Source organism: Ammospiza nelsoni, chromosome 27 (genome assembly GCF_027579445.1).
Source record: "Ammospiza nelsoni isolate bAmmNel1 chromosome 27, bAmmNel1.pri, whole genome shotgun sequence".
In the NCBI taxonomy this organism is placed as follows: domain Eukaryota; kingdom Metazoa; phylum Chordata; class Aves; order Passeriformes; family Passerellidae; genus Ammospiza; species Ammospiza nelsoni.
Window position 1 is genome coordinate 2,182,796 of NC_080659.1, and position 121,202 is coordinate 2,303,997.

Sequence of the window (121,202 nt, forward strand, 5' to 3'; positions counted from 1 at the left end):
CCCTTAGGTACACAAAATCTACCGAGGGGCTGGTGGAAGCTTCCAGAAGGCTCAAGATGAGTGGAACAGCGGCGCATGGAGGAACCCTCCCAGCAGGGAGGCCCAGTACAGCAATTTTTCTGGGAACAGCCTGCCAGAGTATCCCACAGTGCCCAACTACCCCTCTGCAAACCAATGGCCTTAAGCAGCAACAGCTGCAAACTGCCTGGAGTCTCTCCTTTTTTGGTCTTTTTATTCTTCTTGGAAAAGATCATTTGCATTCCCCCCCAAGCACCCCACTCATCTCGAGGAGCTTCCTGGTTCTTGTCTCCTGATCCCTGAGGAATAGCCTGCTCTCAGCCCTTCCCTCTTCCACTGCACTGCATGGCCATGGCAGAAAGCTTTTTGTTTGCCTTGAGTCACCAGTATTTGCCTCGTTGCAGACTGAGAACAAACCCTTCACTGCCTTTGCTTGAGGGAATCCTCTCCTGAGAATCCCTGGAAAAGGCTCAGCTTCCCCACGATGGCAACACTCCCACAGCTGCCCCTGCTCCTGCTCAGCTCCCATGGAATGCCCAGCACAGCACCACACCTTCTGTAGCAAAAGCAATCAGAGCAACTGGTGTTTACTCTCCTGGATGAATAATGTGGAAATTTTCACTCTAAGGGAAATGCAGCACTTAAATTATTTGGTACTGGTGAGGCTGAAGTGATTTGTGAAAGCTCCACCCTCCGTGGGAGGACCCTGCAGGTAACAGAGGTGCCCTGGGTGAGTCCTCGGATGGGAAACCCCACAAGTCCTCCTTGCCTGGCTCAGACTGTTGTGATGCTGCAGCTCTTGCTTTCCCTGCTGCCAAAAGCTCTTGCTGGATCTGTGTGTTCCAAAGGTGCAGATTCATCTCCTTAGATCCATGATTGCTTGCTCAAGCCTGAATCAAAGCTCAGTGGAAACCAGTGCAGAGCTGGCACTGGGCCTTGGTGATGCTCACCCTGGTACAGGGGCTCAGCACGAGATTTCCCCACCATGAAACTTCCAGCCAGGTTTAGTGCTGGATGCAAAATAATGATTGATCTCAGTGCTGGAGCCCCAGTGTGGTTTGAAAATGCTTCTGTTACAATGAATAGTTTAATTCTGCCTGCTGCTGGTGTAGCTGAACTCCAGATATTACAGTGGGGTCTGGGAGATGAAGGGAAGCTTGTTAGTCCTCATGGCTGCTGTTGGCTGGCAGGATTTCCATCAGAGAGATTCCTGCCTTTCTCCAGCCATCAGCTGAAGGGAGGATGAAGCTGTTGAGAGGGATTGTTTTCCCTGAGGTTATCCTCCACCTTGTCATTCATCTCCATTCTGTGCCTGAGCCATCCAATTCCCTGTGTCCTACAGCGACCCAGGCAGCAAAGGCTGCAGTTTCCTCTTCCCCCTCAGCCTGCTGTGAATTTTTTAAAACCTGTCCAAACTGGGAGGTCAGTTCCCAATTTTTTTATAGGGAGTGAGTGTTCCAAGTCTTTGGCTCTCAAAGTTTTGGCCAATATACAAAGTGCTCCATTTGGGAGACCAAGGAGGGGTTGGGCACCCTGGGGATCAGACCCAGAGCCTGCTGCCTTAGCAGGCTGTTGATGGGGTTATTCCAAATTCCCAAATTCACACTAAGCAACTGGAAAACAAAACTGGCTCCTGGAAAGGGACAGGGACATGGTACTAGCTAGGTGGAATTGATTTGCAAGTGATCTTTTGAAATATTTTCTCTACATGTGCCTTATCTAATGAAATCACGGCTCACAGAGGAGAGCTCCTGCTTGCCCCTGCAGAATTTCCCTGTTAACTTGTCCTGTGTCACACTGTAAATAATGAGGGAAGCACAGCCTGGAGTCTGCATGACCCCTGTGTTACCAGGGCCAAAGCAAAAACCATCCCAGATTTCCCCAAACTTCCCCAAATTTCCGTTTACAGCCACACTGACCCCCCTGCACTGGCTCTGGGACGTGCTCCCAACACCAGGGGTTTTCCTGGAGAGTGTGCAATGTGCTTGGCAGGAGGAGCTCTTGGAGCCTTGTGAACAGAACATGACCTGATGGCATTGTGAAGCTCTTAGGTGCCTTTGTCTAGTGTCAAGTGTAATTTTAAGTGTTCTTTGTTGCTTGCCATCGGAGTGATGGAAGAACTGCCTGGCGTTGACTCCCTGGAAATACGATGGATGCACCAGGAGGTGAGGGCTGAAGGTGCCATTGGCCACACCTGGGAGCCAGGACATGTCCCTCAGTCCTGCCCTTTGCCAAAACTCCTCAAAACCATTTGATACCTGCTCCATTTCAGTGTGTCAAGTTGGAGGTTTTGAAGGAGCCAAGAGGAGAAGTGTTGGTGGAGACTCCACATCCTTCTTCTCTTTGGGATTTTCCCCTTGGAGAATCTGGGGGCTGTGTTGAAGCACCCACCCTCAGCCACACTGGAAATGTTTGCTGCAAGGAGAGGGGGTGCCTGGGAGCCTGCCCACCACAATGGTTGGAGCTGGACACCAAACTCACACCCTGTTAGGCTGCACTGCCTGAGATCCCTGTGGAGATCAATGCACCTCCAGGTGGGACCTCCATCCCACCCCCTCCCTCCTCTTCAATGCCAGAAACTGTAATTCCAGAAAGTCCAACACGCTGCCTGAACAACTGGCTTAATTTTTTTTATTTTTTTCTTTGTTTTGGACTCCTCTGTATGTTTTTAAATGTTTACATTATTAGATTTCTAAAAGTTCTTAACACCATTAACCCGGCCCTGGCTCCTGGTGTGGTCGGGCGTCACGTGCCGTGTCTGTGTGTGATGTTTCGTGTCACCTGTGGAGCTCTGGGTTTTGTTTTGTGTTTTTCTCCTGATCACAAGACAATAAATGCTCATCCTGTGCTTGATGAGGAGAACTGGCCGCAGCAGAGAAGTGTCTGTTCCTAGGTAACCAGAGTTATCTGGCAGAGGGAAATGGCAAAATCTCTGTGTTCCTCCAAAGTCTCCCACTGCATGTTGTTTTCTCTGTGAAAGAACAGCACATTGAGGGATGAGGCTCATCCTCTGTGCTGGGGGCTGCTGTGAGTGGCTTCTTGTGGTTTGTACTCTTAGAGATGCAGCTTTGACCAAAGGTGCTGCCATTGTTCCCATCTTGTAAGGACTGGAGAGCAGAGGTGTGGAAGGTTCCATTTCCCAAGCACTGGGGTCATTTTTGTGGCCTTTCCATAGTGCAGAGAGCCCTGGCAGTGCTGGTGTCTGCTTTCCCCAGTTACTGCCTGGAAGGAGACTCTTACCCCTGGAGTAACTGGGCTTGGACAGTGAAGGTGAGCTGAATCCTTTTAGGATGTGGCTGAATTTATTGCCCAAAATGTTCTTCCAAAGCTATCACAGAATCCCAGAATGTTTGTGCTGGAAGGGACCTTAAATCCCATCCAGTGCCACCCCTGCCATGGCAGGGACACCTCCCACTGTCCCAGGCTGCTCCAGGCCCTGTCCAGCCTGAGAAGCCTCTTGCTTGGGTGGTGCTGCTTTTGTTCATCTTGCAATATTTGGGCCGAAATATCTTGACATGTTCAGAGAATCCCAGGATGGTTTGGGTTGGAAGGGACCTCAAAGTCCATCCAGTGCCATGGCAGGGACACCTTCAGGTTGCTCCAAGCCCTGCCCAGCCTGGCCTTGGGCACTGCCAGGGATCCAGGGGCAGCCATAGCTGCTCTGGGAAATCCATTCCAGGGATGGATTCCACAATTCCTGATTCCCAATCTCCCACCCAGCCCTGCCCTGTGGCAGTGGGAGCCATTCCCTGTGTCCTGTCCCTGCAGGCCTTGTCCCCAGTCCCTCTGCAGCTCTCTTGGAGCCCCTTCAGGCCCCAAAAGGGGCTCTGAGGTGTCCCTGGAGCCTTCTCCTGTCCAGGTGAGCAGGCCCAGCTGTGCCAGGCTGGCTCAGAGCAGAGGGGCTCCAGCCCTGGCAGCATCTCCGTGGCTCCTCTGGCCTGGGGTCCCCAGAGTTGGACACAACTCCAGGTGGGAACATGGAAATCACCACATTGTGGTGTCACACCCCAGTTCCACTCCATGGCAGATATTTCATCCTAGAAGAGGCATTTCCCTCACAGCTGTTGATGTGACATCTGCTGATCTCAGTGTATTCCTGTCTCCGAGCCCTGTGCCAGGCTCCCCTGCCTGGCCCTCATCATCCTCCTCTCTCTGACAGTGCTTCCCTACAGCTGCTGCTGTGCCCTGATGTGTTGAGCAGGAGGATGAATTGGATTTCCCTCAAATTCTTGCTCCAGGGCCTCCAAATCTGAGCATGAGGAACATTTTAAGCTCCTGCTCCAGCTGTTGCTCGAGCAGGACCTTGGCACTTGGAATGAGGGGATTTTCTGCCCCTGCTGCAGGGTTTGTCAGGAGTGGGGGTGGTTGTGCAGCCAAGCTCAGCCCCCCACCCTGAGGAGCCCCCAAAAAGCTCTGGATCCTCCATCAGGGTGTGAGGGGCACTGGGAGGGCCTGGCTTTTCCTTTTCTCTGGTTCTTGCTGTGTTTCTGTCCCTCTGCAGTTCCAGCTGGGAAGGTGCTGCCACCCACCCTGGGGCAGCTCATTGCCCATTCTCCTGTGCAGTCCCAGTGCTCCCTTTGTGTTGTCTGCTTGTGAACGAGCCCAAAGTGTGGAGAGGGCCAGGGCTCCTGGCTGGATGATTTCCCACCAGAAATTCCCTGGATTTTCCTGCTCCCTGTGCTGGTTCTGTGGCATGAGCTGCTCGTGTCTCTGCAGGCCTTTGGCACAGCGTGTGCTCCCTGCTGGAGATCTGCCTTGAAATAAAATCCAAACTCTCTTCTTCCCCCCTCTCCTGCTCCAGAGGGTGGTTCAGTTCTCCAGCCAAATGCCTGAGCAACTTGGGAGTTCTCAAAGTGTGTGAAATCACCACAAAATTGCAGAATTGGGGAGTGGGATGGGGCAGATAGGAAAGGGAGGGTCCCAGGGGGGGTTTACCCTTTCCAGGGGTGATTTTATCCTCCTTGGGGGTGATTTTATCCTCTCCAGGGGTGATTTTATCCTATTGGGAGTGATTTTAGATTTTATCCTCTCCAGGGGTGATTTTTCCCTCTCCAGGGGTGATTTTACCCTCTCCAGGGGTGTTTTATCTTCCTCAGGAGTGATTTTATCCTCTCCAGGGGTGGTTTTATCCTTTCTAGTGGTGATTTATCCTCTTCAGGGGTGATTTTGTCATCTCCAGGAGTAATTTTATCCTCTCCAGGGGTGATTTTATCTTCCTCGGGGTGATTTGATCTTCCTTGGGGTGATTTTATCCTCCTCACAGGTGATTTTACCCTCTCCAGGGGTGATTTTATCCTCCTCGGGGGTGATTTTAGATTTTATCCTTCTCAGAGGTGATTTTATCCTTCCCAGGTGTGATTTTATCCTCTCCAGGGGTGGTTTTATCCTCTCCAGAGGTGATTTTATCTTCCTCAGGGTGATTTTATCCTCCTCACAGGTGATTTTATGCTCTCCAGGGGTGATTTTATCTTCCCTAGGGGTGATTTTATTTTCTCCAGGGTGATTTTGTCCTCTCAAGGGGTGATTTTACCCTCTCCAGGGGTGATTTTACCCTCTCCAGGGGTGATTTTATCCTCCCCAGGGGTGATTTTACCCTCTCCAGGGGTGATTTTGTCCTCTCCAGGGGCAGGACATGTATCACAGCACTCCAGCACCCTCCTGAGCCAGGCCACAACACAGGAACAGGATGGGAGCAGCTGGAATTCACACATTCAGAATTTTCCTGATGCTCTAAAATCAGCTTTTTTTGGTAGGAGCAAACACCCACAGGGAAAAGTCCTGCAGCCAAACATTGTGGGGAGAGCTTTTCCCTGGAACATTTCTGTGACAGGAGAAAAGAACCAACTCAAGCAGTTGGAAATGCTGAAATGGGTACTTGGGGTGGTGCTGTTCCCCAAACCCACACAAATTCATTCACCCATTGCCTGAAAATACTTTTGGGGTGCATCTGCTCCATGCTATGGTGAAGATGTGACCAGCAGGGCTGTGCAGGGGTGTCCCCTCCTTCCAACCTTACCCTGAAAGCCTCAAATTGGGGGTTGAGAGAAAAGGGGTGAGAAGGAAATGATGCTCTGGCTGTGCCCTCCTTCACTGAGGGGCACTGGGATGGAGGATGGAGTGTTTGTCCCCAGGTGAGCAATCAGAAGAAAATTAAAGGTTTCAGGAGGTGGCAGTGGGATCTGTGTCCCTGCTCAGGACACCTCAAAAAAAAATCTCAAAATCAAGGAAATCTCCAATTAGCACACCAAAATTACATAAAATTAGTATTTCTGCCCAGTTCAAACTAAAACCCCCACACTGTCCCAGCAGATCCCAGTCCTGGAGCTCTGTTCCCTGCAAGGCAGTGCCTCTGTTTCCCTCAGAGTGGCCTTGCTGGGGGCTGATGGCCCCAAAGAGGTGACAATGCTGTAAAATGCCACCCTCTGTCCCCACGGGGTGGGTGCCACAGCTGTGCCCCCTCTGCACGGCCCCAGTGCCCGTCCCGAGGCTGCCCCAGAGGGCCTGGGGTGGGGATGGGTGTGGGGATGAGGGAAATGTGCCCCAAAAAGGGGCTGGACCCCAAAGAGGGGCTGTATCCAAACACAGGGGCTGTGCCCCAAAACAGGGCTGTGCCCCAAAGAGGGGCTGTACCCCAGAGCAAGGTCTCTATCCAAATACAGGGGCTGTGCCCCAAAACAAAGGCTTTACCCCAAGACAGGGTCTGTACCCCAAAACAGGGCTGTGCCCCAAAGAGGGGCTGTGCCCCAAAATAGGGCTGTGCCCCAGAGCAAGGTCTGTATCCAAACACAGGGGCTGTACCCCAAAATAGTGGCTTTACCCCAAAACAAGGCTGTGCCCCGAAGAAGGGCTGTGGCCCCAAATACAGTTGTACCCCAAAACAGGGGCTTTACATCAATACATGGGTTGTACCCCAAAGCAGGGCTGTACCCCAAAACAGAAGCTTTACCCCAAAATAGGGATGTACCTTAAAACATGAACTTTGCCCCAAAACAGAGGCTTTCTCCCAAGACAGGGATGTACCTTAAAAGAGGGGCCGTACCCCAAAACAAAGGCTTTATCCCAAACGAGGGGCTTTACCCCAAACCAGGGCTGTACCCCAAAACGAGAACTTTACCTCAAAACAGGGCTTTACCCCAAACCAGGGCTCTACCCAAAACAGGGCTTTACCCCAAACCAGGGCTGTACCCCAAAACAGGAGCTTTACCCCAAAACAGGGATGTACCTTAAAACAGGGGCTTTACCCCAAAACGGTGGTTTTACCCCAAAAAGGGTCTGTACCCCAAAGCAGGGCTGTACTCCGTTCCGGGGCTCACTCACATACCAGGGCCTGTCCTATAACGGGGTCCATACCCCCCATGCCGCTCCCTGCAACAGGCCCGTGCCCCGCCTGCACGGTGGGATCCATATCGCGACGGCATCGCGATAACCCACACCGGAGCCACATCCACCAGTGGGGCCGGACCCTACAGGGTCTCCTACAGCGCGGTGTGCTCCCCGTGTGAGTGCCGCGCCCTCCATCCCCGCAGGGCGCTGAGGCAGCGCGGGCCCTGTCGCGACAGCGGCGCCGGTCCCGACAGCGGCGCCAGGCAGCGCGGGGTTAACCGGAGCTGCCGTAAAGCGCGCGGCGCTGCCGCACAGCCGCAAAGCCGCCGCCTGCCGGCCGCTATTCCCGAACGCGCCCTACGCCAGCGCCGCTGCGCCGCCACCCTCGCGCCCGCTGCGCTTGCGCCGCGCTCCGCCCCGCCGCCCGTATTCACCAAGCGCTTTTGCGCCGCTGGCGCGCGGGCGCGCACGGGCGCGCCGCGGCTCTTACGCCGTTGGCGCAGCGCGGGCCGTACGCCGTTGGCGCAGCGGCGGAGGGGAGGCGAGCGGGGCCGGGCCGGGGGCGCCGCCATGGGGGAGCGGCCGCGGGGCAGCGGCGCCGCCGCCCGGCGCTGAGGGACCGCCGAGGTAACACCGGGGGAGCACCGGGGGACGGCGGGGGCCCTGCGGCCTCGGCTCCGCTCGGCCGGCACCGGGGAGGGGCGGCCGGGCCGGGCGGCGCCGCGGGCGGGGGCGGCGGGGCCGGGGCGGTGGCGGGGGGGGGTTGAACGGCGGGAGGGGCCGGGAAAGAGGAGGGGGCTCCGGGGGTCGCGGGGGTGCCGGGAGAGGCCCCGGCTCGGCATGGAGAGGTCGCCGGGCGGTGGGGCTGAGGAGGGGTCGGTGTGGGCCTGGGGACAGTCGGGGGCTGTGGGGGTCACGTTGGCATCGGGGGCTGGGGAGGCTCTGGGGCCGCGCTGGGGTCAGGCCGGGCCGGTGTGAGGGCCCAGGGCCGCCTCGCCCCGTCCCTCCCGGCCGTGCCGGTTCTGTGGCCCCGGGAAGGGCTGCGAGCCCCCGGTGCCCCCGAGGCCGGGCGGGCGGCGGGGATGGGGTCGGATGGGCCCCGCCGTGTCCCCGCAGCCTGCCCCAGCCTCGCAGCGTGTTGGCTCCTTTGTATGTGGCTTTCCTCCCTCCGGAGGGCTTGGGAAGTGTTTATTTGGGGAAAGGACCGTACTGAAGCTGGTATTTCAAACGGCTTTTTTTTTCCTCAGCGAAGCGGGTGAGGATGAAAGCGAGGAAAGGGAAAAGTGCCCTCCTCCTCCTGCCCCCAGCAGACAGGAGCCGATTTGAGCTGTTGGAGGTTTGCAAATGAGGAGGCTCTGCCCGAGGCCCGTGGCTCCTGTGGCTGGCTGGCAGGAGGGAGCCGAGCCAGGGCTGTGCATCTCGGGCAGCAAACAACGGGAAGTTGTGGGGATGGTCAGGAAGGTGCCTTTTCTTTTGTGTGCTGGGCAGCGTGAGGACTTGCCGTGTTTGGTGTATTTTAAAGTTAAAAAGCAAAGTTTTACAAACGCCTTTTGAGTTGCCGTGATATCAGTCAGTTCCAAACAGTTCAAGTTAGCCTGGACCCGGGTTGAAAGGTGCGTAAAACCTTTGGAAGTTGCCTCCTTAACTTATCTGTTTGTTTTCCTTCCACACAACAAGTGGTTGGAGGTGTGGAAGTGCGTTCTGAGGGGTGTGTGAGTTCACCTGCCAGCCAGGCTGCCACACACTGTGTGCCCCCATATCCCCGCGGCCAGCACACAGGTTTGAAAACTGGGCCTTATGTAACAGATTGGAGCAAACGTTTGGTGTTTGCCAGTGGTCTGACAAAGAATTGCTGCAAATTAGGGCAGGAGGCCTCCATGGGGAGCCTTTGCCGTGGCAGGATAGGCTTGGCTGCTGTGAGGAACTTGCCAAAGATTTGTTGGTTTTGCTTTCATTTGGTACGGTGCAGATAGGGACGTTGTTTGGTCAGTGTTTTATCACTCCTGAGCAGCTCTGGGGTGCTGGAAGGGTTGTGGTGCTGCCTGGTCCAACACCACCAACATGCTCAGGTCTGTGGGAACGTGAGATCTGGAAGGGGTGCTCAGATCCCTGAGCCTGGAGAGGTGGTTTAGGGTTTGATCTCCTCTGTGAGGCCTTATAAATCACTTTAAAATCACTTGTGTCGCTCCTTTGCCTAAGCAGCAGCTGCTTTGTTTGCTCCTGCATCCACATGGTGCAGCTGGTGTGGTTTGCAGGGCAGAGACGGTGTCCAGGAGCTTCCCTGGGTGCTGTGGATGGGAGCTGTGTGCAGGATGGAGCTGTGTGCTGTGGATGGGAGCTGGGTGCAGGATGGAGCTGTGTGCTCCATGTCCAGCAGTTTTCCTGGCTGGAGCTGTGTTCTCTGCCCCCAGCAGCTTCCCTGGCTGGAGCTGTGAGCTCTGCCCTTGCTCTGGGTGCAGCTCCTGGCCCCGGTGGCTCAGCAGGTTCCTGGTGCCGCTCTCAGAGCAGCCTCCTCACCGTGCCCCTCGTTTTGTATTCCGTGTCAGAGCTCCTGTGCAGCCCAGGCTGTTGTCAAAACTGTTCATTCGGGAGTGACTCAGCGGATCAATGGGAGTGACATGAGGGCTGTGCTCGTGGACAATCAGTGGTTCCTCCCCCCCTCCAGCCCCTCTGGGCTGGAAGACACAACAACGTCTGAGAGCAGCTGCCAATAACCTCTCTGCTGGGCTCGGCCTGGCTGTGCTCTGGAGCTGTCTCCCCCTACCCAACCCCTTCCCTGTTGTTTCCTAGCTGGGATGAGCTGTGCTGGAGCAGCGCTCCTGTGCTTGGCTGTGCCTCCAGGTGTGTGCCTGGCCCTTGCAAGCCCAGGGTGGGTAGGAAGCTGTTTATCTCTGCCTTCAGACAGGAACTGCAGCTCCACAGGCGCTGAAGGGAGGGCCGAGGAAGCCTCGGGTGAGCAGCAAGCCCTGATGTGCTGTGGTGGGGTGAGCAGGAGAGCTGCAGCCCCTGGGCTGGGGTGGAGACCCTCCCCTGGCTCTGCAGGGTTTGGTAGCAGAGGGCAGCGGCCTGGTTTGCCCTGTGCTGCTCCTGGGACTGCCCACTGCACTTTGAGGAGTCAGAGCATTCCCTTGTGCTGCTGAGCAGGGACGCACTTGGGTGCCAGCACAGGAGCTTCCTGCGTGTGTTTGCCTTTTTGCTGAGAGCCTTTGGGAACAGCTCTGCCCACAGCCCTGTAATTGGGCTGTGCCTGGGCAGACGTGGCTCCTTGTGGGTGCAGTGAGGAGCTGTGAACCTGAGCCTCCTTCCTCGGCCCAGACATGGTGTGACCTGGAGTCTGCTTCTGTCCAGCTGTACCTGTGAGCTGGGAGGGAGAGCAGGTCCCAGCAGCTCTGGGGTTCTGCAGGAGGACAAGTCATCTTCCTGTCAGAAAAGCTCTGTGAATGGTTTTGGGGTTTCGTGAGAGGCTGCTTCTACTTCCTGCTGCCAGTTGCTGTCTCTGGGAGATTCATTGCTATAGAGGAGCAGCAGCTTTGGTTGTGAGGGAGGTAAAAAGGTGATTTTCTGCTGGGGTAGCTGAGTGTGGAGCTTCAGGCTCCTGTGTCAGACTCCCTGATTCACACCAGCTGCCCTCCTCCTCCTGAAGAACTCTAAATTCCTGCCCAGGCTGTAGCCCTGCAGCCCTTCCTGTGGGCAGCCCCTCCCTTGCCTGTTACATTGATGCATTATTTCTAATAACTGCCTTGGAAAAAGCACCAGGAACTGGCGTGACAGGACGAGGAGGAATGGCTTCCCCTGACACAGGGCAGGGTTAGATGGATATTGGGAAGAAATTCCTGCTTGTGGCAGTGGTGAGGCCCTGGCTCAGGTTGCCCAGAGCAGCTGTGGCTGACCCTGGAAGTTCCAAGGCCAGGTTGGATCAAAGGAGCCACCCTGGAGTAGTGCAAAGGATTAGGGGTGGAACTGGGTGAGCTGTAGGCTCCCTTCCAACCCAGACCATTCTGTGATTCCATTCTGAGGTGTTTCAGCACACCCCTGCCTTGTCTGTCCCACCCTGTGAGGTTTCTGTGATGCTCAGAGCTGTGAGCCCCCCACTCACAGCCCTCAGCCAGGAGGGAGATGGTGCAGGGGCTGTAAAACCACAGAACATCTCTCTGCCTTCCACTCACTGCCTTCAGAGCGTGCAGCAGCAGATCAGCACCCACCATCAGCCTGTGTGGTGTAGGAAATGGCTCTTCAGGTAAGCTGAAACTTCTAGGTAAGGCTTTGCAGGGTGGTTCAAAATGCTACAGGGAGCAGGAAGTCTCTGGTTTCACCCACCGCCCACAGTAAGGAGGGTTTGCTCCTGCACCACAGGAATTCAATTAGTTCTGTAAAGAGTTTAAATTGGCTTTTTTGGCTCCAGTGAGATGGTGGATAGGAGTTCTGTGTCTCCAGGAGGATCTCCCAGTGCTAGGGGGTCTGTTCTGCTGGGGGGGTGGTGGCAGTGGCCTTTCCAAGCAGTGCCCTGCTGTCACCTGCCTCCCCACTGCATCAGGAATTCAATTAGTTCTGTAAAGAGTTTAAATTGGCTTTTTTGGCTCCAGTGAGATGGTGGATAGAAGTTTTGTGTGTCCAGGAGAATCTCCCAGTGTTTATGGAGTCAGTTGTGCTAGAAGGTTGGTGGCAGTGGACTTTCCAAGCAATGCCCTGCTGTCACCTGCCTCCCCACTGCATCAGGCCCCTGGCACTTGAAACATCACAGCAGAATCCTCCTCACTCGTGGGAAACACAGCTCTTGAGGCCTTGTGGTGACAGTGAAACCAAGTGCTCTGTCTGTGAAAGGCTTGCACTGAGATGGTGACATGGAGGAAACCCAAAATCCTGCCCAGCAGGGTCCAGCTGAGCCGACCCCAGGCTGGGGAAGGGTCCCAGTGCCACAGCAGCACAAACACATCCCCTGGTGCCTGGGGACTGCTCTGAACCAGAGCTGGGCACTGCTGTGTGTTGTGCAGTGTCTGCAGGGCAGGGGTGGCAGTAAGTTGGATGTGAGAGCAGGATTTGGGATGAGGCAAGGCACTGTTGCCTTGAAAATAAGGTGCTCTTGGCCTCCCAGGGTGCTGGAGTCTGGAGGGAAGGAGCGTTAATTTTTGAGTCATTCATTTCTACATGTCCACCGAGCAAAGAATGTCCTGTAGCCCTTTGTTACTTAATGTTATGTAATGCTTTTTAATGAGGCAGGGCTGGCCTTTGCTTTCCCAGTGGTGAATGAGTTTGCAGGTGATGCACGGGCTTTGTCACCCTGTCAGGGATGTTCTTAAGTTAATAAACAGGGGTTAAGGTTGAGCTTGAGCTTGGATTTTGTGCAGCTTTCCTTTGGAGGAGCTTTGCAGCCCTGCAGCTGAGCAGTTTGTGCAGCAGGAGCGGTGCTGGGAGGGCTGTGGGGGTTCCCTGGGAGCACAGCCAAGTCTCTGGGGGTTTGTTCCTCTTCCCTGGCTGGGGGCTGCACAGTCTTGCTAAGAGGGGCTGCTTGGTGTGGGTGGCTGAACGATGGGCTCAAAAAGGTCAGTGGAAATCTAATTTAAACCCCAACAGAGCTGTGTTTGTGCTACAAAAGCTCCATTCTTGCAGACTCTGTCCTTGCCCAATGTTTTCAGGTAAAAAATCTCACTGCTTTTGAGGTAGCACCGAGGTACAAACAACAAAGCAAAAAACCCTTTTTTCTCTTATCCTTTTTTTAGCAGGGACTGTTGGCAGTGATGAAGTTTATACTCTGCTTGGTTTCCCTGGTTTGATGTGGGGAGAGGATGGTGCTTTCCAGCAACTTCTGTGCCGTGTGTGTGGGCGAGGGGCAAGCTGAGGCTTTTCTGGAATCCCCTCGCCCCCAGCTCTGCCAATTCCTCTCATCCCAAGGCAGTGCTGATTTGAGTCAGTCTGGTTTTGGTGGTGCCAGGCACAGGGAATGTTCAGGAAGGACTCTGGGGGCACAGGTGGGGTCTCTGTGCTGGTGGTGCCAGGTACAGGGAATGTTCAGGAAGGACTCTTGGGAGCAGAGGTGGGGTCTCTGTGCTGGTGGTGCCAGGTACAGGGAATGTTCAGGAAGGATCAGGTGTTGGGAGCACAGGTGGGGTCCCTGTGCTGGTGGTGCCAGGCACAGGGAATGTTCAGGAAGGACTCTGGGGGCACAGGTGGGGTCCCTGTGCTGGTGGTGCCAGGCACAGGGAATGTTCAGGAAGGACTCTGGGGGCACAGGTGGGGTCCCTGTGCTGGTGGTGCCAGGCACAGGGAATGTTCAGGAAGGACTCTGGGGGCACAGGTGGGGTCCCTGTGTTGGAAGGGGCTGCTCAGAGTGAAGAGCAGCACTTGGCTCTGGGAGTGCAGGGTCAGTGTGCTGGGGGATGAGGAGGTGTTGGTGCTCACAGGTACAGGCTGGTCTCTGCCTTGAGCCTTGGGAATTCCTGCTCAAACTTGCTGCAGCTCGTCCCTCCATGGGCTTTGGTGGCTGGGGAGGGAATGGGAAGTGCTCAGAGCTTTAACATTTCCTCCAGGGTGACTTGCAGCTGGTTTTAAAGCCACACTGTTTGCTGAGGGGTGTCTGTCTCATCAGGGGATCTCCCTGAGAGCTTGTCAGAACCCCCAGCAGATTCCCCAGCTTGAAGTGCCATCATAAGTGTCTTGGGAAGGAATTAGAGAGGAATTCCAGCATAGCAGAGATCTCCATCTCCCCCAACCATGGGGATGTTGCCAGGAGCAGCTTTCCACTGCTCAGTCCCTCTCCTGCTCCCAGGCCTGCTCAGAGCTGGCAGAGCTGAGCAAGAGCTCCTGGGCTTACAGGGGAATGAAAGGGAAACTCGTTCAACACACCCCGTGCTGAATTTAGCAGGATATAGAGCAAACCCTCTGAGTGTGAGTGTGTACCACATCTGTGCCATTTAACCTTTCTCAGGGTAACTGTTGAGGTGTTGTTTTTGGAGCAGACTCTGGTTTGGGTTGGTTTTTCCAGGGGCTCTCTGGGACCTGCCTGCACCGGGGCTGATGGAGCAGCCAAGCTCAGGCTTGGATCATCAGCAGCATCTGGACATCACAGAGCTGCTCTGGGGTGCAGCAAACCTGGCTCTGCAGGGCTCAGCTCTGCTCCCCTGATCCATGTGGGAAGTGCCCATGACATCCCAGGACCTGAGTGCTGCCAGGCTTCAGGTGTCCTGACCTCAGTGCACGTTTCTTTTTCCTTCTCACCCTTCCGTCTCCCTTTTACCGTGCTGCCATCTCTCTGACTGCTCTCCTGCCTTGCTGGGATGTTTTCTCACAAGAGCCAGCACGTGTGTGAGGGGCTGGGCTGCCTGCAGAGCAGGAACAGCCTGGAGCATCCTCTGCACTGAGGAGCTGGGCATGGCTGCATGGAGAGGTGGGCACCTTTGGGAATGCTGCTGGTGCAGCCACAGGCAGGCAGCACAAGGTGTGCAAATGCCCTGGGTGGCACCCATGGTTCCCAGCAGGTCTTCTCCAGTGTCTCTCTGAGGATATAAAATCACAGAGCTGGAGATGAGGCTCAGGCTGGTGCTGTGCCCGGTGCAGAGGATGCACTGCAGCAGCCTTGGCTGGGTGACAGCAGACACCTGAGGTGTGAGAAAGCACAAGCAGGGACAGTTCCCACTGCTGGTTGTGGTCCTGGCAGGGCACCTGCAGAGCCTGAAATCTGACTGCTCCCAGGAGAAGAGTGTCACACTCAGTGCTTTGCTCCTATTTTCGTTCAGAGCCAGAAATCAAAGTCCAGAGCGGTGCTTCTCCAGCCAGAATCATTGAAAGGCACTTGTTGTTGTTTTAGGGCCAATATTTAACTTGTGCCTTCCATGAGGAATGCCTGTTAGACTCCAAATATTTGCCTTAAGGAAGAAGTTTGAGGGAAGAATGTCCAGAGCTGGTGGGGAAGCAGGAGGGATTCAGGAAATGAGTAGAAGCCTGTGCATGTCCAGGTGTGTGTGGCACACACAGCCTGTGTTCCCCTGGCAGGGCCCTGGCAGGTAGGAGCAGCTCTGGCTGAGCCCTGGTGTGGAATGGCTGGGAGGAAATGTTTGTGTGCTGGAGCTCAGGGCGTGTCTGCTCCCTCAGCCCAGTCCTGCCTGCCAAGGGGATTTAAAGGCACAGGCTGGGAGCTGCTGCTGTGGGCAGCCAGGCTGAACTTGCTGATAAAAGCAGCTTATCAGAAAATAAATGCCTTGCTGCTTTTGCTTTCGCTGTGCTCTGTGGTGGCAAGGGTTCATCAGCTGTGAAATCCTCTGCAGTGGATCCTGCTAATGGCAGGATTTCCATTCCCTGGGCTGGCTTGAGTGGGGTGTTCATGTCTTCTCACCTTTCATTGGGATCCTTCACCTTTCATTGGGATCCTTCACCTTTCATTGGGATCCTTCACCTTTCATTGGGATCCTTCACCTCCCTGTGGGATCCTTCACCTCCCTGTGGGATTCTTCACCTTTCTGTGGGATCCTTCTCACAGAGTGCCCCCACAACCAGGTATAGCTTGCTGCTGGTTCAGTGCTGAGCTTGTCCCACGTTTCTCCCAGGGCTGTGTGCTGGTGGATGTCAGAATTCAGGTCAGGGTTTGGTGGCACCTCAGGCTGGTTGTGGTGTATGGGACACAGGGATTGACAGGAGCCTGATTCCCTTCCCAGCCCCTCTCTGCTCACAGGGCAGGTGAGGAGTTCTGGGTCTGCCTGGGAAGTCTGAGCTTCCTTAGCTCCATGGTTACCCTCTGCCCTGACTTGTCATGCTCTGTGCTGTTCATTGGATGGTTTTGGCTGGGTTTGACTGTTTTAGGCCTGGATACAGAGAAAACATGTTTCCTCTTGAAGCAAAACCAAAGGCATGTGAGGCTGTTTTGTGGCTCAGCACAGCTCTGAAAGTTTGGGAACTTCTTTGTGCCAGTGTGGCAAAGACCTTGCAACCAACCCTTAGGCCCAGCCTGAAGCTGAGCCAAGCCCAGTCTGGCTCTTAGTCCCAGCTTTGGTGCTGGGGAAGCAAAGAGGAGTGAGAGCCCCATCCAGCTTGGAGGATAGTGGGATGCTGGGCAGCTGTGGGAAGTCTTGGTCTCTTTCCATAATGAGAGTTGATGGGTTTAGGCCCACAAATTGGCTGCTTAATGAATGAGGGAGCCAGGGGAGCTGTATCCTGTCTGCAGGGGTTGAAAGAGGTGATGTAGACTAGAAACATGAGTAATTAACTCCAAAAAACCAGGAGAATTTGGGGTTTTGGATGGAAGTGTGTACTAGAGAAGGGTGAACGTGTGTTGGCTGGGATTTCTGGGACAAACCAGAGAAGTGAGAGCCCAGAAATGAGGGAGAAAGGACAGTCTGTTCGTGCAAATAATGTTCCAGGTATTAATAGCAGCAGGATGAAATGGGTCCTCCTGGGGGTGTATCCTACATGTCCCTTCATGGCAATGATCCCTCTGATTTTATAAATCAAGCCCTTTGTGTAGGGTTGAAAGAAGCAGGTAAGGGGAAGGGAGGAACCAGCAAGGGTGTAGCTGTTTGAGAGAATCTTTGGGATGAACCCCTTGAAAGATTCCCAGTGCACAGCAGCACCTCTTCAGCTGTGTCAGTCCTGTGCTCTTCCTGTTCAGTCCTGGCCTTCTCATCCTTGCAAAATACACAGGTGGGGGGCGAGGGAAGATGAGAAAAAACCCTTTGGAATGTGCCTTTCTGATGTGGAGCTTGGTGCAAACCTGACCAAATCCTTAATCCACAAAACTGTCCCAATGCTTAATAAAGGGCTGTGAGGCTGATCCTCTGTGTGAGGGATGGAGGAGTGAAAAGATCCTGCACAGCTTGTGCTGTGACCAGCAGTGGGATGTAGGTCTCTGCTCCTTGTTTTGAAACTCATCCCTCCCTGCAAGGCAGCAGGCTGGGGTGCTTGCTGGGCTTTAGGAATTTGTCCCAGTTAGTCTCCAGTTAGTTGTGAATCTCTGTTCTCTATCCTCTTTTTTTCTCTGAGATCACAGATGCTTCCATGCCCATCTGTGAAATAAGCAGGTCACCTCCACACCTTTGAGAGGCTGCAGGGGAAGCTGGAAAGGATTGAGCTGCTGATGGTCCTGTAGTAGAGGGGGTGGGAAGATGAACTCATGGATCACTCCCTGCTTCCCTCACGGTGCTGCTGGCTCTTGCAGGGAAGCTGATGGATGCTGTCATGGCACAGAGCATCCCTCTGCCCCAGTTATTCTGCAGGAAACATTAATTGCATGGTGCTGCTCTTTTCTCCTCATGGTCTGTGCTGTGGGTTCTGCCTGTGGCCCTGGAGTGCTGTCCCTGCTGGGGAGGAGAGCTGGGAGCCAGGGAAGCAGCAAATCAGCTCCTGCTCCTCTGCAGCAGGGAATCTGACAGTTCTTTGGGGAGAGGTTCCCCAGTTTGCCCCACTGGATGCTCACCCTTCCCTCCCCTCTTGTCCCCCCAAATCTGTATGGTTTGGCAGTCATTTGAGGGGAAATATATGGGGCTTGGAGCAGCCTTGGGAAGAAAGCAGAGGGAAAAATGTGGGACAGCTCAGCTGGGCAGAGCTGCAGCTCTGCCACCCAGAAATGGAAACAGCCCTTGTCACCAGTGGGAATGACATCCCTTCCACCCACCCTGCTCTGGGATCTCCAGGACAAGGGACCTGCTCTAGCTGAGCTGGTGGTGCTCCCCCTTTCTGTGTGACCTCAGGAGAGGTGGGAAGCTGTGATTAACTGTAGTTTGGTGATTGAAGGGATAACTGATCCAGGCACCCCTTTTTTTCCCTGCCTTGCTTTGCAAAAGGCCCCCCCAGATCTGCCAGTGCAGCTGCTTCCTAACCTGGTTCTGTCAAGAGGATATGGGTTAAGGGAAAAAAAAATCCTACAATTAAAAGTGTTTCTGCCAACCCAGATCCTGCTGACAGAAAAGGGGTTGGGAGTGCTACACATGACAGGAGGCCAGGCAGATCTGTGCAGAGTGACAGTCCCCAGATGGCTGAGGAGCAGGGAACCCTGCTGGCACACACAGCTCAGGCCTTTGGCAGCCAGGCTGGAATTGTTCTGAATCTGCTGAGTTGGGCTCTTTGTGGGTCTGTTCCCCCCTTTAAACTGGAGCTGGGGTGTGCATGGCTCATTAAAAACAACTTCCAGAATATTCAACTTGCCCCTTGCCCCCATTCCTTGTGGGATGAGTATCCCACATCTTGGAGGTGGGAGGTGGAACTGTGGTTTCCGTTCCTCCAGTGCTGTGTGTTGTCTCTGCCTCTTCCTCCCCTGTCCCAGGCAGGGCTGGGAGGGAGCCCTGCTTGAGGTGCTGGGCAAATCTGTGTCACAGCTCTTGCCCATGGGAGTGATCACAGAATCCCAGAATCATTTAGGCTGGAAAAGACCCCAGAAATGGAGTCCAACCTGTGACCAATCCCCATACTGTCACTCAGCCCAGAGCACTGAGTCTGTCCAGTCTTTGCTTATATACCTTCAAGGGTGGTAACTTCACCATCTCCCTGACAGCCCCTTGCAATGTTTAACAACCCTTTTTAAGAAGAAATTCCTGTTGATATCCAGCCTGTGTTGATGAAGGTGACAGCTTCTCTGGTTTCTTAAAGCTGTCTGGTTTCTCAAAGCCACCCAGGTGAGCTTTGGCTCTCCTGTCAGGAGCTGGTTGCTTTGCCACACAGAATTCCCAGCTCCTCACTGGGGCTGCTTGGAGCTGCTGGACTGAGGGGTGGCACCTTCTTCTGCCTGAGCTTTTGGGTGCTCCCAGTGCCTCCCTGGCTCTGCACTTGGTTCTCTGCTTGGCACAGAACGGCTCACCCTCCCAAGCTGTTGGATTGGGTGTCCCTCCTTTCCCACACCTCTGTGGTGACAGCCCTGGAGTGGCAGAGCTGGGTGGTGTCCATCTTACCCTGGCAGGAGGGCAGCCACTCTTCAGGTGTGGCACAGGTTGGGAGAAGGAGCAGGAGGGGAGTTGCTGGCTGCAGGCATCTGCTCCATCCACCTCCTGGAAATGTGAACCAGGAAAAAAATCTGAAACCAATCTGGCAATCTCCAGGTCAGGCCTCTGACCCACTCCTGGGCTGTGCCCTGTGCCAGGTTACCGCTGCCCTGTGCCAGGTTACCGCTGCCCTGTGCCAGGTTACTGCCCTGCCTGGAGAACACACCTATGGTCTGGGCCACCATCCCTGCAGGTGACCTCAGAGGGCACAGCAGCCTTTGGGGACTTTGGGGATTTTCTGCCTCTTCTGCCGCTGCTTTCTGTGTGACATGTGGCAGTGTTGTGCCTCAGTTCCCTCTTCTGTAATGACACTTTCTTGGTGACCTACTCTGAGGCAGCTGCTGCAAGGAGCAGAGTGAGAGCCGGGGGAGCATTGGTCTGGAAAGCCCCTGGAGCCTGTGACTGGGACATTGGAAAGATAAGATGGCTGATGCTGCTGCTTGGATTGTTTCCCAGCCTGCTGGGAGAGAAGGAGGTGTGTGTCCAACCCCAGGAGCCATATGGTGTGGATGCCAACACAGGAGAGCAAATGGGATCTCTTCTGGGGTGTCCCACCTTGTGTGTCATGTAAAGAATTTGCAGTGGCAGCATCCACCCCTGACATCATCTGCTCTCCCTGGTGGCCTGGACTCTCCAGGAACAGAGGGGGTTTTCTCATGCATGGCTGCTTGGAAAGCTGTGGTTCAGATAAGGCAAGGCAGCAGCTGAGGCATGGGGATGTCCTGCCCTCCAGAGATGGTGCTTTCCAGAAGAGTGAACGTCACCTGTGTCCCTGGCACAGGAATTGTGAGGCTGGTGCAATTCCTTGTTGGGATTCCCCTCCTGCCTGTGCCCTGCACACAAGGATGCCGTGCAGACAGAGTGGAGGGAGTGGTTTTGCTCATTCTGTGCTCATTAGAGGCTGCAGGGAAGGGAAATGAAACCACTTCTAGCTCTGCTAAATTCTGATCTGCTGCTCCCTGGAAGTTGGGAGCGAGCTGGGATACCCTGTGCTGTTCAGATTTGTGCTGTGGGGAGCCTGTGGTGTGAGTCAGGGCAGCAGTCTGTTCCCTGCTCCTGAGCTTATTTAGGAGCTGCTCCAAAGGCTGTGGGGGGAGCAAGTCCTGAGTGTGTCACTGTGGTGTCCCACTCTGTGAGGAGAGTGCCAGGCTTGCCTGTGCTGGTTTCAGTCAAGTTCCTCTGTGGGGAGGAAATCTCCTCCAGGTGCATGAAAGGTTTTCAGACCCAGCTTGGGCTTGGAGGAGGAAGAGAAGGGAAGGGAGACATAGGCATCCAGAAGTTTGCTTTTGTTATGGGAGATGTGTTGGGAAATGTCTCTTTTCCTTTGGAGAACGACTGTTGATCCCATCACCCTGCCTTCCACTGATCCCCTCACAGTGCCAGTAGGAACACACATGAGGGATCTCTGAGGACATCCTTGAATGGCTCATGTTCTTCCTCAGCTCTTGCACATCTCCCAGCAGCTGACAGCACTTGGATGTCCCTGTGTCCTCCCTGCTGCTGCTCCTGGCCCGTGGGATGCCAGAGTGGTTCCTGCTCTGGAAGCAGAGCTGTCCCACGAGGAGCTCTCCCACAATGTGTGGGGGGACATCCCACCCCTCCATGTGCTCAGATCCTCTGACTCACACCAGAACAGCTCTGGAGGCTCCTCTGGAGGCTCATCCTGCTGTGACAGGGTTGGATCATCCCGTGGGCAGTGTCCCCCTCCAGAGATGGGGCGGCTCCCCGGGGAGAGGGGGTGGCTGGGGACAGCAGTGCTTCTCCAGGGAGTCCCATGGGACAGAGATCCCCTCACCTCATGGTGTTGGGGCTGCAGGGGATCCCCTTCTCAATGTCTGAGAGCTGCTCTCAGCTTCCCCATGCGTGGGAATTGATAAAGGAGCTGATAAAGCTGTGTCAGCATGGAGCTGTTGTGTCACACGCTGGCTGCACTGATGGCTCAGGGTCCAGGGCTGCCTGCCACAGCTGGGGACTCTGTAGCTTGTGACAGTGGCACTGCAGCCCCTCCTGGCATCTTGTGAGAATGGCTGCTGTCATGTCCTGCCTCAGTTTCTGCCCTCAGAGGCCTGTGGTTACATAAAGGAGGAAGCTTTTGCTGTGGTGCCTTCTCAGTGGGTTGTAGTGGAGAGTGTGGACCCTGCTCTGCTTTCAGTGCATGGAGAGAAGTAATGGCAGCATACACAGCACTGTGTGTGTGATGGGGCTTTGTGATGGGATTTGTGGTGGTGTTTGGTCTGTCCCAGGGCAGGGAGGGCAGGATGCCTTCCCATCCCCCTGCTTGGTGGGAAGAACTCATTTGATGCACTGGGATTCAGAGATCTCTGCTTGTTTGCTGTTTCAACCATCTGACTTGGCACTAATGTTTAAATACAAGTGTGTGCTCTCATGTATTACTGAAAATTCAGTGGAGGGAGGGAAGAGCTTGAAGTTTAGCAGCAAGTGGCCTGGATGCCAGGCTGGGAAATAAGCCCATCCCAGTGTGTTGGGAAGTGGATGTCCCTCCTGCCCTGGTGAGGTGTGTCACAGTGTTCTGTGCTGTTCTCCCTGTGCCCGCTGTCCCCAGGAGATGCTGAAGCAGCTGGGCTCAGGATCAGCTCTTGGATGGACACACTGTGGCCTCCCAGCTGCTGCTGTTCCCCTCTCTGCTTTGCTGGGCCATTCAGAGCCAGAGGCATTTCCTCTGATGTTTCCTGCCTGTGTTTGTACCTGCTGTTCCTCTGGGCGTGCTGTCAAATCCTCCTGCAGCAGGTTGTCCCCAAGCCTTGTCCTTTGGCTGGCCATGCTGGAGCTCTCTGGAGCCAGGGCAGCTCTCAGCTCTCAGGAAAGGTGCAGCACACCTCTGGCTGCAGTGGAGGTGGGGAGGGAGCCTTCTCCTGTTCTCCCTGGGAGCTGATGGCTCTTCTTGCACATCCATTCCCGGGCGTGCTGCCGGAAATGCATTAAGATCCCTTATCGAGGGAAAGGCAGCACTTCATCTTGTTTTTATGAAAAGTGTGGCTTTCAGTGTGTGGGAGTATTCAGGGACAGGGCTGGGGAAGCAGTGTAGAGGATGGTCTTAACCTTATTTCAGGCTACAGCAGTGCAGGAGGAGGTGTTCCAGCCTCAGATGGAAATGGAAGCTGTTGCTCCCAGCTGCTGGGTGAAAATTATCTACTTGTCTAGAAGGCTGTTTTTTCCCACTGTCTGATGACTGTGAGGCAGGCTGCAAGCTCTGGGGAGGAGGTGGAAGAAGAACTTGCCTGCTCAGAAACCTGAATGCAGAGCTTTCTCGCCTGGTTCTTGTGGCCCAGCACAGTGACTGTCATGGCCAGACTGGCCATGGTGGTGATGAATTTGTGTGTTTGTGACACATGTAGGATCATCCCTTTCACAGAAAGGCTTTGCAGGGAAGTCTTAGAGCTGCCACCTGAATCTGAAGCTAAATCTGCTCTAGAAGCTTCTGTGGAGCAGGGGATGGAGAGGGCTCAGCCATGCCTGTTCCAGCTGTGCTCATGCAGCTCCCATCCCTCATCATCTAGCTGCCCTTGGGCTGCATCCCCATGGTCCTGCAGGGCATGCAGGCACTTGGATATGTTCTTATTCAACCTCCCAGGGAAGGAAAAGGGAACCTTTTATGAGCTGTCAAGACTTTGGGTATTTTTCCCACAGCATCCAGGGGCAGAGGTTGAGGTACAGGGTAGTTCTGCCTGCCCTGAAGGTGCTGTGGGCTCTGTAGTCTGTGCTCAGGAGCTCTCCTTGGGCTTCTCTGCTTCCCAGGGTGAGCACACACATTGATTTGGGATACAGATTTTGGACACCTGCTTGCAGGCAAAGCCTCTTTTGCAGAGAGTTACCGGGCATGAAAGCAAAGTTCGGGTTTTGCAGGAGGTGAGCACTGGGGACCTGCCCTTTCCCAGTGTGTCAGATCTGCCTGGGTTGTTCTGCTCCAAAACTTCTCAGATTTGGTGTTGGTGGAGCAGCTGAATCTTGGGCTTTATGCTCTGGGCACGAGTGGATTAAAAGCAATGTTGGATCTTGACTAGAAAGGAAATCTTTGCTGGCTCCTTCCCAAGATGAACATGCTTGTGATAATGAGTCTGTACAAGAACTGGGCAGGATGGGACTGGTTGGAAGATGTAAAGGTAAATGTATGGATGGGGGAGCAGGAGAAGCAGAAGCCCTGGGACTGGTAAAGACCTTTCTGCTGGCCAACTGCTGTGGACTTTTGGAAGGCAGCTGGTTCCTCTCTGCAGCTGGGTTTTCCAACAGCAGCAGCATGGATTTAATTAGGATCCGGTGTCTCCCTGGAGCTTGCAGCATTGGGGGTGCATTGTTTCATTTACATGGAAAACCCCGTGGCAGAGCTGCCAGACCTGGCTGAGGGCTGGGACCAGGGGTTGAGTCAGGGGCTGTGTGAAAAACGCCTGAAAATGCCTGAGTGGGTCCAGCTCCTTATGTGGTGAGTGGGGGGCTGAAGGCTGAGACCCCTGAACTGAGTCAGGGGCTGTGTGAGGAATGCCTGAAAATGCCCAAGTGGGTCTAACTCCTGTCATGGTGAGTGAGAGGCTGAGACCACTGGGCTGAGTCAGGGGCTGTGTGAGGAATGCCTGAGTGGGTCCAGCTCCTGCCATGGTGAGTGAGGGGCTGAGACCACTAGAGTGAATCAGGGGCTGTGTGAGGAATACCTGAGTGGGTTCAGCTCCTGCTGTGGTGAGCAGGGGGCTGAGGGCTGAGACCCCTGGACTGTCAGGGGCCATGTGAGAAGTGCCTGAGTGTGTCCAGCTCCTGCCATGGTGAGCAGGGGGCTGAGGGCTGAGACCACTGGGCTGACTCAGGGGCTGTGTGAGAAATGCCTGAAAATGCCCAAGTGGGTCTAACTCCTGCCATGGTGAGTGAGGGGCTGAGGGCTGAGACCCCTGGACTGAATCAGGGGCTGTGTGAGGAATACCTGAGTGGCCAATGCATCCCAAGATGGGCATGGCCTGAGCTCCTGCTGTGGTGAGTGGAGGCTGAGGGCTGAGACCACAGGGCTGAGTCAGGGGCTGTGTGAGAAATACCTGAAAATGCCTGAGTTTGTCCAGCTCCTGCCATGGCGAGCAGGGGGCTGAGGGCTGAGACCCCTGGATGAGTCAGGGGCTGTGTGGAAAATGCCTGAAAATGCCTGAGTGATTCCAGCTCCTGATGTGGTGAGTGTGGGGCTGAGGGCTGAGACCACTGAGCTGAGTGAGTCAGGGGCTGTGTGAGGAATTCCTGAGTGTGTCCAGCTCCTGCCATGGCAAGCAGGGGCTCCAGAGCAGCGTCACATCCTGGCTGGGGTGGCTGCGTGTGTCCCACAGAAATGCTGGAGCAGAGGGGAAGGGATGGAGCACTGGGAGCTGGACTGGAGCAGAGGGGAAGGGATGGAGCACTGGGAGCTGGACTCTGCTCTCCTTTTAAGGTCTCCCAGGCAGGGACTCAGCTTTGTCCACAGTGAACTTCCTTTCTTCCGGTGCTACAAACTCTGGCTTAGTAAAACCGAAACCAACCTGACGTCCTAACTGGCCTTTTCTGCGCTGGACTGGTGAGAGATTCTGCAGAATTGCTGCATGGGCAGAAACCAAATTGTTGTTCAGAAGGAGGTTTCCTGCTCTGGTTACCTGCCTGCTCCCTGGGCCCTTCCTCTTATGGTAAGAGCACAGCAAGTTGCAGTTCCCCAGACAGAAATTGTCCCCTGTGAGCAGGGACAGCAGAGTGCTGCTGGCACAGGCAGTGGGCTGGAGCTGGGTCATTTGCTCACCTTGACATCCTCCAGCTCCATGCCACAACTTTTCCTGACCCAGAAGCCCTGAGGATGGCTGATACAGGTCATGGAGAAGGGATGGTGATGGTGACATCCCAGAGGCATCATGGCAGGGCTGGGTGGGAAGGTGGAAATCAGGTACCAGTTGTTCCCTGACTCCCTCCTGCAGCCAGGGATTTGCACTCCCACCACCCACAGTGCTTTGGTTCCTCCTCTTTCTATGCAGTGGATCCCACATGAGGAATGCATCCCAAAATGGACATGGCCAACAACTGGGAAAGGGCTGCCCCTGGCTTTGCTGGGCACAGTCACATTAGAAAAAGTGACTTTACAGCCCCCCTTTTGTGGGGTCTGTAAAGTCAACCAAAAAGCTGCTTCCTTTCAAGTCATTTCTTGTAGAGCTTCAGTGTGTTTTCTGGTTATGAATTCTGCAGCTGGAAGTTTAAATTTGTGCCTGATGAACCCAAAAAGGTGAATCAATGCTCTTGGGCATTTGGTTCATGGATAAGTTTGACTTGGGCTGGGTTTGTTATTTCCAGACCAGTTTTCAGATCTGGTCTTATTTTAGCATGTGTGTATTTACTGTTATTATTTTTCCTAGAGAAGTATTTTCAGCTTTTTGCTTGGTTCCTGTGCTGCTGCTGAAATTTCCAACGTGGCATTTCCAGCTCCTTGGTGGAGCACAGTTTAATATTTTCCATCCAGGTGTAGCTGCTTTGGATGAGGATCCAAGGAAAAGAGTGAAATTGTGCATTGGGCTGGGAGTGAACTGGCAGCTCATGACAGTGGAGATGCTTCAGGAGAGTTTTTTTGTGGCTGCTGAGAGATTTAGGAGTGTCTTTACTCTGTAGGCTGGTTTCAAAAACATGAAGATCTGGGTTTGGCTGTTGAGGATCTGAGTTCTGCACTTGGACTGTCCATGGCACATTGATTTCTTTCTGCTCATATGTGCAGGGAGCAAATATTCCAACAGTCCCAGTGCTGTTGGCTGAAGAGGAGCCTGGTTCCTCCTCAGATATTTTTGGGTGCAAAATGACTCCTGCTGACCTGCTGCTGGAAAGCTGACACTGTGCACACACACTGCTGCCAGGCAGGGATTCTCCTCATCCCCCCTGAGCTGTGGTGAGAGTTTGGGGTGAAATTCTCCAGCTGCTGCTCCAGGGGTGTTGTGGCACAGGGCTGGTGCAGCCCATCTGTGCTCATCTCCAGAGGAGGAAATTTTTTGGGTTAAGATCTCACCAATTTAGGGAAATCACACCAGCTCTTGAGTGGTGCCTTGTGGTTTTGTTGGAAACTGAAAACTGGTGATCTGCCCTCATCTTTTACTTCCTTTTTAATTCTGTTGTATTTGGAGAACAGTTTGAGTTTTGTTTTCATTCCCTTGCACAGGGGACACTCCAGGTCTGTGGGCACTCCCAGCCCTTGGGCTGCAGGAGCTTGGGCTGGAGCTTGAGGAACAGCTGAGATTTTGCTTTTAAGACAGCCTGGTGGGTTTGAATATCACCTGGTGTCCTTTAGAGATCTCTGTGAAACCACACACAAATCATGACTGGTGTTTTGTGAGAATCTGTTTGTGGGGGAGTCTCCAAAGTGGGAAGCAGGACACCCCTTCAGCAGAAGCATTTCCCTGCTGCCTTGTTGAAACTCTGCTCTCTTCATTGTTAGCTCCCTCCCAGAGGGAATGGTGTGGCACAAACATTAAAAAAAATTCATAGCAATCTATTAAAAAGCCATATTTGGGTTCAGAGGCTAGGAGAAAATAACTTTGAAACAATTTGGAGCTTGATTTGTTGTAGGTTTAGAGCTGACCAGAGTTCGCAGTGTGATAAAGGTCTCCTGGGGAAGGGAATAGCCAGTAACAAGAGAACATTTCTAATTTAGAGAAAAGTTTAATAGACATGAGAGCTGGAGTAGGAAACCAGAAAGAAAAATCTGTCATCTTCACAGCACAGCTTAACTCTAGGGAAACAACCAAATGCTTTATTATTTTTTAAATTATTTTCTTAATTTTATTTATTACGTCGTGGTTTTGTGCATTGGATGTTTTATGGATGTGGCTGAGAGCCAGGGATGGATATGTGGGTGAAACCCTGAGGTGCTGGGAGCAGGGCAGTACCTGCATGTGGTAACTTCTGCCAGGCTCAGCACGTTCCTGCCTCGTTTGCTGCAGTCACTTGTGTTTGTTCTGTGTGGCTGGAGGTGATGGTGTGTCTGATTGTTTGCTCAGAGAGTGGATTTATGGTTTTAATTCTGGTGCTGGGAGCGTTGTTGGCTGTGTCCATCCCTGGGGCCACGCAAGGGGAGGGCCAGATCCTGCCCATGGGGCACTGGCTGGGCTGGGGGTGCCCAGGGTGCCCTGTGCCCACTCTGGGAGCTGGGTGTGATCCTCTCTCCTCACTGCAAAGAGCTGTGAAGCCAGGAAGGGAGGAGAGGTTTGGAACAAGGATGCTGGGATCATGTTGGATTAAAAGCTTTGCTGCCACAGTTCGGGGTTTTTGTGGGTTGGTTGTTTCTGTTGGGTTGTTGGTTTTTTTTTTTTTTTTTTTTTTTTTGCTTCTGAGCACTAGAAGAAATTCTGGTAGAAACATTAGCCTCAGCTTTATTCCTGTCTTCTTTTCAAGAAAGAATTTGGATGGAAGAAAAGCATGATTTGGACATACTGCCCATGCAGATTTCTTAATTGTAAATATTGGGGCATCAGAGTGAAACCATGCTGGGGTTTTTTTTTGCTGAGAGGGAAACCAGCCAGCACTGTCAGTGCTTCAGACACTGCTGGTGCAGTGGCAGTGGTGACAGAGCTGTGTCTGCCATGTCATCAATGACTCAGCCTGGTGGCACTGCATGGATGACCCAGGGTCTGTGTTTGGGGGTGAGGGGCACAGCAGGGGCAGGGGAGTGGGCTGGGGGCTGCCCTGTGGGGATCCAAACAGGGGATTTGTGACCATTGGGTACTCCCTGGTTTGTGTGCAGGCAGCAGCAGCACAACTGGGCTGGGTGGGGTTCACAGGATCCTTCAGGTGGGCTGGGTGGGATTCACAGGATGCTGTTCCTTCAGCTGGGCTGGGTGGGTTTCACAGGATGCTGTTCCTTCAGCTGGGCTGGGTGGGTTTCACAGGATGCTGTTCCTGCCTGGTGGAGCTGTTCCTTCACTCCTGGTTCTTGTCCCTGCAGATGCCTTGAAGCAGGCAGGGGGGGCTTGCTGAGCTCTCAGCACCATTCAGAAGCTGAAAAGCAGCCAGGTTTTCATCTCTCCAGGGATCTCAGCTGGAGGAGGTGGATGCAGGGAAGTTATCCCAGTGTAACAGGCAGGATGTGAAGGGCCAGGGGCTCAGTGCACACCCAGATCACCACAGAAGGGGTGGCAGAGCCAGGAGCTCTGGAGTCCCTGAGCTGAGCTCTGAGGCTCCCCCAGCTCTCAGAGCAGCCACACGTGCTGGCAGGGCTCCCCCATGGCCCTGCATCAGCACTTCAGTGACAAACTATTGAACAGGAGCTTCCTGTTGTGCTGACACCAACACCATCCTACCTACAAAGGAGCAAGGGGAGTAAACAGAGCTGTGCTGGCTCCTGCCTCGCTGGAGGCTGGAAAAAGGGTTGGAGAGCAGGAGGAGGCTTCTGAACCCAGTCTGTGTTCTGATGTTCTGATGTTCTTGTGGCTGCACTTGGCAGAAACTGCTGGGAAAGTGGCTGCTTCCAGGACTGCTTGGTTTTTAAGGGAGTTCTTGGGATGGATAAAGGCCCTTTCACCCCTTGCCCTGCTGCTCCAGCTCCTCCACAGGTGCTGTGCCCAGAGTGGTGCATCCTGACAGGGTCAGCACAGCTCAGAGATGTTCACATCCAGAGCTCCCATCTCCACCAGGTTCCTACAGTTCCTCAGAGCAGTGAAACTCCTGTTTTCTGAGGGATCCTGAGGAGTGCAGCCCACCCTCCATCCTGACAGGGTGGGCACAGCTCTCAGAGCTCTGATATGAGATGTTCACATCCAGAACTCCCATCTCCACCAGGTTCCTAGAGTTCCTCAGAGCAGTGAAACTCCTGTTTTCTGAGGGATCCTGAGGAAATGGGGCCAGAACAAGCCAGCCTTCCCTTGCCATAAGGAATGTTCTGCTCTCCTGGTTGATTTGCTTGAATCTCCCCTGACTGGAGCTGTTGCTGGTGGACTCCCAGGTGGAGTGAGCTCCAGGGGCTGCACAGCCCCTCTGCCTCTCAAACCCATGGAGGGAACTTCCCTGTGGGATCAGGATGAGTTTCCTCCAAACAGCACATCCATGGAGCTGAGTTCCAGCCTGTTCAGCTGCTGTGCCCAGCTCAGAGGAGAGTGTCCAAGGGTGGAGGAAGGTCAGGAGATGTCTCAGGAGCCTGTTGGGTGCTCACTTGGTGGATAACTGGCTGGATGGTCACTCTCTAAATGGAGAGCAGTGACCAGTAGTGTCCTCAGGGGTTGGTACTGGGACCAGTGCTGTTTTACATCCCTGCTGGTGCCATGGACAGTGGCACTGAGGTTTGCTGGTGACACAGAGCTGTGTGGAGCTGGAGGGAAGGGATGGGGCATCCACAGGGACCTGGAGAGGTGGGATTGTGCCAAACTCATGGAGTTCAACAAGGCCAAGTGCAAGGTCCTGCCATGGGCTGGGACAATCCCAAACACAAACACAGACTGGATAAAGAATGGATGGAGATCAGTCCTGGAGGGAGGGATTTGGGAACTTTGATGGATGAGAACCTTGATGTGACCCAACCCTTGGCTCCTGTGGGACACCTGCTGAGGCTGTCCCCTGTTCTGGGACACCTTTGGGACACCTGTGTGGCACAGCTTGCCCTGCTCTGTGACAAGCAGGACTGGCTGCAGCTCTGCAGGCTGGAACTTGTGTTTAACAACAAACCCTTGCAGACGTCATTTGGGACCATTTGTAGCTCACTCTTAAAGACGTTTTAAGTTTTTGCTTTGTTTTAAGACTTTTGATCTTCCTCTAAGCTCAGCCTCTTAACTTTTAGAATTTATTGGGATTTGGTTTCAGCTGTGTAAGGCCACTGGTTGCTTTTTGGTCTGGATTTTTGCCAAAAAATCAAAAACTGGGAGCCAGCTGATGGGTCATACTTTGGGACATTGGGGTATTTGTGCTTATTTTTAGCCTTTAATTGGCAGTGATCTGTACTTGGAGCTGCAGAGTGTCAAGGGCTTTTCTCTTTGTGCTCTCAAGAAGCTTTCCTTTCTCTTTCATCTGGATGCAGCTGTGTTTCCCTTGTGCTCACAGAGTGCAGAGAACATGGGGAAAGCAGCTCCAAGAACCATCCCAAAGGCTGCTGGGGCTCAAGGAGCAGCACCCAGGGCTCAGGGACACCTGAACCCTGTTCCAAGCAGCACCATGGACCTGTCCCTGACCTTCCCCAGCCACTTGCTGCTATTTTTTTCCCTCTTCTTCTCCTCTTTTGTGTTGCCCCGTTTAGCTGTAACCTCTTTGGGCAGGAACACGGTGTGTGTGTGTTCATATAAAGGGCTGAGAACAATGTGCCCCAGATGGTTTGTACAAGTGTCTTCTCAGCAGCCACAGGGTTTCATTCTAGAGGGAAAATATTCTTAAAAATACAACTCTTCAGCATCTTATACTTGCAAATGTGGGCAGGAACTTCCCGAGCCTTGATATTTTGGTCCAAGTCACAGAGACAAGGGGTAGCACTAGAGCTGCAGCTTTTCTTTTTTTAAGGGAAAAAAACCAACTCCCCCCAACCCCAATTCCCCTTTTCTCACCTTTGCATCTGCAGGGAAAAACTTGTAAATGTGACTGGAGCAGCTCTGACCTGCTTAAAACCAGATGGCAAAGAAAAAGGACCCAATGTTTCAACAAAAGCACTGTGAACTCCCTCTTTGGGAATCAGGGTGTGTGGGCTTGCCCCATTTTTATGGCACTTCCAGTGCTTCTCAGGTTCTGTTTTGGGGTGCTTAGGCACTTGCCTGCAGTTTGTTTCCCTTGCAGGATCCCTGGCACTGCAGACATGACAGGGCACTGCTTATTTGCTTTAAGACCACAGCTTGCTTTGGAATTTCTTCTGCTAAATTTCAGGACAATTCATTTTTTTTTTTCCTTTATTTATCCCACTCCCTCCCAAAGAGAGAAACAAGTTTTCTTAGTCTCATCTTGCATCAGATTTGATTCCAGGCCAACAAATCCAGCCTAGAAGGTGCTTTCCTGAGGCTGCTTGCCTCGCTGTGACCTTTTGGGAGAGGATTCCTGTGCAAAATGGGACATTGTGAAATCAGTTTTATACAGGGAATCTGCCCCCCTGGTGCTGCTGCCTGGGGAGGATGGGTCAGGTCTGGGTCCCTGTTGCCTGTGCAAAGGCTGCTGTGTTTTAACAAACACAGGGGTTTTTTTTTGCTCTGGAGCAGTGGGAGTCCTGGGATTTTACCAAAAGTTTCTGTTTCTAATTAGGTTGTTCTAAATTTTAAAGGCCAGTGATCCTTCTATGGCACGGGGTGGAAAACCTGAGCAGTCACTGACACTGCACAGAGGTGGGTCCTGCTTTTGTCCTGAGGTCCAGGGAGCCACTGTGTCTCCTCAGCACTCCTGGGATGAGAAAATCAATTCCCCCCAGCCCTTGGCTCATCCACAGGGGACCTTGGCTCATCCATGGGGGAGGCTGGTGGGCAGAGTGTGAGGGAGCATCACTGCCCTGACTCACATGGATTTGGTTTAGGCACTTCCTGCTGCTCAGCTTGGGAAAGGGGGAATTGCAGCATGGCAGTCCCAGCACGGGGGGCTGGGCTGTGGCCTCTGGGTGTGAATCTGGCCCAGCTGCCTGAAATTGGAGTTTGGGGCTGGGCCCCTCCAGGAGAGCTCCTGAGGCTCCACAGGCAGGACCAGAGCTGCTCCTTGCGTTTGTCTGGGCTGGGAAAGGGCAGCACAGTCTCCCTTGTGCTCACAGGAAACAGGATTGAATTTTTCCCTTCTGCCTCACTTCATTGTCTGAAATTCCCTTGCAGAGCTGGCCCATAACTCTTCAAAGAAAATAATCCCAAGCGCCGGGGCTGGAGCTCCCTGAGCTCTGGCTGGCGGCCGCCTGACTCTGTGCAAACAGTCTGGGCCTGGGATCCCCTGGGACTGAGCATAAAGCTCTGATTGAGAAGGAAAACAGGTTATGGAGCTGCAGCAGGGCTGTGCATCACCAGCTGCTCCCCTTGTGGCTGGGAAAGCAGCTCCCTGAATGCCAAGGTGTGAGCTGCCTGCTCTGGGAACAGTTTGGTGTCCTGAGGAGGTGGGACAGGCATGAGGAGGTGGGACAGGCATGAGGAGGTCGCCAGGGCAGCCCCAAGTGCTGAACCCGGAGCGGAAACCATCGGGGCAGTGAAGAATGAGCAGGATGTCACGTGTGGGCCCGGCGTGCTCGGGGCTGGGGCAGAACAAAGCTCAGGGAAGCCCTGCTCCTGCCGCTCCCAGCGCGCTTCCTGCTGGCACGGACACGCTCTGGGGGAAGGGAGCAGCAGGGCAGCAGCCAGCACGGGAGGCATGGAGGGCTCCCCGTGCCTCAGTTTCCCTCGTGCAGCACGGTGGTGTCCGTTGTTGGTGTGTTGTGGCCTCAGACAGCCAGGCTGCTGTGCTCTAGGGATGCTCCAGGGGTGTTGGATGGGAGCAGGAGGTCCAGGCAGGTCCCACAAGTGGCACCCCCAGCACTCTGCGCCCTTGGAGCAGCGCTGGTCCCTCCTGGGGAGCAGTGGCAGTGTGCCAGGGTGCTGAGGAGAGGGAGGATTTGGTGTCAGCCCCCCTCAGGGGCTGTCCTGCCCCTAAACCCTTACACAGCCAGTCCTTCCTCCTGCTGAGCTCTGGCTTTGGTGTCTTTTTTTCCCTGGGTTGTTGGTTGTTCTTAGAGCTCCCACATTTCCCTCTGTGTACCACTTGAGCATGAGAAGCCTTTTTTTTTTTTTTTTTTTCTTTTTTATTAATAGCTATTGAGAGCCAATAAAAAGTTTTACGGGGTTTGGCCAAGCCTCAGAGCTCGCAGTGTGTTCATTTCCTGGAGCTGGAGGGGGGGTTTGCTTGGATAACCCAGGGGGTCAGCAGGAGTCTGTGCTGGCCCTGGGAGCTCTTGGGAGCTTTCAGTGGTGTCACAGGGGCTGGAGAGGAGCAGAGAGAGGTGGGGAGGGGGCCAGGTGAAGCATGGCAAGGGTCAAGCTGGGAGCAAAACCAGAGCAAGGGAGAAAAGGAGGTGTGGGTCTCTCATGTGCCCAGATCCTGTTTGATCTCCTCTGTCCATGTTTAGTTTCCTGACTGTCTTTTCTGCCTCCTTGTGAGAAGGAACCCAGCCTGACCTCCCCAGTGCAGGGAGGGAGAGCACAGTTCCCTCCTGGGCACCCGGTTCCTCGAGGAGCACAGAGCAGGTCCATGGTTCTTTTCATCCCAGTCTTGTGTCCAGAAGGACTCAAGGCTTTGGTTGGCTTTGATGTTGGGCTGCTGGGTGATGTTGGGCTTGCACAGGGATGTGTGTGGAGCCACTGTCATGGAATCATGGAATAGTGTGGGTTGGGGAAACCTTTAAAGGTCACCTCATCCAGCCATGAGCAGGGCTGTGCACACGAGGAGGAGCTCCCTGGTTTGGGGGGCTGAGCTGATTGCTGCTTGTGGAGGGGAACCCAGATAACCCCACCAGCAGCATGGGGGCTTTCCAGCAGCCTCACTGGGAGCACACAGGCAGCAAGGTGCTGCAGCCTGAGCAAACAAGCTGCCATGAGCATCATTTGCTCTGGCCAGTGTCACAGCCAAGGGGCCTCACTCCCAGCTTTGCAATGAAAATCAAGGTTGGTTGATAAGAGCAGAGGAGGAGGCAGTGGGATGTTAGCAGGGTCCTGTTTGCCAAGTGGGTGTTTCCCCAGCCCAGGTGGGCTGTGGTGGGTGCCCTGAGTGTGGCCGTTCCCCAGGAACGGTGTCCTGGGCAGGGCTGCTGGCACAGGATCCTGGCCCCTGCCCCTGGATCCACAGGGACCCTCCCAGCCAGGTGAAATCAATTTCACTCCATGGGCAGCCCCACAATGCTGGGTTCATTGTCCCCTGCTCCTGGGGGCTCCCACAGTCCCTGGCTGGTGCCTCTGAATGCTTCTAGGAGCTGCCAGCAGCCCTTCCCCATGGGGACAGTTCTGTCCCCACATCACTCCTGACTGGCTCCAACATGGAGCCATTCATCAACCATTTCACCTCCAGCTGACCAAGCTTTTTAAATTCATTTGTTTATTTAAACCAACGTCTCAGGCATGGGGCTCTCTGGGACCTGATGTTTATCCCAGCTTCTGCCACCCCTCAACTGCAGCACTGTCACTGCTGTAGCAATTACCTGTCTGCAGGGAAGGTGCTGGAGGGACTCTGAGGAACCCAGAGCCCTCTGTTACCCTCAGCCTTCTCATCCTGATTTTGTGCCTCTCTCTTTGCACAGCTGGGACGCCGAGGAGCTGCGCTGGGAGGACCCTGTGTGCAGGATGTTCTCTCCACCAAAGACCTCCCTGTGAGCGGCGATGATGCCAGTCCTGGCAGGACCTTGGGAAGCACTGACATTGCAGTAGCCCAGCAGCCCTGGACGGCCTCTTGCCCCTGGTTCTCCAGCCCCCACCCTCCCAGCGCTCCCCGGGATGCTGTATTAACCAAGAGGAACCCTGCTTGTGTCCTCCTCACCCTTCCATTTTCGGCAGCTCTGGGATTTGTATGGCAGCAGCGTAACCGTGGAGAGGCCGGGGTATCACAAACTTATGGATTTTGATAAGAGAGGAGGGAAAGGGGAGCTGGAGGAAGGTAAAAGAATGTCCAAGACAGGTGGAGGAAGGAGTGGTCATGGAGGCCGGGGTGCTGGAACCAACTCGGGAGTCTTAATGGTGGGTCCCAACTTCCGCGTCGGCAAGAAGATTGGATGCGGTAATTTCGGGGAGCTCCGTCTAGGTGAGAATGGTGTCCTCATGTCTGTCCTCACTGTACCTCACTGTACCCACTCCTGCCAGGACTGCCCTGGCATCCTCCTTCTGCACCAGCCTGTGGCCATGGGCACAATGGTGCGGACTGGGCACACAGAGTGGAAGCATTGCCCCTGTTCTGTTCCTCTTCCTCCATTTGTGTTTGATCTACCAAGGCCCATCCCAGCCCAAAGGACTCATTGCAGAGGTGTTTCCCTTCTCCTCCCATGCCTGTTGCTCTCTGGGTCTGCTAGGGAGAGCACTGCAGGCTGGATCTGTCTGTTGTAAGCAGTGGTGGCCATGGAGATCTGGGTGTCCCTAAATCCAGGAACACTGAGTGGGGAAGGATTCAGGAGATGCCACTGTGGGCTCACAAATCTCACCCCACTTGGCTCTGGGTGTGCCTCAGGACAGGGATGGAGCATGGAGGCCTGAGGGATGTTCACTCTGCTGGGACAAACATCTAGATTTTCCATTTGTTTTTTATCCTGGGTAAATTCTTCAGTTGTTGAAACTGGTTGTTTGAGAGACTCCTGAAATTCTGTGCAGGTCAGAGAAAAGGAGGAATAAAACCCAAGCATCTTCCATAGTCATTTTCCATTTTGAACCAAGTTTATCAGGAAACTCCTCAAGTAAACTCCTGTTTGGAGAGTGGGGAGGTTGCTCCTCTCCCAGGGCTGGGAATGTCCCTGGAGACTTTCAGCAAGCTGTTAACCCTTTGCTTGGCATCAGGCAGGGCCAGGCACCTCTGTGCCAGCAGCACAGTCTGGATGTCTCCAGGAATGTGTGGGTGGAGTCCCTGCCAGCTTGGTGTGAGTGCTTTGGGAAGGGGTTTGTGCTCTGGGGAGAGGGAGGAGAGGCAGTCCCCAGAGCCTGGCACAGCCACAGCCTTGTTGCTCTGTGATATTTTAAGCAGCGCCTTCTCAAACCGAGCTCTGAACTAAACCTGCTCTGAGCTAAACCTGCCCTGAACATGGGCCTGGGGAGGAGCTGTGGCAGCCCTGGCTGGGGTGAGGTCAGTCCCCCCTCCCTGTGTGGGGAGCTAATGTCAGCTCTGCCCTGTGTGACAGACTGCCTGGTGCCAGGCTCGCCCGTCCCCTCCCCGCACTTCCCTGCTGTGTAATTGCAGAGCTGGGAAACGCTCTGCTGGAAATGCAGCCCAGCAGTTCCCCTGCTCAGCTGTCTGTCCTGCTGTCATGAGGAGCTCTGAGCCTTCCTCCAGACCCAGGGCTTGTGGAGGGAGAGGTGCTGGGGGGTTTTGCTGCACCAGCTGCTCCTTTCGGTTCCCTGGGTGGACCTGGCCACTCCTGCTGCCAGTGCCTCCCAGAGAGCCCTGAGCTGTGCAGGCTCCACCTGTGTCCTTGCACCTCCTTTTCCTTGCTTGCCACTGAGCATTCTGCAGTGGGTCTGTGTTTCTGGGTGAGCTGGATCCTAGCAGGAGGCTGGGGCTGTGTTGCTTTGCTGTTCTCAGTGCTGAGGGGTCACTGTGACCCCCCTGCCTTTTCCTCCCCCTCATTTTCAGTGAGGGGACACGAGTGTGACATGGATCTGAGCAATGTCTGTCAATCTGGCAGGGAGGTTGCTGCAGGGACCTGGGAGCAGTTGGGCTCAGTTTGCTCCTGGCTGCAGGGACAAGCAGCCAGCTCTCGCTCCAGGGCTCCACAGTGGTCGATTGTCACAGTGAGAGTTTGTCCTTGCCACCAGCAAGAGAAGCTTCCAGTCCCTCCACATGGCTTTTGAGCTCTGTCACACCCTGCAGTGCCTGGCCATAACATGCCAGAGGCCTGAGCACGGGATCTCATCACCACAGCTATGTGGCTTCTCTCCTAAAATCACATCTCTCTTCCTTAGGTGTGCCTCCAGACTGCATCAGGGCTCAGGAATGCTTTCAGGATTTAGGGATTCCTCCAGCTGCACATGAATGGCAAGGGACCAGAGGGCTCCTGTTGTGAAGTGGTGGCATGAGCAGGGATGTTCCCCAGCTCTTGCTGGGCACTCAGATTTCCCTGGGAATAGAGAATTCAGTCCTCAAGGCTTTAGAGGCCAAACTGCAGCTCGGTATTTAAAAGCTCCCAGACCTTCTTTGGCCTTTTTGCTCTCATAACAAAGGCCATGAGATCTTGAAAAAATGTACCTGGAGGTGATCTTCCATCTCCCAGTGGTGGGGAGGGAGGAAGGGGACATTGTCTTCCCCAAAAAGGGACCACATTGCCTCATTTCTGCACCCCACCAAGGGACACGTGGTGATCTGTCCTTAGGGTGCTTCAGCTCAGCTGCCCCAGGTAGAGACAGATGTCCACCCATGTAGGAGGTGTCCAAAATCAAGTGATCTGTTTAAAGATAAAATCTAAAAAAAACAATTGGCATCAGGCATTTGTGGCAAGCCAGAAGGGGAATGACGTGGGCAGGAGTTGTGGCTGCCAGGGCTGTGCATTTGGATCCTGCTTCTCCCTGTCCCTGCTGGCCTTGGCATCCTGGGCAGTGCAGGGACGTGGTGCCAGTCCCAGTCTGGCCCAGGCACAGCCAAATTCCCATCCCAGTGCCCAGGCACAGCCAAATTCCCACCCTGGTGCCCAGGCACAGCCAAATTCCCACCCTGGTGCCCAGGCACAGCCAAATTCCCATCCTGGTGCCCTGGCACAGCCAAATTCCCATTCCAGTGCCCAAACACAGCCAAATTCCCATCCTGGTGCCCAGGCACAGCCAAATTCCCATCCTGGTGCCCTGGCACAGCCAAATTCCCATCTCACTGCCCAGGCACAGCCAAATTCCCATCCTGGTGCCCAGACACAGCCAAATTCCCATCTCACTGCCCAGGCACAGCCAAATTCCCACCCTAGTGCCCAGGCACAGTCAAATTCCCATCCTGGTGCCCTGGCACAGCCAAATTCCCATCCTGGTGCCCAGGCACAGCCAAATTCCCATCTCAGTGCCCAGGCACAGCCAAATTCCCATTCCAGTCTGGCCCAGGCACAGCCAAATTCCCATTCCAGTGCCCTGGCACAGCCAAATTCCCATCTCAGTGCCCTGGCACAGCCACATTGCCACCCTGGTGCCCAAACACAGCCAATTTCCCATCCTGGTGCCCAGACACAGCCAAATTCCCATCTCAGTGCCCTGGCACAGCCAAATCCCCACCCTGGTGCCCAAACACAGCCAAATTCCCATCCTGGTGCCCTGGCACAGCCAAATTCCCATCTGTGTACCCAGGCACAGCTCTGTGCTGCTGCACAAAGGTGCCCACCATGGGCACAGTGCTGTGCCAAGGGCAAGGGGCAGCCTCAGTGCTCACTTTTCCCCTCACAGCAAGGGGCTGGAGCGTGTCCAGAGACAGGAATGGGGCTGGGGAAGGGTCTGGAGCCCCAGGAGAGGCTGAGGGAGCTGGGAAGGGGCTCAGCCTGGAGAAAAGGAGGCTCAGGGGTGACCTTGTGGCTCTGCACAGCTCCTGACAGGAGGGGACAGCCCGGGGCTGTGCTCACAGGGAACAGGGACAGGAGGAGAGGGAACGGCCTCAGGCTGGGCCAGGGGAGGTTTAGATTGGAAATTGGGAAAATTTCTTCCCTGAGAGGGTTGGGAAGCATTGGAACAGGCTGCCCAGGGTAGGAGTGGAGTCACCACCCACAAAGTGCTCAAAAAGGTGTGAAAGTGGCACTTGGGGACATGGGCTAATGTGAACATGGTGGTGCTGCTGGCTGATGGTCAGTGGTGATCTGAAAGGTCTTTTCCCACCTTAAAGCTTCTGTGATCCCGGGCTCTGAGCTGCTGGGATGGGATCCAGCTGGGAGCCAGAGCTGAGCCCACTCCTCCTGATGTGCAGGAGCAGGTGCTGGGCTCTGCTGCCAAATCCTGGGCAGGGGCAGCACAGAGAGCCAGCTCCTGCTCTAAACACAGCCTGGCTGCCTGCTCCTGCCCTCAGCCTGTTCTGATCCCTCTCTGATCCTGCAGGTGCTGCCAGATGGGTTTGGAGGCACCTCTGGCTGGGCAAAGGCCCCTGCAGTGCAAATATTTGCTTCCTGCCACCCATCTCACCACTTTTCTCTTTTATTTCCTTTCACAAGCACCTTTTGTGCTGCAAGTCCTGCCTGCTCCAGTCCTCCCCGGCACTCCCTGGGCTCTGGCACATTTTGGGTGTCAGAGTTGTCCCCTTGTGAACACTGGGGCAGAGAGGGTGGCTCCAGGAGCTGGAGTGGGGAATTCCCTGGCATGGAAGGATCCTCCCTCCTTGCTCTTTGCTTTTCTTTTCTCTTGGTTTATTAATCTCATGACAGTTTCCAGTCCCCAGTTCTGCTATTTGCACCTTTTTTCATTCAGAAAGGGGAAGCAGAGAGAGGTGATTTGACCAGTCCATACCCTCTCTGCTCACATCTTGTCCATCAGCTGTGTCCAAGCTCCCCTAGGAAGGGCTGAACCAGGGGAATACCAAATTATCTGGACTCATTTTTGGGCTGGGAGAATGCTGCCAGCTCCAGAGCCTTGTTGCTGGTAGCTTTTAGTGCCACCACTGTGTGATGGGGACAGGACAGATGCCACTGCTGGGGATTCTCCTGCCTCCATCCCTGCTGAGTCCCATTTGCAGTGTGCCTCTGGCAGTTTTCCTGCCATGTTACATTTTTCCCCCTTCAAATCCTGCCTGACCTCAGGGAAAATCCAGCTGTGAGTTCTCTGATCCCACGTTGCTGCCCTGAAGGCAGCAGTAATTGTTTCAGATTGCACTGTAGAGCCCTGTGGAGGCATGCACAGGTCTGGGGGTGTCCCACCTGCTCCCCAGGAAGTGTCAGTGTGTGATGGGACAAACCCCTGCATCTGCACACGCTGTGTTCACCAGACTTTGCTCTCTCCCTCCCTCCCAAATCCCTTCCTCCCTAATCTCTGTGAAGGGATTTGCTTTATGCAGAAGCAGCAGCAGACAGAGTGGCTTGGCAGAGGTCCCCAGGGATGGGAGAGGGTCAGGGGGGCATTGAGCCCCTCCTTGGCTGCAGAGCCCATCCTTGGGAGGAGCTGCTCCATTAATATCTCCCATTCATCCCTCTCCCGTAATCCTGGCGCTCAGCAGCTGCCTCTGATGTCACCCAGCCAGGATTTATGGCTGCTTCAGGTGGAGAGCAGCCCTGGGAGCAGATGAAATCTTAGGCCAGGAGGAGCTTGTTCCCTGAGCAAATTGCTTGGAGAAAATCCGAGGAGACAGATGCAGCTCCATCAGATCCCCACATGGCAGCCTTGGGGATCCCTGCTGCCCTTAACCCCCTCCTGCCCGGGCTCCTGCAGGCACAGGGAGCACTCAGAGCTGTTCCTGCACCTTTAATCTTGGCCTTTGTGGGGTGGGACAGAGATTGTGCTGCTGCTTCCCAGCTGTGTCCCCTTTTCCTGGTCTGGGGGGATGTGGAGGCACCCTGAGCTCAACCTTCCTGTGGTTATGGTGTGCCAAGTCCTGTGCAGGTGTGAAGCCCTCTGGGGGTGCTCTACAGGGTGCTGGGTGCCACAGCTGCTCCTTCACTCCCCTGGGTTCTCCCTGCAGCCTTCAGCTCCTTGTGCAGACTGGGCCATGCCATGGGTCTGCTCCTGGCCTCTCCTGTGCCCTTGGGTGGGCAGGACCATCCCCAGGGATGAGGTTCATTCACACATATAAGTGTCTGCCATTCCCAGAGTGACCCCAGCCCTGGGGGACAGATTCCCACCTGCCTGTGGTGCCCTCAGAGCACTGCCAGCTGTGCCAGTGCTCCTGGGTGTCTCTTCTCCCTGCCACCCTTTGCAGGGTCCCCCTGGCCATAACTCAGTGTCCCCCAACTCTGGCCATCCCTCCATAGCCCCCTCCCCCTTTGGGAGCACCAAGTCTCAGCCTTGTCCCCTCCCTGCTGCTGCCCCGTCCCACCAGCCTTGGCTCCAGCCTGAGGAGCCTCCCCATCCCAGAGGAATCCACACTCCCCACCTGGGGATAATTAGCAGGCATGTTGCAACTCCCCACAGTGGATTCTGCTCCTGCTCGTGCCTTGAGGCTCCTTCAGGTGTTGTGGGAGCTGCAGAACCTGTTCAGAATGTTTGTGAGCCCAGCTGCCCTCAGGGACAGTGGTGGATATGTGGTAGGGGTGATGCAGGATCTGCTTTTCATCTCCTTTTTGTGTCTCTCCCCGCAGGGAAGAATCTCTACACAAATGAATACGTAGCTATCAAATTGGTGAGTGGCTGTCAAAGCAGGGAGTTCCTCCGTGGTGGGGTGGGGGATGTTCCAGCCAGTGGGAAGGAGCTTCTGCTCTTTCTCCCATGGTGTTGGGCTGGCATGTGATGGATGTGGTGGCTGTGCTGGGAATTGATGGGCACCCACATCACTGCAGGTGGGGTGATCTGGGTCTGGGCAGGGAAGAGCTGAGTCTTGCTTCTCCCATCCCTCATGACCATGACCTGTGCTGTGCTCAGCCAGTGCCAGCAGCACAGAGGGTGGCCCCACTGGTACCTGATCCCATTAATGTTTTCCCTCTCTGGATGAGATGATCTGGCTCTCATATGGGCTGATTTTCTCTCATCATCCCCCGAGGCTTCATCTCCATTTTATACCACTTATTCCCAACCCCAAATGCTCTCAGTCCAGCTCCTGCCAGCATGTGAAAGATGTGTCTGACACCCAGACCCCCTGAACATCCTGCTTCCTACTTAACTGTTCTCCTTTCTCTCCTCCAAGGAACCCATAAAGTCCCGGGCCCCCCAGCTGCACCTGGAGTATCGGTTCTACAAACAGCTCGGCAATGCAGGTACAGGCTGGGCTGGGCTGGGCTGGGCTGGGCTGGGCTGGGCTGGGGAGAGAGGCTTCCCCTAAATGTGACTCTGCAACTTCACCCCAGCTGGAGCTCCTGCCCATCTGCTCCACAGGGTTTCACACAGATGCCTTGTCTCATCTTTGATCTCTTTTGATTTAGTTATTTCCCCCCACCACCCCTCAGCAGAGTCAGGGATGCAGATGGAGCTGCTCTGAGCAGAGCCAGGCTGGCTGTGCAGGGACATCCCCCCCTGCAGTGGCATGGCTGTGACAGCCTGGCCCTGCTGCAGCCCTGCACAGCCCCTGCTCTGTCTCTTGCAGAAGGAATTCCTCAGGTTTACTACTTTGGCCCCTGTGGGAAGTACAACGCCATGGTGTTGGAGCTGCTCGGACCCAGCCTGGAAGATCTCTTTGATCTGTGTGATCGAACCTTCACGCTCAAAACTGTCCTGATGATTGCCATCCAGCTGGTGAGTGCAGCCCTGCACTGCTCCCCTGCAGCCCTGCACTGCTCCCCTGCAGCACTGCTCCCCTGCAGCACTGCTCCCCTGCAGCCCTGCATGGCTGCCCTGGGGAGCAGGGGGTGTGTGGGCACCGTGGGCAGGCAGCACGGGCATCCCATGGGGAATAAGGGGAAGATGTTGGCACAGCCCAACCTGGCCTGGTCCCTTCTGAAGGAGAGCTCTCCACCCTTCTCAGCCCCTCTCTGAGCCTTGACAAGCATCTCAGTGTGCCCAGAGCATCTTGCTGTGTGCCTGTGAGCATGTTCACAGGGGTCTGAGGATGAGGGAAGAGATGAGGATCTGACTCCGTGTTTCAGAAGGCTTGATTTATTATTTTATTATATATATTATATTAAAACTATACTAAAAGAATAGAAGAAAGGATTTTATCAGAAGGCTAGCTAAGAATAGCAAAAGAAGGAATGAATAACAAAGGCTTGTGGCTTGGACAGAGAGTCCAAGCCAGCTCACTGTGATTGGCCATTAATTAGAAACAACCACATGAGACCAATCACAGATCTACTTGTTGCATTCCACAGCAGCAGATAACCATTGTTTATATTTTGTTTTTGAGGCTTTTCAGGAGGAAAAATCCTAAGGAAAGGATTTTTCACAAAAGATGTCTGTGACGTGCCCAGGGTGCAGCTGGCCTGGGGCTGTGTCCCATGGTGGGAAGGAGCTGATGTGCCTATCCTTGGCTGAGGGGAGCAGGGGAGAGGTGCCCAGGGCAGGGGTGTGCAGGACACAGGGTGGGGGCTCTGCCCTGGCACTGACACCTCCTTGTGCCCCAGATCACACGGATGGAGTATGTGCACACCAAAAGCCTGATCTACAGAGATGTGAAGCCAGAGAACTTCCTGGTGGGGCGGCCGGGCAGCAAGCGGCAGCACACCATCCACATCATCGATTTTGGCCTGGCCAAAGAGTACATCGACCCCGAGACCAAAAAACACATCCCCTACCGAGAGCACAAGAGCCTGACAGGGACAGCACGTTACATGAGCATCAACACCCACCTGGGGAAAGGTGTGTGGCACAGGCAGCCAGCCCTGCCTCCTGCTGAAGGGAGGGACTGCAGGGCAGGGGTGGCAGAGGTGGGGATGGGCACAGGCTGCCTCTCCTGCTCTTCAGGGTGCTGCAGGATCTGGGGGCTGGACAGGGACAGTGGCTGTGGTGAGAACTGACCCTTGTCTCTTTGTCCATGCAGAACAAAGCCGCAGGGACGACCTGGAAGCATTAGGGCACATGTTTATGTACTTCCTCCGTGGGAGCCTTCCTTGGCAAGGCCTCAAGGTAACTGCCAGCTCCTGCTGCCCCTGGGCATGGCTTCCTGTGGGTGTGGCTGTGCCCTGGCATGGGGAGGGGGAAGGTTTGGCCCCTGGGGTGTTGGAGGGTTAGCACCCTACCAGCTCTGAGCTCCATGCCAGGCCCTTGCAGTGCTGTGCAGATCTCCCTGTGTCCCCCCAGCTGCTCTCACAGTGGCTGTCCTGGATGCCCTGGGGTTTGTCCTGCATACCTGCCCAGGGAGGGAAGGAGTTACCTGGGAAAAAGGGCCCAAAAAATCACAGATGGTGTGACAGCCCAGGGCAGTGCTGGCCCCTATGCTGACCCCCCTTGTCACCACCAGGCCGACACACTAAAGGAGAGGTACCAGAAGATCGGTGACACCAAAAGAGCCACCCCAGTGGAGGTGCTCTGTGAGAACTTCCCAGGTGAGAGCTGTGCCCTGCCCAGCCCCTGCCCTGAGCCCCCTGTGCTGTCCCCTGAGCCCCCTGTCCCCACAGAGGAGATGGCCACGTACCTGCGCTACGTGCGGCGCCTGGATTTCTTCGAGAAGCCCGACTACGACTACCTGAGGAAGCTCTTCACAGACTTGTTCGAGAGGAACGGTTACGTGTTCGACTACGAATACGACTGGGCAGGGAAACCTCTGGTGAGTGAGAGCCCAGGGCCTGGGGCACAGGGGAGGCACCCCAGGGAGCAGGGACAGCAGCCAGGGAGGAGGTGGCACTCAGCCATCCCTGCCACACACTGTGTCCAGTTCCATCCTCCTCACCAGTCACAGCTCCAGGGCTGTGACACGGGAATTTGAGGCTCTGAGCTCTTTCACTGCCATAGGTGCATTCCTTGGGCTCAGTGCACCCGGATACCAAGCATGGCACTGCTGGGGCAGGGGTAGGGGCAGAGATCAGGCCCTGGTTCTGGGGGTTTTGCATGTTGGATCTGGCTGTGGGGTGCTGGGAGGGCTCTGTGCTGCACTGACATTGTCCTTTGTGTCCCCAGCCCACCCCCATTGGCACGATGCACAGCGAGGTGCAGGTGCAGCCCCCGAACAGAGACAAAGCACAGCCACACACCAAACACCAGGTGAGCAATGGCACAGCCTGCCTGGGGCAGGGGGCCATGGGCTGGGCAGCTCCAGGGACGTGGAGCCCAGCAGGGATGGTTGGTGGCAGGGACTGGGACATGCCTTTCCCTCAGTGCTCTGTTGGAGGAGTTCCCTCCCACAGCTCTGGGTCTGTGGCTCACCGGGCCCAGGGCAGTGTCCCTGTGGCCTGGCAGGACAGGGAGGAGGCACTGTGGGGGCTGGAGTGTGACTGGGGGGTGCCAGGCCTGGACATCAGCTGGGGAGGGGCAGGGTCCAGCCTGGGGTGTGGGGCAGGGCTTGGTGCAGGCTGAGCCAGCTCTAAGGACACTCACTGTCCCCATGGGGTGACTCGCTGCTCTGCTTGTGATGCTCTTCCATCAATGGGACAGTGACATGGCACAAGGGAGGGCAGGACTGGGGGGCAGCTTGGCAGCATTTTGCCCCACGCTGGGGCTGCCTTTGTTCTGGGAATGGGCAGGGCACAGGGAGCCCAGCCCGGGGCAGGGATCAGTGTGCGAAAGGGGCCAGGGGCTCAGAACTGCTCCAGTGCTGTGGCCTGTCCTGCCCTGGTGCAGGACACGTGTCTCTGGCACTGCTGCCACTGAGAGAGAACCTCATGTGTTTCCAGCAGTCCTATCTGTACAAACCCTTGTCCTCCCAAACCTCATTGGGGGCAGAGCAACTGCAGAGGGGCTGGAGCAGGGGGTACAGCACTCTGCTACCCACACTGCTCCTGCCCAGCACAGGGAGCCTGGCAGAGCTTCCTTAGGGAGAGGAAAATGTCAAATCAGTCACCTCTGGCTCATTTCTGGGAGCTCACTCCCAGCAAGGTCTGCTCTGTCAGGGAAATGCCATGCTGGACATCCCTGTCCAGAGCAGGGGGAAGAGCAAAGCACAGAGCTCCTGGAGCATGGGAGCAGTGTCCTGCCTGGGGACACAGGGTGTCCAAGCCCTGCCTGGGGACACAGGGTGTCCCCACAGCTCTGGGGCCGTGCTGTGCTCACTCAGGGAGGGTTTGGCCCAGCTGGTGCCACTCAGGCCCTGCCGAGCCCGAGCCCTGCGTCGTCCTGGGGATGCGGCGTCACCTGGGCCTGGCTGCAGCTCCGGCTCTGCTGCCCCAGCCCGCTCCCAAACACGGCCCCGGCCCTGCTGGAGCTGGCCCTGCTCCAGGGGCTGCGTGGGGCTGGCCCTGGGGGGTGTGTGTGGGTGGCAGGGGGACACAGACCCCCGTTGTCACCGCAGGGACGCTGCTGCACGGTGCCCTCCGCAATCACCAACTCGAGCTGCTCCGGTCATGTTTTTGCTTTTGCATGTCTTATTTTCTCGATTCCCTTTGCCACTTTTCCCACCCCTTCCCTCCACTTCTCCCTTCTCTTCCCCATTCTCCCTCTTTTTCTTTTGTTTCTTTTCATTCTGTTCCTCCTGCCTGTCGCGAGCAGCCGCCCGAGGGGATGGAGGTGTGGGATCCTCAGGCCGGTGGGCAGCCTGCCGAGGAGCCTTTGGGAGCTCACCTGGCAGCCGGCAGGCTCGGGGGGTCCGTGCAGGTACATGAAACCTCCTGGGGCAGGGCGGGCACGGGAGGGAGCGGAGCCACCCTGGGCATCAGCCCCGCTCCCCTGCCCTGGGGCTGCACATGCCAGGGTGCAGCAGGTTCTGCCTGTCCCTGTGGTGTGATGGGATGATCACGGCTCGTAGATGAGGCTGGTGCTGCTTCCTCAGGGCTGCTGGGCTTCCCTGGTGCTGCCAGGGGGAGTTAGAGGTGGTTGGAGATGGATGGATGGATGGATGGATGGATGGATGGATGGATGGATGGATGGATGGATGGATGGATGGCAGGCACACTGCAGCACAGCAGCTGGGTGGGCGTTGCTCTGCCCCCAGTGCTGCTGGTCTGAGCAGGGACCTCCCTGCTCCTCCTTGACAGGAGCCCTGGCTCCCAGCCCTGCTTCTCCTCCCTCCCCGGGCACTCCTTGGCCGTGTCCCCTGCCCTGGCCCTGCCTGGGTGCTGTGCTGGCGCCGTCAGCCCCGTCCGTGCTCGCCGCCCTCGCCGCCTCCTGCCCGCTGCTGCTCAGCCCTGCCTGGGCCTGGGGGTGCCTCCCTCATGGATGGTGGCACATCCATGGCACATCCGTGGTGGATCCCCTGGCTGGGCCTGCGCCGCTTCCTCTATCTCTGCTTCCGTCCCCGCCGCTCTCGCTCGTTCCTGCTGCTCCACGGAGACTCTGCTGGTGCTCAGCCCCAGACCTGGGCACAGCTCCTGCTGTTGCCATTACAGGGCCGGGCACTCCGTGGTGCCAGGCAGGCCCGGGCACTCCGTGGGCCCAGCTCATGCTCTGCCTCGCTCCTCCTGTCCCTCATCCCCTTCCTCCTCCCCAGTCCTGCTCTGCAAACCCTCCTGCTGCGCTCTGCCTGCGCCCGGCACTGCTGGGTGATGTGCAGGGGTCTCTGTGCTGGTGTCAGGGGCTGGAGCCTGACGTGGCCCTGCTGGCTGGGCTCTGCCTGTCGGGTGGGCACTGCCTGTGGGGTGTCCTTGCTGGCTGGGCACTGCCTGTGGGGTGGCAGCTCCTCCAGGGGGCTGGGCAAGGCCCAGCGTCCTCGCCGGGGCCCGAGCAGCTTGGAGAGTGTTTGGCCTGTGCATCCCCAGGGAGCTCCTGGCTTTGCCTGTGGGCAGCAGGCACAGGATTGCAGTACAGGCATCCCACAGCTGCCTTGGTGGCCTGGATGTCCTCCTGGCCCTGGCACTGTGGCTGACCCTGCTGCCCTGGTGAGTGGGCAGGAGCTCAGGGATGCCCGAGCCCGCCGGGCAGGCACTGGGCTGAGTCTTGGTGCTGGGAAGCAGAAGTCGTGTCCAGATGCTCAGCTGTGGGAAGGGCTCCTTGGAGCTCTCAGCTTTGCCAGGCCGTGTCTCTCACCCACTCTGGAGCTGGCTGCCAGCACGCCCCTCTCCTGGTGCAGGGGCTCCCAGCAGCTGGGATCCTTCCAGGGGGGTTCTAAGGGGCTCAGAGCTCTCTGCTGTGATGGGGCTCTTGGGCAGAGCTCAGCACCGAGGCCGAGCACTGTGGTCTGGGTGAAGGCACCATCCTGCCACCAAGGGCAGAGCTGGGCAGTCTCCTGGGTGGCTCCTGTGCCCCTCAGGGAGGGGAGGGGCTGCAGACCCCCGGGCTGCCCCTGCTGACACTCATCTCTCCCCAGGTGATGAGCTCCACCAACGGAGAGCTGAACACAGATGACCCGACGGCAGGACATTCGAACGCCCCCATCACAGCCCCCACCGAGGTGGAGGTGACAGACGATACAAAGTAAGGCCCCAGCCCAGCTGTCCCCTGGCACCCCGTGAGAGGTGTCCCTGCAGGGCCACCACCACCCCAGCCCTTCCCATCTCGCCCTGCCCAAGGCTCCTGCACAGAGGGGCATGGATGGATTTGGCTCTGCTCCTTCTCTGGAATCCCTGCCGGGCCCTGGCTCATGGCCTCGTGTGCTGTGGTCTGTGTCACCCCCTGGTCAGTGCCATTTGCTGTGGCAAGTGTCACTTTTGCTGTCACTTGTGGTGCTCCCAGTCCACCCCTGCCATGTACCAGGGGCACTTGGTGGAGCAGCTCTGCCCACGTGGGGCTCACCAAGGCACGAGGCGTTTCTGTCCTCCCTGACCCCGGGGCTGCTGCTGCGCCCTCCGTGCTGACGGGTCCCCTCTGTCCCCAGGTGCTGCTGTTTCTTCAAGAGAAGGAAGAGGAAAACCACCAAGCGTCGCAAGTGAGCAGCCGGGCCCGGGCGGAGCGGCGAGCGCCGGCTCCTCTCCCTCTGGCCGTGGCTGGATCTCGCCCCGCGGAGCCCGCGGGCCCCGGGGCTGGACGGGGACGGGGGGGCCGGGCCGGACGGGCTCCCCCAGCGCCCCGCGCGCAGCTGGGGAGCGGGGCCTCCCCAAACTGCTTTGTCCTTTCCTCCGCCACTCGTGGCCGTTTACTCGAACCAAGCCCAACTTCGCTGAAGTTCCTGCGTCCGTCAAACAGAAAAAAAAGAAAAAGAGAAAAAACCCACGGCGTCACTTGCTTTGAGTTTATAACCGGTCGGAAATGGGGATCAACTACAGACTCTGACCCGTCGCTGTCAGAAGAAGACGAAGACAATTTCAAGAGCAGTGGGCTAAGGAGGAATATTTTTTTTTTTCTGTTGCTTCTTTGTCTCTTAAGTTAATTTAAAGTGAGTCTCGGTGCAGAGTGCTGAGTCGTCAGTCTTTGACCGTCATCTTCAGTGTTACCGAATTCTGCTCTTCCTCCCGGCCCCGCCCCGCGTCCCCGCCGGGTCCCCTCGGCCAGTGGCGAGCGCCGGGCTCGGAGCGGGGAGAGCCGGGGCCGCGGGGGCGGGGAGAGGAAACGCGTTTACAGTTCATTTACGATGCACTTTTGCGAGCAATACAGGCGCCGTCCGGTCCCGCCGAGAGCAGGTCCGAGACTCCCAGGGGCTGGGGGACACAGGGACAGGGACGGCCGAGACCAAAGGGACCCATGAATGGCGGTGGCAAAGCAGGGAGGGGAAGCGAAGCAGCCTCGTCTCTGGTGCTGCCATGTCTTGGGGCTGGATGTTGGTGTGGGCAGGGCTTGATCGGCGTCTTGGATTTCCCCCGAGGGGCCGGGGCTGGGGCCGGGCCGGGGTGGAGCGGTTGAATCCCCACCAGGGCATCCCCGCGGGATCCTCCCGGCCTGTCCTGGGGCTGGGGAAATGCAGGTTTGGAACTGACCCACGGACACCCCCGCACCCCCGCGTTCCTCGGCACCCCCAGGGCACTGCAGCTCCCCACGTGAATGACCCCGTGCGCTGTCGTGTGTATTGATCGTGACACTTTGGGGGGGGACACACACTTTATCTTTACCAAAACCCTGTTGTTCTGCCCCAAGAGAAGGGGCTGAGGCTGTGCTGGGGGGGCGGGGGAGGGATGGGACCATCTGTGGCTGCTTTGAAACATTTGTCCAAACTGACCATCTCGGGTTGTGGAGGGGCTGGGGGGGGCGTGGGGTCTCCCACGGGGCCGTGCCCTCCCCACGGCCCCTCTCCATCCGAAATTCGGGATTGACCCCGGCTTTGGCTTGTCCGGGCTGCGGCCCCAGCTGCTGCTGCGTCCCCGGCCACGGCGGGAAGGGGACGTGCAACGTTTGCCCTCGTGTCCCCAGCGAGGCGAACAAACGAATTTTTAAAATCGCCTTAAAATTTTCACTGGAAGTGGTCCCTTGGCAGCGCGTCGGCTCAGAGCAGCCCCGGCAGAGGCCGAAGAGGAGCCGCGGAGGGGAAGGGAAGGGAAGGGAAAGGGAGGCGGCCCCGGGGTGTGCCCGGCTCTGTGCGCGCTCCCTCGGCCGCGGGGCCGGGCCCGAGCCCGGGGCTCTCTGTCCTTCCAGCAAGGAGTCCAAATACTGCGATTGTACGTGAGAGCGTTTGTTCCATTGCGAGTTTAGTTACTGCTTTAAAACCAAGTGTACAGATATGGCATTTCAATTTCTCTGATGCTTCCTGGAAGCCATAGAATTTAGGGGCTTTTTTTTTTTATAAAAACAAAAAAAAATAAAATAAAAAAAATCTTTAAAACCCAACACGTTCTTCTGTCCTTCATTGTGTGGCTCCCAAGGGGGAGGACATTGCCCAACACCCCCTTTTTGTTGGAGGCTCCCTCAGCAGTGGGTGGGAGCAGCCCCAGCCCCACACAGGGGGGAACGGGAACCTTTCCTGGAGGAGCAGGAGGAAAATCTCGGGGGGAAAAGGTCAGGGAATGGCTCTGGGCAGTCCTGCAAAGCCCCTGAGTGAGGAAGGTGATGGTGCAGGAGGAGGGTGATTCCCAGCCGAGCCCGGTGCTCCAGCAGGGAGCTGGGCCGGGCTGGGCCGGGCTCCCCCTGCTCCGGGCACTGCAGGGTCCCCAGGCCCAGCTCCAGCACGGTTTGGAGCCCTGGGAAGCTGCTCCTGGCCCCGGGGCTCACATTCACCCCGGCTCCCTCGGGCAAAGGGCAGGGAGGGCTCTGATGCCCCCATGGAGCTGAGTGACCCTGGGAGCTGTGCTGGGCACAGGAGCAGAGCCCAGCCCTCATCCCTGCTCCAGCAGCCCCTAAAGCCTCTCCATGCTGGGAATCACTGGCCAGAGGATCTGCATTCCCCCCAAGCTGAGGCAGCTTTTAGTTCATTTAATTATCAAAAACCTCCAATCCAGGTTTAAGAAATTCAGTCATAAAATGACATCACCCAGACCAGAATACGCCCACTCTGTGCCATCCTGCTGCCTCCTACCACCACCTCATACCCTGAGGGTCAGGACTCCCCAGCAGTGAGTGCCAGGCTTCAGGAGTCCCAAGAATCTGGCTCATCCCACAGCCCATGGATGGGAAGCTGAGGACCCCACACCCTCCTCAGCTGGGGGAGATGGGCCAGGAGCCAGCACGGCCCAGATCTCCCCTCCACCATTTCCCTTAGCAATCACTCTCCTCCCATCACAAAGAAACTTCATAAAGACAACCTGGATGTCTTTATTGTTTTCCTATTTACAAATCACAAAGCTGGCCAAAAAGCAGAGTGTGAACACAGGACGAGAGCATCGGATACATTCATCAAAGAGCACAGGAGCAGGCGGGGCCCGCTCTGCTGGAAGGTGACGTGGTACAACAGAATGGCTCATACTTCTGGGAACAGGCATGTCCAACAAGGAATTACATTCATCTATCTACAAAAGCCAGAATTGCATCAAACTGCAGAAAAGCCAGAAGAACAGAAGTTGCTCAGGTGTAGTTCAGAGTTTGACTCCTCTCCCTCCCTCCGTGACAGGACAAGCTGCCAGACCTGCCCCGCGCAGGGAGGGCAGGAGGGTGGGATTTGGGATGAGAATCTGTGTAACAAAATAATCATGAGAACAACAGAACTTCCAGGGAACAGCCAGGGAGGCTCCCCCTGCAGCTGGGCAGGGCCTGTCCCAGCCCTGCTCCTCCCAGAGCTGAGTGCACAGCTCTGCTTCTCCCAAATTCCAATTATTCCACTATTTCCACCTGTACCTGATGCCCCGAGGTGCAGAACCCACATCAGAGCCCCTGGAAGGTGCAGCTCCAGCACGGGCCCTGGCTGGCAGCAGTGACATTCCTGCCACCCTTGGGAGAGGGGTGGTGACAGGAGCAGGCACAGTCACAGCCTGATGGACACAGAGTCTGTGCATCCATCCCACAGCACTGTTTGCATTGCACAGAGTTGGGTTCAGTCACCAGGACATGGACCCAGGTTGGGATTTTTTTCTATTTTTTTCTATTTTTTTAGTACTGGCCATATTAGAACCATCCCACCTGGAAGCAGGCTGACAATACACAGCTCACACCATCTCCCTGGAGCACAGAACACACTCTGGGCATCCCTAACAGCTGCTGCTGAGGAGGTGCAGGGCATTCCCAGGCTGAGGAGGAGACTCCAGCCCCAGGATCCCGGCTGGGGCAGCAGGAGGAGGAGGAGAAGCCCTGCTCCAGCCAAGGACAGCCAGGTTTTGACTCCAGCAGGGAAATCCAGTGGCAGCAGCTGCCCAGAGAGTGGCAGTGGCTCCGTGTGCTGGAGCAGGAGGTTGGAGAAGGGGCCCTGAGGCAGCACCACCCCAGCCAGTCCCACGCAGACTCCCATGGCTCTGGTCTTCCTGCCAGGCTGAGCTTGATTCCAGAGGAGGGAGGAAGAGTCTGGTGGTCTTCACTCGTGGGCAGTGAGGGTGGGGCTGGACCAGGCTCCCTCTCTGTGACAGCCACGGGGAAAAGCAGCTGGCCCTGAACAAGGGGTATCCTCAAGGTCACCGAGCTCCACAGCTCAGCAGGTGATGTCTGTGATCCCCCTCCTGTGCCTGCCAACAGGCAGTGTGCAAGCACACACCAGCACAGAGAACATTCCACCTTCTCCTGAACCATTTGGTAAATCCTTGTCCATCCGCTGCATTGTAGTAACAGGCAGGTGCACATGCAGCCTCTCCTCCTGCTCCCATCAGGGGTGAGGCAGCAATGCACAGGAACAAGGGAAACACATGGAAACGTGCATGGAAATGCAGGAATGCCCTGGAGCAGGTGAGGCAGGTGCCCTTCTGCTTCAACTGACAAACCATGGCACTCTGCAAAGGACAACAACCAGTGACAACAGAGCTGGGGCTGCCCAGGGTGAGCTGAGCATCACCAGCCCTTGGGACGTGCCAGGGGTGTGGAAGCAGGACCACAGGGCCTCAGAATGCAGGAGGAGCTGCCCCTCACCACTCTGCAGGGAGGTCACCTCGCTGCCACCAACTGCCCGAGGTGAAGATTGTCACACATGGGTGGGAAGAGCAGGAAAATGCCTCAGTCCCTCCAGTGGAGCTCAGCTTTGAGGTCTCCAAGCCTGTGTAGTGCTGGAACAGCAAAGCCTCAGGGAAAAGGCCACTTGCCATGACTTCTGAAGGCGGCTCTGTGTGCTGAGGCTGCTGGGAGGGAGGGAAGGTGCTGGACACGGGCTGGCCAAGCCCTGCAGTGTGGCCTGGACTGCTGAGCTGGGGCAGAGCAGAGGCCACCCAGCCCCGCCCGAGTCTGTCTGCAGGACCATCTCCTCATGGCAAGTGAAACCACAACCAGAGCCACTCGTTGCCTTGTTTCTGACCGGTGGAAAAGCATCTACATTCATTACAGTCCAAAAAACGCACGTTGTTAGAGAGGGTTAATCAGGAGGTGAAAAACAACAAGCCACAGACAACCTACAAATGGTACTGGGCCACCAGCTGGGCTGCACTGGGCCACCAGCCTGGCCTGGCACCTGAGAGCAGCAGCAGCACTAGCACAAGGCAGAAGATGAGCTTTGAAATGGTTTCACTGTGACCTTTGGCTAGTGTGGCTCCAATTGGTGTGGTCAAACTCAGCCAGAGATTCAGTTTGGGAGGTGGCAGGGAAGAGTCGAGTCCAGGGGGGCTGGCAGTGGCACTATGTGTAGAAGATGATCTCTGGGATTTGTCCATCCTCCACCGAGGTGCCGTTGTTGTTCCCAGCCGCGTAACAGAACGTGAAGCAGGTTTTGGCTCCCGTCGTTGGTGATTCATGGATCACTTTGCGCAGTCCTTTGGTTCCATAGTGGGAATCTGGACCCTGCAGGGGCCAGGGAAGACAAGGACAGGTCAGGCCCCTCTGCTGCCCAGGCTCTCTGGTGGGTTTGGGGATCTCAGTTCCTCCCTTTTCCTCCTGGATTTGCACCTCAGGTATTCTGACCTCAATCCAATCTATCAGAATTTAACACTAATTTAACCATTTAACATATGAACTTTTTGAGGCCACTGCAGCAGGCTCTGGATTACACACCTGCAGGAGTGACAGCTCAGCTGTCCACACCAAAAAAATCACCCATCCCCTCCCCAGTGAAACATCTGTGCAGTGCTGTGAGACAAGTCAAAAACTGTCGCAGACATCTTTTCTGAAAAATCCTTTCCTTAGGATTTTTCCTCCTGAGAAGAAGCTGAGAGGCCTCAGGAACAAAATGTAAACAATGATTATCTGCTGCTGTGGAATACAACAGGTGCATCTGAGATTGGTCTCATGTGGTTGTTTCTAATTAATGGCCAATCACAGTTCAGAGAATCCAATCCACAAGCCTTTGTTATCATTCTTTCTTTTTCTATTCTTAGCTACCCTTCTGAGGAAATCCTTTCTTCTATTCTTTTAGTATAGTTTTAATATAATACATATCATAAAATAAAAAATCAAGCCTTCTGAAACATGGAGTCAGATCCTCATCTCTTCCCTCATCCTCAGACCCCTGTGAACACTGTCACAAAAAGCCAGCTCTGAATGCTGGGGGTGAATGAGCTCATGGCAGCAGCAGGGCACACAGAGACCTTGGGGATTGCACCACCGGCCTTGAAGGACACAGAGCAAGGCCCAGGTTGCACTGATGACCTAGAGCAGCTGCCCCCACCCCTCTGGTACCTTTAGAGTAGCACAGGCTGTGTAGTTGACGTTGGGTAAAATCTCCACGGGCTCCTTGAACATGACGCGGAAAGTGTTGGAGGAGCCGTCGCAGCTGAAGCCGGTGTCATTCTGCCCCAGCACCGTGTTGCTGTCTGTGTGGATGATCTGCAGCACACACAGGGTCAGCTTCCATCTGGAGTGAGTGTCCCTGAGCTGGGCTGAGCCCCAGGCACTCCCAGATTGACCAGCCCTGAGATGAGTGCACTGCCCATCACTCGTGTCACCCAGCAATGCTGTGATCACAGAACCACAGATTCCCATGTTTGGGGTGGGATGGACCTTAATGATCACAGAATTTGGGTTGGGATGGACCTTAATGATCACAGAATTTGGGTTGAGATGGACCTTAATGATCACAGAATTTGGGTTGAGATGGACCTTAATGATCACAGAATTTCATTTAGGATGGACTTTCATGACCACAGAATTTGTGTTGGGATGGACCTTAAGGATCACAGAATTTTCTTGGGATGGACCTCAAAGATCATCCATCTCCAATCCCCCTGCAGGGGCAGGGATGCCACCCACCATCCCGGATTGCTTCAAGCCACATCCTGGGCTTGAACTTTCAGGGCTGAGGCAGCCACAGCTGCTCTGGGCCCCTCTGAGCTCAGCACAGAGCTGTGGGCTCATGTCCCCTGCTCACCCCCAGGCTGCCACAGCACTGCAAGCCCCACCCTGTCCTCAGACCCTCCTCCCCCAGAGCTCAGGGCAGCAGGATGAGCCCTGACAATTAAAGATGAAATCCTGACAACCTGTGCTCATCACAGCTGCCCTGTGTGCTGGAGTGACTCCTGGGGACCCACACTGGGGTGGCACAGGGTCACCCAGAGCAGACACACAGCACCCACGGGCTCCACCTGCTCTTGGGACAGGATCATGATGGACTTGAGACAACTGAGCCTCTCCCAGCCTGCCCAGGGTGGGAAATCAGGCACAGCTGCTTCCCAAAGTGCCTCCAACTGCCCCAAAGCTGGGGGCAGAGCTGGGGAGATGCTGCAATGACGTGTGCAATGAAATCAAGAGCAATAATCCTTCTGATCCCCAGTGCCCCATCTGGCCCCTGCCACATCTGCCAGCCCCCCTGCCCAGGGACACACACAGTCCCTCTGAACCTCAGGTTTTGTTACAGATTCACTAAAACAGCCCCTAAAACAGGCAGGATTTTTAAGGTAGCAGAGAGAATTACCTGTATGTTTACTTGGTAATCCGTTGGCCCGTGTATGGATCCGTATAATCCAAACCCAACTACAAATATCCTTTTGTTTACTGAGAACCTGCAGGGACAGAGCAGGAAAGTCAGTCCAAACCTGCCCCTCCTGTATTGCTCCAGCACAAAGCTGATACACAAATATCTCCACTTGTGCCGAATTCACATCTCTGATTTAATCAAACCTACACAGACTTAAGTGCAGCCCTTCCTAAGAGGTGAAACCCTGCACAGGAACCATCAGCTGCACACTCACACCTCTGACTGCTCCAGTGAAACACAGGAAACACAGTGAAACACAATCCCATCCCAAATTTCAGGGTCCAGGCTCAGGAAGTGTTTCCAAGTTGTGGCAAAACATCAGCACCCCCAAATGCCCTCCAGGCTAAGATAGGGGTGTGGAGCAGTGCCCACCTCATAGAGCTCTGCCCAGCAAACACCACTGGTGATTTCAGTGCTGAGCATTGGGAATTGTTCACCTGCTGCTGGGTATTTATTTATTTTTAATATATTTCTTTATTATTGTTCACCTGCTGCTGGGTATTTATTTATTTTTAATATTATTCTTTATTATTGTTCACCTGCTGCATTCCAAATTTACCAAGAGCACATATAAGGATTCAGTCACTCCTGAGTGCATGAATCCCTGCTGCCCAAGGAAAAAGGGGAAGGGTCTTTACCCCACTACAGCTCCACCTTCTCAGGCAGCAGAAGCCTCAGGGTTTGCCAAGCTGCCAACAGCATTTCTTCATCTATCCACCAACTCTTTTAGCCCTGCAGTGTTTCCAGAACAAACACCTGGGGCAGGCTGGAAGCCTCAGCTCTTCAGCCAGCTGGAATATTGGAATATTCAGTGTAGGAACTGACCCTGATGCTGCAGAGGCTGAATCTCAAGTCAAACCCAAACTCCAAAATGTCTGTGAGTGTTGGAGGTGGGAGCAGGAAGTGTTTGGAGCTGGCAGCAAGGGAGTGGACCAGAGGATCTCAGCAACAGCTCCAGTGCAACAGAACCTTCCTAAAGTTGTGAAGAGCTTCATTGCTGTGAGTCCCTTCCACCCACGATGAACACAAAGCAGGGAAGAACCCCAAAGCTTCCTGATTCCCTCCTGTCTTGCTCTCATTTCTGCCTTGGGAACACAAGCCTTGCAAAGCACCATTTCCCAGCCACACCTGCCAGTCTCTGTCACTGTAACTGGGCTCTGCTGGCTGTCCACAAGCTCAGGTCTGAACAAAATGGGTGGCAGCAGAACTTTACCCCAAAACCCCTCTCTCCAACATGAGAGGTTAAAGGGCTTCAACAAGACACTGCAATGCTCCACAATGACACTGGAGCAGGGAACCAACCTGATGGAGCACTGCTTACCTGTCCCCACAAAACATGGCAGGGGGACAACAGGTGACAACTCATTTATGTGCCCCTAAGCTGCAGGAAACCTTTGGGGGGTTATTGCCTCCCTTTCCAGGGGCCTGTGCTGGGAGCCATGCTTCCTGAAAACCTTTGCCAACAGAGATGCAAAGTGGAGGTCAGTGCACCAGGGGCTGGCTCTGCCCAGCAGAACACCTTCCCTTTGGGGTCACACGGTGGAAATTCGGGGTCTAGCACAGAACCTTGAGTGTTTAGAGCAGTGGGAAGCTCAGGAACACGAGCCCAGGGGTGGGAATGGGCGCAGAGCTGACCTGATCCTGTCACTCGTCCCACTGTACCCCCAGCGGCTCTCCACCTGCTGGAAGCGGCTGATGCTGCACTCCTTGCCCCGCAGGCAGCACCGGGGCCGGTCGATGAACTCCACCCGCGGCTTCGGGTTCACGGTGAAGTGCAGGAACAGGCTCACCACCTCCCGGTCCGTCAGGATCCCCGACTGGGCAGGCCCTGCAGAGGGGAGGGAGGGGCGGTGCTGTCAGCCTTAGGGAGCCACAGGGATGATCAGTGCAGCCCCATCCCTGCACAGGCACCCCAACACCCCCACCCTGAGCACCCTGGGAGTGCTGGTTTGGGTAGGAGAGACCTTAGGGACCATCCTGTCCCACCTTCCAGCAGCCCAGGCTGCTCAGAGCCCTGTCCAGCTCTGTCACCCTGGGCAGCAGCAGCCACTGAGAGTTCAGGTGACACCAGGAGTGACAGACACGACCCCACTGCCTGCACTGCCAGCACAGCCAGCTCCACACAGGCTCAGAGACTGGACAGACCACGGAATCCTGGAATGTGCTCAGTGGGAAGGGACCCTCAGGGATCATTGATCCCAGCCCTGTCCCTGCACAGCCACCCCAACACCCCCACCCTGAGCAGCCCTGGGAGCTCCTGCAGCTCTGGCAGCCTTGGCACCATTCCCTGGGCAGCCTGGGCAGTGCCCAGCAGCCTCGGGGGGCAGAACCTTGCCCTGAGCTCCATGCCAAGGCCTGGCACAGCTGCAGCCCTTGCTGGGCACCTGTCCCTGTGCCAGAGCAGAGCTCAGCCCCTGCCCCTGTGCCTGCCCTGGGGAGGAGCTGCAGCCCCCGAGGAGCCTCCCCTCAGTCTCCTGGGCTGCAGCTGAACGAGCCAAGTGCCCTCAGCTGCTCCTCAGCCCTTCCCCAGCTCCGTGTCCCTCCTTTGGGCACTCTCCAACAGCTTTGGACCCTTCTGGTGTTGTAGGTATAAGCTGTTAGATCTTCAGATGTTGAAGGAACTCCTTAATCATGAACATGTGCAATCACCTTGTTTGAATTAGTTCTTTCTCTCCTCCCTATTTTGCCCTTGTTAAAAGGTTTTTTGCATAGCCCCACCTTCCTGGAAATTAAAAGTTGTCATCTTTTTGCTCAAAATTTTTCAGTGCCCACAGTAGCACAATTTTCAGTGTTCCTGTACCAATGTTTTTTAGCTTCAACAGGTGTTTTTGTCTCTTGCTTGTGCAGATATAGCTGTTACCCAGCTTTTGTTCTGGTAGGTTGGACAGGTGTGGGACTGCAGCTGAACGAGCCAAGTGCCCTCAGCTGCTCCTCAGCCCTTCCCCAGCTCCTTGTCCCTCCTCTGGGCACTCTCCAACAGCTTTGGGTCCTTCTGATCTTGGGGGCCCAGAACTGCATAAACAGAAGGAATCCTCTGGGGTTTTCATGGGGAAATAAGCCTGTCCTGCAGCTAGGAGCAGACTAAACCCCCATCAGAGCTGGGATCCCAGTGGTGCATCAGGATATTAAATCTCAGACAAAGGTGCTGCCCCTTATACACAGGGCAGTCATGGGCTGCAGAGCCTTCATGGAACATGGAACTGGCATTAACTGTGGAGCCCAAATGCACTGGGCTACCAAAAACACCCAAAAGCAGCTGATCCTTGCCCCACTCCTGGAAATGCCAACATTGGTGAGAGATGGGGATTTCCAAACATCCACACTGGTGGTTCAAAAAGTTGGAGAGTATTTTTACTCAAGACAAAGGTGGTTCAGCTCATTCCTTCAGGCATTTAATCCACATATTACATTTGAATACCTTTATTGTAGAATCTTGGGAAAATGCTAATGATTTCAGCAAGAGGTTCTCATCTTTTCTCCAGTAACAAGACATTTTTTCCGGAGTGATCACAGAATCCCAGACTGGTTTGAGTTGAAAGGGACTCTAAAGCTCATCCAGTGCCACCTCTGCCATGGCAGGGACACCTTGCACTGTCCCAGGCTGCTCCCAGCCCTGCCCAGCCTGGCCTTGGGCACTGCCAGGGATCCAGGGGCAGCCCCAGCTGCTCTGGGCAACCAACTCAGTGATCCTAAAAATCTTTGCAAACCACATAAAATACTTTCAAAAGTGAAACTGGATAAAATTAGTCTGTTAGCCTAACACTCAAAAGCTTCTCTGCAGCTGTTTGCACAAGCTTTGAACAGAAACAAAACCACTGAGTACTGGGGAAACAACAGCAGTTAAATGCTCTTTAATGTGGGGAGCAAATGCCCAGCTCCTTGTAGGTCCAAAACTACTTGCACCTGGTTAAATTCAACATGATTTTACCCAGACAAAACCTGGTCCAATGATGCAGTGGGGAGAGACTCAAGAATTCAAGGAAGTCAACTCCTCCAAAGGTAAATGAGCTTCTGGATACTTTGTTCAGCAAAAATCAGCCTGGTTGATGTGTCTGAACTCATCCTGTGTTGTTGCAACTCACTCCTGCAATGTTTCAAATTCCCTGCTCTAAGGGGAGGGAGGGACACATTTGCCAGTTAAAACATCTTCATGCAAAACCCCGCGTTTGATAGCAGATTATACAATAAACTGGTGAAACCACTGCTGTGAAATTCCCTCTTTTCTTGGCTTTTGGGGGAAAGGGGTGTGGAGGGGAAAGGTTTCCATCTTCTTTCTCTGCTCTGATCACCACAGAAATCAGTCAGTCAGAAAAAGGACAGAGCTGAAGGAATTCCAAGTTAATTCCTTTTTTAAGGAACAGCTGATCACTGCAGCCCCCCAGGTTTGGGGGGTTTGTTCATCTTTTAGGTTCAAGTGGATGGGGAAAACTTAAGAATTTCTCTTAAAGCACAAAGGTCCAAGTAGGACAGGCAGTTTGTAACAAACATGGGGAGGGGCACTGGCACTCCCCGCTCAAAGCCTTCAACCCAAACATGCCAAAATTAACACTTTCCTTCCAGTGAGAGAATGATACAAGGTCGCAAGGAACGATTGAAAGAAATGGAATCTGCAGAAAGATGAAAGGTCTCTGCTTCACTGAATAAATCCACATTCCCTGAGGCCACATCACAGCTGTGACAGGCCAAGCAGAGAGTGGGGACCAAGTCTGAAGCCCAGATTTTCCCCTTACTAACAGCCCTCCTCACAAGGGAACGGGGACAGGAAGGACTGAGCAGCTGAGGGCAGCACTGCCCTGAGAAGTGACCTGCAAAGGAAGGGGTCAGTGCCCCTGTTTGCTCCTGTGTACACAGCACTGCAGCCTGGAACAAGTGACAGTCTGGAAAATGGCTCCACTGCGTCTTTTTAGCATGAAAACTCTTTAAGCCAATTGCCAGCTTCCAATCCCTGGGGAATCCCCAGAGGATGAAGTGAAAGACAACAAGCAATGAAAAGAAAACGAGGCAATCTATAGTCCAAGCTGTGAAATGAGTTAGACAGCTCTGTGGATCAAGACCTTAATGTAAACTTGAAAAATACTTTGAGACACAGACTAAACAACACCAAGTTTGCAGATCAAAGAACAGCTTCAAAGTTTTTGAGATATGGGGCTCTGCTCAGAACAGCATTGGCAAGACAGGGCCAACACCACCACAGGCAGAGGATGGGGAGAAACATCCTCATTTCTCTTTGGGAACAGGCTATGATCAACACCAATTATTCACAACTCCATCAGCTTTGTGCAGTTTAAACACTCAGAATGGCTGGGAAGGGGAGCAGGTGAACCCCAGTTTGGATCTTTGCTCTAAACTGAACCCCAGTTTGGATCTTTGCTCTCAGCTCAATGGCACAGTGACCATCCAACCACGCTGTGAGAGCAAACCCAGCTGTGAGCCCCCTGCTCCTGCCAGGGGAGCACCAAAGGCTTTAAAATGAGAGAATGGACATAGATGAAAACAGCATTCAGACAGTGGATTTTGTAATCATAGAATCACAGGAGAGTGTTGGAAGGGACCTTAAAGCCCATCCAGTGCCACCCCATGCCATAAGCAGGGACATCTTCCACTATCCCAGAGCACTCCAAGCCCTGCCCAGCCTGACTGTGGGCATTTCCATGGATGGGGCAGCCACAGCTGCTCTGGGCACCCTGCGCCAGGGCCTCACACCCTATGGCACTGGAACACTACAGAACTATATATTATTATACTACAGAATTTCCTTCTGACATCCAGTCTGACCCTGCACTCCTTCAGGAGGCCATTTCTCCTTGTGCTATCACTCCAGGCCCTTATGAAATATCCCTTTCCAGCCTTTTAGGGGGAGAATGAGGGAAAATGGGGAGGAATGTGGGGGGAACCTCATATTTAAATCACTACAACATACACAGAGAAAACTCCCTTTTGTGTGACTTTCTCTGTAGCTGAGGGAAAGCAAAGACCAGGATTGGCAGAAACACCTTTGCTGAGTTACCTGCTGCAAACTCCTCAATAGTGGGAAGCTTTTCCAGCCTTTCAGGGGGAGAATGAGGGAAAATGGGGAGGAATGTGGGAGGAATCCCATATTTAAATCGCTACAGCATCCACAGAGAAAACTCCCTTTTGTGAGACTCTGTAGCTGAGGGAAAGCAAAGACCAGGATTGCCAGAACACCTTTGTTGAGTTACCTGCTGCAAACTCCTCAATAGTCATCAGTGGGAAGCGGATAAGGGAGAGAGCTTTGCCCAGAACCTTCCGCTTGTTCTCTGGAATCACCTGGAGCTGCTGCCGCTGACACTCGGCCTCGGACCAGCGCACCACGGCGTTGAACAGGCGAACCTCCCGGATCCCCAGCGTGTCCCTCTCCAGCACTGCCACCAGCGTGTCTGCAGGGCACCACAACAGGCACAGCTTCAGCCTCTGAACCCCAAACCAGCCCCCTGCACCTCGCCAGGAGCGCCCCGTGCACGGCCAAGGGGATGTTGAACCGACAGCATCGCCCAAAAGTGCTGCCTGCAGCCTCTGAGGAAGATTTATCTGAATATTCCATCAGCAAGGAGTTCACTGGAGCAGCAAACAGAGCCCATTTAATTGGAGTGTTAATGCAAGTGCAGGAGGATGAATTGCAACTTGCTTGACGTCAAATTTGGATGAAACGAGCAGCATGGAAGCCAGAAGGTGACCCGTGCCTTACCTCCACAGCCCATCTCATTAGGAGAAGGTTAAAGCCTGAATTTTAATGTTCATTAACTGTGCCCAGCAAGTTTGGAAACTGCAGATGGTAATTAAAATAGCCAGTCCTTGCTTCCAAAAACACAACACCTTTTTAACTCCAAAACCTGACAAAGACTTGCGGAAGAAAGCCAACTCTACAAAAAAAGGCGAGTTTACACCCACCCAAAACCTGCCAACATCAACACAGGAAGCAGGCTTTGTGTCATGCCCAGAAAACTCAAGTTGCACCAAAGTAAGCAGATTCCAGGGGATTTCTGCAGGCAAGGCAGCAAACTCTTTGGCAAATTCCCTGTTTCCAGCCACTCTGTGCCAGAGACTATTCAACTGATTGCTCCAGAGCAGCCAAGCCACAAGTGCCAAGCACTATTAACCTGTAACAACTTTGGAGACAAGCTGGTTATGAAAGCAGGGAGAGAGAGGGAGGGGTGGAAAAGAGCTTACCCAGGTCAATGTCTGTAAACCCCTCTGCATTGAGGGCATCTGAGGTGTTCTTGTCTATGTTCTCCAGGCATAGGCTGGCCAGCTGGGGCTCATCAAACAGCCGGGCCTAGGAAGGAAAGAGCAGCATTAACAGAAAAGGTATTTTAAAGTTTACTCTAAGAACCCCCCTTCCCCTCCCACAGCCCATCTTCATTAGCAATACCATGCCTGACTGCACCAGGAATCCACTGGGCCTTTCACAAGCAGTTAAGCATGACAAGGCAAACACTAGAAAATTCTGTGTTTGGCAGCAGCCCTGGTTCAGCTGTGCATGTCTTCAGGCACGTCTTTGTTCTAACCCAGCCCGGGTGCAGGCACCAATCGTGCTCTGCAGCACCACACTGACCCTGTCAGCTGAGCACAGGCAATTTTGACTTCATTTTTCTATTTACAAGAAAGCTTTGCCCAGTAACTCCAGGCCTGCTTGCTCTAGGAATAATGCAGAGGCAGCTTATTCTGTAAGAACAGCCACACTGATCTTGTGCATTAGCAAGAAAAAGCTGTAGCAGCAGTGCCTGGGTGTCCTGGGGAGCCCTACAGGGTACACAGCCTGCTTAGTGCATTTCCATGTTTTGCACAGAAACAGCTACTCTAATCCAGTTCCCCTAAAGAATTTCTCCCAAAATAGGTTACTATTCCAAGAAAAGCCTTACACAGCCTGGAGAGCTGCTCAGAATTTCTCTGCCCAACTTAAGTCTTGTAACAATTTTGCTGCCACTTCAGATCACCCTGGACTGCCATGTGTTAGCAGCCCTGTGCCCAGCATAAGCAGAATTGGGTGGAAAACACAAAAACCACTAAATGATCTCTTACTTCAGTGCTTTGGTTTTGTTGTTTAGGAAGGAACTGCCTTGATTCACACCTAACAAGAACACACCAGACTTGAACTCGCTGCCACCAGTAAGGTTTAGAACTCTTGTTTTGGGTTGGGAATTCCATCACTCAGGAGGTGCCTTCCAGCATCTTCTGCCTCACCCCCACTTGTGGCACGCACAGCTCAGCAAGGCCAATCTTTGTGCTGAGACCTCAAGTGCAGGAAGCTGAAACAACAATTTCCCAGGGCCCAGGGAAACTTCAGCAGTTGTCACCTGCTCCAGGGGCTGGAGGGCTGCCAGTGCCTTTACACTCTTGGCACCAAGAGCTGTGACTGACTCAGACTTTACTACTGGAGTGGCTCTTTGGACACATGAGGACTCCAGTTACACTCCCAGAGCTCTCCCCCACAGCAGCTCCAGGCAAGCTTTATTTCCTTGCTGATCAAAGTGACACTTGGATGTGTGTCTGGCATGAAAGAGGATCAGGGCTCACTGAGAGGCACAATCAATTAGGAAAGCTGTTTGCCTCTGATATTTCTGCCACTGATCAGCAGTTGCTTGAGACAGACAGTGACACAGCTGCTGGACCAGCAGACTGGGCAGGCACGCACAAAAAGGAGGTTTAGGGCTCTACTGGGATCTCAGCTCCATGATCTTAAGACTATTGGGCAGTGTCTGGTACAAGATACATCTCAGGTTTGTAATTTGCTGAAGAGGATGCTGTTTTGATGCAGTGAAAGCAGAAAACAGGTAGGTGTTCACACTGCAGGACCAGGAACAAGAGGGCTGTGAGAAGAGATCCGTTCAGTGAAGTGCAGCCAGTCATCAAGTTCAGGCACTTTTCTCAAGCAAGACCTGCCTCAAACATCTCAGACTTGATACAGAGAAATAGTGAACATAAAACTAGATGGGAATCATCACTGATGATCATACAGAATGAACAAGCCACAAACAAAAGGCATCAGGAAAGCTTTTCCCCATATGGCATTTCACCTGCCTCAGTGCCACTGATATAGTGCCATGCAGGAATTTGGCACCTGAAACCTTCCTCCTTTGTCAAACAAGGACCTTTGTGACCTGTAAGGAAGTCACCATGAACCTAAATATTACCTTGCCAAAGCCACAAACTCAAGTGCAGAGACACAGGAAGCCACAAGAAATCTCTGCATAAGGAATACCACCAAAAGCCAACACCTCTAACCCATCATGAGGCAATGGCTAGCCTCAGATTCCTCCCCAAAACTTCAGTCTATGGGAAAGATCTGTTCTCAGCTCCTGGCTAACAACTCCTGATCTTTCAGATTGCAATGCTGAACCCAAAGATCAGGAAAGCTGCAGCCAAGGAGCTGCAGTTGCCCCACCATGCATCAGATGGAGCACAGATTTGGCTGCCATTGCCCAATCAAGAGCCTTCAAGTCCTGGATCTGCCTCTGGAAGTGCAGTGTGGATCCCCCCCATCTCAGGGGCTGCCTCATCTGTTCATGGCACGTGGAAAAGGGCCAGGTTAAAGAGGATGGGTGAAGAAGGGCATGGAGTGTTGCAGCAGTAGCTGAACCCAAGCAGTGACAAGTGACTACAAACAGCACTGTGACATGGGACTACTTTGAGAACAGATCCAAATATTTAAACTAAAAAAAAATAATTAAAAATCCCAGCCTAATCCTGAGCAAAGAGCCCAGCAGTGAGTGCTTCAGGCCAGCACTGCTTCAATATCTGCACAGCCACTGGTGCAGCCACTGCCACCCACATGGTGCCTACAGCCAGAGCCTCAGACACCTGTACTGCTCATGAGGGGGAAAGGTCCAGGAATGCTGGGTGAGACAGGAAATCCCTCAGAGCACCTTGGTGTGCTGGTTCCCACCTCACTGCAGCTGGGAAACTCCTCTGCAAGCTCTGTTTAACATCAGACATCACAGCAGCTTTCCTGAGCTGGCTGATCAGAAATATCCTCCAGAGCCACTCCAGCCTGCCCATCCCCTGAAGGAAAGACAGTCACACACAAAGCCTGTGTGTTTCTTATTCCTACAGCACACAGAACTGGGTGTCCCTGGCACTGCCATCCACCACACAGATGACAGCACTGTGGATGTCACCAACATGGCATCAGCTGTCTGAGAGAGAGAAGACAGGGCTGGGAAAAGGATGAGTGATGCTCATTTAATCAACCTGGATGCAAAGTCTGATTTTTGCCAAACTAAGCAGAAGTTGTAAACACTGTCTCCTACTTTGCTGCTTCAAGAGTCAAGTGGAAGGTGGAGGAGCTCAACCCTCAGAGAGTGGATCAGACCCAGGCCAAGGAGCAGCTGCTCTGACACTCTGGGTCTGTGAGCCTTCAGTGAAGGAGGTAGAGCTGAGGAAGAGAGCACCCTGCTCCTCTCCCAGGAAAATAAACCAAAGCACTCATGAAAAGGTTTTCCTTCACCCCCACTTCAGGAAAAGTACTGCACAAAAGTTGTTCAAGGAATGGCTGAGCAGCCACTGAGAGAAAGCTCAGCATTACCAGTCCTGATTCTGTAACACACGGAAATCCTCTCATTCCACTTTTCTTCTTGGCAGATGAAATCTTTCCACCCTGTTAACTCCATCCCCAGCTCACACTCTGGAAGGAACCACCTGCCACAGTGAAACAGAAAGATCTGAAACAGCAGCAACGTTTGCTGTGTACAGTTCTTTGTAAGAACCTGCTCAGCAGTGCTGGACTCCTGTGAGGAACAATTCAAAGCAACCCAGAGCTGCTCCACTTTGGATGATCAACTCTGGAACACACAGAAAATTCCCATTTTTCTGCCTGTGCTGGACCTTGCTGAAGGCAGATGATCACAAACTCACCTGAGTTAATAGCATGAATGCATTGTCTGCTCTGAGGTTTTTTTTAAGAAACTCCACACAATGAGCTTCAAGGGCAGGAACTGCATATTTCTTAGCTGTGTAAAGTGTTGTCATAACAGTCTCTGGTCCGATCTGAACTTCGTCTGAGTAAAGAAATCTGAAAACATGCAAACAAACATTGCTGTGGTGAATTAAGGTAACAGGGTAAAACTCCCTCAATTCATAGAAAACATGTTTGTGCCTCTGCCTGTCATCCTGGTCCATTTCCTCTGCTGGAGAGTTAGGAGGGTTTTCACATCCTTTCCACTAATTTTTTTTAAGACATTTTACAGTATAACATTTAATAGCTGGGATTTCCACTGCAGAAGCATCTCAAACTGCCTTGCATCTCACCACCAGTGAGCTCTTAGCCTACCCCTTATACCAGGCTAAAATGGTCTCTAAGGGCACCCCTTAAAATTCACATTTTTGGCTGTTCAATTAGAATAAATAAGGACAAAGATTCAATCTTGCCTGCCTCTCTCAGAAGAAAAACTCCATTTTACACTACTAATTCAGAAGTGCTGAGAAGCACTCAGACATTTCCATCCACTGCACACAAGGTGCTTTACCCACACTCCCCTTTCTCATCTCTTTACTTCACAGACTGAATTGTTTAATTTCATGACACAAATGTTTAAGTACAGCTCACAGTGTAATTTCAGCATAAAGCAAGAGTTAACTGCAGTGAAAAACAAGGACTGCCATGCTGCAGCAAAGCACCAGCCTTCACTGCTAGGCCAAAACAAGGAAGGACATTCATGATGTGAAAAACAAAGGAAACCTGACTGAGCCCCCTAATACCTGAACTCACTGAGCAGAGACAGGAACTGAGGCTGAGCTCAGTAAAATCAGTGATGCAGTGGTTTAGTCCTTATCACAGAATTCCAGAATGGTTTGGCTGGGAAGGGACCTTAAAGACTGCTTTGCTCCAGCCCCTGCCATGGGCACAAACACCTTCCACACCTCCCAGAGGCTGCCCAGCCTGGCCTTGGCCACTGCCAGGGATCCAGGGGCAGCCACCCTGTGCCAGGGCCTGCCCACCCTGCCAGGGAACAATTCCTGATTCCCAGTGTCCCACCCAGCCCTGTCCTGTGGCAGTGGGAGCCATTCCCTGTGTCCTGTCCCTGCAGGCCTTGTCCCCAGTCCCTCTGCAGCTCTCCTGGAGCCCCTTCAGGCCCCAAAAGGGGCTCTGAGCTCTTCCCAGAGCCTTTTCTTCTCCAGGCTGAACAGCTCATGCAGAGTTTTGGTTTTTTTTCCTGTATCTCCTTTAACCAGTGGAGCATTTGCCAGTCAGGATCTCAAGGACACAAAGCACAGAGATGCAATATTGTGCTAACTGTGCTCAGCATTCCTGTTCCAGGGGTTATTTTGGAAACTCCAGCAATGTTTTGCTCTACATTTCTCTGAAGGGGACACAGCAGGTTGTGTGGCTGCTGTTCCTGGAAGGGCTCTTCCAGGGGGATCCAGGCAGTATTCCCATCTGCAGCAGAGCAGCTCCTGCTCCTCCAGCCAGAGAAGGCCAGGATGCCATTCAGGGGAGCATCATCAGTGTGATCCACAGGCAGGGAAGCACTGGCACTGCTGAAAGCAGGCTTTGTGCTGCTCCAGGGCATTTGGCAACAGCAACATCATGCCACAGGTTAATCAATGTGTTTTGCACACACCCTTTCCCAGCCCCATTTGCACCGAGCAATCCTTTCTGTTCCAAGATTAAAAGAACACAGTGGCTCTAAAACCAATTATTTGTTTACTTCAGTGACTGTGTCAGTATTTCTGTTTACCACAGTGTGTGCTAAGAGAGACAACAAGAGTAAAAAAACTGTGAAAAAACCCAGTATGAATTTAAAAGAACATTTAGACTGTAATCCCAGACAATCAGACATGTTCTTATCTTTGGGTTAACATAATAATAATAATAATAATAATAATAATAATAATAATAATAATAATAATAATAGTAGTCTTACACAATTACAGCAGACCTATGAAAGGTCACTAGCCCACAACCTCCATCACAATCCAGCATCCAGATGGGACCTTCTGCAGAACATTCAGGAATGGGCACTTGGTCCCTGGATAAGCTCCTGATCCTACAGCATTAGATCATGGCTTGGACCAAGTCCTGAGACACATGTAAGGATCAGCTGCCATTCCAGATCAGTGTTTGGAGGGACTGGTTTTACTCCAGGAACTCACACCACATACTTGGTCAGCTCTCTCCTGGAAAGCAGCACCCAAACTTCCTCTGGTACAAGCTCTGAGCATTTAAAAAGCAATTTAAAAATTCATTTCTAGATTGAAGCACCCAAGATGTCACTGGACCATGGGCACAGCTCAGAAGCACTGAGGTAATCCACCAATGACTTCTTCCATTAAAAAAGCCAATATTTCTGTTGAAATCCACCTGAACTTTTGTCTTTTGAGATGATGGCTTCTCTTCTGAAATCGCTCTGTTAATCAAGTGGTGAAATCTCAGCAGGGAAACATCAGGATTTTTGCCTCTAAATCACTAGATAGTTGGGCCTCACAAATATCTAGTGAATTTGATTTAAAGATAGTTACAAGCTCTGCACTCCAGAGAGATCCACATGGCTGACAGGCACACTCCAATTAGAGGGATTCCCCACGTGCTGGTGTCTGCTTTAAACTGAGCCAAAGGGGAAGGGGCTCGGGGCTCCCAATAATTTCTGGCCTTTCATTCTAGCCCAGATCAATTTTAAAATATTCCAAGACAGCACAGGCACGACCAAAGCACTTTCTGAAGGCAAAGCAAAAAGTGTGCCAGAGCTATATATAGTGGCTGCTCCCAGTAGGAAGTGAGTGGGGAACATGTCAAGAGCACAGGAATGGAAACCCCTGGAAGTAGGTTACAGAAATCCTACAGAAACAGGACAATGACTTCCCAGCATCCATTCAGGATTGCTGCTGGATGTTGTACAGCACCAGCCAAGCTTAAAGGAATTGGTGAATAGGATGTTACATCCCCTTCTTCCTCCTCCTCCAGCACACAGACTTGCAACACAGACTGGGAATGGAAATTCAAACCCAGCTCTCCAAATGAGGGATAAAACCCACACAAAGGCTGATACCACATGGAATGGCTGAGATTTATTACACACCCCTGCTTACCTGTTACAACTTGCTCACAACCTAAACAAGCTCCAAGTGTTTGTAACTTACAGAGCTTTCAAAAGATCACTTTTCCCCTCTTCTCTCAAAGAGCATTAGGATGAAACCAAACCAATGAGTGAATAAGAAGTTATAACAATCAATGGCCAATATTATATATATTTATATATTTTTTAAGTGTAGCTACAGTAGACTTTTACCCAAGAAAACAGGGATTTAACATCAGCATTTAAATACCGTTGAACAGGCATTTCATTTTGGAAATTAACAATAATCTCCATTCTACAAATACTTCCCTGCTTTCATCAAAACCAATTTTTTGCCACACTAAATCTGTGCATCCCAGTCATCCTGTGCTTACTTGAGCAGAGCCAGGAAGGCAGCAGGCTCCACGTCAGGCAGCTCAATCTCTGTGGAGGTTGTGGCCATCCCACCATTGAACATCGCATCGAAGACAGCGCTGCCCACGGCCAGCACGAACCTAACGTGGAGAAAAAACCAAACGTGCAAATAAAACCTTATGTGAAATCATATTTCTATTCAAAAAAAAAAATCCCAGGCTGGTTGCTTAGCCCTAAATCCACCCTCAGGGAAGGCAAATCGTTTGTGGAGTTAAAGGAAAAGTGTTTTGCAAGAGCAGGGAGGGTCAGGCTTGCTGCTCCTTTACTGCAAAGCACCAAAGCTGCAAGAACTTCCTTCTGAGCCCTGTCCTACAGCACAGGAATGGTTCCCCACAGGCCACATTTTGGGAATTATGGAAGAGAGAACACATGCTTTGTAAAGCCCCTGTAGGAGCCTAGGTATAATCTGTGAAAAATGCATTTTTTATGATTGGCTTTTCACAAATATTAAAATGAATATTATATGTGTTGTGTTAGAAAGTAATGCTGTATTGATTCTCTTAAATAGTGTGTTAAATATAGTTTTGGGTTTAAAAAATGTTAAAACAGAAACTATGGTATGTAAGATACTTTTTTTTTAAAGAAAGGACTTACAGAGAAATAGCAGCCACAAGACACCTAAATCTTTCAGAGAAAGAGAATTTATTGCTCTTTTATCAGAAGAAATTAACTTCTTCCCACCTCGAAGGTGTTGTTAAGACTCAGAAGAAGGTAATGATGACCAGACAGAATCCTGTGTTTGAATGGAATTTATGCATCATGTATGAGATGTATGAATATGCAACAGGTTATTGTTTTTAAGGGTTAATCCTCTGTTAACTGTGTCCTTTTTTTGGGCTCGTGCTGCCCAGAAAAAGGTACCTGGACATCCATAACTCTTTGTTGCTATTGTCTCATATTGTCCTAATTCAAATTGTCCAAACTATTACTCTAATTGTATTACTACTTTTATAACAGTTTTATTACTATTAAACTTTTAAAATCTTAAAAACAAGTGATTGGCATTTTTTCACATAATCCCAATGTTGAGAAGCAAAGAAACAGCAAAGTTAAGGAGTTCAAGCTCTTCCAGCAAACAGAGCCCAAGTCTTGCTGCAACTCCCCACAGTCACCTATTGGAAACACTTCTGGAAAACTTGTAACTGCACAATACCCACAGGCACACACCTCTGGTGATGGCAGAGCAAGCTCCCAAAACACAAAACTGCACCAGGAGCTGCAGACCCCAAGCCCTGGCACAGGACCTGCCCTCCCCATGTTGCTGAGCACTTCCATGGATAACCTGCTCTGGGCTCAGCACAGAGGGAAGAACAAACCAGCACAGAGAGGTGCACACAACCCTCAGCACTGCTGGGAGCTTACATGGCAATACTGGCACAGAAAAGGATGTTATAAGCTCTAAATAGACTGAAAGCAGGAACTTAAAACAGGTTTGATACCAAAAATTATGTCCCAGCACTCCCATACAAACAAGATGATCCCCTCCAACACACATCTCCTGTTTTAGGAGGAAGCTCAGGCCTGGGCTGCTGAGGGGTCTGTGTATATTTAAGATGCTCTACCTGCCTCAGGACTTAAAAAGCCATTTTGAAAACTTTCTTGCTCAAAAATGCAGAGGTGAACCCTTGCCATGAAGGATTCCTGTGTCTGCCACCGTGCAGCTCCCTGAAGTTAAACTGAAGGTCACAACTCTGCACAGAAGGGAAGCAGAGCAGCCCAGGCTGCAGGAGATGACTACAACCACTTCTCTACCAACTAGGAAAAGGAAAAAGCTGGAATATTCCAGGTTCTTGCTGCAGGGGTTTGATGCACACTTCCAGAGAAGCAGCAAGAACTGCAGGCAGAAATTCAGAGAAGACAGCAGGCATGGAGCAGAAACCTCCAGCACTATGGGGGAATTTCAGTCAGATTTCACAGGAAATGACCTTTTAAAAGTAGGAAATTTCCATTTAAACAATGTTTTCATTTTCTCCCTTTTCCCTCCCCTCCCATCCAGAGGAGGCTTCCCAGGGATACAATGCAGTGAAGCTCCAAGGATGTGCCAGGCTCATTTGCTGTGACTGAGTTTGGCTGACGAGCTGGCTCATTGTTCCTGATGGGCTCAGGGAGCTCGGGACAAACCACAGTGGTTACAAAAAGTACACACATGCATATTTCTGTCAAACCATTCTCAAGAAAAATGTCAGGAAAAATAAAAACCTTCCTCACAATACCAGAATTGCCAGATGAAACAAAAATCCTTGTTCCTCCAAAAGCAGCGATGGTAGCAAAACAATTGCCGGCTTTGTTTGATGCTAAAAATTAACATATATTAATTGCACTCTCAAATTTTCATTCTCACAGCCAGCACAGTACAGGTCCTCAATGAGCAAGAGCTTTCAGAAGCTATTTGAAAAGGGCATTCATTTAAAAAAACCCTCAAATGTTTGCTTCCATTTCAGTCAGGAACAAATCAGTCAGATTTTGTAAACTGCTGAGCCCTAACAGGATCCCAGGAGGTGCCAGAGAAACCCAGGACTCCACATTTGAAGTTCTCTTAAAACACTAAGAGAACATAATTAACATAAGAAAATCCCTCTCTCTCTCCAGTGTTTTCTTAAGCTGCTCTAAAAGGAAAAGCAGGGATGCTCACCACTCCTCCTACACCATCCACCAGCTTCCCCCAGCCATGCAGGTCTGCAGGAGGAAGAGATGGGATTTGTTTTAGATGGGAAAATCCAACAGATAAGTTATTTTAAACACTTTTGTGGCCAAAACGGAGTGGACTACTGAAAGGAGGCAGAGAAATAAGCAGAAATAGAACTAAAGAATTAAGAAAGCAACACCTGATTTCTCCTCATTCCCTCTGCACCAGGAAGAGCCAAAGTAAACTGACTGTCAGTGGTGAGAGTCACAGGAACTTCCTTGAGGTTAATTTGTCTTCAAACGGATCCAAAGCTGACTACAGGCTGTGGAGGGCCTGCAAGGAAATGTCTTTCCCTTCTGCTATTTTGTTTCCTGACACAACTTTCACTGCTTCATGCTCACCTTGGCACCACTTGTCACCTGGTTTCATCTGCACACCCACCAGTGCTTCTCCCTTCCCAGGCACTCCAGTAACACCAACAACAAAAGAAACCACCCAAAACCCACAAATACCCCATGCTGCTGAACAGCTCCCTCCTCCATCTGCACAGAGAAACCTTAAAATGTCTATTCCAGAAGAGCTGGCACAGGAACACACCAACACATGACATGCTGGAGCTCAGTGACACCAGAGGTGATGGAAAGATGCTGATGATGATGGTGGGCTGGCAGAGGATGCAGACCCTGGGTGAAAGGATCAGGAGCCATGGGACACAGGAATTGTGAGTGAATACATGCCCAAGAAAAGACAGGATAGGCTCAGAAGAGACTCCTGGAAACAACAGCCAAATCTTACTCAGGCTGTCACCAAGCTGTAGATCTCCAAGGCTGGAGCACACACAGAGCTGCATCCCCACAGCTTGCCCTGCTCACTCTCAGGCCCTATTTTCTGGCCAATTAACAAGTTTAATTATGACACCCATGCAGTTCCTGGCTGATGAGGTTTAGCCATTTCTAATCCCATTGATACTGTGCTCAACAAAGCAGATCTGGAAAAAGACAAAAAACCCTTTCCCTCTTATTGCTGGGTCTAATCAATGTGTTGACCTTGGCCATGCTGGTGCCCTGAAGCTTTGAGGCAGCTGCTCAGCCTGGCCTTGACATCAAAAAAAAAAAAAAATTTAAGGCCATCCCATCTTCTTCATGGCTGATTCAGCAGCAAGAGGGAATGAGCTGAAGGCTCAGAGACAGGGCTTGCTTCAAGGTAGGCAAGGAACTTCCACAGGGTCTGGAGCCTCCTCCAGGTGGGAAACACCTGATCTTCTCAGGGCTGCAGATACTTGGACAGGTGACCCTTCAGTTCACACCTTTTACCTTCAAACTGGGCTCTCAAACACAAAATGAATGTTTGCTCTTGGCTGCTCTGTGAGGTTTCTTTTGTCTGTTTCTGTGGCTTGATATGAACTGCTGAGCCACAGAATCCCAGACTGGTTTGGGTGGGAAGGGACCTCAAAGCCCATCCAGTGCCACCCCTGCCATGGCAGGGACACCTCCCACCATCCCAGGCTGCTCCCAGCCCTGCCCAGCCTGGCCTTGGGCACTGCCAGGGATCCAGGGGCAGCCCCAGCTGCTCTGGGCACCCTGTGCCAGGGCCTGCCCACCCTGCCAGGAAAGAATCCCGTCCCAATACCTAATCTAAATCTTCCCTCTTTTCAGATTAGGGCCATTAACTGAATTTTCCAGGTGTACTCAAAAACACATCTGAACCCACAGCTCTGTCAGAAACCTCTTCTAGCAGCAGCACCTGGGGACAACATGACCTGTGCTCACTGGGCACAGCCACTTCATCACCTCAACCTACAAACCCTCCACATTCCCCCAGCTCCATCCAGGAGAAGACAGACCAGGAATCACCTGCACCATCACTCCCAGCTCCCACAGGACTGCATCTCTTGGATTATTTGTGCTTCCCAGTCTGCTGCCAAAGCCATCCCAGCACACCATCAAGGATGCTGCAGACCACTCCTCGAGGCACCACAAGGAGCTGTCCAAGAACCCTATTTAGGAGTTGCTCCTCCTGCAGCCATGCTTGGTACCTGGCCTGGTCTAAAAATTTACACAATTAAACTACAGAAATACTTACCTGTGAGCTGTGCACTATTGTGCCAAGGGTGGTTTAGATTGGATATTAGGGAAAATGTCTTTTCAGAAAAAGTTGTAAAGCACTGGAATGGGCTGCTCAGAGTGGTGGTGGAGTTACCATCCCTGAAGTGCTCAAAAAACACAGATGTGACACTTGAGGACATGGTTTAGTGGTGAATGTGGTGGTTCTGGGCTGATGATTGGATCTGATGATCTTAAAGGTGTTTTCCAGCATTAATAACTCCATGAGTTCATGATTGCAGACATCTGACAAAGCACCAGCACCTGTCCTGGTCACTGAAACAAACCAGCACCTCTCCAACTGAACCCATGGCTGCTTTGCAACTCAATTCCAACCCAAAGTATCTTCTGCCATTGAGGTGGGAAAACTGAGCACAGAAGGAGTCTGGGTGGTTTTATTTTAGGCTCTCTTATTTCTGAAATAACCACAGTACTTCATAAATCACCAGGATATCCCAGCTGCAACATCACACGGACAAGTTTTACTAAAATCTCTAGAACCCTTAGGTGGGATGTCACACCATGACACACTCCATTCTATCTTTACCGCCCAGAGCACCAGATGAATTTCATAGCAATTAAGCAGCATCTCACTTTGGGGACAATTTTTTTCCCAAATCTTCATTTATTTTCCATTTATTTCTGGGCTGAACATCACCCGTCCCCACCCAGCAAGCCTAGTTCTCAGGACAGGAGCAAGCTTACCCAAATACTAATTAAGATTCAAATTATAAGAGAGCAAACCTGACCCCCTAAACACTCAAAGCAGCCTAGAACAAGTGTGGTTTGTTCTTAAAGTGAGAGAAAAGGGGAAAATCTGAAGGGGGAACTTCCAGTAACATGAGCACTTAGAAGAAAAGCAATAGTTTGAAACTGTTTGGAGTGAGGCTCCCTTTGCCAAGCACCACTTCCAGGTACAACAAGGAACCAATTAAAGTTGGCTCCATCTTGCTGGTTTGTTTCAGTGACCAGGGCAGGTGCTGGTGCTTTGTCAGATGTCTGCAATCATAAATTCATGGAGTTATTAATGCTGGAAAACACCTTTAAGATCATCAAATCCAATCCTCAGCCCAGCACCACTACAGTCACCACTAAACCATGTCCCCAAGTGCCACATCCGTGTTTTTTGAACACTTCAGGGATGGTAACTCCACCACCACTCTGAGCAGCCCATTCCAGTGCTTTACAATTTTTTCTGAAAAGACATTTTCCCTAATATCCAAGAAGAGGGTGGCACACATGGATTCACTGGAGCTCCCCCAAGGAACCAGCTGAATGTCAATCAGCCACATCAGATCTGCATCATCCAGGTGGAGGCGATTCCCAGCTCCACAATTCCCAGCTCCTCTGAGCTGCAAATTCTTAAATGGCAGCTCAGCCCTAAGCATTAACCACTACAGGTTATTCAGGCCCAGGCGTGATTCCCAACACAGCTCTTCATGGTAGTGGATTAACCCCCAAAACACAGGGCTTCAGAAAAGATTCACTAAAGGTCACTTTAAAATTAAAATGTTCCACCTGAAATTTGGGGCCTCAAATCATTGTTCCTTCATTTCCATCCCCAATGCTCTCACAGATTTTGGTGATCTCTGTCTGCAGGGATCAGGCAGATGAGGGAGACTATTCCTCCTCTCCTCTGCTTCCCACCAAATCAAGGGTTACTTCCAAGTGACACCAAGGGATGTGGGATTGTCCCACTCACTCCATCCCTCTGGATAAAACACTCTCATCCAAACCCTAGATGCATCCTGAGCTGGTGACCCTGAGGAGAGGCACAACACTGTCCCAAGGCTGGAAGAGATCAGGGGCAGCACTGGCTGACCACAGTGGGGGTCCTGTGCTCAGGACGTGTCCCTGAGCAGGGGGTGAAATGTGGGGTGCAGTTCTGTGAGCCCCTTTTCTCTCCTCACAGGGAGGTGCAGCAGCCCAAACCCAGCACCCTGTACCCCACTTGATGGCACATCACCCCCCGAGGCTGCAGGAGAACCCACAGCACTCCCAGGGCCATCGCTGAGGGGAAGTTTGGGGATGAGGGGCCATGCCCGATGGAGAGCTAAGGGATCATCGCTGAAGAGGATGAAGGGCCATCCCTGAGGAACTGTTCTGAGAATAAGGAAACATTCCCTGAAGAGCAGTTTTGGGGGATAAGGGGACAGTTCCCTGAGGAGAAACCTGAGAGAGCAAAGGGAGCAATCACCGAGAAGCAGTTTTGGGAGATAAAGGAGTGATTACCTGAGGAACAACATAGAGGGGTGAGGAGACCAATCTCTGATAGGAAGTGAGGGGGAAAAAGATGCGTTTCCCGGAGGGAATATGTGAGCAATTCCCTCAGGGAATAACGGGGGGCGGGGGAAAGAGGGAGACGAGCCATCCTCGAAGGGCAATTTGGGGGTTGACAGGGTGATCCCTGACAGGAGGAGGAGGAGCGATGCCTGAGGGGCACTTCTGTCAAATAAACGAGCGATTCCCTTTATCAGTGTGGGGAGAGTGAGGGGATGCCCCCAGGCCCATCGGGCCGGCCCCCACGACCCTGCCGAAGCCCGGGACCCGCGGCCACACCGCAGGGCCGTGGGGCTGGGTACCCCCACACCCCTCATCCCTCCCGCATTCCCGGATCCCCACGCGTGGGACCCCCGCGCCCCCCGCCCCACCTGTGCGCCGGGATGCGCTGGGAGCCGCGGCCCTTCCCCACCAGGAAGTGCACGTCGCTGAGCACCTCGTTGTTGAAGAGGAACGCGAACCGCTCCTGCACCGTCGGCTTCGTCGCCTGCCAGTTGTACACCGGCTCCCGCTGCAGCGCCCCGCCAGGACCGCCCGCCCCGCCGGCTGCCCCCGCCGCCCCCGCCGCCGCCGGGCCCCCCGCACCGCCGCTGGCCGCCGGCGGGTTGGCGGCGCCGCTCTGGTTGTAGGTGAGGCCGGGCGGCGAGGCGGGCGCGCCGTTGGTGCAGGCGGCGGCCGCGGCCCCGTTGCCCGGCGGGGGCGGCGGCGGCTGCGGGCAGGAGGAGGAGAGGCCGCCGGGGCCGCCGCTCCCTCCGGCCGCCATCTTGTGCGGCGGGGCCGCGGGGGCGGGCGGCGCGGGGCGGCGCTGCAGCAGCACCAGCACCAGCAGCGGCGGGCGGGACACGGCGGCAGGCGGGACGGGGACGGGGGCGAGGGCCGCGGAGATGTCGGCGGTGGCGTCGATGGCGGTGGCGTCGATGGCGGCGCGGATGCAGAGCGCCGGGCAGCAGCGGCGCATGGGGCGGGCGCCGCCGCCGGCCGGGCACGGGGGAGCGGCGGAGGCGGTGGCGGGGCGGGGAGAGGGCGTGGGGCGGCGGGCGGGGCCGGCACGGAGGGGGAGGATGGAGGGCGATGCGAGGGGGAGTGAGGAGGCGATACCTGAGGGGATAATCCCTGAGGGGGCGATCCTTGAGCAGGATGAGTGTCCATCCCTGAGGAACACTTTTAGAGATGAGGGGGCGATCCCTGAGGGGGCTGAGGGGCGATCCCTGAAGGATCTTTTGAGGGTAATGGGGCATTTCCCTGACGAGCAGCAGAGGGGAGCAATTCCTGAAGGGCACTTTTGGGGCAAGAGGGGATGGGACCCTGAGGAACCAGTGTGGATGAATGAGAAAGGCAGTTTTGATGGGCGATCCCTGGAGACGGTTTGGGGGATGAGGGGACGATCCCTTAGGGAGAGTAAGGGGATGATCCCTGAAGGGCTGATCCCTGAAAAGGATGGGGACTATCCCTGAGGGGCAGTCTGGGGGACAAAGGGGGCAACCCTTGAGGAGATGAGGATCAGTCCCTGAGGGAAAGTTTTTGGAATGAGGGGGTGATCCCTGAGGGGAATAAAAGGATGATCCATGAGGGAATAATCCCTGAAGATGATGAGGGGCCAAACCTGAGGGACAGTTTTGAGGCCTGGATCATTTCCCTGAGGAGCTACATGGAGGGAGCGGCAAGAGGAGCAATCCTTGAGGGATTTTTGATCCCCAAAATCCTTGAGTTTTGGGGATGAGGGAGTGATCCCTGAGGGGAATAAAGGGATGATCCATGAGGGAATAATCCCTGAAGATGATGAGGGGCCAAACCTGAGGGACAGTTTTGAGGCCTGGATCATTTCCCTGAGGAGCTACATGGAGGGAGCGTCAAGAGGAGCAATCCTTGAGGGATTTTTGATCCCCAAAATCCTTGAGTTTTGGGGATGAGGGAGTGATCCCTGAGGGGAATAAAGGGATGATCCATGAGAGAATAATCCCTGAAGATGATGAGGGGCCAAACCTGAGGGATAGTTTTAAGCAAAAGGGAGCATTTCCCTTAGGAGCAATGTGGAAGGGACAGCAAAAGGAGCAATCCTTGAGGGGCAGTTTTGGGGATGAGGGAATGATCCCTGAGGAGGATGAGGGCACATCCCTGGGGTGGAAGGAGGAGGAGCAGGGAAATGGGAATGATTTCCCGAGGAGCAATGAGGGGGGCAGGGCGTGAGGGAAGCAATCCCTGAGGGGCAGTTTTGAGGGATAAGGTTCCCTGAGGAACAGTGTGGAGGTGTGACAGAAGCAATCCCTGAGAACCAGTTTGGAGATAATGGCGATTCCCCAAGGAGCAATGTGAGGGGGTCAAAGGGGAGCAATCTCTGAGGGACAATTTTGAGGGATAAGGGGAGCATCCTGTGAAAGGGGTTATTCTGAGGAGGATGAGGGAGCCCAGAGAGCAGTTTGTGAAGGGATGAGAAATGGGGATGCAATTCACAGAGAAGATGTTGAGAGTTAAGGGGCTGAAGGGGGTCAGTGCTGGGGGTGAGGAGCCAGAGAGGTTTGGGCCTTGTGGAGGTGAAGGTGAATTGGGGGTTTTCCCTTCATGAGCTCACACACCAGCCGTTCCTCTGCAGCAGACCCAGGCCTCCAGCAGCCCCAGGCCCCTGCTTCATTTCATGCCCAGCAATTCCTCACAATAATCAGAGTTACTGACTGCTGCTGACACAGGCCTGGAGCACCACATTACCAGGCCCACCACAGGCATTACCCTGCACAAACCCGGGAGCCACAGCACCCTGATCCCTCACCTGGTCGTGCCCTGCTGCTCCTGCTGGACCTGCTCAGCCACAAACCACTGGCCAGTGTTGTCCCCACCGATGGCATCTCCTTGCCAGGCAGTGTGAGGTGGAGATGGTGCAGGGGCAGGAGGCGGCTGCAAAGCAGAAGATTAATTAAGAGGCTGTGCCACTGCCTCCCTGTGATCTCAGTAACTGAACCGTTAAAGTGATTTATTCTTTGCAGGGTAATTACATTCCCCCTCTCTCTGTTATCTCCCCTGATCTGTGCTGCACACACACACAGGCAGGAGCGGGTGTGTGGTCCGTGAGCCCATGTGTCAGAGGGGAGATGGCCTGGCTGCCCCTTCTGCCTCCTGTGCCTTGGTGTTACAGCTTCTGTAGCACACAGAGACATGCTGTTTGTGTGGATTGTGTGCTGTCTGTGTGGATTGTGTGGATTTAACACTTCCAGACCCTCACACAGCTCTGCGATCTCCCCATGAGCCACTATGGCCGGACACAGCAGTGCTGCTACTCCACTGATTTTGACTGAGAGTCCAGCCTGGCTTTGTATTGTGTTATCAATACCCATTTCTGCTGCATTCCGTGCTGTCATGTTCCCTGCTGCATTTTTAAAGGTGCATTTCACATGCACTAGTTTGGGAAACTCCTATGCAGAGCTCTTGTCCTAACAGTCTCAGGGTAGGCAGGAATGAGCAGGAGCCTTTAAAATCACAGAACCATAGAGTCATTAATATAAGAAAACATTTTTAAGATCAAGTCCAGCATCACCCCCATGCTCACCAATAAGCCATGTCACCACATTTTTTTGAACACTTCCAGGGCTGGAAATACAGCATTTTCGAGTATCTATTTAGAGTATTAGAAATAGTATTTTTCAGAGGAACAATCCTTTTTCCTGTGAAATCTTTCATTTATTAATAATAACCAGGCATTCAGTACAGCCGTATTCTCTCTTAAAACGCTGCATCCTTTCCTCTTTAGCACCATTTCCTCGGCGCATCACTCCCCCCTTTCTGGCCCAGCTGCTTGCACAGATTTCAGCGTCACGCTTTTCCCTCGGGGCCCTGCAGCCTGGCTCGCTGCTCAGCCTGTCCTGCTTGCGGGTGCTCCTTTCGGGCCACAAACATTAGAGGGAGCTGGAGACCCGCAGTGCCCGGTGGATGGCTGGACGCGGCTGAAGGCTGGCAAGAATGGCCTGCAGGCACGTCCCGAGCGCCAGGGGCTCACCGGCTGTGCCACCGCACACGTATCCAGCTCCAGGAGTGCCACTGAGGGGTTTCTGCCTTGCCTGGGACGTGCAGGATCATCCAGCCCAGCCCATGGGCTGAAGTTTCTTCAACACAGCATTCTCTGCTCCAAAATCTCAGCAAATTCATCCTCGCAAACTGTGGTGTGCCTGCCAGGGAGGACGGTGCTTCTCCATCATCTGAGGAGGGCATTCCACATCCATTCCTGCCCTGCCTGGGAGGTGCAGGATCACCCAGCCCAGCCCATGCTGCTGGTGGAAGCTGAGTTTCTTCAACACTGCTCCAAAATCCCAGCAAATTCACCCTTGACAAACTGTGGTGTGCCTGCCAGGGAGGACGGTGCTTCTCCATCATCTGAGGAAGGGATTCCACATCCATTCCTGCCCTGCCTGGGAGGTGCAGGATCATCCAGCCCAGCCCATGCTGGTGGAGGCTGAGTTTCTTCAACCGTGCTCCAAAATCCCAGCAAATTCACCCTTGACAAACTGTGGTGTGCCTGCCAGGGAGGACGGTGCTTCTCCATCATCTGAGGAAGGGATTCCACATCCATTCCTGCCCTGCCTGGGAGGTGCAGGATCATCCAGCCCAGCCCATGCTGGTGGAGGCTGAGTTTCTTCAACCATGCTCCAAAATCCCAGCAAATTCATCCTCACAAACTGGTGTGCCTGGCAGGGAGGACGGTGCTTCTCCATCATCTGAGGAGGGGATTCCACATCCATTAAATCTTCCAGCACCACCAGCTCTGTGCTGTGCTCCCTGTGCCAGCCCTGCCACCCTGCATCTGACACATCCTGGTTATTCAGCCCTTGGTAAAGTAAATCAGGGTGATTTGTGTTGTGGCAGGAGCCAGAGGCTTAACTCAGCACCAGTGTAAGGAAACACAGCCTTGGATCTCAGGGATAATGGATCTGTGTGGGAGACTCACCCTGGTGCTGTGGGATAGAGCGATGGCTTTGCTGCACAACCCAGCACCAACCCCACGGTGATCAGGGGTGTGTTAGACCAGAGGAATAAAAAGAGGAGTGTCATACGGGAGACTTTACAATCCCAAAAATAAACCTGGGAACAAACACTCCTATAAAAGGCCCGGCGTCATTATTTCTGGGTCTGGTAGCCAACAGATTCCTTCAGAGATCAGGCACTGGGCAAAGGCAGTGCTGTTTTAGCTGGGCCATTCACAGGGTGAGCAAAAGCCTCACCCCAGAAGTGATGCTGGGCAGGGAAATCACAGCTGGGGTTCAGCTAGTGGGATAAAGGCTGACCCCATCCAGGGTGTCACAAGGCTACAAGCAGCTGGAATGAAACCAGTGGCACCAGAGTGCTCAGAGTTGGAGAGCAGAGAATATCTGGCCTTTCTTCACCTCATGGAGACAGAAAAAACATTTAGAATGTGTGCTCCAAGCAAAAGCTGGAAATGTGTGCTCCAAGCAAAAGGCAGGCAGATGCAGCTCTCCCCTGGCCGAGCAGCTCACCTCAAAGGAGGCATTTTAGGATGTAGGAAGCTCCGAGGGAGACTGCATGGCAAAGACAGAGACATGGCAAAGACAGAGGAGGGCAAAGTGGGACCTGCCAAACCTTGTACCTTAGCACAAAACCCTGATCTAAACCTCCAGCCAGGTGAGAAGGTGACTCAGGAGGCCCAGGGGCCACTCCAGGCACGGGCACAGCTCTCCTGGGTTTTGGGAAAACCTGACCCTGCTCTGCTCCTGCTGGCCAACCACAGCTCCCATTGTCTGTGCAATGCCACCCAGAGCTGGAATCCTGTGGCAAAGCCAGACCTGCACCCATGGCTCTCCAAAATTCACACTTCACCATCCAAAACCACAAACAAGGCTCACCAAGGCCTTCAGACAGTGGAGGAATCAGACATGCCATGCTGTGCCAGTGCCACCCAGGCTCCTGGTGCAGAGGGAGCAGGCACAGGAAACACAGGCAGGGCCAGACCTGTGTGCTGGGCTCTGCACATCACTCACTCCCTGAGATGGCTTCAGAGGGAGAACCTGCACACACCAGTCAAAACCACACCAAAATGGCACATCCTACCAAAAACCACCCCAGATGGCTGGTTTGGGTTGCCTGGATAGGAGACACGACTCTGCAAAATGCACTGGAGTTCTTTCTGTCTCTGCCCCATCCCAGAAAACATTTTAAAAGCACAAAAAGGAATTAAATTTTTTGATCCAAAGCAGCTGTTTTGCATCAAAACACACTTCACACCTTCCACTCCACATTGCCCAGTGTGGGTTTGGGGTTCACTGATGGTTCAGGAGAGCAGTCTGGTCTGAGGGAATGTGTGTTACTCACTCCAGGATGGTTTTTTGGCAGATGTTGAATCAAAATGTTGGCTAATCACCCAGGTCATCATTTGTCCCGAGCAGAGCTGGGCTCAGACCCAAAGTACTGAGAACACTTCATCTTTGCCCCTGCCCAGGTGACTCAGTGCCCTGGGCTGAAGGCAGATGTGACCCCACCAGTGCTGCAGCCACTCAGATCCAGCCGTGACCTGATGGCTCTGTTAAATCCTGAGGCCAGGCAGATGGCACAAAGCCACCACGTCACCCAAGCCTGGCTGTCCCCCTCCATCAGCCAGGCCACCCTGGGGCTCTGCAGTGGCCCCTTCCCTGTGGGCCAGCGTGGGTGCTGCTCCTGCTGTGGGGCTTTTCTCCAGGGCAAATCCACATCAGGGTATTTATAGCGCCCTGATCCCGCCGGAGCCTATTTTGGGCTGGTGCTCAGGCACCAGAGCAGCACAGGTTATTTTAACCCAGCGCTGGGTTATTTTCAGAGCTGCCCTTCTCTGCACGTGCTCAGGAATGGTTTCCAACTACCAGGCGCTTTCTGGGCTTGGGGAAACTGGGGAAGGGGGAGAAGAGGGACCATGTGAAGGAATTTCAGAGATTTAAAGTTAAACCAACATCTGCAGCAAAGCTGCACACCTGTCTGGGATCCAGCTGTATCCTTTGACACACCTGTCTGGGATCCAGCTGGAATCTTGGAAGGAGGATTGTCTGCAGGACACCTCTTGGGCAAAAGGCAGGAGAGGAAAGATTTCTGAAGCACGCAGCTGAGGGCCCAATGATGGTAAAACAACATGCAAGAGAGGAAGAAGAGCCAAGAGCTGGATACTCCTAAAATGTCCAGGGTCACCAGCTGGCCCCAGAACCCAGGAGGGAGCAATGGCTTTGTTCAACAGAGGCAGGAACAGCACCATGGGATGGGACATGCTCCTCATCCTCAGCACGGAGGGAACCCCAGCTCTGTTCTCACCACATGCCATCCTGGAACAGCCAGGGAAGGGAGACTCCTGGGGCCACCCTGTCCTGATCCAGATGCTGCAAGGAGCAGCTGCAGCATTTACCAAGCAGTGAGCCTGGATTCTCAGAGCTGGGAGCAGCAGCTGGCCCATGGCAGAGCCCACAGCCCATTCCCCAAAGCTGGGGCGTCATGGATGGGGTTCTGCCAGGGCAGCAGCACCATGGCAATAACATCCAGAGGGATCCAGCTCCATCCCCCAGCATAGCAGCAGGGCTGGAGAAGTCAGGATTTAAAATTTTTATTTTAAATTCCACAAGGTCTTGCCTTGTCCATGTAAGAAAGTTCAGCAGGGCCTCTACAGCCTTTTTCTCACATCCTGATCCCCAGCCTCCAGTCCCCACTGCCTTCCCTATGCCACCACACTTTGCTCTTGCCTCAGTGTCCCCCTCTGACCCATGGAGGGTGAGGGGGATGTGCCAGGAGTGTCTCTGGGGGTGGCAGGGCAGTCCTGAGGCCACTGGGTGCAGCTGGCAGGGAGCAGAGCCCTGCCCCTGACCTCCAGCTCCCATTGGGATTGTAGGATCACACCATCCACTGGGACAAGTGAGTCAGGGCTGAGCCTCTGCCAGCCCCTATTCCTGGCCTCCCACCCCAGCCACACTCCCACCCCCTGGGCCAGCAGCAGGCTGGGAAGGAACAAGTGAAAGCTGGGAAGGAACAAGTGAGAGCTGGGAAGGAACAAGTGAGAGCTGGGAAGGAACAAGTGAGAGCTGGGAAGGATTATGGGGAGAGGAGCCCCTGGACAGAGCAACACCCAATTCCCCAACCCCCCCATCCATCCAACATGCCCCAGCTGCCACAGCCACCTGCCCACCATATAGGTCTCAATGCATTTTTATTAAATTCTTACAAAACAGAATACAAAATTCTGGCATCAACAATTGTTATAAAGGAAAACTTCAATTCAGCTGTATCAGATCACCTGGTACATACAGTAAAGTGCTTCTTTTTGTGTGTTTGTTTTTTTTCTTTTTTTTGTTTTTGTTTTTTTGTCTTTTTTTTGTTTTTTTTTTATATTTTCATTTTAATTTCCCAGCCAGCCCCTGAGCAGAGGCCGCTGTTGCACAAACCAACAGTGCGTTAACGTGACTCTTGTTGAACCAGCTTTGGCAGTCTTCATCAATTGTAAAGTGGAGAAAGTTTCTCCTGGTTTGATAAAAAAGAGTTAGCTTCACAGTAAACATTTCTAACCAGTTCTAAGTCGAGTTAGTTGGCTGGAGGAAGGGTGGGGGGGAAGAGGAGGAAGCAAAAACACTTAACATTTCCAGCTTTAAAAAAAAAAATTTTTTTGAAGTTGGTTTCCAAGATAGATGCTCTATGGGGGGGGAAGTTTGGAAAGAGGAAGAGGAGGAAGAAGGGTGCTGGGGTCGCTGGTGCTGGACCATGGGAGCATCTGTCTGGAAACCGCCCCGGGAGCAGTGCTGGCAGTGGGGAGGGGACGTCTGGCCCTGGCACAAGGGTGTCCCCAGCCATGCCTGCCCTGCCAGGGTGGGTGCCCAGCGCTGCCACCAGCCAGCCTGGAGGTTTTCCAGTCCATCCCAGCTCTAGATGCATTTAAAGATTCTCTACCAATGCACAGACCTGAGGTCACCCCCAGCACCGTGCCAGGGGTGCCAGGGCCACACCAAACCCCACCCAAAATACAAAGCCAAGCCCAGGCCGAGCTCGGATGCTCCCAGCACATCCTCCAAGTCCCACAAACTCCCACAGCATCTCCTGGCTGCACATCCCCGGCCAAGGACACCCATGGGACACAGGCAGGGTCACCCAGGCCTTCCCCAGAGTGTGTGGTGTATTTATATATAGAGATATAAAAGAGATCGCTCTTATGCGTCGGGGAAAAGGGGAAACTCAGTTTGCCAACAAAAACAGCATGGGGGACAGATAAATTTTGGAGACATCCCCCTGCCATCCCCTTCCCATGATTTTTTTTGTTTTTTAAAAAAAGGCTGCAGCGTGCAGCATCAACGATAGCTTCACAATACCAGCTCAAGGCATCGCGTACTGTACATCATTCAAGTATTTCTTAATATAAGACAACAAGGAATTATCTACAACTGATAAAACAAAATAAGCTATAAAAAGTAACAACGTACAATCAAGATGGATTTTTTTTTTCTCTGTTAAAGGAGGCCTCTCCAGGGTGTCCTGGTGCCTGTGGGGAGGGTCTCCCCTCACCACTGCCTTGCTCCTCCCCACCCAGCACAGTGGGACTGGGGACACACAGGGGAGAGGGAGATCACAAGTGTGAGGCAGTTTTGGGGGTGGGATGGGGATGGAGTCACCCTCCCCAGCCCCCCTGGGGCAGCAGAAAGGCTGGGAAGGGTGAGAGAAGATGGCCCCTGCCCTAAACTCCATCAACACCCGAGATCATCATCTCCCAAGATAACACACACACCTCCCTGAAACAAAAAACAACATATATTGCATAGTATTGCTGTCAGCAGTCTTAAAATAAAAAGGAGAACTTTCTTTTTTTTTTTTTTTCAGAGACAGCGACTGTCTTCAGCTGAAGACCCAGGGAAGTCTGTTCCCCAGCTCAGAGCTCCAAACCCTCACCCGTGCACACGATGGGCCGAGGCTGCTTTTGCAAAATATAAAGCTCAAAGCACTGAGTCAGAAGGGACAGGAGAAAGGTGTGAAGGGGGCACTGCCTTCCCAGTGGGATGGGGGCTGGCAGCAGGCACAGCTTGGTGGCACAACCCCAAGCAGTGCCTGTGGCAGGGAGCAGGGGGTGTCAGGGGGATCTGGAGGCCGGTCTGGCCCTGAGCTCCCCTGGACAGACCCAGAAATCAGCCAAGGGCCTCGCCCCGACTCAGCATCCCGAGTCCTTCCCACCCCAAACAAACTCCAAGGAAAGGGCAACGCCGTGCATGGCTGAACACACGTGAGCAGGGATGCACGTGCATGACCACCCACACCAGCGCTCTCCCTGCTCAACACCCTGCTGCTCTGACCCCAAACCTTCCAGCCCTGCATCCTGAGCTGTCCCCAGGCTGCTCCCCTGTGCCCTGGCCTTTGGCTGCTGCCACCAGCCTGACTGCTCACCTACTGGCACCTCCGGGGCATTGGGCACCCTCTGTGCCCCCCAACCCTCCTGCCACGGCAGCCTCGGGGCCAGCCTGAAGCCACGGCAGGTCTCACTGTCCTGCAGCAGGTCCTGATGCTCTTTAGGGGGTCCTTGCTTTCCACAGAGCACACAACTCCTAGAGAGTGTTTCTGGCTGCTCTGGCCACCCTGAACACCTCATCCCCCATGCACTTCCCCAGGGGCACAGCCACCAGCCCTTCCAAAACCCAGGGTGCAACACCTGACCTGGCACAAGAGCACAGCCCTGGATGCCCACGGGGAGCCGCCAGCCGGAGCGTGGGAGGAAAGGAAGACATCTCTCTGTGCCCTGTAGAGAAGCACAGCTGGCAGTTTAAAACCAACAGTAATTAAAAAGGAAAGGAAAAAAAAAAGGGACAAAAAGAAAAGGGGTGAATAGCTTATTCTGGAAGCAGGATGCTGAGGAGAGAAGGTGGGTTGGGCGCTGCTCCCTTGCTGGCACCATCTCTCCCCAGCCTGAGCTGTTCCCCACACTGTGTCCCCCTGGAGCTGAGCTGGGGACACCCCCAAGCACAGGACAGAGGGGCTCCCCACACCTCCCAGACCCCCAGGAAGGGGTTTTTGTGGGATCTACCCCAACAAGGAGAGAAACCTGCAGCTCCGAGGGGAGGGACGAGGTTAAAACGCAACTCCCGCTGTTGAAAACGCGACCGAGGGTCTTTTGTTCACAGTATGAAATGAGCTGAAATCGTCAAAGCAGCCGCGGATACAAAGAGTCCTTTGGTGTCAGGGAGGGGGAAAAATGTCAGAGGAGAAACCAAGAGCTGGGAAACAAAAGTCCGTGTGTCTGTCAGATGTCCTTGAGTGTGCCCTGGGTGAAGCAACCTCACACTTGATTTAATACCTTTAAAAAAAAAAAGATCTTAAACAAACCCTCCCACCCCCAGACCTACAAGATCAGCAAAACCTTGGAAACCAGCCACAGGGACGAGTCCTGATCTTGTCACTAGCCAGAAACTGTGGGGTCAGGGAGGGAAAGGGGAGGAAAGAAAGGAGGAGAAGGGGGGACATGGGGTACAGCAGGTGTGAGGGGCACCACTCAGGCTTGGTCGGCCACCAGGACCAGCGGGGCCACCAGGTGCTGCCCAGAGGCCACTGCCTTGGCCAGGCTGCTCTTCTGCCGCCGCTTGGCCAGCTTGGACTCAGAGGGAGGGGAGAGCTGCATGGCCCGTGAGGTAGCTTTGATGATGATGGGTCGTGCTTCCTCCTCCGCCTCTTCCTCCTCGTCCTCGTCATGCCGTGTCAGCTGGCGGTTGACAGCGATGGCCTCAGCAGCAAAGGAGGTGAGCTCTTTGGCACTGCTGTTCCTGCAGGGGAGGCACGGATCAGGGGGGTGTGGGGGGCTGGAGGGAGATCAAACATCCAGGTGTCCCTCCTCACATGCTGGCCATGCCTGGTCAGACACCAAAAATCAAACCCAAAGTGGCAGGGCTGCCCAGACACAGAGTTGTGGCAAGCCCACAAAAAGCAGAAGGAACAGACAGTAGCGCTGAGGAGTGGAGTCAGGATTCAGGGGGAACCCACACTCACCTCTGCAGGATGATGGGGGTTGGCAGGGTATTGTCCGGGGCACACTGCAACAAAATGCAGCCAGTCAGAGCCGGGATTGTGCAGACAGGTGTTCCCCACCCCGGATTTTGGGAGCAGAGAGTGGGGAGAGGACATCAACACTCACCCCCTGCACCCAGGGGTGCTCCAGGACCTGGGCTGCGCTGAGCCGCTTCTTGGCATCTCTCACCAGCAGCTTGGAAATGAGGTCTTTGGCTCCAAAGGAGATGTGTGCCCAGTCCTTGTCAGGAAATTCATACTTCCCCTCCTGGATGCTCTCAAAGAGCATGTTCTGAGCAGGGAGAGAAACAACAGGGCCTCAGCCAGGAGTGCTGCAGCCAAACTGGGGGTGGGTTTGGGTGCTGCTGGGTTCCCCACTCACCTGGCAGGTGTGGCACGCCTCACCCCGGTCCCAGCCGCAGTCAGAGCCGCAGTGGCCCACAAAGGGGGGGTACCCACTCAGCATGATGTACAGGATGACACCCAGGCTCCACAGGTCACAGCGCTTGTCATAGATTGAGGCCTCCTCGTTGAAGGCTTCCACCACCTCTGGGGCCATGTACTCGGCTGAGCCACACTGTGGGGACAGGCAGGGTGAGCGCCAAGGGAGGGGACAGACAGGGCAGGGGGTGAGCCCCAAGGGAGGGGACAGACAGGGCAGGGGGGACTGCGAGGGTCCTGCCAGATCTCTGGGGCTGCACCTCTGAATGGAAGGTGCTCCCCAGCTTTGCTCCTGCCACATCACCCTGCTGGGTTTCCCACCACAGAGAATGCCACAGACCCACCTCTCTGGGGTCACCCAACAGCAGCTGCCACCCCGAAGGAAAAAAATAATAAAGCCTAAAGGGTGCAACCCCCACGGCGCAGCAAAGCCGGACCCACAGGACCCACAGCATTGTCACCGCCCAACCGGCTCGGCGGGACAGCCCCAGCGCCTGGGAGCGGCCACGGACTCGGTGGGACGAGCCTGCCGTGCCTGTTCCTGCTCCCCGGGCCGTCACGGGCGGAGCCGCCGCGCAGGATCCGGGGCGGGAGGAGTTAACCCGTGCAGGGAGAGGCAGAACCAGCGGCCCCATTCCCCTATCGCTCCAGGGACTCTGGGGCTTTCCAGCACATGACCCGCAGCCCACACAGGCCCCGTGACCAGGGCAGAAAAGAGCTGCAGCCAGCAGATAATCGCCCCGTAACGAGAGAGGCCTCCCGACGAGGGGCCGGCCCCAGCAGCTGATGGCACCGCAGGAAAACAACCCCGCAGCCCGATCCCGGCTGAGAACGGGGGAACTCGGGACACCCCCGAACTCGGACCCGCCCCGGAGGAGGCGTTCGCGGGGAAGGAGGGGCTGGGGTGTCCTGGCTGTTGTGCTCCCCGCATGGGCTCGGCTCTGCCCTCCCCGGCACGATCGCACCCAAAACCCGGGCTGCAGGGCGATACCGTGCGGGGGCGCCTGCGGCTGGCGATAAGGGCAGCGCGGCTTTCTGCGGGGGATGGCATCTGTGCGACACGGGGACACCCGGAGCTCTCGGGCTGCCCACCCCGCACCGCGGAGGCTCAGCCCCTCTCCCTCGCCCACGAACGGGGAGCCGCGGCCCCCAGCCCGGTGCTGCTGACCCAGTTCTCCCGGCAGGCTCGGCGAGCTCGGGCTGTTGTTGCTAAGGCTCACGGCAGCCCGGGCGCTGCGCCAGCCCCCGGCCCCCCCGCGTTATGTAACCGCATCTCGCCTGCCGCGGCGGGGGGGGACGGGGGACACGCTGCATCAGCGACGGCAGCGGCGAGCGGGGGGTGTCCGTGCAGAGCCCTGCTCCATTCCCTGCTCCGGGAACCCCACAATGTCGGGGGCTCCCACGCTTACCGGGGTGAGCAGCTCCGGAGTGGAGATGGGGGAGCAGTCGCCGTTCAGTTTGATGCCACTTCCCAGGTCAAAGTCGCAGATCTTCACTGGGGAGACCTGGGGACAGAGGGGAAGAAGTGGTCGGTGACCCCCCCAGCATCCTGCAGGAACCACAGCCGGCAGCCCCCAGGGACCACAGCCGTGTTTTCAGGCCACAACTGCTCAATGCCAGGTTGTGTCATGCTTCACACCACGCTGTGCTGTGGCATACGGGGGTGTATGTGTCCCTGGCAGGACCTGGCGTGTGTGTGTGTGTCCCTGGCAGGACCCTCCTGCACCCCCCCACCTGAGGAATCACCCCCCACCCCAGGCAGCACACCCTGCACCCACCCTGGCTGCTCCCTGCTCACCTGGTCTGGGCTCTCACACAGGATATTTTCTGGTTTCAGATCCCTGTGTGCAATCCCTGGGGGCAAAAGAGCCAATGAGGGTAAAAATCCCCCTCCTACAAGAACTGCTATAGTGTAAAGTCTGGGGGTGGCACAGGGACCCCCTCCCTCCCCACCCCATATCACTGCCTGCACCCTGGCAAAAGGCAAAATTTGCTGCTGGCCCCGAATCCCAACCAAACTGGAGGAACAGGATCTGCACCACAAAAAGCCTTGTGATGCAGCTGGGCCTGACCCTGCGTGCTGGGACGGGCACTGTCCCCTGGGCAGAAGCATGGGGGGAGGCAGTGACACCCCTGGGAGGGCCCAGCACACCCCAGGGTGTCCTTGGTGGCACCTGGGGCATCCCAGCTCACCTTTGTTGTGCAAGAAGTGCAGGGCGCTGGCGATATCCTGCACCACCACGCTGGCCTCCAGCTCGTTGAAGTGGCGTCTCCGGTGGATGTGGGTCAGGATGGAGCCTGTGGCCAGGTGAGAGCAGAGCTGGGGCTCGTGGGGGTCCTGCTGCCCCAGATCCCCCCCACCCTGGGGCTGCACTCACCTCCCCTCATCTTCTCAAACACCAGGTAAAACCTCTCCTCCTCCTCGAAGAACTCAATCAGCTCCAGCACATTTCTGCAGGGACCATGGCGTCAGTCCAGCATCCCCCCAACACCTCCTGGGGTCCCCCCCACAGCCCCATCCAGCACAGGACCCCGGCAGGGATGTGGGATGGGAAAACTGGGCTTGCAGTGATTGAAACCACACGGCCAGGGCCCCCCTGGCCGAATTCCAGGAGGGAGAAGGGCTCGCAGCGCCCGGCTCGCTCCTCCCTAATTGCTCACAGCCCCTCCAGGCCCGCCCCACACACAGCAGGGGCTCGGCTCGGCTCCAGCTTGGCCACCGAGGCCCTGCCGTCATGGCAAACCAGGAATGACCCCTGGGGATGCTCCACCAAATGTCCCCTGGGGATGCTCCACCGCGGCCAGCGGGGCCAGGGGGAGGGAGCGTGGGGCAGAGGGCGGGCTGGCTGTGGCCCATGGGTGTCACAAGCATCAGCATCAGGTCCCGGCCCACTCCCGGTGCCCAGCGTGGGGGATGCCCCCCGTACCTGTGTCCCTGGCACTGATAGAGCATCTCCACCTCCCGGAAAACCCTGCTCCGGATGTGTCCCAGGCGCTTCTCGATGATCTGGAAGGCCGAGAGGGGGAGGCTGAGCGCTGCCAGGGAGGGGCCGGGCACTGCTCACCGCTGCCCCTCCGGCGCGGGGACCGCGGGGCCGGGCGGGGCTCCGGCAGCAGAACAGGCTGTTCCCGGCGCCGGTGCCAAGCGGCAGAGCCGTGCCAAGCCGCTCCCTCCGGGGCCGGGGCCAGCAGAGCTCCATGTGACGCTGGAGCAGCACAGGGCCCTATGCCCCACTGGGTGCTGGCACGGCGGGGCTCGCTGCCCGTGCCAAGGGTGGGCAGGGGGACACCCCACACGGTGGGGAGGGCAGATGGATGGGTGCTGTCATTGCCCTTTGGGGCACGCAGAGCACTCCACCAGCACAGCCCTCTCTGCTGCCTCAGCTTCTGCTCTGGGGCACCCAAAGGCCCCCATGGAGCGATGGGGGAGGCAAAGGTCCTCCAGCATTTGGCTGCTTTTTGACACAGGGCCCATCCCAGAGCCCCCCGTGCCATGGCTCGGAGTGTGTGGGGTGCGGGGACAAGGGACCACCATCCCTGACCCCAGAAGCTCACCCCAACCCCCTCCAGCACCCACATGAGAGAGATCTCCCTGGAGTGAGTAGGAGCTGACCACCCTGCCCAAGTCCCCAGACACATCCTGAGTGTTAATTTAGTCTCTGGCCTGCCCTCATTGACAGAGAGGAGCGTGGCTAAGGGGGGTCACCGAGGAGCCCGAGCTGGGTGATGGCAGAGGTCGGTGTGCCACCACCACAGCCCAGCACTGCTGCATCCCTGCCCCTCTCCCTTCCCTCCAGCCCATAAAGCTGCAGTCCTGAGCCAGCACTGATGGTCCTGGGAGCTGGGAGAGCCCCAGGAGGGGAGGGCAGAATGGAAACTGAGGCAGGGATGGGAGGACAGCAGCCCTGTAGCCCCAGCAGGGGAGCTTTACCTTCACCGCGTACTCCTTGTTGGTGATGAGGTTCACGCAGGACTGCACTCTGGCGTGGGCCCCTTCTCCCAGCACCTCCTCCTGCAGCTGGTAAACATCTGCCAGGGGAGAGGTCACCTGAGCTGCAGCCCCACTGTGCACAGCCTGGGGACACCAGGAGGGCCCAGCCCTGCCCCGGGGTCCCTGAGCAGCCCCGCTCACCTTCGAACCTGCCCGAGAAGCTGTCGGTGGCTCTGCAGCGCTTCTTCTTCTTGTTCCTTTTCTTGGCATCAGGGATGTCGATGGGTTGACTTGAAGGCATGTCTGTGCCAGGGCAAAGCCAGCAGTGTCAGTGTCAGCCATCCCTGTCCATCCACAGCTCCCCCAGCACTGCCCCCAAAGCCCTCAGGCCCAGATCCCAGGGGCAGGATGGGAGGGAGGATCCTGCTGGGAGGGAGCCCCTGAGGAGCAGCCAGGACTCACCGGGACGGGGCGGGCACTCGAAGTTGAAGACGGGCTCCAGGTGGTTGGACTGGTCGAACTCCAGGTCGAAAGGGTTTTGCCCCTGTGGGAGCCAAGAGCAGGAGTGAGGTGGCAGCTGCTGGATCAGCCACCACCAGCTGCCACCCTGAGCCCAGCGTGCTCCAGCTCCTGGGACACATTCTGCTCACTGCCCCATGGTGCAGGACACCAGCCCATGGTGGGACACGGCAGAGCTCCAGGGAGAGCCAGAGGATGAGGAGGAAGGCTTTGACCACATCTCCTGATGGGGATGGTGCTGCAGGGTCACTCCTCCAGCCAGCCCCAGGCCAGCACACGGGGGATGACGAGAGGGACCGCAGCCGCCCACACCAACCCAACCCCAAATCTCCACCCAAACCTGAACCACGGTGAGGTAGGAGGGGAGGAAGAGAAGTCACAGGGCAAGACAGGCTCCAGAGCCACCCCGGCATGTCCTCCCAGCTCCCTGCAAGGTCACAGTGGCTGGAGCCAGCTCTGTGGACATGGTGTACACCAGGCTGCAGGACACCCCCGACCTGGCCTGGCAGGATCAGGCCTCACTCCAAACCCTCCTGCACCCCGGGATCCATGGAGGGCATGGACCGGCTCCTTCCCCCATGCTGAACCCCAGTGGCACCCGAAGGGACATGGGAACCCTCTGCCTCCTGCTCCCCTGAGCCACCCGTGGGACGGGGCAGCACTAGGGGCGAAAGGGCCCCCTCCTCCCCAGGATTATGAAATCTGTTTGGGTGGAGGTGGCAGCTCCAGCGGCGTTCCCAAACCCGCCCGGTGCCCGGGCCGGCTGCCAGCCCCAGCACGGCCAACCCCGGCCACCGGCAGAAACACCCAGAAGGCTCCTGTTTACTGCAGCCCTGGGGGGGGCCGGGGGTCCCCAGCGAAACGGGGGGGGGGGCAGGATCACAGCAGGAGCACCCCGCACCAAGCACCACTCTGGATCTCCGGGACCAAAACTCTGCTGTGCTGCATTTTCCCAGCTTTCCTCCCCCTCAAACCCTGAATTTGGGGAGCTCAGCATCGCCCCGCAGCTGCTGCCCCCCGGGACGAGCCCCGGCAGGATGGGGGGCTCGGGGCCTCCGGGAGAGGCACGGGGGTGCACGGAGGGCAGGGGAAGCACAGGGGGGCACCGGGGGGGGGCAATAGGGGGCCGGGGGGCCCTGCCAGCTGCCGCAGCACTGCCACACAAAGGTCTGGGGGATGGGAGGCTGCGCACGGGCTCCGTCAGCTCAGCCGAGGTGTCCCCCCCGCATCCATCCCCGGCCACCGCGGGGGGACACAAACCCCGGCCAGAGCCCACCCGAGCGGGAGCGGGGGGCACCGCCACGAGGGGCGGGTTACGGGGACCCCCCCGCACCCCGAAGCTGGAGCGAAACCGAACAAAGAACCCCTCAAGCCACAGCCAGGGGGCGGCTCGGGAAGGGGGGAAGCGAATGGAGCGGGAGCACAGGGACCCCCCCGCACCCCCGAGGTGACAGCGGCAGGTGGGACCGGGGGTGACGGGCCCGGGTTTGGGGTGCCCAGGGCATCCCGGGGCGGGGGGATCGAGCCTCGCACGGTCCCACCGGGCCGGGCCTGGGGAGCCCCGAGACCACCCCCACATCACAGCCGGACCAGGACGAGGGGGTACAGCTGAGAGGGGGGAAAGTGCAGCCAAGGCAGCCACGGGGGATCCCCAGGGGAGCTGCAGCATCCCAGCGCCCACCCGAGGCATGGGGGGAGACACTGAGCCATCGCCGGGAGCACCGCGACCTCCGGCACGGGGGGACAGGGGGGTTCCTCTGCACGGTTTGGGGGCAGCACCTCCGGAGCTCCTCAGTTTGGGGGTGTCGGGGGCGGGGCAGGAAGCGGCCGGGCCCCTCCATGCCCGGGCAGGGGATGCAGCGATGCGGGCACAGCCCGGCCCTGCCGGCACCCCGGAGCCCCCCAGAGCATCCCGGGGAGGCGGGGAGCACCCCCTTACCTTGAAGGAGCGGTGGAATCCCGGGATCTCTGATTTCTTCTGCACCATCTTGCTGCGGGGGGGAGCGGGGGGCGGCGTTGCTGGGAGAAATGAGGGGGGGGCGGCAAAATTAAAAAAAAAGAGGATGGGGGGGAGGGAGGCGGAGGGACGGGCAGAGTCCGGGGGTGGCCGAGACCTGCGGGGAGATGAGGCAGAGCGGGGGGGGGTCAGGCGGTTGCGGCCCCCCCGGATCGTGCCCGGTTCCCCCCCGAGCCCCCCGGGCCGGCGCTCACCGGCGCGGCCCCGCAGAGCCGCCGCTGCTGGTGGTACCGCAGCCCGCACCGCCGCCCGCTCCGCTCCGCGCCGCTCCGCCGCCGCCGGGGGGGACGCGCCGCCCCCGCCCCCGCCGCCTTTATAGGCACGGCCGCGGCCCCGCCCCGCCCCGCCCCCGGGCCGCCGACACCCCCCCGGCCAGCCCCGGGACGGGGACACCCCGCCGGGGACACGAGCGGGCACCCCGGGCACACAAACAGCCCCGGACAGGGCCACAGAACCCCCCCGGACACCCCCCGGGGACACAAACACCCCCGGCCAGGGTCACAGAACCCCCCCGGACACCCCCGGCACACAAACACCCCTACCGGGGACACACCGGGGACACAAACACCCCCGGCCAGGGCCACAGAACACCCCCGGACACCCCCGGGCACACAAACACCCGTCCCCGGGATACAAACACCCCTACCGGCCACTCAGCGGGACACAAACGTCAGCCCCGAGTACAGACACAGTCCCCCCCCCTAGGCACACAAACAACTCCCCCCCCGGGACACCCCAGAGCCCCGGGCACAGGGACAGCAACACAACCCCCAGTGCACCCCCCGGACAAAAACTCCCCCGTGCAGCACCGGGGGACACAAACGCCCCCTTGGACAAGCAAACAGCCCCCCCCCCCCCGAACACCCCAATTCCTCCTGGAGACACAAGACCCGCCCCCGGGCACTCACACTGGGGAAACAGCCTCCCTAATGGGACACCCCAAAGGCCCCCCGGGACCACCCACAGCCCCTCTCGGGCACTCACCCGGGACCTCACCCCCCCCCCGGATTCCCTCTGGGGACACCGCACCCCCCTCGGGCACCCCCCTCGCTGCACCGGGGCACGCTCTGTGGGGCTCCGGGCACCGGGACCGCCCCCCCGGTACCCTGCTGTGCTGTGGGGAGGCTGGGGACACTCCTCGGAAGGGTCCCTGCACCCCCATGCCTGGCACCCCCTGTGCTGCACCCCTTTGCCACCCCCCTGTGCTGCACCCCAAGCACAGGGACACCCCCCTGTAACCCCCCTGTGACACCCCCCTGTCACCCCCTTGGGCTGCACTGAGGCACAGGGACACCCCATGTCATCCCCTATGCTGCATCTAAGCACAGGGACACCCGTGTTCAGGACCTGGTGGCAGGGGAGGGGTGTCCCCTGAGCCCCCCAGCCCACTCAGGTCACGAGTGGAGCAGAGCTCAGCTCGGCCTGCACCGGGGGGCGGCAGAGCAGGGGTCACGTCCCTCTGTCCCCGCGGGCCACCAGCGGCCGTGGGGAGCAGGGTCGGGAGCAGGACCCCCCTCCCGGCGCGGTGACCCCGTGGGAGCCGCTCCCCACGCGTGTGTGCGACAGCCCCGTCCTGTCCCGTCCTGTCCCCCCCGCGCCGCGTGACGCCAGCGGGGGCTCAGAGCAGACGCGCTCGGTGCGCGCAGCGGCTGCGCCGGGGCCGATGGCTGCGGCACCGCGGTGACTTCACCGCCCGCCTCGCGCATTGGCTGCGCCCGCCGCCGCCACGGCACCCCGGACCCCCCCGGCACCGACACTGGCACCTCGGACCCCCGTGTGACAGCCACCGGCACCCCCGGACTCCCCCGTCACAACCATCGGCACCCCCAGACCCCCCCGTCGCCTCCACGGCACCCCCAGACCCTCCCTCAGCCATCGGCACCTCCGGACCCCCCCTCAGCCACCGGCACCCCCGGACCCCCCGTCACAGCCACGGCATCCCCGGAGCCCCCCGTCACCGATACCGGCAGCACCAGACCCCCTTGTCACAACCATCGGCACCCCCGGACCCCCCCATTATTGCAATCGACACCTCCAGCCCCCCCTCGTCACTGCCACCGGCACCCCCGAACCCTCCCTCGCCGAATTCAGCCCCCCTGGACGCCCCTCAGTGCCGCAGCACTCCCAGGCCCCCCTCAGCCATCGGTACTCCCGGAGCCCCCTCACGGCCAACGCCGCGCTCAGACCCCCCCTCACTGCTATCAACACCCCTGGACCCTTCCCCTCCCCATCGGCACCTCCGGACTCCCCCATAGCCATCGGCACCGCCCCCCCCAACACTGCCGCTGCCCCCTGCCCTGCTCTGCCCCCCAACCTCCTCTCCCCCGCTCCTGGGGGGTGTTTGCGGGCATCTGCATTCACCCCAAATCCCGGTGCCAGCCCGGTGTGGGGTCACCAGGGTGGGCTCCTGGCCACCCCCCCCAAACCTGCCACATTCCCGCTTTTCCGGGCCCTCATGGCTCCTCCTGCTCCCTCACGCCGGCCTGGCTCTGCCCGGGCCTTTGTTTGTTGGTGCTGCTCATGAGGGCTCCCCACTTAATCCGGACTTGGGGGGGTGAGTGGTGGTGCCCCCACTGCTGGGGGGTCCGCAGGGGGACAGGGACAGTCCCTTCGCCTCCTGGGGCTCCTGAGGAGCCACGAATCCCCAAATCGTGCCCGCCACCACGTAGGTCATGGAGCCGGGAGTGACGGGGCAGCACAGCCGGGCCACAGCCCTGGGGCCACCAGGGGTGCCTGGCGTGGGGAGACACCCAGGGCTGGGCTGGGGGGACACGCTGGGCTGGGGGCTCACCCAGGGCTGGGTTGGGGCTCACCCGGCCCATGGGTGTCCCTGGTAAGCTGGGGCAGTGGCAGCGTGTTCACTGTGTGTGCCACGTGTGCCATGTGCTGGCTGCATGTCACGTTACCTGTGTGTCCCCTGTGTGTCCCCTGTGTGTCCCCACATGTCACCGTGCCCTCTGTGCACGCCTGGTGCGTGCTCAGTGCCCACCCCTGCTCCCTGTGCGGCCCTGGCGTGACCTTGGCGTGTTTGTCACCCCTGTGCTGGTCACACACGCTCAGTGCACACTCAAGGGGAGGTTTCCAGCCCCAGGGACACCAGGACAGGCTCCTCTTCCCAAGGCTCCCCTTCCCCGTGCTGGTCCCTGTGGAATTGGCTGCCAGGGAATGTGCACAAACCCACACACGTGTGTGCAAGGCCAGAGCGTGGCCCAGGGGTGTTTGCACGAGCACACACACACCTACATGTGTCCATGTGTTGTTTTGTGCCTGCACACGTGTCCATCCCAGTGTGCCACCCGTGTTTCCCCCACGGGACCAGGGTTCCCCCTCTCCTGCTGGGCACAGGGTGCAGCCAAAATCCCCAAAATCCCCCCTGTGAGGCCCAGCCTGGCCCCCAGGTCCCTGCACTGGTGGCTCCTGTGCCCCTGGACAGTGGAAAAGGCGAGCACTGGCAGCTCACAGAGCACAACTCAGCCCTTTCTAATGTTTTTTTTTTTTTCAGGGAAACACAAATTTTGATACATCTGAGCTCCCTCTCTGCTCCTGATCACATCCAGTGTCCCACGGGTGCCAACAGCAGCGAATTCCCCACGTCCCAGTTCTGCTCTGGATGCACTCATGATGAACCCTCCGGCTGTGTCCCCACGGTGTCACCTGTCCCCACACCAGGACCCCAATCTCGTGGGGTCTCCAGGAGCTGTTGGAGCCCCACACTCCAGGACCGGCCGAGGGAAAACAGGAAAGTGAGCGGGGCTGTGCCGGAAGGCGGCTATTGTTGGCCAGGGAGCGGAGGGAGCGGCGGGGCCGGAGGCATCGCGGCCACCCTGTCACCCCCTGTGCCCTGAGCCACTCAAGGTGGCTGCTCACCCCCCTGGATGTGCCCCAGTGTGGGCAGGCTCTGCTCGGGCTGTGCAGGGCTTCCCCTCCCACCCCACTGCTCTGCCTTGGAAGGGAAAATAAATAAACTTTTTTTTTTTTTTTTTTTTTTCCATGTGTTACTTCCCCGGCCCAAGGAGGGCTCAGCTTCCCGGCCCTGGGAGCAGGATGATTTGGAACTCTCTGGCTCTGTGTCAAATGAAAAAATCCTGCAAAAAAAAATGGAATTTCCTGCTGGGCAGAAATCGGAGGTTTGACACTCCTGGAGCTGGGGTGGGACAGGAGGGATGGGAGGGACACGGGGCCAGGAGGGACACAGGGGACACCCTCCCCCATGCCCAGGGCACACACGGGCTCACGGCCCAGCTGGTTCCTGTGCTGGTTGATCCTCCATTTCCTCCTCACCTTGAAGACACTGGGAAGTTTTGGCAGCTCCTGCCAGGCCCCCAGTGCACCCCAAATTCCCCCTGCCACCATGGGGCTCTCCCAGGGACACAGCCCTGGTCCCTCAGTCCCCATCTGCTGCAGGGACGGGGCTGGGGTGAGCCCTGTGGCTTTACCCCCTCATTTCAGGGCTGTCCCCCTGCCCAGAGCTGCCCAGAGTGTCCCAGGGACAGCAGGGGGACAGGCAGAGTGAAAGGGGTCACAAGGAGGGGGATGGTGGAGTCGTTCCTCAGTTTCCCCAGCTGGAAGAGGTGCCATGAGGGGAGAGAGTAGCTGGAACCCAGCATGGAAGCTGCACAGAAGTGTGTCCTGAGGGAGGGCACAAACACACCCTGGTTTCACCCCAAAAGTCCTTGAAGGGAGGTGCCAGCTCAGTGGGGAGCATCCTCCCTCGCCATCACCCAGTCCCTGACAGCCCACACCAGCCAAAACCCAAGGGACAAGGACATGGAGGAGGTGGGATTGGGATGGGGCTTGGCCCAGGGATCTGCTGGAAAGATGGAATCAAGTCCTCCAGGAGGGAAATCTCTGCAGCCCCCAAAACAAGGGGCAGGAGCTGCAGGAGCTTTTGGGGTTGGTGGGAGAAGGGCAGGGACAGGGCTCATGCTGTGCCACAGTGGGAGTCCTGTCTTAGCAGAGAGCAGCAAATGGGAAAAGCATTTCCAGGAGGACTTCAAACACCCCAGGCTCTTTTCACCCTCCTCCACCCTCCCAATTCCCTGGAAAGGGGGAAATGTGCAGCAGCAGCCCCAACCCCTGCAGCTGTGTCACTCTGGGGAAGCCCAGGGACGTGGCAGGAAGAGGTGCAGGCTGGCACGTTGCACATTTTCTTAGAAGGAGCAGAAAAACTCCCAAACCATCAAAAATTCCCCCTGCTCCCTTGGAAAGGGCACTGAAACCACAGCAGGGCCTGTACACCCTATCAGTGCTGGCAGCCTCTGGGGTTAGCAGGGATTTGTTCACCAGGACCAAAAACGATCCTGGGGCCCCTTCTCCTGGTGAGGAGGGAGCTGCCATCCCCGTGGGGCCCGAGCAGCAGGTGCCCTGGGTATCAGTGTCACCAGGGGATGGGACATGTCCTCCCTGCTCCAGCACTTTCCCAGAAGCATTCCAGGTCCTGCCCATGTTCCTGGAGCTGCTGGCTCCCAGCCTGGCCTGTGCCATACAAGGCAGAGGGAGCACGTGCCATGCTGGTGACTGTTCCCTTGTCCCAGCAACGGCTGTCACCTCCTCCACGGAGCCCAAAACTGGAGCTGAGCAAAGCCAGGGCGCGGATCAGGGCTGGGGGGCTGCCAGGGACCCTGGGGAATCTGGCTCCAGAGGCATCAGCTGTCCAGGGAACACAGAACAAACAAAAGCACATTTCAGAGCTTGGAAAGCCTCCAGTGCCCGTGCAGGGATGAGGGATAGAGGCACTGCCAGGGTCTGGGGTGCTGAGTGTGACAGGAGGGCTGTGCAGGGACATGGCCTGTACCACCTGTGCTGCTGTTTCCCCAAATCAAAAGGTGCATCGCCAGCACCTCCTGGGGATGGGAACACTGTCCATGGGCCCATGGGCCCCTCTGGAGAGGTCCCCCTGCTGTCTCTGGGACGGTGCCCAGGGCTGGAGAAGCAGAGCAGGGCAGAGTAAGGACATCCTTCTGTCACAGCACAGCCCAGCAATGCTGAGCAGGGAGGCGGTGGCAGGTGGGGACACCCCTGTCCTCACCCAGCAGGACATGGCTCTGGCACAGACCCCACAGACACAGGGGCCATAGGAGACCCCCAGACCCTTGGCTGCTTCCCAAGGGTCCCTGCAAAGGCTGCCCCCCCCCCCCCCCCCCCAGCTTCCCACTCTAAGCAAACCCCGATGGGACTCGTGATGGATGTGCTCAACCCTTCCACCAACCCAGCAATGGTCTGGTCTGGGATCCAGAGGGGAAAAGGGCAGAGCCAGGCCAAGAAGTCCAGGAAACCCAGGAGGAGCAGAGTGCCCCAAGGAGCATCGATGCTGGTGAGCTCAGAACCTTGTGTGGGATTGACAGGGAGAGCAGGGGCTTTCCCAAGTCTTATTTATCAAGGAAAAATGAAAGCTGTGGGTACAAAAGCCCCTGCACTTCTCCCTGTGAGCCAGCTTCACCCCATCCCCTGCCAGCAAGGCAGCAGTGGGTGCCTTGAGCTCTCCCTGCCTGGCAGTGTGACTGTGCCGTGGAGCAGGGACACCTCCTGAGCTGTGCCCCAAGGAACAGAGACCTTTCCACCAACAACACATCTTTGGATGAGCCCAGTGTGAGTTCCCCCTAATCTGCAGCTGGACTGCACATCTGTGATCTCCTCTGCAGGTGGGACACATCTCAGGGTTTGGGATGAGACTGAGACCCTTACTTGGAAGAGCTCCAGGTGAGTTCCTGACAACACCCTGAATTAACACCAATGAAATCCATGCATTTAATTCCTTCAAATGAGAACCAGTGTCCAAATCTGAGACTAAGACTGGACCTGGGCTGTACCTAAGGTCCATCAGGAGTTTAGGAAGCAGGGGGGTCTTGTCTGAACCTTGTACTCAACAGAAAGGTCTCTCTCACCCTTTTACATTCTCAGTCTCAGGGTAAATCATTCCAGCTCAGTTCCAACTTGATTTTCCTTAGTCTTTTACGTCCATGTAGGAAGTACCAGAGGGAACCTCATCATTGTACCCTGTTAAATCACACTTTCATAGATTCATATTAAAATCTAACAGTGTTGACAGTGACTCTTTGAGTGACCCTAAATCACTTATCTGTGACAAAGTGATGTTGTTGGCAGGATCCTAAATCCAGATTCATGGCAGAACTGAGGCCCTGAAGCTCCTGAGGGTTCAGGGGATGGAGAAAGCCAGCAGGGGAGGATCAGAATGAGCCATGGCTTCCTGGGAGCAGCAGGAGACCCTGCTCTGAGGCACAGGAAAGGAGCATTTCCCTCGGAACATACGGCAGCCACAGCCCCCTCCATGCTGCCAGCCCGTGCCCGCTCCAGCTCCGGGGCAGATGCCATCTGTGCTTTTTGGGGAGGGATCAGCCCTGCAGAGGGGAGGCTGCTGGAGCCCTGGGCACTCTACCTGCTCAGCCCAGGCCCTGCAGTGCAGATCTGCAAAGCTGTTCTGTGGGCTCAGCAGAGCCTTTGTGATGCCTCTGCACCCAACCTGTGCCAGGGATGAGAGAAAAAGCACCCAGAGGTCCTGCTCAAGGCTAAACCCCCTGGCCAGGCTGGGCTCAGCTCGGGGGGCTCAGTTTGGGGGGGCTCAGCATTGGGGCCACAGTTTGGGGCGCTCAGCCTGGAGGGCTCAGCACTGGGAACTCATCCCTGAGGGCTCAGTTTGAGGGGCTCAGTTTGGATGGGCTCAGCACTGGGGCTGCAGTTTGGGGTGCTCAGCCCTGGGGGCTCAGTTTGGATGGGCTCAGCTTGTGGTGCTCAGCCCTGGGGGCTCAGCACTGGGAACTCAGCCCCAGGGGCTCACAGCTGCCTGCTCCCTGCAGCACTGCAGCTGCAGCTCAGTAAACACGAGATGAAAGCCTGGGGAGATGAAAGTGGGGCTGGGGCTGCCGAGGCAGAGGCAGAGTGAGGCTGAGCTGTGGCTCCACAGACCTGTCTGGGCAACATCCTGCACTGCCGGGCGTGGGGCCGGGCTCAGCCACCCCCAGCCCTGCCACATCTTCTCCTACAAAGGTGCTTTTCCTCCTCCTCCTCCCTTGGATGAGCTGGTCTGGCATGGGAGGGTCTTTCCCCCAAAAAGAAAAGGGGGCTGAGGAAGGCAGGTCCCTGCAGCCCTGTGGGTCACAGGTGTCACACATCCCCAGACAGCACCCACAGCACTCCATGGGGTGTGGAAGGGGAAGCTGAGGAACAGCAGCAGGAGCTGCCCTGGCTCGGAGGGCTGACCCAGCAGCTCTCACCACCCACCAGCAGCCCCACCACAGCTCAGCACTTGGGGCCTTGCAGGTGTCCTGGTTTCAGCTGGGACAGAGCCAGTTCTCTCCCCAGGAGCTGGTAGAGGGCTGTGTTTGGGATCTGGGATGAGAATAATGCTGATAACACACCGATGTTTTGGTGTTGCTCAGCAGTGCTTACCCTAAGCCAAGGACTTTGTGTGTCCCGTGCTCTGCCAGCAAGGAGGGGCACAACAACTGGGGGAAGCAGGGCTGGGACAGCTGACCCAGGCTGGCCAAAGAGATATTCCACACCATGGAACAGCATGTTCTCCAGCTGAGCTGCACCCACAAAACACTGGGAGAGAGCTGGAGGATGGCCCCAGCACCTCACTGGGCAGGGGAACAGGCAAGAGCCAGTGCTGCAGGCAGGGAACAGGAGGAGCTGCAGGAGGGAGCCCCTCACTCCCCTCCTGGCCAGGAAAACAAATGTGCATCCCCCAAATGCAGTTTTTCCCAATTTAGTCCACCAGCCTCAATGACTGCATCCCTGCATCCTCCCCATGGCAGAGGAGCCTCTTGGCAAGTTGGTGAGCTGGAATTCCCCTCCCCTGCCCACTTCCACCTGAGTTTCAGAGCTGGGAGAACAGCTCAGCCCTGGGGTACAGAGACACTGCAGACACAAGTCAGGACAACCCCTGGATCAGGCCCCATGGCCTTGGAACCCAGCACAGAGATTGGATCAGCCTGGACCTGGCACAGGGAGAGCAGGAGGAACCCAAGCAACCCCCAGGAGCCGTGCCAGGAGCACACACCCACGGGCTCCCAGCTCCCCAGCACAATCCCCAAGGAGCCCAAACACCCAGGGTTTGTTTTGCTGATGGGAAGGTTCTGACGAAGGTGCAGTCACGAGACGCTCGGCGGCGGCGTGTGCTGTGTAAATACAACATAATTTATTGGTTCCATTGCAGAGCACGAGTGGTATTTGTACGAGTGTCCTAACGGCAGGATGAGAAACGAGAGAGTCACGTATGTACAGAGATTCCAGGGAATGCTTTGTAAGGAAGAAGTGGTTGGTTAGTGGTGCAGTTTGGTCACTTACTGGTCCCCAATCCTAGGTAGACCCACTACCTACCAGGGGCACTGCCAAGCTCTCCTTGTGCAAGCAGCGGGTGAGGCTGGGGGGGCTCTGGCTGTACAGCAGAGATTTTGGTCCCAGATGTGCACAGCTGGATGGGATGGTGATGCTGATGAAGGGGAGAAGGCTCCATACCCCAGCAGGGAGCAGGATGGTCCCAGCAGGGTCAGCGTACCACGAGGGACAGGGAGGGAGGGAGGGAGGGAGGGAGGGAGGGAGGGGATGGAGGAGAATTCCTGGTGCCTGTCCCAGCACCTCCCCTCTGGTGGCTCCCATGAGGAGCTGCCAGCGTGGATCTCTGTCCCCACGGGGACAGCGCAGAGCCACAGCAGGGCTGTGTGTGCAGAGCTCAGCTCAGGGCTGGGCTGACACACGAGGGCACATTTCCAGTCCAACAGCAGCAGCCCCAGCTGTGGCAGCCATGGGATGAAGCCCAGTCCCAGCTCACTCAGGGAGCACAGGAGAGCCAGGCCTTGGGGACAGGTGGGCACAGAGCAGCTCTGCCCCAGACCCAGACTCACAGCCAGTGGAAGAGGTGCTGGGGGATCCATGTACACCAGTCCTGTTCCCTGCCTCCAGGGGTGGGAAATGTGGATCCCAAGGGAGGCACTGCTTCCATGGCAGCACCAGCCCCATGACACAGCTCTGTGTGCAGTGTCTGGCTCAGCTCACTCAGGGCACACAGAGGAAGCAGCTCAGGCAGCTCTTCCCCGCTCTGAGAGCCAACATTCCCATCAAGTGGCCCACAAAATATTTTCTTTCTTTTTTATAGAAATTACTATAAAAAATTAGTTAATCTAGAGCATCTTTAAAAAAATATTCCTGCAGTATCACAGTTTTACATTGAAACTCATTAAAAATATATAATTTCTTCAACAAAACGTCTCTGTTCTCCCCTTGAATCACCTCTCCAGTCTGGGGCTGGGGCTCGGAGTCCTCGAGGAGGTGCCGAGGTGGGAGCAGGGGGGTCTGAGCTCAGTGGCACATCCTGGAGGTCATTTCCTTCTGGGAAAGGGACAGACAACACAAGGGACTGTGAAGGAGGATGCAGGCTCCCAGGTGAGGGTGTAGATAAAACCCCCCTTGTTTAGCTGTCAGTATCACTCCTGTTGGGTACTGACAGCTGAGGGTGACCCTGCTGCCCAGAGCTCCAGTTTGGGCAGGGCTGTGTTCCCCCCACCATTCCCTGCACATCCCAGTCACATCCTGACTCCCAGGTTCCTGACACTTACACTGCAAGGCCTGAATTTGGACAACCAGCTTTAGAAGGGAATCATGGAATCCTTAAGGGTTGGAAAGATTCCCAAGACCATCAAGTCCAACCATTACCCCACCACTGCTGTGTCACCACTAAACCATGTTCCCAAGTGTCACAGCCACATGTTTTTTCTAGGGATGATGTCTCCAACACTGCCCTGGGCAGACCTTTCCAATGCCTGTCCCACCCCTTCAGTGAAGAAATTTTCCTTTAAATCAAATATAAACCTCCACTGGCACAGCTTGAGAGTTTCCTCCTGTCCTGTCACTGGGACAAGACTGAGCCCCTCTGGCTGTCCCCTCCTGTCAGGAGTTGTGCAGAGCCACAAGGTCCCCCCTGAGCCTCCTTTTCTCCAGGCTAAGCCATCCCCAGCTCCCTCAGTTGCTCCAGACCCTTCCCCAGCTCTGTTCCCATCTCTGGACATGCCCCAGCCCCTCAATGTCTTTGTTGGAGTGAGGGGCCCAAAACTGACCCCAGGATTTGAGGTGGGGCCTCCTGAGAAGGTTCCAGAGCCCTCTGTGACTCCCCCAGCCCTGTGCACAGACCCTGAGAGCCCCCCCAGACACTCACCAGGGGCTCCAGCTCCTTGGTGTCTATGAGATTGAACTCTTTCACAAAGTAGTAAAAGTGCTTGTAGCAGGTGTTCACGTGGGCCTCGGAGCCCATCTGGGTGATCCTGTCGAAGTGGTGGATGTAGACGTGGACAAACACCCGGAAAAGCCTGGACAGAATCTTCTTCACCACTGGGAGGAAGTTCTTGGGGAAGGGAGTACCTTGGGAGGGGAAGAGTGGCCATGAAAAACCTTTGGTCAAGTTAAAGCTGGCTGCTTAGGGCTAAAATAAATTGGTAAAATGGACAGATTGATGGAAATTGGTATAATAATAAATTGGTAAAATGGACAGATTGAGGCAAAAGTTCTGTCCCTGGTAATTTCCAGCTCTTGACTCCTTTTTCCCTTCTTTTGGGAAGGGAAACACATTTTTCAAAGCACAGATTTTTTTAAGTGATGCACAGAGTGATGCACTGCTGTGACTGAAAGCAGAGCCCACATTCCCAGCAGTTGTTTCAGTCAGACAAGAGTTTCTTCTACTCCTGCTTGATGTATTTATATAAACAGTGCAAAACACCAGATACAACCAAGCAACTTCCCAAAGGAAAGGGCTGTTAAGTCCCCACAGTTATTCCTTGTTTTGGTACATCTTTAGCTCTTTGGTTAAAAATTAAAGCTGTTTAGGTTCTCTTTGAAGGCTCCAGGACTGTTTGGCTGGGCCCCTGCAGCAGAGCAGTGTGGCCATGCAGCCTCCATGGGATATCAGGGTGTAAAGTTCACACTGTTTCTGGAGGAACAAGGACGAGTTCAACCCTTTCCTTGCTCTGCCACAGCTGCAGCATTTCAGTCAGCATTGAGGGACCTGGTTAAAGCTGAGCTGAAGACAGAAACAACTCAAAAACCCCAAACCACAACCCTCGTGCTGTCGGCAGCTCGTCCTGCAGCCCAGAACAGAACCAACACCCCCAGTGAGGTCCCCAGAGAGCTGCAGCAGAGCCTGTGCAGCGTGAGAAGAATGGCTGGGGAGGGTTTGGTGCTGCAGCTCGCTCAAAACTGGCTGTTTATGGCCCCCCTCCCCTCTCTGCCCACTTCACACCAGGTTTAAGCAGCATTTTGGCACAGTGGAGGATCCCTGTGGATGCTCAAGTGGCAGATGTGCCCCAAATAGGGACCAACTGCATCCCATCAGAGCTCCAAAGGGAAAAACACCAGGGCAGGAGGGAGGGAGGGAGCTCTGCTGCACCTCATCTCCTCCATCCCAGGAGACAGAAGCTCTGCATAGGCTCAGTTGTATTTACCTGCTAATTTAGAGACTAAATTCTTCCATCTTCATCACAAAATAAACCCCAGCAATCTCTGTCCCAAAGCTGCCTTTGGATATGGAGATTGACGTGTCTTAGGCCAAATTCCTGGCAGTAGATGAAACGTGGCCCTTCCCTCCAGGCCTGTGCCAGCATCCCACCCCTCAGCAGGGGCAGAGGCAGCCTCTAATAACAGAGGGGGTGATTATGGCAGGTGACACCATCACCAGGTGACACAGAGCTGTGCCTCAGAGCTGGGCTGGCCAGCAGCTCCCAGAGAGCATCCTGCATCCAGCATGAGCCACTCAGAGACTGACTGAGTGCTCCAAGGGCAGCCTCCTGTTTCACTGGAAGTACTGAGGTATGGATACTTGAGGTATCTGTGATCCCAGTGGGATCTGGGTATTCCAGCACTGCAGAAGAGCTCACTGCACATTGGAAACAGCTCTGCTGTGCTGCAGCATCTCCTGGAACAGCAACAGGACTCCACAAGAAGGCTCCACACCCCTCCCTCCCTCCCTCCAGCCCCAGCTGGGACCCCAACTCACCGACATTGGTGGGGAAGATGTCCTCGTTGTTGATCTGCACCTCGATCCAGTCCATGAGCAGGTTCATGTACTGGGGCGCCGACAGGGCCGTGGGTTTGCGGTACTTGTGCTCGTCCTGCCACCTGTACTCGTACTTGGGCCCCCCCGACATGACGGGGCAGGACTGCTCCGTGCAATAGTCACTGATGGTGCCGTAGATGAGGTTGATGCGGTTGAAGAAGTCCACGACGTGCACGGCCACCCAGTCGTTCTGCTCCTCGCCCGGCGGCAGCTGCACGGCCACCTTCAAGTCCAGGCCGGCGTTGAGCGAGGCCTGGGCCTTCTTGTGCAGCTCGAAGCGCTGAGTGCCCGGCTCGAACTTGCGCTTGGGCCGGAAGGTTTTGTCCTTGTTGAACACTTGCTTCAGAGCGTGCGACATTTTCCTCCTCTGGTGTGTCCTGCAGGCCCGCAGCGGTGACGGCCTCTGATCTTCACAGGAACCTCCCTCTGCTCATCTGGTCCTGATCTGCAACACAGCACAGAAGGGGAGCGATTAGGAGCAGCTTTCTCCACAGGAAACCTCGTGTAAATCCCATAGGAAGAGATCTGGGATGCCATCTGGGCCCTCGCCCCACATCTGAGAAGGGGGGGAGCCCACGGCAGCTTTCCATCCTCCCCCTTCCCTTCCCCAGCTGGAGGGGTGGCCTGGGCTGGACAGAGTCACCTCCTGAGCTGTTCCATGTGGGAATGAGGGAACAGCCCCACAGCCATGGGATGGGGCTGCCACTCACCCTGACAGTGTCACATCTGCACCCCAAGGCTTAGAAATGCCACCACCTGCTCGGCTGACATGCACTGAGAAAGAAGGGTAAAACCAGCTGGGTTTCACCCAGATCCCATTTTCACCTCTGCATCCCCCCTTTGGAACAAGGCCAGGCCAGGTCATGCCAGCCCACGAGACAGCTCAGAGCTGCTGCCAGACAGCCCCCACCAAGCCACTGAAAGTGAGAGACAGGAACCAAGGGTGGAGGGCAAAGAGAAGAAGAAGTCACAGCTCAGGCACCCGGAAAGCAAATATCCTGAAATAACACCAGCCCTGAGAGCAGCCACAGCCTCTTCTGCAGGTGCACACAGACCATAAACATATTTCCCACTTCAGTTTAGCTGTGTTTACAAGTTGAAAACTGGAAGATGAGGGGAAGCTCATCTTCCTCTTCCAGACTGTAGAAAATCAGCTCCAAGGGTGAGACACAAGTTGAGATCTGAAGGGATGCTGACAAGAAACACATCTCTGTTTATCTGTAGCTAATTATACCTCCTTTGTTCCCACATCCAGCCCCTCACAGAATTTGTGCCAGGCTGCTCTTTGATGAAAGCTTATGGCAGAAAGCTTTGTGTACCAAAAATATTATTTTACATGTGCTGGACAGAGAAATGAATAAAGTAATAGAAATTAAGCTGATGCCTTAAATAGCATAAATAAGTTTCCATAATTTCATAAGCAAGCAAGCAAAAAAAAAAAAAAACCTTTCCCCAAACAGAATCTACTTAGATTTACATGAGGCCTCAGATTGACATGAGTGTTGCTCCAACAGGTAAATAGTGTCCTCCAATGCTGGCAAGCACATCCCAAACTCAAGGTCATGACTACCATGGCTGCAATCGAGCCCATCTCCAACAGATGCTGCAGTGCTAATCAGCAGTTCTTCTCTGAAGAAAGATTAAAAAGCTTTAAAGCCAAGGCCTCTTGTTTCCTTATTTAATTACAGTGAGGAAGAAACCCCAAACCACTCCAGTTCACCTCACTAAGAATAGGCTCAACATTTCCTGCGGGAATGGGCTCAGTAACCTCTTCCATGCAGGAGCTGAGAGATCCAAACCCCAACATGGGCTGTGATGTGTTGGGAGAAACCCTAGAAGCAATTTAATGTGGGCTGAGAGGTGAATCCAGAGCACATGTGTCATCATGGAATGGTTTAGATTGGAAGGAACCTCAAAGAACATCCAGCTGCCATGGGCAGGGACACCTTTGGTGGGCAGGGACACCTTTGGTGTGTAGGGACACCCTCCACTAGATCAGGCTGCTCCAAGCCCCATCCAACCCGGCCTCCTGCTGCCAAAACAGCTGCTGTGACCCCGTGAGCCACCTCAGGGGAGGCAAACCCAGCACAGCCCCCTGGCAGATGTGTCCTTTGGAGCGTGATCCAGCCCCAGACGTGGCAGAGGAAGCAGTGAAGGGTGTGGGGAGACAGCTGAGCAGGGCTGGTTAGCAGGAGCTGTGTCACAGCCTGGCCACATCCTGTGGCAGAGCAGGAAGCTCCGGGGACTGCGCCCACCCCGAAACAGAGGCAGGGCCCCCACAGAAGCAGCAATGTGGGCAGCAGGTGCTGAGGCTGCTGCTGCTTCCAGCAGAAACTCCAGGGAAGCTCCTGTGATGAGTTCCCTGTGCTGGAGATGGAGGAAAACACATCCTCACACAAGAAACCACAAAGCAGCAGCAGCAGCAGCACCCCCAGCAGTGACTCCATCCCTGCTTCTTTTCTGGAGAATCTGCTCTGCAGGGCTGCCATGGATGTGGATGTAAAACCTCAGGGTGAAAACGAATATCCCCTGGCTTTGGCAACACACATCAAGAAACAAACACCAACCATTTTCCTCATCTGAGCAGGATGAAGAGACTTTTCACAGAATTCCAGAATATTCTGAGTGGGAAACGACCCTCAGGGATGATCAGTGCAGCCCTGTCCCTGCCCAGCCACCCCAACACCCCCACCCTGAGCAGCCCTGGGAGCTCCTGCAGCTCTGGCAGCCTTGGCACCATTCCCTGGGCAGCCTGGGCAGTGCCCAGCAGCCTCGGGGGGCAGAACCTTGCCCTGAGCTCCATGCCAAGGCCTGGCACAGCTGCAGCCCTTGCTGGGCTCCTGTCCCTGTGCCAGAGCAGAGCTCAGCCCCTGCCCCTGTGCCTGCCCTGGGGAGGAGCTGCAGCCCCCGAGGAGCCTCCCCTCAGTCTCCTGGGCTGCAGCTGAACGAGCCAAGTGCCCTCAGCTGCTCCTCAGCCCTTCCCCAGCTCCCTGTCCCTCCTCTGGGCACTCTCCAACAGCTTTGGGTCCTTCTGATCTCGTGGTGCCCAAAGTGCCCCCAGCACTGGAGCTGAGGCTGCCCCAGGGCAGAGCAGAGTGGGACAATCCCTCCCTGGGCCTGGTGCCCCCAGCACAGGGTGGCCCTTGGGGCTGCCAGGACCCAGCAGTGACTCAGATCCAACTTGCACTGACCAGGACCCCCAGGGCCCTTCCCAGGGCGCTGCTCTCCAGCCCCTCATCCCCAGTCTGTCCCTGCACCCAGGGCAGGATCTGACACTTGCTCTTGTCACTTGTCCAGCCCCCATATTCGTCAGGGTCTCTGTGCAGGGCAGGTTACTCGGTGTTGAGGCAGTACTTGTCCTACAAACAAATCCCTGATCCTATGGAGACATCATCTCTGAGAACTGGGGAGCTCAACACAGAGCAATTGTCTCTCAGACGATTCAGCATCTGTGTGAAGCATTAGCAAAATGAGTAGCTGAGACATCAAGCAGATGCAGCCTATTTAATTACGGTCTCTGACTGCAATGAGCTAAAAGAAACATTTAGCTCTAGGAAAAAAATAAAAATAAAGAGGCACAGAGACCAAAGCATCCCTGACATTGCTCAGAGATGATATCATCTGTACAACACCTACTTCCACAGGCAGGAGTCACAGCTGACACCGCCCCTGCACACGAGGGAAAGGAAAGGTTAGAGACAATTGGGAAATGGGACATGCAAAGCACCTGGATGCTATCTGCAAGCTTTAAAGGTGGGGGGAAAAACCACTCCCCCCCTAAACAAACCACCTCAGTACATTTTGTTGCCTCCTCCTTTGAGCCAGCCAAGATCACAGCAGACGTCACTGGTGCTCTGAGAGGACCTTGGCCAGCGCTCAGGATCAGAGCCCTGACCCCCGTGGGCTGCCCAGGGCACAAACACACCTCCAGCTTATCCCAAGGACACGGGAGGAGCAGCTCCCTGCTGGGCTGGACCTGCCTGCCCAGGGGGCTCAAGGCCTGGCCCTCCCTTCCCCTCCCCTCCCATCCCAAAAGCTCCTTTTCTCTGACTCCCTGCTTGTGCAGCTCCAGTGCTGGGCTGGTTTTGCTGCCAGGGCTGTTGCCATTCCTCCTCCTCCCTCACCAGGATCACGAGGAGCTGCCTTGGTCTAACACCAGGCTCTGGGCAGAGGAAGGAAGCCCAGGCAGCAGCTTCCCAACTCTTGGTCACTTGCAAAAGCAGCTGAGAGTCTGGAAAAGGGAAGAGTCAGCTCCTCCAAAACACCAGGAAACTGCCTCCCCCTGCGCCCTGCTGAGCCATCCCGAGGTGTTCCAGGAGCCAGCAGAGTTCCCGACAGAGGCAGAACGGCCCAAAAAGGACTCCAGGAGTCCCATGACTGCTCCATCAGTGCCAGCCCCAGCAGCACTCCTTGCTCCCCTCTGCTGCCAACACTGCACAGGGGTTTAACAACAGCCAGGCAAACCAGCAAGGCAGCAGTGAGCAAGCTCCTACCTGTGCTCCTGGCCTCAGCAGTCACTCCTGCAGAGGGTTCAGCCCTGCTCTGCACTCTCTGTAGCACTGGCAGGCACTGAGTCCAAGCTTCCTTTTTCAAAAGAAGGGAAAAAACCTCCCTGTTGGTTCCATGGGCGGCACAGCCCGGCGGCTCTGCGGCTGGGGAGGGGTCAGACACGAGGCCGCCTCCCTCTCCCTCCTCCATAACCCCAGCGCTGGGCCGGCCACGTCCTGCTGCCTCTGCTGGAACAGCCCTTCAGCACAGCCAGGCAGCTCCTCAGATCAGGGATTGTCCAGTTTCCTGTCCAGGAAGCCAGGCTGCTGTCCTAGCATCGCTTGTAACCCCTGGGTGGGCAGACTGTGACAGCCACCGTGTCCCCAGAGATCCCCAGGAGAGGAGAACCACGATCCTGCTTCCCCAGAGCCATTCCCAGGGCCCTCAATGCCAGGCCAGAGTTCCCAACACAGGACACAACCCCCCCTCGACTGATAAAGCAGCCCTGATAAAGGTATTTTGCATGCAATGAGCATTTAAAGTAAAATCTTGAATTTACAGAGGAAAAGCAGCTTCAAACAGGCAGCTTGCACAAAACAGCCAAGAGGGAGCACACGCACATTTTTTCCACAATTCCACCCCCTCCTCCTTTCCCAAATCCCTTCTCATGGCCACTCTGCACCAGCTGTGTGTCTCAGGACAGGACGATCCTGGTTTGCTCCATCAAAGGAGAGATTTCACTACAGAGAGCAGGGAGCAGAACAATCCTGGCAGCCACACCACACTAATGGCAGCCAGTTCCTGCGCCTCCAGAGCCAGTCTGGCAGCAAACCAGGGCTTCTCTTCCTGGGACGAGACTCCCAGCTGCTCTTTCAATGGATCTGTGATATGAGGAGCAAAGGCTGCCCCGTGCTTACCTCGGGCAGGGCAGGGCAGGGCTCAGAGGGCTCGGTGTGGCTGAAGGCACCTCTGGCCATTCATAATCCCGGCCAGCCGCCACTTCCACGTCAGCCGCTTCCTGTCTGGCACTGCCTCCAGCCTCCCGGCCCTGGGAGCTGCCAATGTTTTCCCAAAATTAATCCTTCCCCTCTGCAGGCTCTGCCTTTCCTCCTGCAGATCACTCCATGCTGCTGCAGGAGAGCTGAGCTGTTCCCTTCATTGCCTTCCCTGCTCAGCCCCTGCAGCTGAGGCTGCTCAGAAGTTTCTGGAAAAGGAGCAGCTCGACCCAGCCCAGCTGCACCCCCAACCCCACTTCATTCTGCTGCTCTGCACAACAACATCCACATTTTTCTTTTAGCAGCAGCCTTCGCAAGCAAATCTGAACAGGGCACACTGGAAATGCTGAATTCCCAAGGTTTGGGCAAACAAAGAGCCTTTTGTCTTTCACCAGAGTCAGCTTTAAGAAGGTTCTGCCTGTTGCCAGCCACCCCCAGGCCTCGCTATTCCAATCTGCTGCACAATTTGGAAATTCCCGAGTAAGAAATGGCACAGCTCTCCTGGGACTTCCCACATCTCCAGGCCCTTCCTGGAAACAGGGTGGCTTAGGGGAAGAGGTTGGTTTAGGAGCAGGACAAGGCTATTTGCATGAGAAAAAAGCATAATAAAAGGCCAAAAATAGTTATTCTGGGCTTTAACTGGCACCTCCTTTGCTCCTGCAAGGCCAAGCATTCCAAAGTTGAGTTAGTTCATGGAATAAAGGGAAAAGCCCTGTTAAATTAAGCAGTATCTGGGATAGCAGAGGACCCACCAGAGGTGAGGGGAGCTCTGGCAGAGCCCATCAAGAGCTGCAGGTGGGAATGCTGCTGCTTGGAGCAGAGAGCCCAGGTCAGCCAGCAGTGAGACACCAGCATCCATCCCGGGCAGATGGATGAACAGGGAGTTTATTGCTTGGCTTCAAGATCAGGATTGACATTCAGGAGGGATGTTATGGGTGACACTACTCACACTGCACAGGGATGCTGAGGCAGTGAGTGCTGGGGAGGCTGGAAAACCCAGCCTGGCAAGGGAGAGGGAAGGCAAGAAACCCAAATTTCCAGCGTGGTTTGTCCCCCTGGCCCTTCCTCCCCACAGCCACAGAGGGAGAGAAGCCACAGGAGAAAGTAAGTTCTGCAAAAGGTCCCCTCGTGCTTCCCTGCCCAGAGGGAAAGGTCAGGCAGCAGATGCTGCAATCCCCAACTGTTCCCAGTGACTGCAGGGAGCCCCACGGAGCCCCAGGTGTCACTGACTCAGGGCCAGCCCTGCTGCTCTTACGTGACAGCTGCAGCCACTGCAATGTCAGAGCCTTGCAGAGCTGCTGGAAGGTGTCCATGGACCCTGCAGGGCTGGGGCTGCGTGTGGAGGCAGAGCTAATCCTCCGTGGCTCTGCAGGGCTGGGCTAAGCTGACAGGCTGGGTCACGACTCCAGCACGGGTTAACTGCACTCACAAGGATTTCCAGGGGAGAGCCAGTGATGGCACAGTAGAAGCAGCTCCCACTTTTCCAGGAGCCTCTTGCTGTCCCCACTACAGGGTGGTGTTTATGAAGTCCCATCTGAGCTGCTCACCTCTCCCTGTTTGTGCAGGCTCTGTCCTGTCCCACTGGACACGGATATTTCTGGCCCCACAGCAGTTCCATTTCCTCGAACTTTGGCATCTGCCCCCACCCAAGTCAAAGCTAACATCAGTTTGGAGCATGAAATTTGCATTAGGATGATAAAAAGACTACGGCACCATTGTAACAGCAGGCTGGGATCCCAGGAAGTGTGGGATCACACCCTAGGGCTGAGCTGGAGCACGAGCTGGCCACACAACCAGCCTTTCCCAGAGCATGGATAATCCCAGGGACAAACATCCCTTTTCCCTATGCTCATGTTGGGATGAATGGCAGGATTGTTTCTTGCTGACAGCAGAGGCCCACGAGGCCTCTCCTGCCCTGGCAGGAGATACAGGAATAACTCAACCCCTCAGCACAGCTCCAGGCACAGAACAAGCCCATGGATGTGGAGCTGGAGACCACCTCAACACCAACCACATCACACAGGCAGAGGAAAGGGAGCAGGAAGCAAAGGCAGCCAGACAACAGCCCCAAGAGAGGCCTGCAGAAAATACAGAGCCTTTCAGAGCAGCCACAGGCCCAGCTCAGCTCCTGCTGCAACCTCAGCCACAGCCTGGGTGGCTCCAGCTCACCTTCTGTCCCACGAGCTCCCTGGAACAGCACAGGGTGACACATGGCAGTGTCTGCAGCACCACCACGGTGGCCTCGTCTCACTCACACTGAGCCAGCACCAGCAGCAGCCCTTTGGGACCTCAGCCAGGTTTTCTGGAGGAAGTCAGAGCTGTCAGATGTGATGGATTGTTTTGCTCTGGCTTTGCCCACTTGCAAATGTTGTTGTTTTGCTGGAGTTTTTTTCTGACTTCCACTGCCTCCATCCCTTCCTCTGCCCTCCCTTCTGCAAAAACCCACCCAATTACACCAGGAGCAGAGCAGCAGCACCTCCACCACACCACCAGCTCCAAGGGAAGCAGGCAGCAGAGCAAACCAGGCCCCAGGGACACCTCTGCCTCTGGAAAAAGGAGGATAAAGGTGCAGCCTAAGGTGCACTCTTTACTGACAGCATTAGCTGGTATTACATATTCCTAAAGATAAGCTGATAAACCTCCAGTAAAGCTGGTTCTGGATCCACTTACAGCAGCATTTATGGCTCAAGAATCAGAAGATACTTCCCTGTCTTACTAGAAATTAAAATTCAGAAATTGAAAGCAATTCCCTTCCCAGGCCTGTGGACAGGGCTGGAAAGGTTTTGCAATCTCTGTGCTCTGACCCCAGATACTTTCACCACTCACATGGGACATTTTCTCTTTCATTAAGTGGCCATGGAGATCCCTGGCCCGCACAGAGGAGGAAGTGACCAAGCACAGCAGAGATCTGGAGAGCCCAACCTCCAAAATGGGATTAAATCCCCCCATTCCACTGTGGGGGAACTTTTCACCCCATCAGCAGAAGGGCCATGTTAGAGGTGGACAAGGAAGCAGCTCCAGAGGCAGCTGAATGAAGCAGGACAACTTTGTTCAGGATGCTGAGTCTACTCTGAGCTTCCCAAGCCTTGGCCAAGCACAAGGGAGAGCCCATTTCCATCTCTGATGATGGCACAGGTGACAGAACAACAGAGCTGCCAGGTGAGCCAGGCACAGGGAACCAGCTCCCTGCTACAAACCAACAGCTCCAGGTTGGAAAGAATTCCCACCCTGCTCTCCCTCTTTTTGGGGATTCTGAGGATTCACAAGCTCACCCCAGGTTCACCTCACAGGAAGTGACTAAGACAGAAAGTGAATCTGAAACATGGGAGACACAGTGCAGGGGACAGCGACAGACAAACAGGGAGCTGGAAATGAGCCTGAGGTTGGGAAAGGAAGCAGAGAGCAAGGACAAAGCCCTGGGGACTGTGATAAACAGGTGGCTGGGGAAGTTTCACATCTCCCAGCAAAATCCCTCCCTGCCATGCAGCTTGGCAGAAGATTTCCAGACCGGAAAGGGACTTTTAACAAAGGGATGGAAATCTAGAAAGTGTGGCCACTCCAAGCTCTAAGAGGAGGGAATCCTGCCTTTCACTAGCACTGACACAAAAGCTTTTCCCAAACATCTGTGCTGGACACTGGACAACTCCAGATCCCCTGTCCTTTCCCTCCAGAAGACTTCCTGCCCTTTCCTTTTGCCTGTCCTTCTCACACAGGTTTCTTTGAAGGAGCTGAGCTCACTGTGCCCAGATCAGAGCAGAGGCAGCTCTGTAAGATCAGGATTCCTGAGCCTGCAGCAAAAGACAGAAGCAGAGCAAGAGTTTGCTTTTAAGTTCTCCTGACACGTTCTCCCTCATGACAGCTGAGCCGTGGCTCACCATGACCTGAAAAAAATGGAAAATTCCCCATTCCCCGACCAGTTTAGAGACTGAAAGGTTGGCACTTCAGGGCTATGGTTTTAGCTATAGCAGCTAGGCTGCAGAAAGTCGGGAAGGAGAGGTGGGATAAAATAGGGAAGTTGAAAGCTGTAACTCCCAGTTGTGCCACCAACCCCCTTACTCTCTGCGGTATTTTTTTTCCTCATTATGAATTTCCCGGTTGCTCATGAATCCTGCAGCAGGTCCGATCCCTCTGAAGGGAGGGGGCTGTGCCCAGCAGCCAGGGGATGTCCCATGCAGGCGGTTTCTCCTCCGGGCCGGGCCAGCACAGGCAGATCCATACCCTGATCCATACCCAGATCCATACCCAGATCCCTGCCCTGCCCGCCCGGGGGGCTCCGGGCCCTCCTGAGGGGGCTCAGGCCGGGCCGCGGCCGCCATCGGCCCCGCTCAAGCAAACACAAACAGTTCACGAACGCCCAGAGCGGGGATGCGATGGCTGCGGCTCAACAGGTCCCGTCCTGTCCCGCCAAAGCCGGGGAGAGCCCGGCCCGGCCCCGCCGGGGGACCGCGGCCACCGGGGCTGAGGGGACACGTGGGCAGGGCTGGGGACACGCGGCCCCCTCCCGGCCCCTTTTCCCCAGAGGCCCCTCCGAGCCCGTCCCGCAGGGCCCTCCGCCCTCACAGCCTCTCCCGTGTCCCCCCACACCCCCGAGCCCCTCACAGCCCCCGCACCTGCCGGACGCGCTCCCTCGCCGGCGGACGCGCACCGCTCCCCGGGCCGCAGCACTCCCTCGCCGCGGGCCGCAGCACGCCCCGCGCGCCCGCCGCGCTCCCGCCGCTCCCGCGCCCTCCCGCGCGCCGCTGGCGGCCGGCGCTACTTCCTCTTAAAGGGGCCGCCCCCGCCTGAGCCGGCCCCGCCCACGGGAGGAGGGGGAAGGGACGAGGCACAGTGGATGTAGGGGGGGGGCCGTTCGTGTTTTACCGTATTTTAAAAATTTTATTCTAGGTTATTTAACTCTATGTTCTTTTATTCTATTTCAATATTTTATTCTACTCATCAGAATAAGTAGAATAAAATATATTTTACTTTCTTTTATTTTCTTCTATTTTCTTTCATTTTCTATTTTATTTTATTTTCTACTTTATTTTGTATTATTATCTTTATTTTATTTTCTAGTCTATCTTAATTTTATTTTGTTTTATTTTCTATTTCATCTTTTTATTTTCTCTTTTATTTTTATTCTATTTTAATTTTCTATGTGAATTTGTTTTCAATTTTGTTTTCCTCTGTTTATTTTATTATTTTCTTTAATTCTATTTTCTTCAATTCTATTATTAACACATAATTCTATGTATTTATTTGTGTAACTGTATTTATTTTTTCTTTTATTCCATTCCAGTTATATCCCTCTCTTCCCTTTTATTTATTTTCTTCTATTCTGCTTTATTTTGTTTTTTAAAAAATTATTTCCCCATTTTATTCTGTTCTGTTTTCCTTTATTCCCATTTATTCAGTGTTTGTGTTTTTGGGAGCAGGGACAAGGCGGGGGGGGTCCAAGAAGGGCATTGGTCCAATGGGGGCAGCTGCAGGGACCTGCCCAGACCTCAACTTTAAGGTCATAAAATGGAGAAGTGGCCGGAACCAGCCCCTGGTTCAAAGGGAACTGCTCACAAACGTCAGGATAGGGAAACTCAAACCCCGCTGGGAAATCCCTGGGAAGCCCAAAACCAAAGGTGCCAAAAGCTGAACCAGAGCTGGGAGCTCCTGCCCCATGAGGGGTTTTCCAACACTCCTGGCTGGAGCCGGCAGTTCTCCAGCCCAGGTGCCCCAAAACCTCTGCAGAGCCCAGTTCAGTCCCTGAGGTGTTCACAGCCCACACCCAAACTCACAGAATTCAGAGAAGGAGCTGAGTTCACTGTGAATCACTGGGTTGTCAGAGACCTCCAAGATCATCGAGTCCAACCCAGCCCAAACACACAACTGAACCCTGGCACCCAGTGCCACATCCAGGCTTTGTTAAACACACCCAGGGATGGGGACTGCACCACCTCCCCGGGCAGCCATTGCAGAACTTTATCACCTTTCTGTAAAAGACCTTTTCCTGATATCCAACCTAAGTTTCTTTCCTAATATTCCTATATTTCCCCTGGTGCAGCTTGAGGCTGTGTGCTCTGGTTCTGTCAGTTCCTGCAGACAGAGCCCAGCCCCAGCTGAGCACAGGCACCTTTCAGGAGCTGCAGAGAGCGATGAGGGCACCCCTGAGTCTCCTTTTCTCCGGGCTGAGCACCCCCAGTGTGTTCTCAGCCCCTCCCAGCCCAGCTGAGCAGCAGAACCTGGGCTGAAGCCTCAGCTCCTCGGGGGTCTCCGGCTGCCCGAGCTGGCCCCGGCTCACGGCAGCTCCTCCAGAGCAGCTGATCCCGGTGCTGCTCCGGGGAATGGCCGGGCCCGGCTCCAGCAGCCCAACCCCTCCTGCTCATCCCCTCCTGCTCCCGGGAACAGCCGGGCCCGGCTCCAGCAGCCGCGGGGCCCCTCTGGCTGGATTCCTCCATGAGCAGATGATGCTGTGCCCCAGGGCAGGAGCCTGAGTGCCAGGCTCGTGGGCAACTCCCGGGCACAAAACC

General features: G+C 55.3%; 5 protein-coding genes and 1 pseudogene across 10 annotated transcripts in view; 2 read left to right on the plus strand and 4 right to left on the minus strand.

Annotated features, from left to right (window-relative positions):
- The window catches only part of SCAMP4 (secretory carrier membrane protein 4), a 23,288-nt gene extending 20,408 nt beyond the window's left edge, over positions 1-2,880 (plus strand). Inside the window, exon 8 of the mRNA XM_059489860.1 lies at positions 8-2,880. Within this exon, the coding sequence (XP_059345843.1) occupies positions 8-184 (177 nt within the window). The 3' untranslated portion in view covers positions 185-2,880. The remainder of the gene's footprint in view (positions 1-7) is intronic.
- A 4,939-nt stretch (positions 2,881-7,819) lies between these two features.
- On the plus strand, positions 7,820-50,182 carry CSNK1G2 (casein kinase 1 gamma 2). The gene is made up of 12 exons (XM_059489652.1): positions 7,820-7,968; positions 34,477-34,973; positions 41,116-41,156; positions 41,658-41,727; positions 42,054-42,202; positions 43,027-43,261; positions 43,443-43,528; positions 43,863-43,947; positions 44,020-44,168; positions 44,519-44,602; positions 47,796-47,902; positions 48,303-50,182. The coding sequence occupies exons 2-12, from the start codon at positions 34,787-34,789 to the stop codon at positions 48,355-48,357; spliced, it is 1,248 nt and encodes a 415-aa protein (XP_059345635.1). The 5' UTR covers positions 7,820-7,968; positions 34,477-34,786; the 3' UTR covers positions 48,358-50,182.
- Positions 50,183-51,079: 897 nt separating this feature from the next.
- BTBD2 (BTB domain containing 2) lies at positions 51,080-78,233 on the minus strand. Its single transcript, XM_059489806.1, has 9 exons — positions 77,647-78,233; positions 70,228-70,347; positions 66,696-66,852; positions 63,012-63,117; positions 62,024-62,221; positions 57,459-57,651; positions 55,761-55,848; positions 54,530-54,676; positions 51,080-53,695 (listed from the first exon to the last, which is right to left on the minus strand). Exons 1-9 carry the CDS (start codon positions 78,231-78,233, stop codon positions 53,534-53,536), a joined length of 1,758 nt encoding a protein of 585 aa, XP_059345789.1. The 3' UTR covers positions 51,080-53,533.
- Positions 78,234-80,979: 2,746 nt separating this feature from the next.
- On the minus strand, positions 80,980-96,435 carry MKNK2 (MAPK interacting serine/threonine kinase 2). Of its 4 annotated transcripts, none has more exons than XM_059489851.1 (15): positions 96,354-96,391; positions 96,082-96,161; positions 94,086-94,167; positions 93,825-93,926; positions 93,624-93,721; positions 92,620-92,699; positions 92,071-92,144; positions 91,886-91,990; positions 91,491-91,546; positions 91,102-91,197; positions 89,634-89,828; positions 89,379-89,543; positions 89,234-89,277; positions 87,911-87,992; positions 80,980-81,975 (listed from the first exon to the last, which is right to left on the minus strand). In XM_059489851.1, exons 2-15 carry the CDS (start codon positions 96,127-96,129, stop codon positions 81,724-81,726), a joined length of 1,479 nt encoding a protein of 492 aa, XP_059345834.1. In that variant the 5' UTR covers positions 96,130-96,161; positions 96,354-96,391; the 3' UTR covers positions 80,980-81,723. The 4 variants fall into 4 exon arrangements, with proteins under 4 accessions (XP_059345834.1, XP_059345833.1, XP_059345835.1 ...); XM_059489850.1 differs by having other exon boundaries at positions 80,981-81,975; positions 96,082-96,256; positions 96,354-96,435; XM_059489852.1 differs by lacking the exon at positions 80,980-81,975 and having other exon boundaries at positions 85,414-89,010; positions 96,082-96,256; positions 96,354-96,435.
- An 8,859-nt stretch (positions 96,436-105,294) lies between these two features.
- LOC132084699 (uncharacterized) lies at positions 105,295-106,137 on the minus strand (annotated as a pseudogene).
- Positions 105,295-119,429, minus strand: MOB3A (MOB kinase activator 3A). 3 transcript variants are annotated; one of them, XM_059489943.1, is made up of 4 exons: positions 119,313-119,429; positions 109,160-109,664; positions 107,330-107,532; positions 105,295-106,506 (listed from the first exon to the last, which is right to left on the minus strand). In XM_059489943.1, exons 2-4 carry the CDS (start codon positions 109,575-109,577, stop codon positions 106,477-106,479), a joined length of 651 nt encoding a protein of 216 aa, XP_059345926.1. In that variant the 5' UTR covers positions 109,578-109,664; positions 119,313-119,429; the 3' UTR covers positions 105,295-106,476. The 3 variants fall into 3 exon arrangements, with proteins under 3 accessions (XP_059345926.1, XP_059345925.1, XP_059345927.1); XM_059489942.1 differs by lacking the exon at positions 119,313-119,429 and adding an exon at positions 114,625-114,838; XM_059489944.1 differs by lacking the exon at positions 119,313-119,429 and adding an exon at positions 113,713-113,730.
- Positions 119,430-121,202: the final 1,773 nt, after the last annotated feature.

Coding starts and splice junctions, on each gene's coding strand:
- CSNK1G2 (XM_059489652.1), top strand. CDS start 34,787: ATGGATTTTGATAAGAGAGGAGGGAAAGGGGAGCTGGAGGAAGGTAAA. Junction 42,203..43,026: donor TGATGATTGCCATCCAGCTG/GTGAGTGCAGCC, acceptor CTTGTGCCCCAG/ATCACACGGATGGAGTATGT. Junction 44,603..47,795: donor AGCCACACACCAAACACCAG/GTGAGCAATGGC, acceptor ATCTCTCCCCAG/GTGATGAGCTCCACCAACGG.
- BTBD2 (XM_059489806.1), bottom strand. CDS start 78,233: ATGCGCCGCTGCTGCCCGGCGCTCTGCATCCGCGCCGCCATCGACGCC. Junction 55,849..57,458: donor GGGACGAGTGACAGGATCAG/GTCAGCTCTGCG, acceptor CTGTCCCTGCAG/GTTCTCAGTAAACAAAAGGA. Junction 54,677..55,760: donor ATTACCAAGTAAACATACAG/GTAATTCTCTCT, acceptor TGTGTGCTGCAG/ATCATCCACACAGACAGCAA.
- MKNK2 (XM_059489851.1), bottom strand. CDS start 96,129: ATGGTGCAGAAGAAATCAGAGATCCCGGGATTCCACCGCTCCTTCAAG. Junction 93,927..94,085: donor CGAGTGCCCGCCCCGTCCCG/GTGAGTCCTGGC, acceptor GCCCTGGCACAG/ACATGCCTTCAAGTCAACCC. Junction 87,993..89,233: donor ACCCCCATCATCCTGCAGAG/GTGAGTGTGGGT, acceptor GCTTCTCTACAG/GGCACAGAGAGATGTCTTCC.
- MOB3A (XM_059489943.1), bottom strand. CDS start 109,577: ATGTCGCACGCTCTGAAGCAAGTGTTCAACAAGGACAAAACCTTCCGG. Junction 107,533..109,159: donor CATCTTCCCCACCAATGTCG/GTGAGTTGGGGT, acceptor TCCCCTCCCAAG/GTACTCCCTTCCCCAAGAAC. Junction 106,507..107,329: donor CCAAGGAGCTGGAGCCCCTG/GTGAGTGTCTGG, acceptor TCCCTTTCCCAG/AAGGAAATGACCTCCAGGAT.